Genomic DNA, 111,815 nt, shown 5'->3' on the forward strand with positions numbered 1-111,815 from the left:
AACTTTAAAATTAAATTGCCCTACCCGCTGGCATAGCTTATTAATTATGCTAGAAAGTGTTCGCAGTGTAAACTCCTATAAATAATGTTCTAAATAAAATAGGAAAATAATCTTTAAAACTCTAATAATGTACGGGATATGATTGATGGCAAATCCATTCCGAGAGTCTGTGGAATTTCTTTCCTTCCAAAAAGGATCAAAATAAACTTAGGATTATTATTTCGCAGTGAAGTAGAAGCTCATATACAAATCAATAGATCTGATTGCTCAGATATTATATGCTTAAAAGAAAATATGGAAAAAAAAGCTTGACTAGAGGTTTCCCATTACTGAACTTCAAGTTATTTTATATTTTTATTAATAAAATTATATTTTAAACATTAGATATTAGCAACTCTACTTGATCCCAGATTTCAAAATCTTAAAGTATTTTCAGAATATTTAAATTTGAATTCTACGACATCATTGCAATTTTTAATTCGACATTTGAAACTTTTAGAGCATGATAGAAATGCACAGAGTGAAACATCCAATCACTAGTTTTTAGGGAGATGAATGTGATGTTCGATAAGCCAAACCATTTGTTCAAAAATTTATTATTATGATTGTGTTATATGATAAATAAAATTGGAGTTATTTAAATATGGATTTATAATATTGGTGATATTTTTTTACAATTATTTCAGATGGTAAAATTCACATATATATTATATATTCCTAAAGATTGCACAGTCTAATAGAAAGGAAAACAATAATTAGGAAAATGCAGAAATTATAGATAAGAAATAACTATAGTTACCCAGTTATCTAAATTTGAGATTTAAAATTTATCCATTTATCTTATTTTAAAGATGAAATAATCATATTTCTTTAATAAATACAAAATCAAAATATAAAGTTAAAAGAAATGTTCTAATATATTCTAAATTAATAAGATTTTTAATATATCAATTATCTATTTGTTTCAGTTTAAAATTATAATCATATTTCGTATTAATAAAATTTTAAATATTTTACATTTGATATGCATTTTACGTGAGCCCATATATTTTTTATAAGCTGATTTAATATTGTTATCTTTCATATAGTGATAGATATTTCATAATAAAAAGTATGACCATCTACCCAGAGTATGCCACTCAACACCATACCTGAGTAGACGGCCTAAAATAAAATTTTTCCACAAATTAAATTCAATCATAAGCTATATAATAGATAGAGATTTGATCTTAATTTATACTTTAAAATATTAAGATTTGGGCTATACACTGATAAAAATTTTTTGATTAATGTCAATTTTTAACCATTTTATTTGACATGGAAAAAATCATGGTCATTCATCCACGGTCCCCCTTACATATATATTTCAAGTTATTTATTATGTTATTCATTAAACCAATTTTGATTTTAGTATTAGATTGATGAGTCATAATTTTTAATTGAAAAGTATAAATTTTAAGAACGATTATTTTTATATTTTGCATTATATTTTGATTTCCTCATATTTAAAGATTTGAAAGTAATATTTTAATTAATGTTAAACTCTTATTTTTTAATATACAAAACAATAAATCACTAGAAGTCTTAATAACCTTCACACCACAACTTCATTCATCTTGGCAGGGTCTTTAGACCCCTAGCAAAATAGGATACCTCTGTTACGTGGTTTCCCATTTTCTTTATCTAATCAAACAAATTTAAAGTTTTCCTTTATTTATAAAAAAATTTTACCCATGACTCAATATTTTGTGAGATATCCACATAGAAATCGCAGAATCTGGTATTTTATTATTGATTCACCTTTATTTCTTTGTAAAATAAATTTTATTATATGTATTTTTTTATATATTAAATTTCAAATTATATATTTTATTTTTAATATAATACTACCATAATATGTATTTTTTTCATAAATTTTTATTAAAAATGTCATTTTAAGATTTGTTCAATAAAGTCGTCTTCAATTGTAAAAAGAAAAATTACTCACTTATTAAAGAATAAATTAATTCTAATTTATTTATACATAAATTAAATATTTTAAAAAAAATATATACTTATTCATAAATTTTATTTTATTGTATTTTATATTTGATATAATAAGAAGTTCATTTTCATTTCAAGCATTAAAAACCCTTTAACGTAAATTTATTTTTTTACAAAATAAAATTAAAAGAAAATTTTGATACATGTAATTTTTTTACCTGACTTCAGCTGCAATTTTTTATTTAAAAAATTTTTACATTTTATTTTTATTTATTTGTTAAATTTTTTTTTATTATTATTGATTTTACACCATTTTCTTTCAAAAATATTGATTTTATTTCAGCTTTAGAACATTTTATAATTTTTCGTGAAAAAAAAAATTCATTAACAATTTTCTTCTTTTTTGAAATATTTACTATTTGATATTTTAGATAAATTTGGGGCAGAAAATTTGGATTTACTTCTTCCTGAACATAAAAAAAAACAACTTATTTCTAATTCGAAACCTATTGAATGATGATGAATACATTCAATGGGAATAATTGGCCTTCGGCTGGATTTAATATATTCTCGCCGGTGGAAGAAAGATTAAACGTAAACCATTATTTTGTATAATTATCCAATTTAAGGTATGGAAAAATTAAGTATAATCCAAGTCAAAGGCGACTATAAATATTTTCTATGAAGGAGGGGGTGGGGGAAGGGGGGGGGGGGGTATTAATAACTTTATCTAAGTTTGAACTGTTTTAGTATTGGTTAATTTTATTTTGCCATTAATTAAACCAAATATTTACTTATTTTGTAAAATAAATTATTTTCTATTGTTTTTTTTAAATATTATTTGTAATAACTTTATATATTTTAATGATAAGTTCAAATGCATTGATTTTGACATCATCATAGGAGACATATGACTAAAGGCAGTTATGCAGTCGGGGATGGGGCAGTGTCCCTCCTCTTTAAAAAATTCTATTTACATAAAATCAGCATTGGTGTCCTCTTATGATGATCCTATTTGTAAATTTCTAGACATAATTGAACTGGAAGATGCAGAAGGGAGTTCATACTGAATCTTTTTTGCAAAATTAGATTTCTTTTGTTAGCTCTGGAGCTTATCATGACTGGGAAGAAATCTGGTGTAGCAAAGCGCCTTTCATCTAAGGATCTTACCCTATAATTGTTTAAACCGCTTTATGCAATAAAAGAAGTTACAGGTCTTTATTAACACAATATATAGTATATATTGCCAATCTAACAAAATTAAAATCGTTGAATCAAACAGCGTCTGAATTGGGCATTCAGTTACCGAAAATTGGAAGGGTACTTGATGTACGATTGATGTATAGCAGTTTCCATACTGTTAAGGCAGTTTGGAATAACTAAGGCCCTATATACACATTTCAAAAATTTTGGCAACAGTGAAAAATTTAACAGGCTGTCTACCAGGTTAGAAAGTAGTGAATTCTTATCAGATCTTGCCTTGATGTATGATGTTTTATTTGAATTATCTAATCTCTCTTTAAGGCTTCAGCCAAGAACAATTAGTTTACTTAATGCTGTCAAATCAATAAAGCGAGCTATTCGTGTTCTAAAATTGTTTAAGGATAATCCTAGTAGGTTCTAAATCTCTTTTAATGTTTATTTAAAGGAGAACATATAAAAATATCTTAAGAAGATTGGAGAATAAATAAATTTTGATTAGTAATATTGACATGATGCAAAACATATTTCCAGTCTAATGATGATACCCGTTAACGAGCCTCTCCTCAGTCAGTGTAATTTTTCTCCATATATTAAAATGTGGCTGAAAAATCACAGTTCTGCAATTGAAATAATCAAAGAAGTGTGAAGGTAATTGTTGAATTTCGGAGTTTTTGGTATGATTAGCAAGATAAATATATTCAATATAAATATAATAATACCTTTAATGATTCAATTTTATTACTCCAATTTTATTATTCCAATCTTGTTAATTCAAATCATGTAACAAAAAAAATTAAATATAATGAATGAATTCTCGATTCACAAAATACGGGTTTTTATATGTTAATGAAAAAAATTAATATTCAAAAAAAATTTTATATGCAAAATTAAAATAAACAATAGTATTCTCCGTACATTCAAGTTCGTTAAGAATAACGGGTTTTTATATGTTAATAACAAACATTAATATTCAAAAAAAATTTTATATGCAAAATTTAAAATAAACAATCATATTCTCCGTACATTCAAGTTCGTAAATCTCTCATTTTAATATTCAAATAATAAAAAAAAAAAACTCTTTTTTTCATAACTTTAACAGTAGGGGAAACCGGGGTAAAGCGATTGACGGGGTAACAATGTTAACGCGAATAACTTTTTAACCATTGAGTATAAAGACCTTAAATTTGGTGTGAAGATGTATTTTTATATCTAATTTCTTACCTATGTTCATCTTTTAAAAAACTTACCTGGTTTTATTTATTTTGTCAAAAAACTGTTTTTTACCCAAAAAATATAAAAATCATTCTCTAGTATATTTTGCTTTTAGTTTACATATCCTCAGGATTCAAAATTTGGCACACATGTTCCTTAATGTATTAGCTATAAAATAAAATTTATCTGACATCTTTAGCTATATTAGAAGTCACGCAATAACGATATTTATAATATATGTCACCTAGGGGTAAAGCTGTTATGGGTAAAACGGTTAAAATATAAAATTATTCACATTAATTTTTCATTAATTTATTTATTATAATTTTTATTGTATCAATCAAATAATGAGAAATTATAAAAGAAAAACCATATACAGAGATGTAAATATAATAAATGAAGCCATAAAATATAAAATAACAAATAATACTTCATTAAATTTGTCTGCTAAAAAATTTAACATACCTTATACAACGTTGAGAAGGAGATGTAAAATTGGTATTAAAAGTTCAGATCATCATAAACAAATATTTACAAATGAAGAAGAATCTAGATTGTGTGACTACATATTAGAAGCAAGTAAGTCATTTATGGGATTAACGCCTAAACAAGTAATTAAATTATATTGTTTGTATTATATTGTATTTCATAATTTTAATAACTCAATTTAAATATCAATATTAATTTGGTAACTTTAATAAAAATGCTCAATTGAAATTATATTGTATTTCATAATTTTAATAATGCTCAATCTAAATATCAATATTAATTTGGTAACTTTAATAAAAATGCTCAATTGAAATTATATTGTATTTCATAATTTTAATAATGCTCAATCTAAAAATCATGTGGGGCAACAATTTCAGATTTATGATATTCCAGGAGTGTTAAAAAATGAAATACCAAGGGCAGTGACATCAAATAATATATTAAATGGATTCTTAACATGTGGCATATTTCCTTTAAACCCAAATATATTTACAGAACAAGATTATATCTGCTGCAATAATTCAAATGCTAACTCAAATATTGAATTTGAAAATAATGATGAAAATATTACAGTGACTCAAAATCTTACAGTGACTCAAAATAATGATAGTGATTTATCTATATTATTGAACGAAAATGTTCCAGATGATATTGATGAACCTTATCATGATATGTTACCATCATTCTCAAAAAATTATAATAAAGTATTCAATCCTTCATCTATAATACCTATTCCAAAATTATTCAATATTTCATCGGATAAAATATCTAAAAAAAAGAATTCAGAAATATTAACATCTACACCTTATAAAAAAAAATTATTAATTCAGAGAAAAAAAAAATATCAAAAAATAATTGTTTATGTGTTATTTGTAATAAAAACTATAAAAATAGTCGCGAGGGCGATGAATGGCTAAAATGTACAATGTGCCTTGAATGGGCACATTCTAAATGTGCTAATTATGATAATTATTTTACATGTCCTTATTGTATCGATTAGTTTTTAAATAAAAATCATAATCTTATATTTGTAATATTTGTTAAATAAAACAATAAATATGTGTCAAATATTATTTTAACCACTTTACCCTAGTGCTTATCCATTTTACCCTGTACCCAGGGTAAAATGGCGAAAATGAGTAGTTTTACATAACTAATCATAGCTCCTAAAATATTATAGGTAGAGGGCTACACTTTTTTTTATCTTGTAGAAGAGAGATGGGGCTACACATTGATTTATAATTTATTGTGTTTGACTCTTATTTAAAATTTTTATGGTAAATATGCAAAATGCCTATCGTTTTACCCCGGTCTCCCCTAATATTAAATATGGCGAATATTGTAGTTTATTTTCACCATTTTTTGATCTATTCCGATTTATGCATTATATTATATTATAATAATATAATTGTTTTATTTTTATAAAATATTTGCCACATATTCTTTGTAAATCAAAGATTTTTGCCCATATTAGTGTGCTTCCTATTTTTTGAATAATAGCGTGCCCCTGCCGCAAATTTTAGGACTACAACAGTGCCTAAAAGTATGTTTAAATGTAAGAATACATATTAAAATCCTGTCAGGTTTAAGGAATTTTATTTTAAAACAATAGATTTCTTAAATCAAAAATTAATAATGGTTTATTTTTTGTTACCATATTCTTTGTCTTTGTTAAAAAAAAATTTGATGGGTCAAGAGATACATTTCTAATGCCGAAAATATATGGTTGGAAATTTATACCAAAATAAAATATCTTTAATATTTAATATTATATAATGTTTTTAGCTTAAATCAAAAGAGAAGATCAAACATATTATTCTAGAGCAACTATGTATAATTAATCGAAATCATGATACTTCTTTGAGATTTTTTTCACCTGAAAATTTACATTGGATTGTGACCTAAATATATTTTAAAAAACCTTAGAATTTATAAATTTTCGTAAATTAAAGATTAGGTAACATAACTAAAATCATCTATTAAAACTTTTAAAAAATTTTGTGAATTAAAAAATTCAGTGATTTATTATTATATTTGATTTGAATTGATATCGCAAAATTTAATAAAAACAATACAAAATATAAAAATATTTATAATTTTCATATTTTGAAATTAAATATTTGTTCTCTGGCAAAGCATATTTCTTTTCAAAATTGAGCTATCCTTTAAGTTTAGCCCTGATCAAGGCTTTGATGATATATTTTGCCTAAAACCTTCTTAGAGTAGGCTCAAAACCTGTTAAGAATGGAGATAGAACCCATTCTTTGGCGGTGAAACTGGAGCGATTTATAAATATTTATATGAACATAAAAATAAAACCTTTAGCTTCTATTCCTCTTTGTGGCTATAAGAAGAATATGAAAAGATTACTGACTACATCAAAATTATAACAATAATAAGGATAAAAGGGATTCAAATTTATAACGCTTTTTTAAAAAAAAATTTAATTTCTGGCGGGGAGGGGGGCATGTCTTTTCATTATTTGGAAAGGGGGCTAAGAATCAAAAAATTAGCGGGGGACTACGCCCCCGTAGCCTCCCACATTACATTCCTGATTATAAGTCAATCTAATTTCAGGAGGAATATGCTTATATTAAAATCTTGATTAAAATATATCCACATCACATTTACATTCATAAAATCTTTCTAACACATCTTCATATCTTAATAAACTTTCACGGCTTCAAGTATCTATACTAAAATAAACTCATTATCAAAAAAATTAATTACACCCCCCCCCCCTCAGCCAAATGTTAAAAAATATAATATTTTTTGGGTATTTTGGCTCCTAATTTATTATTATACTGCATTAAACTGAAATATGCAATATTATGAAATAAAAACCAATTTTTAATAAATGAATTCATAGCTTATTTAGCCCTAAAAATATTTTAAATCGCCCTCCCATCATTTAAAAATATTTTTAACGAGCCCATCACCTGCCTATTGTTTGAATTTTTAACTAGCTCCCCAGGTTGATCGGGCCTGGTTGGAGGGATAAAACCCGCTCAGACTTTTATTTTAAATACTTAAGCTCTTATAGAAGGCGGGGAAGCCGTCACCTTCTTTCTAACTAACTCTTATAGCAATTTAAATAAATTAAAGCCCCACTTACTCTCAAACCCCTCCTATTTTAACATTACCTAAAAATTTATTTGCACTCCAAGCTTTTCACATTTTCAAAAATGAGCTACTTCTAAGGGCACAATTTTAAATCCTCTTGGAATCAATTCTCTACTTAAACTTTGGTGAACAAGCATTGCTTCAAACTACCTACTCTCTATTAATATTTTTATTAGCCGCACATATTTCTTCAATGTTAGCTGCTCAGGTCAATCTTATTCACATAACAGATAATGCTAATAATGATCTAACTCAAGCGCCTGAGAAATGGGATATCCATTCTATTCTACGATTTTCAAGATCCTTATAAAAAAGCTCCTTTATTTTCCCACTCCGTTGCCTACCTATTATCGAATGATGGGGGGGGGGGGGGGGTTTGCGATAAAATAAACTGAGAAGAAAAATTTCAATCAAAAACTATTTGGGAAAAACTTATAATAAAAAACTGTGGGAAAAGGATCAAGGAAAAAAAACTGGGATTTTTTTAAAATATATTTAATATTAAATAATAATACATTATAAAATACAATAATAAATATTATAATATTACAGCTCCCCTTGATTCGTAATTTAATGAAATTTATTGGAGACATAACTTTTTAATATTATTAATTCAAAAATCAATGACATTCCTTTAGAAACCAATATAATTTTTGGTTAAAGAAATATTTTCAAGAATTAAAAGAATTTGCACCCATATTCAGAGAGGAGTGCCCAAGTGTTATATCCGCTATGGCCGTCCATCCATCCGGTAGATTTTATGCCTATGGAGCAACTGATCCATTGTCTGTGATAATAAAAGAATACCCTAATCAAATAAATAGGTTTATTTTTCATTCATTCATTATCTTAAATTTTGTAGATTGATATGATACTATTTAGCGTATATCTCAGAAAGCGAGTATTTGAAAAATGGATGTATATACTATTATTTTTAATTAAATTTGAGAGTTTCTAGCAAGTTGCACTATTGTTTCTATCCCTAAATTTTTATAAGTGTAAAAAGTAATGGTTTAAAATAAATCGTGTTCCATTTCAAGGTAGCTATCAAAATGATTTTTGATTAGATTAAAGAAATTACAATTAAAAAAGGGAATATACATGATTCGCAAGTGAGATTAAAAAAGTTGCATAATTAGTTGTAAACAACCTGTTATTTCTTTTAAAATTTTTTGTAAATAAATATGTAACCAAAAATACTATCGGAATCTTAAATAACAAAGAATTTCTCCAGATATTATATTAAAAATATGTTTTAAATTCAAACTCAAGAATTGAGAATTATTTATGGAAATTAATATGTTTGGATAAATGATTGTTTATATATATATATATATCATCAGCTTAACCAAATTGAAAATGGTCAAATTCACCTTTGACCTTAAAAGTTGCAACTTAATAAAAACTCCTCCAAATCATCAAAACATTGGTAATGAAATATATTCCAAAAAGAGAGATTATTCTAATAAAATTGAGCCAACTTTATGCCAAACTAATTTAATATCTTCCGAGAATATAGATGAGAGCAATAGCACTATAATTAATAATCAAAAACTCCAAAATTCAAATAATATAGCAAACAATCATCCTTTAACTAGAATTTTAGAAAAAGCAATAATATATTCTCTAGCCTGGAGTCCTACTGGAAAACTTTTGGCTTGCGGAACGAGTCATGGAACTATTAAAATACTCAAGTTCGACACTGATTCAATGACAATCAATAAAAGTTTTTCAATTATATTTTTGGCATTTTAATCCCTATATTAACTGAGTATATACTATTCATAACTTATTTAGTATGCCTTCCTATCTTAATTAGACCGCTAATTCTTTCTTTAGTATACCTTTCTATCTTAATTAGAGTGCTCCTTAGCTCCTTTAAAAATTAGTATCTAAACTTAACCAAAAGTCCCCTTTATATCTCTATACTGGAATACATTTGGTAGTTCCTCCCCTCACAGAGGCGTAACAGAAGATCTCGAAACCCACTTTAAGTTATTATTTTCAGATACAGGTCAATTAAACACAATTCATATAAAATAACTTTATTGAACTACAATAATAGCAGAGAATACAATATTGCTTAAATGTCCGAAAACTATTTTAAAACATCATTAAAGTGAACGAGCATCAATAATTTCGGCACTTAAAAAAAAATTGGCATCGTTTTTGATATCATAGAAAATTTATTACGTTCTGTTTTGTAACTGTGCCCTGTTTTAGCTTAATTTGATAACTGGAAGCGAAACTATGACACTTTATTTTAATTTGATTTAGTATTTGGTGACATTGTTATTTTTCGTACTTTTTGGTCGTTTATTTAGTTGTTTCTTTGTTTTGTTTTATTCGTATTTTTTGAAAATTTATTTACTTTTACTCTTTAGGCCTGGCTATTTAGTAATAAGTCGAACCAGGACACGGCCTTCTTGCTAGATTAGATCTTGCTTGTGATATTGAATGAAAATATTTTACTTTATTTTAAATTACTACGCTGTGCAGTGATTGTAGTAAAAGGCACATTTTAAAAAATATGAAGCCTCTGTGCTTATAATATAGGGACTTTCGTCAATTGACGAGTAATCACTTGTGATAAATTTAGCCAAATAATACTAGTAGTTTTATTAAATAAAAATTATTTATAATGAAAAAATTTCATGAAATTGAAAAATTTTATCACGAAATAATTAATCATCTAATCATGGTTATATTTTGTTATCAACCTTTTTGGCTTATAAAAATAGTTTGCCTAAAATAAAATCTAGCAGATAATGTGTGATTAAAAAAAATTAAAAGTACCTTGTAGCACAACAGGTACTTCAGCAGGCTTCACAATAGCCGAAGGAGTTTATCAAGGGTCGGCTCTCAGCACCCTTCTCTTCATTACAGTAATAGATGTATTAGCACAGTCTATACCTCAAACAGTCCCGTGGAATATGATATTTGCAGATGATATTGTGATACTTGCCGAATCCAAGGATGAAATGGAAGAAAGATTAGTGAGTTGGATAAATATCCTAGAAAAGCACGGACTAAAAGTAAATAGAGAAAAGACTGAGTATATGGTGATTGGAGGAGAAACAGAGAGTATTGATATAAATGAATGGCAGATATCGGCAATTGAAAGCTGCAAATATTTGGGCTCCACTATACAAACAAACGGCACAATAGAAAAATCAAGAGTGGTTAAAGTGGAATCTTTATCTGGAGTGCTATTTTATAAAAGAATCCCACACAAATAAAGGGAATAATTTACAGTTTCATAGTACAACTAACTATTCTATATAGTTCGGAAACATGGCCAACCAAGGAATCAGACGAGAGAAGTCTACAAACTATGGAGATGAGAATGCTGAGGATAATTTCTGGGGTAAGAAGAACGGATAAAGTGCGCAGTACAAGAATACTAAGTCGTTTAAAGGTAGTGTAATTTGACTAAGATAATGGTAAACAGACTTTAGGTGGTATGGGCACACAATGAGAAGGCCTATGAACTACATAGGAAATAAGGTTGAGAGTTTTAAAGGGATGGGCAAACGTAAAAGAGGAAGGGCAAAACTTCAATGGGGCCATAAAGTTAGAGCCAATATAAAGTAGTATAAATTAGATAAAAGAGTTTGTATGAATAACATAAAGTGGAGAGAGATGTTGAAGGAGCCTACCACCAGAAAAGATCAAAGCTAAAGAGCAAAAAAAAGTACCTTCGCAACAGGTTTTATGATTAATCTATTTTTCTGTTGGACATAATTCAGGTTTTTGAAACTCTTCCTTTCTCATATTTTTTAGTGTTATTTTTAGAATAGCCTCCACATTTAACCATCAAAATAAATATAAAACGATTTTCTCTTTCTTCTCTATGCTGACTTATGATATATAGCTGAGAATATTTTTGAAATATAATTATAAAGAATCTTGGTTAATGATATATAGCGTTGAACGTTATTGATTTTTTATGCGTTTTATTAAAATATTAGATAACGTTGTAATTGCATCCTTATATATAAAGAAACTTGATTATAGTCTATAGCCTAACCGATTCTGTGCGTGTATCACAATCCAATAGTTCTGGGTTCGAAACCAGCAAAGATCATCGTTTTTTCTAAAGTCAAATAGGTGATTCCATTTTGGGGGGGGGGGATGATATATAGTAGATCAGACTAGACTATTTTTCCATTAATATAACATTAGAAATACGTGGATCATATTGCATTTTAATAATTTTGATCGGTGTTTATCAAATGAATATATACTGGCCAACGTCATCATGTATCTTTATCCTGGATTCTTTGAGTAAAAATTATATACAAATTTGAAATAAAAATTATATACAATATTTTTCAAAAAAGTAAGAATCGAAGGAGGACATATATAAAAAAATAAAAATATTAGAATGACAAGAAACTCCATCTTGAGAATTTCAATTTGGGCTCTTATTTCAAGTCATGAAACGCAAGGAGATTAACGTAAAGAGCTTAATTTTCAAGTCCATAAAAGAAAGAATAGCCAAACTCGGACCAAAGTGGCCAAGGCTGCTGGCTAAAGTGATAAAAATATTATTATGTGGTAGCTAGATCCGAATATTTATTGATTTTGTTGGTCTAAAGAACAGGGTCAATATTCATATTTGAGGTAAAAATATTTATACAGGAAATCCTAAAGACTTTCTCACTTTCCCATCAATTTATAGTAGGCATAGAGCCTTTACAATCAATGAACAAAGATTAAGAGGTTTCAAGGAACTCGGCTAAGACGATGAAAGAATTACGTTAACTCTATCTGACGAATTTGACAACCAGAGACCTTTAAGCATGCCAGACAGTGGCAACTCAGGATTATATCGACAACACAACTGCAACATTACAATATTTAATCATGTCTGGATAACCATCTTGATAAATTTATAGTATTTAAAATTGTTAAACTCACGAAGATTCAAATTTTTCATTTATCCCATCTAGTTATAATGTTAATAAAGAACGTATGAATATTTTGCATAATATCACACAGTGGCGTAGCTACGGGGGTGGTTTTCGGGTTTGGACCCCTCCCAGAGCAAATTTTTTTTTAGATTACACGTTCAAAAGACTTAAAAGTGATTTTATATGAATTATATTTTTCTGGTTTTGATGTTTGTGGAAGGATATTATATTACTATTGAAATTATTCTGGATAGTATTATTATAAAGTCATTGAGAATAATCTACTAAATTATAATAACATATTATTGATGCATTTAAAAAATATATTTATTATATATTATTGAAGATATGGTTATGATTTGTAAGATAAACCCGGCTGAGGGGGTCTGGGGGGGGGCGAAGCTCCCCAGCTTTATATGTATGGACCCCCTCTAAGGAAAATTCCTAGCTACGCCACTGATATCACAGAAATTTCAGATCTAGCTAATGTTTATCGTACATTTAAAACAATTTTCATTATTTAAATAAAATCGCCTCCAACGAAATTCTTCACCAAAAAAATAATAATTTACCTCTATCCAATCTAAGACCTATTGAGGCTCTTATAAATTTAATTTTTTCGTGAGGCCCCCCCCCAGCGGAGTTTATGGAGTTATCTGTTACGCCTATAATACTTGCTGATTACTCCTTTTATCTAGACCTGTGCGCCGATGTCTCAATCAACGGCGGGGGTTTTTTAAAAATTTTTTATAGGCGTTCGGTAGTGAGCCGCGCCGCCGTCTACTAAATTGTCGGCGGCGGCTGCGCAATATTTATTTTAAATTTTTTAAATGAATTTAATTTATGAATCAATTTATTTCTTAATGAATTTAATTTATAAATTAATGTATTACATTTTTTATAATTTATTTGGGCGATCTTTTCTAATAAATTGTTAACATAGTTTAATTGATCTTAAATTATTTTCTGTCTCACTCCAATTTAAATTTATGTATTTTCTCATTCTCAGAAATAGACTAAGGAATTGCATTTTTACTCAGATCAGAGTCACATCAACAACACATATAAAAAATATTCTATTGATTTTTATTATAATTAAAATAAATTTGGAATGCAAGCAAAATATAAACTATGAAATATAATAAGTCAGAATTCAGATTTAGCAAAATTATAATTGTCATGAATAAACAGTATTTTATCAAGGTTTGTGGGACATAAAAAAGTCCTTTTAGCATTGAGTATTAATCCAGCAATGGAAAAAATTCTTTCTCTGTGCAGGTATACAATGAACCCTTCCTAGCTAAATTAGCAAGCATAGGAAGTTCCAGTCGCTTTTTCTTCCAAAAGATTAATACGGCCTTTTCTGGGATATTATTTTGGCTGAGCAAAATATGACTTTCTTGTTCTAGATTACTAATATTGTTATAATCGTTACTTGGAAGGGAATGTTTACGAGCTAATTTTGCTATATAAGAGCTTGATGTTTGACCATTATCCTCAACTTGAATTTCACTCTGTGCATTTCTATCATCCTCTAAAAGTTTTAAATGTCGAATTAAAAATTGCAATGATGTCGTAGAATGCAAATTTAAATATTCTGAAACAATTTTAAGATTTTGAAATCTGGGATCAAGTAGAGTTGCTAATATCTAATGTTTAAAATATAATTTTATTAATAAAAATTTAAAATAACTTAAAGTTCAGTAATGGGAAACCTATAGTCAAGCTTTTTTTCCCCATATTATCTTTTAAGCATATAATATCTGAGCAATCAGATCTATTGATTTGTATATGAGCTTCTATTTCACTGCGAAATAATAACCCTAAATTTATTGTCGATCCTTTTTGGGAGGAGAGAAATTCTACCGACTCTCGGAATGGATTTAATACTGCCATCAATCATATCCCGTACATTATTAACGAGTTTTAAAGATTGTTATCCTATTTTATTTATAACATTATTTATAGGAATTTTGTTTACACTGCGAACACTTTCTAGCATAATTAATATGCTATGGCAGCGGGTATGACAATTTAATTTTAAAGTTTTTGCATTAATTAGATTGGTTGGTGCAATGCCATTTCTATTATCCGATTCATCAGACATATCAAAATGGTCATCAAGGTATGGATCAGAATCATCAATATACAAGATATTACCTTTCTCATAAATTAACTGCAGACATTTACGATGTTCAGCCTCAATTTCACATTCCAAATCTACTCGAAATCTAAGGGCTGAAATAATTTCTCTAATTATTTTAATGAGAATATCAATTTTGGTAACTTTTTTTATGCCATTAACTGTAACCAAATTATGAAGTCCATGCCCTAAGCATAAATGATACTCATAATCCTCTAATCTGACGCTTCTTTTGACATTGTCCCCAGCATCAACTGCTGCCATTTGTATTATCTTGGCTTTTAAATGGAACTCCTCTTCAATACTATCAAACTCTATATGTTTCCCCAGTATGCTTTTGAGTCACTTTCTAGTTGCTAGGGTAAAATATTTTAAATCAAAATTTTCATCTAAATGATGAAGACTAAATGTGATATAATTTCGACGTTTGAAATGACCGGTCCATAAATCAAAAGTGATAGAACAACATTTTGGTCCAGAATCAATCAGATTTAAAACATGGGCCTTTATAGATAAATAAACATCTTCTAGTGCACCCCGACTAATGGTTGTCCTATTTGACAATTCTGACCAGGAATCAATTCTTTTATATTTCTATTTTTTAGGCAATTTATTTTTTAATATTCATTTTATATAAATTTTAAACCTTTAGAAAATCTGTCGTTCCTTTATTGTTTATAGAATAAAATGGCATTAAATATATGTAGCACATCAAACCATAATTTCGCCCTATTAGATTTCATATTTATTTTAAACATTAAAGATATTTAAAACACATCAAAATAATTAGAACTGGAATGAAACAAATTATAAATTAGATTTAGTTTTAACTTTCAAAATAAAGCTTTACATAATTAATTTAATAAATTATATATTAAGTTTATACTTTAAAATGATATTTAAAAATAAAATAATAAGAGGGAATGAAATAAATTATAAATTTGATATAGTTTTAACTTTCTAAAATAAAGTTTTAAATAAATTATTTAATAAATTATATATTAAATAATAATTTAAAAAACATCAAAATAATTAGAGCTGGAATGAAACAAATTATAAATTTGATTTAGTTTTAACTTTCAAAATAAAATTTTATATAATTAATTTAATAAATTATATATTAAGTTTATACATTAAAAAGACATTTAAAAAACATAATAGTTATAGTTGGAATGAAACAAATTATGAATTTGATTTAGTAGTAACTTTCAAAATAAAGTTTTACATAATTAATTTAATAAATTATATATTAAGTTTATATATTAAAAAGATTTCAAAATAGAGCTGGCAATAAATAAACTAAAAATTTAGTTGTTTTGAACTTTCAAAATAAAGCTTAATAAATTAATTTAACAAACCAGTTAAAATTTTTTAATAATAAATAATAATACAAACCTAAGAGCCATTTTTTATCTTTTATATTGTTGCTGCATCTTGTGTTGGCTTTAAAAACATTTTTAGACTTTGAATAAATTTATTATTATTCATTTTTCTGATAGTTTGTGATAATTAATTAAGTGCCGAGATAGATTACTTGTACTTATATTTTTACTAAAACATTTTATTTCATAATTAAAATATAAAATATATATAAATATAAGACTAAAAAAAATAAATTAATATGAAAATGAATTATGTTTATTCGAATCTTCTTCATCTTTTTTCGACAATTTTAAACAAGGATCACAAAAAATATAATCAGGCATTATTGTGCTTTTCTTATTTTCATTCTTCAAAAGAAAATTTCCAAAGTACCTCCAGACATAACTTGATTTATGATTAGTAGAGAGAGTTGTTATTTCATAATTGTATAAAGGGTGGTTTAAAACGTGGAAGTCCATAAAAATAATTAGTATGAATTGTTTGTAGAAAAAAATATGATGTATGAATGAATGTAAATGATATACACTAGTCTATTATATATAGCAATAGAATACAATTCATATTTTTATTTTATTAATGTTAGTATACAAATCAAAATAATAATAATTTAATATATAAATATAATTAATATGCTTTCTAAAAATTACACACGCCGCGCCATTATAAAAATCGGCGGCGAGCCGGCTTGCGCCGATGATCTTAATCGGCTGCTTTTCCGGCTTGAATAAAAATACCGGCGGTGCCGGCGTCCGGCAGCGCACAGGTCTAATTATATAATATTCTTATTTACCAAGGATAGTCATTAACATATAGTTAAATAATTAAATCAAAGGGATATATCAGAGACCTGCAGGCCCAGCCCTAAGCCCGGGCCGGGCCTGAAATTTTTTTTTAAAATGAAAATATTTTTTTTAAAAAATACCCGGGCCGGGCCGTAAAATTTTTTTAAAAGTTTTTTACATATTATATTAGTCAATTAGATATGGTTATAATGATTATATATAGTTATGATTAATATAATGTTGGGTGAAAGTTAACACTAGCTAACACTCATAGTATCTATTACATAATATAAATAATTTTCCTGCTATGGAATAAATACAGCAAAGGATAATAGTAATAAATACATTATTATATAATATATGTTATATTTTTTTATTAATTAAAATGTCAGTTTTATTTTTTATAAATACAATTAATATAGTATACTCAAAATATTATTTACATAAATTTCTTATAGTATCAATTTGTTATATACTAAATATCTGTTCAGAATAAGAAAAAATAAAATATGTAATATGTAGTGTTGTTAAACGGCTTTTTGAGTCTATTTTTAAAAACGGCTAACACAGTATTTTATCTAGAAAAATATTATGCGAGCCTGAAGATTTTGTTCATGGAAAGAGCAAAGGTCTAGACATATAGTATAGAAATTTCGATAAAAATTGGCTCAAAACGAGCCGTTTAACAACATTAACTAATATGCTTGCTTATTAAATGCTAATACTCGCCGAAAAAGATAAAACACCGAACAGGTGAATTTTTTCCTTGCCAGGTAGAATATAATTTCAAAAAATTCCGAGCCGGACCTAAAAATTTTTTAAAAAAAAATCCGGGCCGGGGCCAAAATATTTTTTTAAAAAAATATCCGGGCAGGTCGGGCCGTGCAAATGGTACCTCTGCAGGTCTCTGGGATATATTATATCCACAAATAACAATATAAATCTCCCCCACCACTCTTCTCCAATATTTATTTCCTCCTTTTAATTTTCTTTTTTTTAAATTTTAGAACTATTAACGAACATAAATATTCGGGGTAAATTAGACCAGAATGTTAGTGTCCCGAGCAAAAAAAGTAAGAACGAAATAGTGAAAGATTGTCTATTCCTTCAGGACAACTTTAATCAAAGTTGTCTCCTACTCAGTGTTGGGGGCGATTCTGCTCACAATGTAAGAGTCACTGACATTCAAACTTCTACTCCAATCCAAGTCTTGAGTGGACACACTGGTTTTATTTCCATTTTTTAAATTAATTGCAAAGTTCTATGTATCTACATAATCTAAATTAATGTATATCATGAAAACCCAAATGTTCGCTACTACTTAGTTATTAATTTAAATTAATTTTTACAAAAAACATGTTTTTTACTTAAATCTCCCCACTGCCACTATTTTTATAATGTGTAAAATAGAATAAAATATCAAGATTTCTACGTTAATCTACCATCCTTTATTTTATAAACAACTTTTTGAGCATTTATAATTTTAAGTATTGGTTGGTAAATTTTATTTTTTGTTATTTTTTTAAATAAATGTAATGAAAATATTGTATTACGATTGATATTGAAAAATACTTTGAAACCTCTAAAAGCATCCTTCTTAGTTGTTATATGTTTTAAGTAATTATTATAAAAATAAGTTCCTGACTACTTCTACAAATATAATCATAAACCGCCACCTCCTTTTGGTTAATTTACTTGAGTTATATATTCATTAAAATAACCTTCAATTATTATATTTTTAAAAATGTTAATTTTACTGTTAATAAAATATAATGTTTATTCTATATATTAATATTCATTAAAATAACCTTCAATTATTATATTTTTAAAAATGTTAATTTTACTGTTAATAAAATATAATGTTTATTCTATATTTTAAGCATGCATTAATTGTATATTCTCACCCGGAGGATGTACCTTTGTGACGGGATCGGATGATAAAACGGTAAGATTTTGGGATTTGAGAGTTCCCGATTGCTTGCACGCGGTGACTGGGGCCACTAATTCTATAACTAAAGGTCAATAAATTTATTCAACCAATCTTACGTTTAATTTCAATAGGTTTGCATTTAGTTTTTTTTATTATATCGTAATCTGTAATAAAAAAGATTAAATCAAATAATATTTTAGTATACCACATATTTTGCTAAAACCTCTTTAATTTACTATTATGTTCTTCAATTGCAGAGTGATATTTACTATCGCAATATCGAAATTCTGCTATTAAGAGGTTTCACTAATGTAAAAATTTCCATATTGATAACAATATGAAAAATAGGTAATGCAATTCATTGCGCATGCGTAGATGATCACGAAAAAGTACTTATAGCAGGACACGAAGATGGAACATGCCTTTTATATGATATTAGAGGTACAAAAATATATATTAATTAGTGGGTATACAGAGAAGCCAGAACGGGTCTAAGATAATTTAATTTTATAGTTTAAATAAAATGGATTTAAAAAATTTAGTAAATTATAATATGGTCTAACAATTTACAATTCTTAAATCTGAATAGTTTATCTTTTTTATTGAGGTATTTATAAGTAATCTTACATAGTAATGTTTATATTTAAAGGCATTTGAAAAAAATACATTTTCTAGTCTATCTACCATTTATTTCTCTCTCTTATGAATTTTCTACCTGTTGGGTATAATTAATGTTTTAACTAAGATCGATGTATGATCTACTAATTGTTATTATATTTTTAATCCTAAGAAAGAAATTTTGGTTTCGAACATGTTGTAACTGCCACAATTTATTTTTTAAATCATAGTTTAAAACACTAAACTCAACTACCACATTTGTAAAATTTCTGAAATATACCACAAAAACTCTCACAAAATCCTACATTCAGAAATTATTTATTTAAAAATATCATGTATTATGCCCAAAAAAGGAGATTTCAAAATCAAGAAATTTAATAACCTCTTTTTACTAGTTCCCATATTCCTAAATTTGTTATTTTTCATCTGATGACCAATAAACGGACTGAATTTTATATAATTAGCGACCATATTATAATAGCTAAAAATTTCAAAATGATATATACAAACATCATTAAAACTTTTCATAAGAAAAATTTCCACCTATATATTTATAAATATATGTAAAATAAGTCCATAATTAGTTTTTGCCTGGTAAATAGTTTCCTTTTTAACCGGCTGGAGATAAGGGGGTTTTGGAAGTCCGTGGATTATTTTTTTTGCAAAAATCTGAAACATTCGAATAATTTTTACCTAATAACCCTGTCTAAGAGGTATATTACAAATTGAATTAAAAATTGAATTAAAAATTAAATTAGATATATATTATACACTTTGTCTTTACTAAATTTCCCTTAAGGGATAATTCATTCTATGAAAATAATTGTTTTTATCTTATGATAATATAAAAAAAAGTATATAAAAACTTTATTTTATATATTATTTAATACATAAACAAGGAAGGAAAAGGTTAGAAATGCTACGTCTTCATTATGACCGTGTGAGCTCTATGGAGCTCTCCGCCAATCAAAAATGTTTATTGACCAGCTCACATGACACTACTATCCGATTAACTAATATAAAAGGTTTATAAAAATTATTTTTAATATAACAGGCAGAATTTACTACAATATTTTAGAGAAAGAAGGGAATAGAAAGGGACATTATTTTAGAAATAATCCATAATAAGCCTAGGAGTTTTGTAATGTGTTTCAGAATTTTTCAGGCTCTTAAAAAACATTCCAACTTCTCTAAACGTTTTGAATATTGAAATCTGAAAGAAAATGGAACTGAACATTTTTAATCTTAAATGGATCCGAAAGAGGCAAATACCAAGAGAACATTGATTTGGCCCCATGCTCAGTCCTAGAAAATTCTAGTCGGATGACTTGTAAAAAAAGTTTTTTGGCACTGGCGGGCAATTTGCCCAAATTGTTTTTTTCTAACGGCTCGTAAAATTTTGATTTTTATTTAATCGAAGTCTGCAAATATTGTTTTATACTACCCCCCCCCCTCCATTTGTTTCTAACTAACAGTTGAAACTTTTTGAAATACTATTTCCTTCATATATATAATATCCAATAAATGCATAGAAATAAGTTATATTTCTTTATAATATAATATTAAAATTATTGCTTACTAATTAGGCGATTTGACTAAACTCAATCTTGTTTCCAGGAAATCTCCAACATGTAATGCCAGTTTTTCTAAATCATCAGAAAATTTTCAAAATGAAGTTTCAAAAATTATAGGGAAACACGATGATAAAGTCTTGGGCACCAAATTGATTCCCTCTTTTGACTCAAATATTAACGATTCAAGTTCTCCCGATAACATTAAGTATGGCATCAATCGGTTTGCATCATATGGGAAAGATAAAATGATTATGTTTTGGGAAGATTGAGGAAATTACTACCAATGAAAAAAAATTGTGCAATAAAATTAGAAACGAGAGAAAAATGAATGATTCCTTATACACAATGGGCTCATACTTTACCTTCTAATTGAACAATTCCCGGACCTATAATTTGTCATAAATTTTTTTGTAAACCTATCTAAAATTCAATTATTTTTTTTGTAATATTGATATATTAAGAAATAAAAGTTGCATTTAAAATAATTAATAAATAATCAAAATATATAACATATTTATTTTATGCGTAGTCAAAGGCCTCACTTAAATTAATCAAGAGAAATATTAAATAAATTATATATTAACCTTTGAGTGGTAAGATGGAAAAATATAGCATCAATGATTGGAGCAGAGTCTACATGACAGGATTCTCAGTAGATACAAATCCCCCTCAAAAACCTATACCTTTTTCCCTAAAAATTTCCGCCACCTCCATATTATTATTTATAACTTTTTAATTATAATAGTACTACCTTCATAAATTTTAAAAAGAATAACTTAAATTATTAATACTATGTCATTGACTACCAACTATCAAAATATTGTGAATACAAAAGAGTTATTTTTTAGAACATGAATTCAATTAAAAACCCCGTCATTTACAATAAAAGCATTACAGGCGCGTACGCAGCGGGGGTGGCAGGGGAACAAATTCCCCCCCCCCCCATCCAGTCAAAAAATGCAGATGCAGGATATATTTTTAAAAAATATTATTGTTTAAATTAATATTTTATAATATTTTCCTCTCTCTTTCTTTTCAAATATATATATTTAATTTCATTTATTTATCCATTTTCTAAGTTATTTTATCAATTAATTTTGACAACTCGGCGTAATATTTATCTATCATTTTCAAATTTCTTATCAAATAATAATTATGGACATAAGAAATTTTTTTAAACATATTAGTGATGATGAAAATTCTAGTCATCCTACAAAAAAGTACAAATAATTTTATAACATTTTATAATTAGCCTAGAAGAAAGACATATACTTCTTAAAAAGCGCGAAGGTCGCGAGTTCGAAACTTGTCTTGGCCACTATGAAGAAAAGTGAGGAATTTAGTAGTGGTCTTAAATATTTATGAAAATAGAGTAATCAACTAGTCGTCGATGATGATAGTTTTATTCATTAAATCATCTTCGAAATAAATTTTTATTATAAATCAAAAATTTATTATTACACCCCCTAACAAAAAAATGTTCTTTTTATATCTTTTTAAAAATAAATAAATCACAAAAAATAATCAATTAACAAAATAAAAATGTTCGTTTAACATTAAATTTAACTTAAGTTACAAAATAACAAAAAATTTAAATTGTCAATTTTAGTGAAAATATAAAACGATAAAATAAATTGATTTTAAAGTTAAGAAACAAACATAAATTGCAACGATAAAATAAATGTTAATATAATAAAATAAAATTTTAAATCGACGTATTTAACAGATACCTATGGAAAATGTTTTATTTAATAATAGATTTATATTCCACCCCTCAATTTTCAATATCCAACAAACTTCATGTGCTAATCGAAGTTAAAATGTCAAAACAGCTATTTAACTAGATGGATATGGCTAGCATACTCTATCAGAGCCAATGGAGCTTATTGCAAGGTATGCCTGTTTGGCCCAAGATATACTGGAAGAAATATAGTTAAGCCTAACAGTCTTGTTAAGATTCCATTCAACAAGTACACAGATACTGGATAAATCTCTGACAATCATCAAAAAACAAATTAACACAAAAGCTTTGAACTGATAATTTCTCCAAATTAATTCAAAGTGGGGATATGATTCCCATTTTATTCCATATTGGCAAAAATAGGATTAAAATAGCAAAAGAAAATAGATATAAGCTCAAACTATTTGGGCTATTATATATTGTGATTTCAAGGCCTAGTATTATGTGGCCATTTGAATTTAGGAAACTTGAATTTCAATATTATGATAATGATGGTATTTTTTGTGTTTTTTTAAAATTTCAAGCTTTAGGGGATTCTGCATTAATGGCAGGGATCCAAACCGAAACGAATATCGGTTCGATTCAGGTACAGGTTCGGATAAAAATAAAGGTTCAAGGTTCAGGTTCGGTTTGCAAAAAATAAAAATATTGGTTCGGTTCGAACCTCTAAAAACCGGTTTGAACACATTTGTATTCAAACCTACATTAGGATTATGTATCAGGAAAAATTTTTTTTTATTTCATAATTAAAATAAAAAACTTCATTTTTATTAATTGCACAAATATAACAAATAAATATATCAATGATTAATTTAAATATAAACAATTACTTAAATTTTTTTTTACTAAGCTGCACAATTAATATATTTTCAAAAATCGTCTCACTCAAATTACATCTATAAGGAGATAATATAAATTTAATTGTTGAAAAACATCCTTCCACACTTACCTTGGTAGCTGGCATTGCCAGTATGATATCAGATTTGAAGTGTCATTTATAATACTATATGTAAATAATTTATATATTAGATTAAATTTTTTTCTAGGCATTATAATTTATAAGCTTAAAATATTTAAAAAATATTGCAAAATGGCAATATACTAAAGTTTATAAAAATTATGACTGACGTTTATCAATCAAATGTGATTGATAATAATTTTTAAAACAATATGAATATAATTAAAATTTTTGCAATATACTACTAGTAATAACTTACACATTATTTTATAAGCATAAAATTATGAGACTCGAACCGGTTCAGAGGCATTTTAGCGGTTCGGTTCAGGTTCGGCTAGGAATTTTTTAGAGGTTTTACAGTTGATGGCATAAAAAAGTTACCAAAATTGATATTCTCATTAAAAAAATTAGAGAAATTATTTTAGCCCTATAAAAAATACAGGTTTTTAGCGGTTTAACGGTTCGGTTCAGGTTCGGTTTGGATCCCTGATTATTGGAATACCCCAAGCTACAAAAAATTTTAAACAGAATTATTTTTGAAACATCTTGTCCAACTAGGAGAATGAAATTGCAAAAAGCTTGTTCGCCATCAAGCAACAACAGCTAATAGCTGATTATTAATGCATTTAGTGAAATATCACAATGGCCTGAAAGAGATTCATCAGAAGCAAGCAAATTATATTATAGGATTTAATACTTATATGAAAAATTTTTTTCTCATTAGATTGTATTGATAAATTATTTAATTATACAACTATTTTATGTAATGCTTTTCAAAACATGACATAGACTTGATTGAGACGATGAGAATAGCGGTGAGCATTTTATTAGAACTCAAGGAAACTAATATTGATGAAGAATTTCATATTTTATATGAGTGAGTCAAAAGCAGAACTATACGAATTTAATATATGCTTTCCTTTGCAGCACGGCAATTTCCAAACATTAATATAGGGTCGGTAGAAGAGTATTATAAAATAAATGTCTTTATCTCTCAGATACATTTATAACCCAAATAAAGGAACGGTTTTTAATTCATCAGGCAGCACCAATCCCAATGAAGTTTTACATTATAAATATATAATATGCTTCTGTTAATTGTGTTCAATTAACATAATTTATTGTCATGTTAATTTAAATTTGTGATCAGTTGAAATAATTTATTTTAATGTTAATTGAGTATTAATTTGAATATCTATTGAAATGTTTTATTATATATACCAGTTGATTGTTATACATATTATTATTATTATTTGATTTTTAAAAGAAGAAATAAAATTAATTCAAAACTCAAAAAATAACTTGTTTCCTTCAGCTTCTTATTAATATTTTTTGTACAATTTTATTTTTTAATGTGTTGAATACTTTATAAGTTATTACATACAAAGTAAATCTATTCCTAAGAATCTTTTGTATTAATTTCCAACATTTAAATTTTTTATAATATATAAATTTTAAAGGCTCAAAAAATTAAATTTCTATATTGGGACATTTATTTTATAGAATCATATTCTGGTTATATCCACTTAAAATTTTATAAATCACATCTTTATAGCTTTATATATACCGCGTTTAGTAATTTTTAATTCACATTTATATAGTTTTTATATGCCGATATATTTAATTTTTTATAATTCACATCAATTTAAAATTGTGCATTAGAAATAGTTATTATAATAAATTTATGCTTGATATTTTTAAATAACAATAATATCTTAATAAATATAATTATCCATTATCCCCCCCCCCCCCACAGCCAATTCCTGCGTACACGCCTGAAGCATTATTATAGTATATTGTTTGGCATAAATATGATTTTTCTGAGAATGTTTAAGCCTTTTTAATTACATTTAAAAGGAAAACAGAAAGTTCTATTTGGAAATAATATCTATGATTGTAAGTACTATATAGATTTTATCGATGTCTAGCAATATCATTGTATTATAATAGGCCTATAATAGAAATATTAATTTTTACAACAATACATTTTGCCCTATTTTATATAAAAATTTAATAGATAATCCTAGATAAATTTATTCTACCCCTAGCCCTACCACAAAGACCCATCCCCCCTCAATAAAGATTGGAAGCAAACTGTTCCTACTCTTTGTCTTCGCGGGCAATTGAAAAAAAGCGCCAATACGCGATTTTTATTCCTACTAATTTTCGAGCGAAATGGTGTCTGCTCTATTCTTTGCCTAATAATTACATTTAATTTTTTTTAATTTCTACTCTTCAAATATTTATTGTAAACAAATATTTAGTAAATAGTTTTTTATAAAAAATATTACGAAACAAATATTTTTAAATGCTAAAAAATCCACCATTATGTTAAGATCTACAATGGCATAATGTTAAAATATATTTTTAAACAAATCGGATTATTGGGATATATGGGTAAATGTAAAAAATTTAAAGTCCCATTTGTTTACAATGCTATTTTTATATAATAATTGCGAAACGGCGATTATTGATTTGGAGATTAGCTAAAATGATATATATATATATAACTATAGATTGGCGATTCATTCATTCAATACATTATAAAAGTGTCCACACATTGTAATCAGCTGTAGCGCCATTTTGTAGTTTGGTTATTCATTATTTGTCAGCAAGTATATTGTTTTGATATATATCTAAGAGTAGAAGTTAATTTGATTAGGGTTATATTAAATGAAGGCGGATTAAAATATTTCATGTTGTAAGAAAATTATAAATAGGTTAACCATTACACTATGAGAATCAAGGTACAAATAGGTTAGATAGATAGGTATATTTAACTAAATAATTATAAAAACCAAATATAATTTTTTATATCTTCTTACTAAATAGTTGGGAACAAATCAAAAATTAACTATGAAATAAAATAATCCTATTAAATAAGATCCTTGCTCAAGGATCAACAATAAAAAATAAGCTTCATAATAAAATAAAAAACTAATAATTTATATTGGATGATACAGCACCTCTTTTTTATTTCAGTTCTCGCTTTCTCAAAAATACTCATAACTATTCCTTAAGCTAATATTATTATTGGATTGGGTGAGTTCCACACCTTTAATAATTATATCTGGGTTACAATGATTTGTTGGTATCCTTGAGGAAAAAAATCGGCATAATTATTATGGAGGATAGGGCCTCTATAGTAATTCACGTTCGCTCATTTTGGGCAGGTCTATGACCAACGTGCCAGATAAGATAAGAATATATAGAAAACAAGTCTACTACGATAATTTAGTTGCTAGCTATATTAAATTTGATTAATTATTTATTTTGTGTTTATAGTATCATTGAGATTAGCACTAAATTTATAAAAAATTATTTTTGAATCTACATCATTCCCTTTAATTCTTGATACCCATCTATCACTCCATAGAGTATTTTGTTTCTCTGGAAAAAGAAAAAAAATAACCTTTGTTGTGTGGTGTTCGTTGCTGGATAGTCATAAACCTATTACTGACTAGTTTTTGCCTATTCACTGGAATTTTCACCTATATAAACAATTTGCGGTAAACCCATTAGCTTTTTCTTATTTTCATGAATAAGTTCTTATCTCAATTGATATGAACATATTCTCAATTATTGATAGTAATTATCAAGGCTTACATTAGATGTTAAACTTAAAATTAGCCACCACCCACCCTTAAAGCTTTTTGTTTATTAGCCTATAGACGTTTAAGCAACAGGTCTCGGACTGTTGCGCGTACAAGTACGTGTGGCTTGCCCACAAACGTGTGAAGGGCTCCTCATTTTTCTCCCCTTAATTAACTATCCAGTTTGATGGATTTTTGAGGAAAACCTCACGTAGCTCTGTTGTATCCACAACCAGAGGGCGAAAACGCTTTTATCACGTACCAATCTAATGGGTTTTTGTTTTATTTGAGAGAACCGAACGTTTCGCTATTGTACATATTTCCAGCCAAAATGATCATGATGCTAGAAAAATATAGAATTTACAGTAAAACATTTGATGTGATAGGTCTAAATTTTATAAATATCTACAATTTTTATCATTGTAAGTGGCTGCAGATATTTAAAAAAAGACGATATATTTTATTCACACCATCTGCAATGAGAGAGGAAGCACCAATCTTGAAGTTTATTTTTTTAAAATAAATAATAAGATTTATTTAATTTTCTATGATAGTGCAGATAGTGATTACTTGTATGTTGTTATAAAAGATATAACCTGATAAGGCAAAGCTATGAATGGATATGACATCTTTATCTAGTATATGTAAACTAACTTGAAACCAAGAATCATTAGGAAGACTAGACGTCATTGTGGAAGACCTATTAAAACATTCATTACAAATTATTATTAATTAATTTTATAAAAATTATTTTAAATTCATTAATTTTATAAAATTTATCTGTCTATATATGTAATATAATTAAGAAAAATAAAATATGTGTAATTTATTTTTACATTTTTTAAATTGAATATTAAAAAGTTTTCAAATAAGAAATTAAAAACATTACTTAGTGAGTAAAATTGGATTATCTCATTGATTGATTTTGGTTTATTTAACAGGTTCACTTTACATAAAAGGATTCTCTTAAAAGGAAAATAAATATCATGTATGTAATTTGAATTTTGCAATTCATAATTTAAATATTAAAATGTTTTCAAATAAGAAATTAAAAACATATCTCAGTTAGCAACATTAGATTATCAATTATTTTATCATTTGATTTATTAATCATTGATGATTCTGATTTACTTAGCAGGGTCTATTTTCATAAATTAAAGATCTTAGTTAGCATGTTTTAAAGTAAGGTATAAATATTATATCTCTTGTTACAACTTTTAAGTAGCTTAGCTTTCTTTATCTTTTATTACACAATTAACTTTACTAATGATTTTCTATTTATTTTTATACAATTAACTTTAATATTTAGAACTTTCTATACTTTATTTTTACATAATTTTAAATTTAATAAATAAGTTAATGGATACTTCAATTAAATTTTTTTTAACATTCAAATAATTTATTTCTATAATGTAATAATATAATTGTATATAATGAATAAATTTTATAAAAGATTAATTGAAAATCTATGTTTATACATAAAATTGTAAGCCATGAGGACTCTTGATATATATATTTACCATCTATTGTCCCAAAACTATTTGGGAATCTTGATTGAAGCAAGAATTTTTGAGAAATCTAAAAATATAATGTAAATAAATATTATCTTTAATTTAAATAATAAATTTACTCTTTTCCATTTTTATTAGGTCTAGGCATATGATATACAGTAGAATTCCAAATCGCTTTGCACACACATTTTACAATATAGGCTATACAGAATTTTGATATCCTTGAGATATATTCTAAATGTGCAAAGAATACCCCAATAATTGAATACCTTTTATATAAATACTTATTAATGAATTGAATTATTTTATCTCAAGATAACAAATAATCTGCTTTCAGCATCAGTTACAATTAGTAAGTTTTGTATTAATAACATCATACATTAGCCCGAGAATGTATGAGAAGGTATATTTTCTCATTCTTGTATAATTATAAAATTGGGAATTTGTCAAATCCTCTTTTATACTAATATATTCAGAAGAAATTTTTCTTTTATCATATATTTAAGATGTCTTGCACCTCTTCCTTCCTTTATTTCTGTTAAGTAAATATAGGGTAAGAATTTTCCGTTTCATATTTTTAAAAAAAGTTAATACTTCGATTTAAACATAGTTGCGTTTACGTTTTCTATTTGCGTTTTAAAATGCTACGTTAAAAAGTTTAATTTGTGTGCACTATACTGATATAATTAAGTTTATGTTCTAAATGTTTTAAAAAAACCACAAAATTTATAAATTTTCGAAAATTAATAAAATTATGAGACATGTTCGAAATCTTAAATTATTAATTTTTTAAGTTTTGTAAAATTTAAAATTTAAAATTTAAAAAAAAACAAAAAAAAATGAAAAAAAAGAAAGAAAAACTGGCTAAAATATTGAGTTAGCAGTTTTTAAAAGTCGACTCAAATCCAACCGTTTAACAACACTACTTTCTAAAAAAATAATTATACAATGCCAATCACAAATCAATCAACTTTTAATTCTTAGTTGCTAAATAAAAAATTCTCTCTCATTTTTAGAATATTTAATATTACTTATATTATTATGTATTTAAAATGACTGAAGTTGAAAAAGCAAAGATTGTTTTACCAGGTAATATTGTTTTATTATATCTATTTATTAAATTATAAGGCGAAATTATTGGCAACACTGAATTTAATTTTCAACCTGGAAATGGTGCTTACTTGCATAATAACAAAATTTATTCTTCTTTGGTTGGAGAAGTTTATATTGAAAAATTAGAAAATGTATAATATTAATTAAAAGAGTAAACTTATATTCTATTATAATATAAGGAAAGTAAGCTATCAGTTAGAGGCCTAGAAAATTTTAATCCCTTGCCAAGGATGGGCTCAATAGTCACTTGTAAAGTAATATTTTTGTTATATAATAATAAATAGTTATGTAAATTTAGGTTACTCATGTAACTCAAAGAAATTGTAAATGTATTATTATTGCTATAGAAGATTATATATTAAAGGAGCCATTTAAGGGAATAATAAGGTTTGCTATGGTATATTCATTCACTATTATTTCATTCTTAAATTTATAGAAAAGAAGATATTGTTGATGTTAATAAAGATGAAGTTTGTATTTTTTTCTATTTTTGATAAAGATTTTTTCTTTAGGTCGAAGTAGTTAATTGTTTTCGCCCACAAGATATCATATTAGCACGTGTGGTAATATTTTTATTCTATGTTGTTTTTGAATTTATACTTGTTTTTCTAATATATACATATTAGAGGTTATTAACCTGGCCTGCAGGCCAAGGGAATACATTTTTGAGCCATACCAGACATATTAAAAATATTTTCATGGGTTATATCTAAAATTCATATTTTATATTAAAAAATATGGAATATTTATATATTTTCCTTCATAAAAAATTATTAACATTAGAGCAAGACAATTTGTACAAAATAATTATAAATAAAGAAAACACCTTATTATTATTATTTTCTTCCCAGCCAATATTATATTAAATTTGCTATACTATATATAAATCAGAGATCTACATTTTGACACATTGTGTATCATGAAACTTTAAAAATCTAGGGCAGGATTTTGAATAAAAATGTAATTATTATTTTTTATATAATAAACTTTTGCAAAAATCATTTTACTATGCTTAACTTCAAGGAGTAAAAAATCTATATAAATATTTCTGACCAAAGATTGGTATGTTTGTTTGTGGTTTTGATAAGAAATACAATGGGACACACAATCATTTAGTGTACCAGTTTATTTGAAGGGCACTTATAAGGTGAGATATTAAGCTGAACATTATTCAAAACATAATTTTTGTCAATCTACCTTGCTTGGTAAAAATAAATTTTCCTGGGACAAATTTAAAAATAAATTTAAATTATATCAATTAATTATTTGGAAAATTGATATTCATTTTAAAAATTCCATAAAATGATCAAAATTTTTTTAAAATTTTGTAAGGCTTAAAATTAAAAATATTATAGCAGGGGTGAAGAAATCATTTTAAAAAAAAATCTGGGGTAGGGAGGCTTCTAATTTTGACCCCCCCCCCCCTTAGATCTGATATAAATCAATGGTAAATTAGTATTTAGTATTTACTTTAATAAATATTTTATTTATCTTAGCTTTCAATGGGGGAAGCAAATTTTTACCTACTTACTACATGTGATGAATCCCTTGGTGTTTATATTGCCAAAAGCCAACATGGTTTATTTTTTTTCCTATCAAAAATAATCATCTATTATTTAAAAAATAATATTTTTTGAAAATTAAAATTTACTGGAATCACATTAGGAAAAAATAATAAAATCAAGAAGGAGTAATGGTGTGTTGTTAAATGGCTATTTTAAAAATGGCTAACTCATTATCTTAGCCTAAAGATATGAAAGCTGGGGATTTTACTCATGTGGCAGAAAGGCTTAGACATCTATTAATGAAATCTCGAGACTTGCATAATTTTTTTTGGCTAAAATACTGGGCTAGCCATTTTTAAAATTAAGCTATTTAACACTAATAGATCTATATATGAATCGACATGGGATGTAAGTTGGGAAAGAAAAGAAAAAAAATGAGAGTCATTTATTTTAAACAATGAGGAAAATTATATAGAACATCATATCAAACTTATTTGAAAACTAATTTATCATAATTGCTATTTTCAGGTGGATTGATGTACCCAATTAGTTGGACAGAGATGCAATGCCCCAAAACTTTTGTTAAAGAAAAGAGAAAAGTGGCCAAGATTATAAGAATCGTTGAATCTTAAAATAAAAATATCGTTATCTTCTTAATTATCCTTGTAATTTATATTGTACATATTATTTTACATTTCCACTATTTTATTCAGAATAAAGATATTTACAGGATTTTTATTGAAAATTTGTAAATACATATGAACATTCAAAATACAATTCAATGATTTTTATTTTTAAATTTTAACTTAAATGAATTAAACAAGTTTTGGGTTATTATACTTTCCATAAGCCATTAGCACTAAAATTTGTTTTTATCTACCATTGATTATCTGGTGCTTGATAAACCTTCATAGTTGGGTAATTACTATATTTTTAGCCGTTTAAGCCAATTTTTAGCTGGCTAAAAAATTGGCGAAATTAAGTTTTTAGCCGAATACTATCACTTTGACCTTAGGTTTTTTCTTAAAAAGATAGCAGCTCATGGAAGAAACTAATATAAATTAAAGCTCCTTAATGTTAACGATTTTCTCCTACAATCACCTAAATATTGAGCCAATATTTTGCCATGACCCAACACTAATCTTGAGTGTTAAGAATGAGGCCTCATGAGATGCTGTTGGTACCCCAATAAGCGCTGCTCTAAAATTTTTATAATTCTTTTAAGGCAATATGATACTTTTTTCCAATAATATTAATATTTTCAAAATCATATCTATTTCTTTCCGCTTCTAGAGCCACTTATAATCCCTTTGCATAAGGGAATTGGGGCCATTTTAGAATAAATAATTTAAGCCACGGGGGGGGGGGGGCAATGTATTAAAACAAGATAAAAGTTGTCATTTTTCTAAAAATCAAATTTTTTAACGAGCTTCAATGAGTCCTTTTCATGATCAAATTTTAATTAATATCAATCAAAAATAAAGTTTTTTTATGCATTTTATAAACCCTTTAGGTTTTTTCGAGGGTGAGATTAAATTTTAATATTAGATTTTAGTCTTTTCTTTATAAAATGAATTTTCATATCTTTTATTCTTCAATATATTAATTGTAAAGTCAACAGAATTTTTTAGCACCACTATATTAGTATCTACTGGTGATCAATTACTTATTTTATAAATTACAATATCCAATATGATTTATATTTTTGAATTAACAAAAATGAGGATGATAGATACTGCTTAGTCAACATAGTAATTTTGTAAATAACAACCTAATTTGCTAAACACCGACCAAAATTTATTAAAATGCAGAAAGATGCATTTATTTTTTAATATATATTAACGGAATCACAAGATCGAGTCCGATCTACTATTTCACCCCTCCCGATGGCGGTACAACCAAGTTGGCTGCGAAAAAAGGCATTTGGATTCGAACTTAGAACAATCGGATGGTAAGCGACGCTCTTATCGACTAGGCCACAGAGGCTTTCCTAAAATCACGATTTTTTAAATATATATTATGACCAAATTTTGCAGTATCTATCCAAATGGAAAATAAACAAAATACCAAATGGATTCTGTCAAGTAAGACTAGTGGTTTCTAATTATTAGTAGAAACTCCGAGTAAAAGTTCTATTAGAAAAGGAATAAATTATACTTAACTATAAGTCTAAAATACTCATGAATGATACGAGATATTTCCAAATGACCTGTCCATCTCTTGACTAAAATCTCTGAAGTATAGCTGTATATTTAGAGTACATATTAAAATGCCTAAGGAACTATACAATTAGTTTTTTAAACTTAAAAATTTACAATTACTCTAAACAACAAGATGCAACTTGTGATTTAAGCAAACCTTTAATTAATATTTTTTGATCAAAGTTAATTGCATTGACCAGAATTGACATTTGCACCATCGTTTATTATATTGTATGAATCAATTTTTAATTAGTCTTAAAACTATTAAATTCTCTTTAACTTTTTGCAAAAAATATATATAATTAAACTTGAATTCCTATTGCATCCTTTGTTTCATCAGCCTTAAGACTAAAAAAAATATCGCTTTTGTTATAATTTGTTGAGATAGAGTATAATACCATGTCCGGCAAATTAGATATGACTTAATTTCGATTTTGGGTGAAGTTTATTGGGCATTTTTTAGTATTTTATTTAATTTTTAATCTATGAAAACATGATAAAAAGTCCTGATGGAATATTTTTATCTGCATCAGTTATTATAGTGGAATTAGACTCACGAAAAGAGAGCTCGAGAAATAAAAATAATCTCGATATCGTTATTTCATTTAGATTAATAAGCGAATGAATAAGAATTTTGAGATAGGAAATATTATTGGGAGCCAAAAAAAACTTGGCGACCAGGCTTAAGGACTGGGCTACCCTGTTTAAGGGTCATTCCATGTCAAATCCATCAAGAAAATGAGATTTTCGGACGATCCTTTTAAAATAAAACTCGGAAGGATGGTTTTATATCGTTTAAATTGTATACAAAAAATTTTAAAGCTCTAGCCCAAATGTATCAGAAGTTGTACCCCTTCAAAGTCTAATGTGGGCATTTTCTTTTAAGGGATCTCAAATTACTCGAAAAAATATTCTTTAAAGTCACAAATTATATACCATTTTGTAGCCTTAAAATTCTCATCAGGAAAATATTATTTTTTAAAATATATTATTATCAATCTTGATACTACATATCCGGTAGAACAAAAACAAAATTTTTGAGCCAACCTTAATTTGGTACAATAAAACTCTTTAAATATGTTTACTACTAATATGATTTAATATCCAAGTAAAAATTAGAATCAAGGAAATAAAAATTTAAATTTCATTTCTATTTTTTTATAAATTTTGCCAATAAAAAAAAATCAAGCAATAGAGGGCTCTATCTTTTTGAATATTCTCCTATTTTTCATAATGTAGAATATTAAATATATTAAAGACCTAGAGAAGTGAAGAAAAAAAATTAAAACTGATCCAACTCGGAATTTAAAGAAATTTTCATTTTGGTTAGTTAGTATTTGTAAAATTTCGTTATTTTAAATAATTTTGTAAATGGTTACAAATAATAATAATAAAAATTTAGAGAAAAATTTCACAACCTAAATAAACTGTAATATTTTGAAAATCATAAATAACCCATAACTTTTGGATCGCCTATGTTTTCGACACGAATTGTTAACGTCTTGGTTTAAGGAGGATATTGTTATATGCACCTATAAAAATTTAATTAAATTTAAATATTGATATGATAGATGATCACATCTCAATATACAATTTATTTTATTTCTCAAGCTTCTTACAAATTTTAAATATTCAAATTATTAAAGATAATAATTCACAAAGCTGTTTTAGTTTTACAATCCTAGGAATATATTTTGTGAGGATTGACACTTCATCAATATAATTTACGACAAATAGCTTTTATAATTTTTGCCCCTTAAACCATAATTTTTATATAATACGGGTTTTCCACTAATTTTATAGCAATGAATATTGATTTTGTAAAATATTAGAAATAAACCAATATTCTTCACTAAAAATGTGTAATTAATTCTTCACAAATGCAGTATTTAATTTTTATTTCTTATTAGTAATTAATTTTTTTTATATATAATAATAATAATTAGAAGTGTTTAATATCTTGATTTAACATTATATTCATATTGTTTATATATGTTAAATTTTAAAAAAAATTTATTTTAAATATTAACACTAAATAATAACAAAAAATTTGAAGAAAGTATTTAAATAGAACTACTCTGAAAAATACTTTTTAGAAATAGATTTTAAATGCTAGTAATAATTTTTTTACTTATATATAATAAAAGCATATATTTCAACATATGTTTTTTAATTATATTGTACTTTATGCGAGAAAATAGTAAATAGGCATAATCAAATAAATAGGAAGTGGTGTTATAATTTTATGGGATATTTTGTAAGGAAAAGGATTTAACTTCCCTTTTTTCCTTATCTATTTCCTGTCTTTTACCTTTTTCTTTAATTTACATTTCCTTCCCATTTTCATTTCCTTTTCTATTTCTACATTTTTTTTATATTCGTTTCTCTTCATCTCCCTTTCCCTATTCCTTGCATTATGCTTTTTTTCCCTTTTCCTTTCGTTCCCTCTCTTCTTCCCTTTTTCTATATGCAAATATTTTGCTCGTCTCCGAAAGCCCAGTGCACAGACCGGGTAATTATTCGCCTTTTCTTTTACCTTTACCTTCTTTACCCATTTTTTTTTCTTTCCCCTTCCCCTTCCCCTTCCTCTTTTCTTTATTTTTTATTTTTTTTCCCTTTCCATTTTTCTTTTCCCTTTCGCATTTCTTTTTGATTTTGATTTTCATTTTCCTTTCTCTTTCTCTTTCTCTTTTCTTTCTTTTCTTTTCTTTTCTTTTCTTTTCCTTAATTTTATTTCCCTCTTTTTTCTCCTAACCTTCCATTTTCTTTTTCTCTCCATTTTCCCCCTTTCTCTTTATTTTTACTTTAGCATTTTTCTCTCCATTTATCTTTTTCTTACCATTTTAGTTATCCACATCTTCTCAGTTTTCCCTCTTATTTCTATTTCTATTTCCACTTTCCCCTTTTCTTTCTTTTCTTTTCTTATTCTTATTCTTTCGTCTTCTTTTTTTTCCTTTCCCCGTTCCTTTCACTTCTACTTTTTCACTTTTTCTTTCTCAATTCCTTTTCTTTCACTTCTCCTTTTTCTTTTTATTTCGCTTTTCCTTTTCCTTTTTTTCCACTTTCTTTTCCCTTTTTTCTCCATTCCCTTTCTTCTTATCTTAGCATTAGGATTTTCAATCATGGAATAAGATTTATTGCAAGATTCTGGCTTGCCATTTGCTTTCATGCATCGGTAATTTTCCGTTTATTCTCCTATTTTTAAAATAATTATTAAAGATCTGGACAAACCAGTTGGCACCCACTTACCACAATTTGTCTTTTTGTATAGATAGCTATATGTATCTGTCTCAAGATTGATCTCACAATCTACAGATTGTGATATGACGAATGAATATATGGTATAGTCTCATTAATCCTGACTTATGCAAGTAGGTGATGACACTGCCCACAACTACTATCTGATCTGACGAGAGGAAATTAGATAGTATTATTTTTAATCTTTTTGAAGATTGCCAATTGACATCTCCCCGCACAATATTTCTCTCTAATTTATTTTGCACAAATCACGAAAGGACAATACATGTCATGCTATATTTATTTTTTAAATACTATTATATATCAGTGGCATAGCTAGGAATTTTCTTTAGAGGGGGTCCATACATATAAAAGCCTGGGGGGGGGGGGGGTGCTCGAGCCTAGAGATTTCACGAATAATGTCTAAACCTTTGTATCATTTATGAGCAAAATTTTCAGGCTTGCATAATTTTCTAGCCAATATATTGAGTTAGCCATATCGGCTCAAGAGCCATTAACAACACTAATTTTAACATCAAAACCAGAAAAATATAAATATTCATGGTATTTATTTGATATAAAATCACTTTGAGTCTTTTGTTCATATAATCTTTAAAAAAAATTCTCTGGGAGGGGGGGGGGGGGTTAAAACCCCCTCTATAGCTACGCCACTGTTATATATCTATTCTTAAAGAATCTACTCTATAGAAAGCTCGCCCAATTGGTTCCCCGAACAATATTTGTCCAGATTTGAGATATACTCATTATTCTGAACATTGTTAATAAATATTTGTGTAATTTTTAATTCTCATTGTTCCTGTTATTAATAAATACATTTATTTTATGGCCATATATTAATAATATATTTTTTAATTTACCATTATATTTTTCTTTTTATTAAAACTTTGATGTCTTATGATTTGTGATCCATCACCACTGCTTGTGATTCATAGTCATTTCTAATTCCGCGCCATTTGTAATTCCCAGGTTACACACCCTGTGTAACGTGATATTTTAACTTAAATTTAAATTAACTCCCTTTAGTAATACTGACATTTATGATTGACGTAATAATAAAATAACATTATAAAATTTAGTGTGATATTTTAACTTAATTTAAATTAACTCCCTTTAGTAATACTGACATTTATGATTGACGTGATAATAATATTTTATTAAAATATCATTATATAATTTAATAATACTGACATTTATGACTGACATGTAATGTTAGAAGTTTTTATTATTTAGTAATCTGACATTTATGACTGACATGATATGTTAAAAGTTTCTATTATTTAGTAATACTGACATTTATGACTGACAAGATATGTTAAAAGTTTCTATTATTTAGTAATACTGACATTTATGACTGACATGATATGTTAAAAGTTTCTATTATTTAGTAATACTGACATTTATGACTGACATGATATGTTAAAAGTTTCTATTATTTAGTAATACTGACATTTATGACTGACATGATATGTTAAAAGTTTCTATTATTTAGTAATACTGACATTTATGACTGACATGATATGTTAAAAGTTTCTATTATTTAGTAATACTGACATTAGTAATACTGACATTTATGACTGACATGATATGTTAAAAGTTTCTATTATTTAGTAATACTGACATTTATGACTGACATGATATGTTAAAAGTTTTTATTATTTAATAATACTGACATTAGTAATACTGACATTTATGACTAACACATAATGTTGAAAATTTCTATTATTTAATGATATTGACATTAATGACTAACATGTAATGTTAAAAAGATTCTATTATTTAGTTATACTGACATTTATGACTTTATATTGCAATATTAACACTTATGACTGACTGGTGTTGCTTAAAGTTTATATGTTTAGCATATTGACTCTTATGAGTGATAAATAATTAAAATTTTCTAATATTAAAATTTATGAGATAGATAATATTTTAATTTCTGATATACCTATAAATAATTTAACGTCGAAAACGTCATAGCTTAATTTTAAAAAAGTTTGATTGAAATCTATATACACATGGTAGGTTAATTTATTCATATTTAAACATAAATTACATATCATTCATCAAATGATTCAATATCGTACTTTTTATAAAAATATCTATTAATAAAAAATATAAAAAGCTATATAATATAAATTAGCAATTGAATAGGACTTAACTCATCAAAAAGATGGTTAACTATTGTTTTTTATAAAAAAAAAACTATTAATAAAAAATATAATGCAATAAATATATTGTATAAATTCGTAATTGAATAACATTTAAGAAAAAGATGAAGTATTAAAAAAAATATAAAATGCAATAAATATAATTTAAATTTGCAATTGAATAGATTTCAACTTATAAAAAGGATGTCAAACTATTGTACTATAAAAAAAACTATTAATAAAAATATAGAATACAATGACATTTAACAAAAAGATACTTACCAATTATCATCTTTCAACTAAATTGGAATTAATATAAAAAAATATAAAATGCAATAAATATAATTTAAACTTAAAAAAAGGATGTCAAACTATTGTACTTTTTATAAAATATACTATTAATAAAAATATGAGTACAATAACATTTAACAAAAAGATACTTACCGATTATCATCTTTCAACTAAATTGCAATAAATATAATGGAATAAAAATATTAGAACAGATAATCACATTGATATAATTCTAACAAAATGATTGTTATTTATATTGCATAAATAAATATTTTCTTTAAATATTTTAATATTATTAAAAAATTTCATGGGCGAATAATAAGCCCATTTATATTGGGTATAGATTAATATATTTGTCTGTAACAATGTGGCCATAGATAATATTTCTACCTCTGTTGCCCAGACACCGTTTCCCATAACATTTCTGTTAACTAGGTATTTCTCTACAGGATATCCTATAAATTTTCCCATTTCCAATTTGAAATCTTCGCTCCTCATAAAAAGAATGCATTCCTCCCTAAGGTAATTATAATTTTCCTGGCTATTTGATATCTCTTGACTTATACACCTATAAACATGGTAAATAATTTAAATATTATATATAGATTATAACCTAAAAAAACAGTTCCCATCACCCACAATATGATCGGTTGTGAAAATCTCTTTTAATATACCACATTTTATCTTGGGATAACGTCCAATTACTTTGAAATTGAACCGTTTAGAGTGATATACCTTCCAGTTCCTTGTTGTGGGCAGAAAAAGTTCACCAATTTTCTTTGGTATTATTGCTTCCACAATAATTTGGTCATCTAAATTTGATAATTAAATAATAACATATTTTTAAAAAATATAACTACCCTGATCTTGTACACCTATATATCCTTCCTCTCTCACTATACTTTTAATAGCTATTATTGGATCTTCACCAAAAGTATCTATATCCAAAAAAATATATTAAATAATTTTATATATCATACCCTTTCTCTTGACACGTTTTATTTTAGTATCCTCCTTTTTAAATTCCAACCCTAGAATTTTAGATTTATCAAAAATATAATTTTTCCAATTTTTAAAAAATAAAACTTTCTCCTGAAACTTTTATTCCACAGGACATTTCTTCAAATAATGCTTCTTCTAATGAAAATATAATAATTAAAAATATATTTTCCTTTTTCCCAAATGCATTTGTTTACCTTCTCCTTCTCCAACTATAGTTTTAAGAAGCCTACAAACTTAATTATTTGTTCAATATGCAATATTTTAAAACAATATTCTATTAATTGAAAGAGAATTTTAAATTGAGTACTGTATCCTAGCTTATAAGAGCAATATATACCTGATTATGTTAAAGTACATTTTAAAAGTGTGACAAGCTTTTTAGGTGATATCAGGCTAAATTTAAGCAATATTTTAAAACAATATTCTATTAATTGAAAGAGAATTTTAAATTGAGTACTGTATCCTAGCTTATAAGAGCAATATATACCTGATTATGTTAAAGTACATTTTAAAAGTGTGACAAGCTTTTTGGGTGATATCAGGCTAAATTTAAACAATATTTTAAAACAATATTCTATTAATTGAAAGAGAATTTTAAATTGAGTACTGTATCCTAGCTTATAAGAGCAATATATACCTGATTATGTTAAAGTACATTTTAAAAGTGTGACAAGCTTTTTGGGTGATATCAGGCTAAATTTAAGCAATATTTTAAAACAATATTCTATTAATTGAAAGAGATTTTTAAATTGAGTACTGTTTCCTAGCTTATAAGAGCAATATATACCTGATTATGTTAAAGTACATTTTAAAAGTGTGACAAGCTTTTTGGGTGATATCAGGCTAAATTTAAGCAATATTTTAAAACAATAATCTGTTAATTGAAAGAGAATTTTAAATTGAGTAGTAAATATACCTTTCAACTAGTTTATCATAAGTCTTGTTGATTCCAAAAGTGACCTGATAATGACATTTCTGTGAGATTTGTCTCACATCCTCCATGGAATGATAGTAGAAGTTTTTGTTTTTCGCTATAGAGTGAGATAACTTGACCATTATGATAGTTATGGTATAATTTGTCATTCTCTAAGAAAAACTTGGCACATTTGACTCTAAGGTTTCTTCTTAAGCCATGATCGCCGACACAGGAATTTGGGTAGGTTTTGAATTTTAGGTAATTATAAATATCATTGATAACATCGTGATTCACTATTTAATATTTTTATATTAAAATAATAAAATATTTTACTTTTTACGTGAACAAGTTACTTTTTAAAAAGAATGTCTAATTTCACCAAGTAGATAAAAAAAAATTAAAATTCGATTCAAAATTTAAATTCGAAAATCAAATTTACAAGAATTTCAGCAATATTAAAAAAGACTGCATGATCATATAACTCTCCCTATCAATTTACATTGTAATTAATATCTTTGTTACTAATTAACTCCCTCCTTAACACTATTTATCAAAGGGGGAGTTAATCTATCATAGTTATTACTTAACTCAGAGGTATGTGATAAGGGGAGTTAATTAATCACGCTACACCGGTCGAAGGACGAGATAGGACGACACTCTAATAATAATCTTTTTATAATGCTCCATTTTCTTATAAATAGTATAATAATTAAAATTACACTTATATGTTAGAAAAATAATATTACACATCATAGATGTTATCAAGAAAAATCTAAAGTATGGTAGGAAATATGATTTAAATTCTTTCGCAGCTATAAAACTCTGCCTATTGATTTTTATTTTATATTTTGTTTATAAATTTTTCTGATAAGTTATATTAAGCACCTAGCCCTATTTGTTGAATATAATACCGAGCAACGCTTGATTCTCTGAAAATATACATCAAACTCAGAAAATTAAGGGAAATAATTATAAGAAAGGTCATCCACGTTTTTTGGGTAGGCCTCAGTTACTTATCGCCTATGGGAAATAAGAAGATGGATAAAAGCCTATACCCGATTAAATAAAGGCGGAGGGAGATTACCAATTTAAGATTTGATTGACTGACGCCTCGAATGGCTTATATATAGTTCAATTACATATATTTCGAACCAATATGAAATAAATTTTATGGAATATTTGCAAAATACGAATTTGAAATGAAGATAAAAAACATAACAACTATTGATTATTCTTGCAATTATACTAGTGAGAATGATGATAGTGATCAAAATATGAATGACTATCTTAACCATGTATGTGAAGCGGATGATTCTACGAGTGAAAGTGGTACAATATCTGTAGATAATGATAGCCTATCTCAATCCAGTATTTCAGATCAAAATTCAGAAAATAATTTTGTTATGAATTTGAATGTCAATGGAATTCCTCTTAGCATTAGTTAAGATAATATTTAATTATATAAAGTATTGCTCCCAATGAGTCTCCATGGGGTATTTAATTGAATAATAATTAAGAACATATTTAATTATCTAAATATGTCACTTCTTATGCTTTTATTTTTGAAGAATTTATATTGATAATTTAAAACTCATGCAGATAACACATATGACATTGATAGCACAGATTCCACTTCAGATGACAATAGCTCTATATTAAATTCCAATCACTCACACATTAATTCTCTAAATTCAGTTCTTTCAAATGTATCCCATAGGTCAAGTATATCTACATCATCAGAAGATGACACCTCATCATTTGGTACAGAAGACTTAGACCTAAATAATTCTGATTCAGATAACAATCAAACAAATGAAACCAATAACCTTTCAAGTGATACTGAAAGTGATAACTCGATAGAAGATGAAGCAACTGATAGTTCAAATGATGCTAACTACTTAAATCATATTGGGGAAGAATCCAATGATGAATCTGAAATGGATGATTTAGATAATTTAGGTTAAAATTTTAAATTTACAAATATTGATTAGTACTTTTAAGTTATTGATTGAATAAATTTAATATAAAAACATAAAGTTGAATTAGTTTAAAAATTGATATAATTAACTTTATCTATTATATTAAATATATATTAAATCTTACAATTTTATAGTTGACAACAGCAACAGTCTTCAAGAACCATTACCCTGTTTAGACAAAATGTAATAAAATATTTTTATTTTAGAAAAAGAAATGTTTTCATTAAAATAAATATTTACTTGATTAAATATATTTTCTAATTTCAGTTTTATCGTTAACATTCAACTTTAAAACCATAATATTAAATTAAAATTATTATATTGTTATGATCCCTATCATTTAAAGAAAATTTTCCACCTCTAGGTTACTTATTCCAAGGTTAATCTTAAAATAAATTTTAAATTTTTACCAAAATAAAAATTTTAATACTCTAGCTTACTTAGATTCTGGCTTTCATAATCCAGTATAAGCATTATTTTATTTAACTATCCTCTAAATTGCTGGAAGTCACAAATAACATTTCATTTTGTAGCCCTGAAATTCTCCATCAGAAAATACAATTTTCTTCAATATTTAAATATTTCCCTTAGATTGAAACTATTTAGTTAAATCCTTTTTTGATGAACCAAACCCTTTGTAACTACTTGGCTTGAACTCATGATATATTTTAATGTTATTTTTTTTAAAAAATGTCAAAAAATCAAGTTATATTTAAAATCATTAATTTGTTTTAAAAAAAGTCAAAAAATTGGGTTTTTAATATTTAAATTAGATTATTTTTATATTTAAAATTAGATTTATAATTTGAAAAGATAGTTTATAAAATATAGAAAGAAGTTTAATTTCACAGTTAGAAGCATAGTTATGGATAAAATTAATTTTAGTGATAATGATGAAGAAGAAATAGTAGAAAAAATTAATACTGTTAAATGTCAGAAAATCTAATGACAAAAATTGATAAAATTAAAAATTTCAAAAAATACTAAAGAGAAAATGAGAGATTTGATATTATATTTTTAAACACCCCCAAGAGGATATGCATAAGAATGTAAATTAAAAACCCATATTCGAATGATTATTATAAATGAGTAGTGATTTTACTAAATTTAATATTGTTCTAATATTTAATTACCTTATCTTCCAGCACACCAAGGCTTTTTAGTATTGCTAAAAATGTGTCTAAATGGGGATCGCTATGATAATGTTTTATTAATAAAATCTAGGGGTGTACCGATACCACTTTTTAAAGGCTGATCCCATATTACAGATATTAAATTGATATCTGCCTATAACCAATCCGATGTCATATCTAATTTTGTATTCTGTAAAGATACCAATAGTTTTAATTTTTAATATATTTTTTCAATATGGCAGAATGTTTATTATTTAATTATTATTATTAAAAAAATAGACATAAAAATGGATTTCGATTTTATTTATAAAAATTAAGTTTTTTAGATATAACTATTTTTTAAAATTTTATAATATTTTATTTTTGTTAAAAACACCATTTTTTATCGGAAAGGATCGGAATTTATTTCCCGATAACTGATATTTTAAAATGGGTGAAATATCGGCCCTATCAGATCCGATAAAAAATATCGGTACATCCCTAATAAAATCTAACAATATTTAATAATATATTTTATATATTTTCAAACTGCATAAAAATGTTTGGTTTAATACACAATTATATTGAAATTATTTTATTTAAATAAATAATTATAATAACCGGGTAATTCCATGACAAATTGACTGAAATAACGTGATTTTCGAACGACCATTTTAAAATGGATGAAACTTAGCATGAAGTTTAAATAGATTGTATACATATCAAAATTTAATTCTCTAGCTCTAATAAATCAGTTATGGACTATCAAAGTTTGATGAGAGCCTTTTTAGCGAATCTCAAATTACTTAAAAAAAATTTGGTCTAAAATAACAAATTGTATATTATTTTATTTTGTAGTCTTCAAAAATCTCTTTAAGAAATGCAAAAATTATTTTTAGCATATCTTCAGTGTCTTTGTATTTCCGGTAAAACAAAAAAATTATTTTGAGAAGGGCCAAATTTAAAAAGATGAAACTCAGCAAATATGTTTATTAATTACCAATACGTTTAAATAATGGAGAAAACAAGAATTTATATTTTATTTGGTTTTTTATAATTTAGTAGTAAAAAATCAACTGTAAAAGACTTTTAAAACGATGAAATTCATCAAATATGTTTATTATAAGTATATTTAAATATTAGTATAAATATTAATGAAAATAAGAATTTGAATTTTATTTAGCTTTAAAATTTATTATAGAGGACGTTATTTTTAAAAATAATTATTTCTTTATATTGGGGTACAAAAAATTGTATTTTTTAAAAAAAACTTTAGGGGTACTGATAAAATAGATTTTATAGAAATATTAAATTTTATTTATGATACCAAAGACCTGCAGTTCGGGCCCTAAGCCGGACCCGGGTACATGGGCCAGGCCATATTTTAATTTTTTAAATATACCCGGGCCGAACTGGACCTGAAAATTTTTTTTAGATACCCGGGCCTGGCCGTATATTTTTAAACCAAATATTTTAAATCGTCATTATTAGCTATAAAAATTATAAAAACATTTTAATTCCGTTTCCAGAAAATATAAAACTCCGGCCGGGCCCGGGCGTGCAAATGGTACCTCTATGGTAGTGAAGATCAACGGTTTAGTTCTATTGGGCACCACAGTTATGACCGATATTTTTGCGGTCCAGACCGCTCTTTTGTTAATATTTAAGCTTGCTTTAATATTCAATTAATATTATTATTTTAGCTTAATTTTTTGTATATTTTATTTTATGTTATTTTTTTAGAGGAATTATTTTGTTTTTGTGAATTTTTAGTTCATTTTTTTAAAAAATCCATACTTTTCAAAGAAATATTTTACTTCAAGTTCCAATAAACAAATTAAGATAAAAACAAATTTTTTTTTGAAATACTAAAATAATAAAAAGACCGGCCCTAAGCCAATGGACCACGGTCTGGATCGATCTTTTTAAAAGACCATGGTCTGGTCTGAGAATCGGTTCGGTTCGGACTAAAGCGCCGATCGTGACCTTCTCTACTCTAAGGTCTCTGATAATACAAAATGCAAATTTTTATTTTAAATTTCTAATCTTTAAAAATAACGCATTCTATAATAGATTTATTTATTCCTAAAATTAGAAAAAAAATAAATAAAATTTAAATTCATATTTTTTCCATTAATATTTTTAATTAAATATTTAAATATCTTCGTGATAGACACATTTCATGAGTTTCATCGTTTTGAATGAGGCACTTTTCATATAATTTGGTTTATTTTACCGGAAATAAAATGACACTCAAGATATTTCTAAAATTATTGCTGCATTTTCTTGAGGAGAATTTTAAAGGCTACAAAATGATAAAAAATTTGTTACTGCACGTATTTTGAGATTCGTTTAACTCTATATATTTGAGCTAGAGCATTAAAATTTTGATTTATATAAAATATATAATCTATTTAAACTTAATACCAAGTTTCATACATTTTTAAATGGTTGTCCTAATGATTGGATATTTGTCATGGAATTACCCAATCGTATATTTAATGATTTTTTTCGACATTATGCACACACTTTACATGATTATAATAAAATATGTGTCTTAATAGTATTTTTTAAATGTCTCTATAGTGTTGTTAAACTGCTCGTTTTGAGCCGATTGCTAACTCTATATTTCATCCAGAAAAATACTAGGAAGGCCTGAAAATTTTGCTCATAGAAGGAACAAAGATTTAGACATATATTAACTAATCTCGAGGCTTAGGCAATATTTTTCTGTCTAAAATATTAAGTCAACCCTAGCCGTTTAACAATACTACTGTTAAGATACAAAAGACATATATATCTGTATTTAGTTTCCTTAAAAATTATTTTATTGACAATATATAGTAAAACTTAAATAGAATTTAAACAATAACAATAAGTTTATAGATTAATAACAACTAGAAATTAGCCCGATTACGGAAAAATAGGGGCATCGTCTTAATATCCCCCCTACCCCGTCCCTTTCCTCTTTCATATCCCCCCTACCCCGTCCCTTTCCTCTTTCATATCCCCCCTACCCCGTCCCTTTCCTCTTTCATGTCTTCCCGTTTAATTGTTAATTTATTAATATCTTTCAACGATAACTTACTAGATCTAGCTCTTACAATGTGGCATGACAACATCTCTCCTGATATACCTTTCCTATAATAGTGATCCACAATAATATTTTTTCACCCTTAATATCTAAAACTTTTATGAATTTACCTCTTCATCTCTTGAAGACATTCAACTTTTTCAAAACTAAGACAAAATCGGAGGCCACGAAAGGATGGAAGTCTAGCCTATTAAAAACCTGGTGAATCTCTTAGCCAACGAATAACTAAAAGTGGCCTTAGGATATAGACTCGAATTCGGCCTAGTTCAGTCTCGTCATTTCATGGACTGCAACCTCCTATTAAATGCCATGGGAAGATATGACTTTAATTGCATTAAAAGTAAAGGCTTCATCATCGACTCTCTTCGGTAAATAAATCATTGAGCCTCCTTTTAAAAAAGTTCGTATACCTAATATTCTAGAACCTTGCAACTTTTCTCAACAGATGACGGCTTAAGACTTGGCAGTTTGACCACTAGCCCTGGACCATGGGCACATCTATTATATGGGATTATACACGTATCTCATCCTTCCCCAGAAATATAAATGTAACCTGATTACTCTAGCAGAGACTAAAAAATAAACAAATATAAAACCTTAGCAATTTTTTATTCTCATCAATTGCATACCAACGATGCACCTATTACCTTTGGGTTTTAAAAATTTAGCAATTACAAGCATTTGAACCTAGGGAATTGTTATTGGCAGAATCTACAAATTTTTAAATTTAACTCTTGTTCCTTTTTAGTAACACAATTAATTATGTTTTTCTTAAAATTATTTAGGTTCAAAATTTTTTTCCCTTTTTTTATATAGCTTTATCTTTTTAGTTTTATAAACTTTATATATTATTTACATACTAAACAAATAAAACATAGAAAATAAAAGAATCACACTAAAAAATAAATAAATAAATTATAAAAGATAAAAAAAATTATCTCAATTGCAAATAAATTGTATGGAAGCCTGAAGGCATGTGATCCTATACCCATCATTTATCGGATCCACTAAGTGGTACATCTCTAATTTAAAATATACCTTATATTAGCATTATGGTTGCCGATTGCCTACCTTGTATGCTTTATCAAAATCAATATTATCTATGTATTTGAAATTTTGCTTATTAGGTCAATATTTGATTTCCTTAAATTTATCCAAAATTTAAACTATAAATATATAAATTTTTTTCTATTCAATTTTTAGGTGATGGAACTGCGAATATTGCTAACTTCTAGTTTTTTTAGTCAGGAATTTTTCTTTTTATATGTATTTATTTGTCATTATTTATTATCAAAGAATAGATGACTTACCCCCCCCCCCCCCTCCTCTTCCCATTCTTCCTTAAGTAATTTTACTCTCCAAGTTTAATCCAAAAAAATGAAATAAAGAAAAGGAACCACTTGCATTCATAGTCCTGTATTAAAATATGGATTAAAATTTAGCAACTTTCATTGCAATCTTTAGAGGTCGACCCGTAGAATTTATTGCTCGACTTTTGGCTCGATGCGTAATAATTTTGTGCCAGTAGTTTCGGTCTGTCAGACTGTGCCAACCTCCACTTTTTCTCCATGATAGAATATTTAATTTTGGAAAAAGATTATATATTTTCGGAAAGAGAAATTAATAACTAATCATGTAATTAAACTGTATAATCTTTCCAAAAATAAAATGACTTCCAATTATTTAACTTCATTTTAGGATCGATATTTTTAGAAAAACATTTTTGTTCCTTAACCCCACTAGTTAAGTAACACTTCTTAATTTCGGATATCTTCGGTTACGAGTCAATTTTCTATAATTTCTATTTTATTAAAAAATGAATAAAGATATATTATGCCCTAACGAAACTTAGTATAATACAAGTGTATTTAAAAAAATTTAAAGAAAACGGATTCAATTTTATAGTTCATTTATAAAAAATCAAAATGAGTTCCTGAAATAATGTAAATAATCACTCTTACAATATAATATATTTAGGGGAGACTGGGGTAAAAACAGGCATTTAACATTTTTACCATAAAATTTTGATACAAATACAAAACAGAACAAATTATAGATATATATGAAGCAATCCCTCATCTACAAATAAAATAAAGTGTAGCTCTCTACCTAAAATTAGGAGCTATGATTAATTATGTAAAGTGTAACTTTATTCAACGAAATATTGGAATTTTGATGCCTTTATCACTTTTAAGCATTAAACTAATCAATACTAGAGAATTGCACAGGCTGTTCGTAGCCCGACCCGAGCCCTTAAAGATTTTTTTAGGTCATGTTGTAAGAGCTGTCTGACTCGTAACTCGACCCTACCCTACCCGAAACCCTAAATAATCATAATTTATAATGTCAATCAGAATAACATGTCATTTTCAATTATTTTCTAATTTCCATAACAACCATATACCAAACGATTTTATGTGATTATATTTTAGTACATTGCATTGCATAGTTAAAATGATATTATTACATACTTTATTTTCATCATATTCTAGCAAGTTAAATAAAATATATTTTACTAATATCTATATAATTAAATATCCACATATTTTCATATTAAAAAAAATTATCTCAATGGATGCCAAATTTAAAAAAATTGGTAAAAACTTAAAAGCAATGAATATGAAGTAAGGGAATGGCAAATCTGAGGTTTGGAAAAGTTTTCATTTATATATGATGAAAACAAATAAAAATTAATTATGTGTTGCAATTTTTTCCAATATATATACTTTATAATTCCATAACAACAGGTTAGTATATTTTTTACACTAAATTGGTACTGATCTCAAAGAACTCAAAAGTTGCACCAAATTAAAAAATAATAGTGTACAAAAGTGTTTGCCATCTTTTGTGAACGTGATATAAGATCATTAAATACACATGTGGAAGACTTTGTTGATTGTTGCCAAAATTGGCTCAATATTTGGAAATATTGATGTTAAAAGCATCATTCCAAATCCCATGACACCTTCTAGAAATTAAATAGATATATTTCCAAAATTAAACCCATATATGAAAAAGGGTTGATGTGCTGGTAACAAATATATGAAAGTATGGTTAAATTATTTATAATTTTTTATAGCCACCACAGACTTTTAGACTGATGATTATAAGAAAATATCCTATGTAACTCTTACTATTCATTTTAAACGATTTTTGAAAACTTCATAAAGTTGTATTGTTTGCATGCAAGTTTGAAGAAGAAGAATAGACAGGTGAAAATATTAAAAAGGAAATTATAAATTCCATCTTATTAGGCATTGATTTCATTAAAAATAATTATAAAAATCAATGTATTTTTTATATCAGGATACATTTGGGAATATTTAGCTGAAATGCCATACATTACAGACCAAGGAGCTATTATGATTAGCATTTGAAAATCATAAAAGATTGAATTGTGCTTCTCATCTTTTAAATATAAGGAATACCTTTGATAATAAAAATATTGAAACTTAAGGTTCAGAGATATGTCAAAGTTTTGTTAATTGTAAAAGTTTAGTTACTTATATGAAACAGAGTGGGTATGTTAAATCAACCTTTTATTAAAATATAGCATTAAATTTTCGATTAATTTATCAACTTGATAAACCATTCCATTTGTGTATTGAGACTCAATTGAATAGCAGACTAAAAATGATTGAGTCGATTTTTAATCATTTCAATGAAATATTGAAGATTCTCAGTTCTAGAGAAAAGAAATAGATTATGAAATCATGAGAGACCCTATAAAGTTTCTGTCGCCTTTTAGAATTGCGAGTGATGGACTTGTGGGTGATAACCCTCCATTCACAAAATTATATTGTGTATCTTAAAATATTGGTTTTTTAGCTCATCCATCTAAATTTAAATTCGCGGCTTAACCAACTGTCGCAAAGATGTCGGGAAATAAAGGTGGATAAATTTCAAATAAATATTTTTGTGCCCGAAATTTCGGGACATGAAAATGTCGTCCCGAGAATATTATAAAGATTTGTGCCAATATATTAACAAGTTGATTAATGCCGAGAAAACAACAGAGATATGATTGGGCAAAAATCTATAAATAAACTCACCATCTAGCTCCTACTCTGATAGAGTAAAAAAATGTGTGCTAGATAGAGATCGGGCTGTGAAAAATTCACTTTGCAGACCTCTAATTAATATAATACCAGAATGTTAAGTATTTTTGATATGCCCATTTTAGACTCATCGTACATTTCAATTATTTCTCCCCTTTGCGATTATTTTTAAAATTTTATTCAAAATAACACCAAAACTATTATTTATCTTTTTTGCTTAAAAATATTTTTTTCATATGGTGTAGCCTTTAATATTTTAATAATTATCATTTTACAGATTAAATCATACAAAATTTTAAATCCTGAACTTTAATTTAGTAAAATAAACTAGAGGGCTGTTTTTATTATTTTCGGGTAAAAAAATGGTTTTTTTGGCAAAATATGTCAAACCTGTAAAGTTTTTTCAAAAGATGAAAATAGGTAAGAAATTAGATATAAAAATTTTAAGGTCTTCATGCTTTAAGGGTTAAAAAGTTATTAGCGTTAATATTACCCCGCCAATCGCTTTTCATCGGTGGCTCTCTTACATTTTATTTATATTCCCTTTCTTATAGATATTCAAAAAATACGCCAAACGACGCTAACGACACATCGCAGAGCGTATCTTGCAGTGTTTGCTTAGACGATCACACTCAAGTTTTTTTATCTTTTGTAACTTTAATAATTTTTTTGATTACAAATAATTTTATATCTGGCTACTTAATAGTTTAGTGAGTGACTGTCATTATCTTTCATTAATTAAAAGGTCAACGTTTTTTTATTTACATGTTTGGAGAAAAATTGATATATATGCACATGTTATATTTCCATTTATTTTTAGTGCAATGTAGAGAATAATTTATTTTGTTTATTTTTTAAAGGGTTTATATTTTATAGTTGATAACCCGTCAAGAATGACGGGAATGATAAAATCTTTAACTATTATATGAAATTTTTTTTTAAATAAATGACAAATTTTATTATTCATTTTATTAAATTTAGCTTAAAATATATGAAATTGTAATAAAAAATGTAGGGTAGATATAGATAAATTAGTATTATATGTCATTTCCAGAGTTCAAATATTGTTGTTGAGAAAAAATTTTTAAATGGCATATTTTGGGGTGGTAATATGAGATAAATGTTTATTTTTCAATTGGCTAAATATAATTTAAATTTATTTGTTAAATCTTGTTAAATCTAAATTGTAATATTAGGATTAGTGAGGGAGGTTAATTTTCTGACATGGAATATATTGATAAATAGGTATTTTATACTATTTACAGAGCTCCCATATTGTGGTTGAGATAAAAAAAATGTTACTGCCATATTTTGGAGTGGTAAATAATTTAAATTTATTTGTTCTAAATTGTAATATAAAAATAATTTTATAAAAATTAATAAATTTTACTTTGATTGAATATAAATATTATGCTATAATTAATATGAGATAAATTTTTATTTTTCAATTGGTTAAATTTAATTTAATTTGCTATTTTAAATTTAATAATATTCATTCTTACCATAATTTGAGGTGAGATTAGTATTCTTTTTAATATAACACAATAAGATCTAAATTATATAAATTAATTGAAAAATTAATGTTAATAGCAAAATAATAACATATATAAGAAAGATCATATTATAAAATTTAATATAGAAGGTGGTTGAGTGGGAAGAACGTTTGTTTTTAAAACGTTAAGTCATAGGTTCGAATCCCGTGATGTACAAAAGATTTTCTTAAAATTTAACATTAGAGATATATAGTCTCCATCGATTTATTTGACATTAAGATATGAAAGTTGATAGAAAAAATTAACATTAAGATGATAGGAAAAATAAAAATTAACATTAAGATTATACGAAAACGTTCATTTCTTGATTACGGTGATTATATATATAGATGTGTAAATTAGGAAGAAATATAGAATTTTATAAAAAAAAAGGACAAAGTTAGTTTTTTTTATCGCTTAAAAATTAAATTTTGGATACATATTAATAAAAAGTTTTGGAAAAGTGTATAAAAGTATAATAAAAAGTGTTTGAAAAAGATAAAAGTATAAGTTTTAAGGAAGATTAAGGAACTTTTTTAGAGAAGGTATATTAAGTAATATTTTAACAGTTACAAAATTAAAGATTATTGTGATTCAAGATAGAATTATAACCATTTATATTTTTTTAGCATTAGGTAATTATCTATATGAATCTAGCTAGTATATTAAACTGATCATATTTTTTTCTATCTTTTCGGGTGGTAATCTTCAGTATTTCTCTTCATTTTATATTGCCATACAATCTAAAGGTATGCAATGGGAGGGTTTTAGCCCACCCATTATTCGCGTTTAGGCGGAAGCGGCTAAAATATTTCGATGTGGCGACAAAAAAAATTTAAATAAGTGGTAGGTGTATTTGAAATATTTTTTGGGCGAAATGGGCAGAACAGACTTCTATTCATTAAAAATCATTTTTTTATTTAATAATATTACACGTAAAATTACATTGAAATCAATAATACAATTTTTGAACATTGGGCAGACGGACGAACTTGTTAAAAAAAAATTTAAACAATGGTTGGGCGTTTGGGATAAAACATGCCAACTACAGATATCTAATACAATCCATCTTAGTCATTTAAATTTTTTGATATTCGCTTTTACTTTATAGGCCCGTTGAGGTTTTAGATCTGCCTTTCTTTCATTTACCCATTACTTCTATAAACTTTTATCTTCGTTTCCGACATAGCTGTTGATTTATTGCATTAGAGATTAATAGCTCGTACAAATTGAGCGTTTGCGTTTTGCCGCATTTTTTTAATTAAAAAACCATAACTCATCCCTTGTTTAAATTGAGGTTGCCTTTTTATTAATATCGTCGATTCAAAATTTTAACAAGTTTTATAAAAGGATTTATCTTTGAAAGTTATATTATCGTCTGCCTTTTTATCTTAATTTATAAATATTTATTTTTAAGATATAAGTAAGTTATATTTTTTTACATTTATATAATATTTCAAAATGGAGAATAAAAAATTAACGAAAAAAGCAAAACTGTTTGCGTTTTTTAAAATAGTTGCTAACGCCAAACGGTAATTTCACCAATTTGCATGATGCCATTTGAAATATATTATTGGCTTTTGCAACGCAACGTTTGAAACACTCAATTTGTGCGCATTATAATGTTTAATATTAAAAACAATCCTCTCCGGGGTATTTATAAATTAAATATATACACTACGAATTAAATGTATACAACTCTTTTTCTTCTTCTTTTTTTTTACTTTATTGGATAATTCGACAATTTCTTTGACAATAAAGAAAGGCACAATACATCAAAATAGAATAATATAATAATTATAAATAATGTTCGTTTTCCCCCTTTTTCTTTTCTTTTATACCTTTTCTTCTGATTATACATCATATTCCTCCTCATCCGACAAATCCTCCAATTTAGCATCAATAATGACCGAATCTAGTCAATCCCCCAACTCTCCTTCAAGTATTTCTGGTCCAATCGCTTCCGATAAAACCTCCTGACTAGTTTCAAATTCTGCTAGCTCCTGGCCCAAACCAACTGGCGTTAAACACTGTTCCAGGTGTCGTCTATTATCGGGGTGGCCCCTCCGCCACACCTGGGCTACTTCCTCTAACTTTCTGGCCACTCCCCTCCGACGCGCTCCTTCCATCCTGTGGGGTTGGTTCACTGCGAATACCGATAATCTCCGTTATAGGCCTGGGTATAGACAAGGTTACAAATCTAACAGCGTCTTTTATGGACGCTCAAATAACTCGAAGCCAATGATTGAACTTTGTGTGCGCCCTCTATGTCACGGTGAAGGAGGAAGGTTTCAACCGATGGGCGAGCGACGCCGATGCTTCTGGTATCATCAAGAGGGACATCTATGATATATGTCCACTGGAAGAGTCAGATGAAGTAAGGCAAGTGAAAACGCCTATTAGATTTGTAACCGCCTCCCGAGCCAGGCCTGTAGCGGAGGTTGGCGGCCATTTACGTGAACCCACCCGCAGGATGGAAGGAGCGCGACCGATGCGAGTGACCATACAGTTAGAGAAGAAGTAATCCAGGTCTGGCTGTGATTATTGTGGTGAAAAGAAAGAATTGGGCCACCCCGATAAAAGATGACGCCAGCTGGTTTAGGCCTGAAGCTACCAGAATTTGAGACTAGTCAGGATGTTTCTTCAGAAGCGATTGGACCAGACATTCTTAAAGGGGAGTTATGGGATTGCCTATTTGGTCATTACTGATGCTGAATTGGAAGATTTGTGGGAGGAGGAGGAATATGATGTATGATCAGAAGAAAATAATCGTATAAAATAAAAAGGGAAAAAACGAAGATTATTATTTTTAATTATTATATTACTCTATTTCGAAGTATTATGCCTTTCAATTTTATTGTCGAATTATCCAATAAAGTAAGAAAAAAGAAAACAAAGAGTTGCATATATTTAATTCGATATATATTTAATTTATAATTACACCGGAGAGGATTGTTTTTAATATCCAGATAGTTAGATAGAAAGTTGATCAAGTGTGGCCTGTGAATGGCGGAGAGAGAGGGGGTACTACCTTTAAACTTCCTAATATATTTATAATTCGTCTCTTATCCTTCTTGATTACCCCAGCTATCATCCTCAGCATTCTCATCTCCATTATCTGTAGGCTTATCTTCCTTGGCCAAATTTTCGAACTATATAGGATATTTGGGTATACTATATAACTGTATATTTCCCCTTTTATTTGCAAAATTCTTTTGTTAAAGTGCACTCCTAATAAATTTCTTTGTGCCATTAATTTGAAACCCAAATATTTACAACTTTCAATTGCCGGTAATTCCCATTTATTTATATCAATGCAATTTGTTTTATATCCACTACTACCATACATTTTTCTATCTGCTTTTAGCTCATCACAATTTTCTAGATAATGCACAAATTAGTGCACTGAAAATTATATCATTTTAATTTTATTCAAATATAATGGATCCATATTTTTATTCAACTCGTTTTTTTCATCATTTATTTCGGCAAATATTATATTCCGTGGGATTGATTCCCTCTTAGTCTGTGATAGAACATCTATTGCTTTTATAAACAGTAGTAGGTTGTTAATCTCCCCACGATAAACTTAAAATTCTAATATTGGCCCCTCTTTGGAACAAAAATCATAGTATAAATAAACTAAGATAAAATGGGCATAGCGCCTGGAAACTATATCGGAAACAACGTTTATACAAGAGTTCACTTTTACATGAACCGCCCTCTCTTCTATTTTCCTTTCATTTTTTTAAAAAAATTTGAAATTTATCATGCTTTTTATATTATGTTACCAGTAATTCTGCCAATATGTCTAATATCTTTAAAAAAATTGTATGGAATTTATAAGATAGGTTTACCCATTTTGAAATACATTTCTGGCAAGATAAGTTTTACAAATTTAAAAACATGCTAAATAAGTTATTATAAATTTAAGAATTCGCGAAATACGTTATATTTAATAGGTGCTGAAAATTGCATGGGAGTGTATTATATTGTATAAACAAGGTTTTAATGTTTGGGAATTGTTTAGCAAAGATGTCTCTTTCATCTCGAAAATTTTAATAGTTCATCGTCCGAGTCATCAGGAAAAAAAATTTTTCAATCTTGCCACTAATTTCTCCCATATATATCTTATTTTAATATATCTTTCCTCAAAAAAGAACTTAACTGTCTTTTCTCCATTTGGTGGTAAAAGATAATTTACAATTAATATCATCACGTCATTTCAACGCGACATCTAGTCTCATTTCAAATCTTTTTAATCTAAGAAGGGACAAAAATTTAAAGTAAATACCTGCAAATAATTTATATTCAAAACCTGGGATTTACTGATTTTTATAAAAATAGTTTTTTAGTTCAACACTATCCATTTTCTCAGTTCAACACTAACTATTTTCGAATTTCACCGGGAGTGATAAACAAATTTGAGGAAACAAATATTATTTTCAATAAAAAAAATCATCGAATTTAAAAAGTTACTAAATGCCGCTTTATCCTTGCTAGATGATGAGTATCTTCGGGATATAAGGCATCTTGTGAAATGACGCTGGGGCTTTTGTAGGCTTAAAATTTAGAAAAATATTTAGAATCGGGATCATGCTTGAAAAATATAATAGAAAATAATGTCTTCTTCTTTTATAAAATTAAAATTTCTCTGTGACAAGTTAAACAATTAGTGATCCCCCCCCCCATAAAATTTGGGTTCTAGCCTAAATAAAAATCTTGTCGAGCTCAGACCCAAAATTTTAATAATTCAGACTTGAGCTTAAAGATCAAATTTGTGCCTTGATCTCAGCTTTCTCCCAAAATGAAATAACAAATAGGTTTATAAACGGTCTTGCGAAATGTATATATTTCAATGGATTCATTCTATGCTCCACTTCGAAAGATTCGAGTTATCCTTTAGAAATGTGTATCTTACTAACCCCATGATGTTACCGGGAACGGGGTAAAGCAAAATCTTGAGAAATTTAAGAGAAAATGATGGCGCCTTAGATGACAACATCAATGCGCAATCAGTTATTTTAAGATTTCAATAACTGTTCTCATATTTTTTTTCTTAAAAAAAATATATATGGGTAAATTGAATAATGAAGTAGAAATTTATATAAAAAATAATCTTTGGAAACTATTTTTATTTGTTATATAATAGATTCTGCGACAAAAAGACAACTCCATGATGGCCACCGTTTGCGGCCATATTTTTTGCCAAAATTGTATACTAACTTCTTTTGCTATATCCAAAAAATGTCCCATGTGCAGAAAAACACTCAAAAGACATCAAATTCATCATTTGCACTTATAAATTAATCATTTTTTAAAAAAATACACACGATTTATTGATCAAAATTAACTACAGTTAATGCAAATATTATATCTTCAAGAAAGGAAAAGATTTTAGTCCAAAGTTAGAAAAAAATTAATATTTATATTTGCCTAAAATTCCCTCCATCTCTCCCTCCCCCTATAAATCTTCATAACTCTTTAAAGCACTCGCTTTTAAAATCCAAATATCTCATTGGATTTTTTATTTATTTTATGATGCAATTTAATATTGACATAAAAAAATTGTTTCTATCCATGCATTTAAGGATTCCCTACCTTTAATAGTTTTAATTTCTTACTAATATATTAACTAAATTTTTATAAAAGGATTAAGTTTGAAGTATTATTTTGAAAAAATTTGAAATCCAAATTTAAGTCTTTACAAATCAAATAGCATATTTTATATTTTACTATTTCGGCGGAATATGTTGTAAAATTTATACATTATTATAAATAAAAAAAAAATATATTTTATTGAATATGGAAAAATAATGAATAAAAACTAACAAAAACAGATGTTTTTGGACTCAGATGAAGAATCTATTATTCATAATTTTGTATTATTTTCTGTGTCAGTAAATTAATTTATTGTTGTTTATTAATTTTAAAATAAAATGGATTACACAATCCTGAAAATTAGTTAGGTTGTTCCCTGACTATTCTGTCATCAAGTAACCATATTCAAGAATATAACAGTATAAAATAAACCATTGATTGTATCAAATGGAAAGAAATATCAAACATTGTTGAATCTTTTAGCTATTATTTGAAAGGTGTTGCAGAGGTTAAACGCATAGGGTAAACTAAAATATATTCTAAGCGGGTGCTGTAGAAATGAGGAACTGTTATCTCTAGATATTTGAACCCCCCATTCCCGGGAATAATCTCAACTTATTAATATTCGCTTTATTGCGGGCGAGATCTAATTAAATAAGCTACGGAAATAGGAATCAGGGGAAGATTAATTCTTTTAGCGATAGATTGGGGAGGACGGGCTAAAGTTTCGAACTTAATGCTATTAGGAGGGATTCCTAAATAATGAACCGTGAGAGAGATTGGGCAAGGGGAGCTGAGTTCCAATCGCTCCTAATTTGTTTTGTAAATGTGGCTAAGGTTTAGGGGCAAATGTTACGGGTTGTTTCGAGTAAATATTTAAAGTAACGGTGTTATAAAAAATTGGAGAAAATCTTATGGCGTGAAAAAATGTTTTTAATTAGGGAAAATGTATGACGTGTTAATTAAAATAAGAGTGGCTTTCAAGGAAAAGGAAAAACTGTTTAAAAGCTAATGGCTTGAATCATATCGGTAACATTTATTACCTTAAAAATGATCAATTCCTAGGTCAAATAATAATATAATGTTCAGATTTTAAAAGATTCAGAAGAAAAGATAAAGAAAAAGCGATAGCTCTCTTTAATTTTGGCTATTTCACTAGGAAGTCCTATCAGAAATCTATTGTCTAAATACTAAGATTCCAAGAAAAAGTTTAGAAAATTAAAACTTTTTATAATAATCTGTAAGCCGATTTTTAAAAACGAAACTCAATATTGTAGCCAGGAAAATATTGCCAAGCTATTTTGTTAATAGATGTACAAATCTATTAGAAAATTCTTTAGGCTTGCATAATATTTTTTCAGGATAAAATACTGAGTTAATCGTTTTTAACAATCGCCTTAAATAGTGATTTTGCATCACTAATTTGTATATATTACGTTCTCAGCCTGCCTAATGAGTCTTCCTTGAATTCCATAAGATTCTATTATGTGCAAGCTATACTGTAGAAAGAACAACCGTAACGGTCATTTATTATAAAATAATTTAATCAGAAAATTAAGTTTCAATGGATTTTCTGGGAAATATTGGTACGCGAAAAGCAGCCCCTCACTCACCTTTCATCCATATGGTTTTGGCAGGTATTTGTATTCACTAGTTAGGTTAGTCAGAAGTTTGTTTTTGTTAAGATTTTTTTAAAGTTATTATTTTCCTAAACACTTCTGAGCTGTTCTTGGAATCACGTTTGTGTGCCATAATTTTTCCCAAAACGTTTCATTTCGTGTCCCTGATTTTTTATGCTTAAACAATTAATAAAGCAACACTTAGAAAAATGGGGTAACATTCAAATAAAACGCTGGTCATTTCTAGACAGAACTTTTTTTTAAGCAGTTTCTAACATATTCTTTACTTATTGCCTAACAAGGGATAATAAGTTGTCTAATTAATTTGTTTTTATAATATATTAAATAAAAATAAACTTGATTGATTAGATCTCAGGCGGCATTTAATCGTTAATAAAAAACGTTCTGCTTGGAAATAGTAGGCATATCGAATGTAGGATAAAGCTATATAATAAACGTGATATTGCTCTTCATGGAGATGTAAGATACCAAAATTAAACAAAAACAGCTAATATGAACATAAATATTTTCGCAAAATCTGATATCTATGAAAACTTACTTTGCTGGCTGAAAAAATAATACTGATTATTAAACAATAAGTTTTATTTCAATTATGGCTTCCATAATTAGTAACTTTGATAAACCCTTTCCATCCTAAAGGATTTAGAAGAAATTAACATTACTATCAGAAAATTATAAATAATATTTTTACTTATGCCAAAAAATAGATCTTCAGAGTGCAATTATTTCATTTGTACCCCATTAAAATTGGAAAAAGTTAAAGAAGGTGAATTATATCATTTTTTTCTAAATCCTTATTTATTTTTAAATTTTTATCGGTAATTTTGGTATAAATAAAAAAATGATGATGACGGCTCCACGTTCCAGGATAAAAATTATAAAATTTCTCCAACATGTTATCATAATTTCAAATTTGACATTTTAACGGAAAGACATTTTTGTCCTAGCTCACGTGCTCTTCAATGACGATACCTTTGCATGGGTTATAATTGAATGAGAGCATATCGTGATGCTATTCGTGTATTAATCATATGTACATAAATCTTAGTAATCAGACATAAAATTATTCTAAGACAAGTTATTATTTGTATCTATTTTAGGCTTCACCTACAATACGAAAAATTATGGTAATAAATAAGAAATATTTACACCAATCAGGGATGGGCAAATTTTAAAAAGTATAGGATTTAAGATATAGACATAAGATACTTTTTTCAAAAAGTTTAATAAGATAAAAGATAGATATTTTAAAAAAATTGACATAATTTAAAGCTTTATATTTTTGGACATTGTATTTAAAGATTAAAAAAAATGGTAAACAAAACATTTTATTTATATTCATTTCACTTAATATATTTTCATATAGGGTGTAATATTACAATAATGATTATATACGAAAACATTTTTTAGAAGGTATATTATTAAGACCAAGATAATAATCTTTAATAAAAGAGGATGAATTTGTAGGCTGGTCAAATGCATTTGTCTTGTACTTATGGAATTATAGTGCCTGATAAATCCTGGCATAATATGGCATATGAATTTCTTTTAAATTTAAAATTATGCCGAACGCATTTATATTATATTGTAGCATTTTTTGGTTTATAAGGACGTTTGGCTTGTTAAAGGTGGGTGTGTTGTATTATTTTTACAAATCTATACTCATTTATAAGATGAACCTGCCAATTATTTGATAATGTATTGTTTATATTTAAATAATTATTTGATTAAAAAAACAGGCAGTTTTATTTTTTATGGAATAATTTTATATTAAAAATTATATTATTCACGATTTAAAATTGACTTTTGATTTTAAAATAAAAAAGTATACTCGACTCGAAATTATTTAAAATTTTAAATCAAGTGTATCGCCATTAACAATGATACACTTATATTTTTTTTAATATTAAATTTGAAAATAACTTTAAAAATCACTCACATTTTTGAAAGTAATAATTAGCGGGTTTTCCTCATTTCAAACAAATAAAAATTTAAGTGTAATAATCCTTTATTACTTTTATTTCCGGTATTCCTTTAAGGTCATTATTCCCAAAAAGAAAAAATAATAATTGTCATCAAATTTATGATTTTGGATTCATTTCCATTTACGTAGAAAAATAATTTTTTTGCACCTGGGAAAAATAAAAAATTGATATTACAATAAATATAAATATTATGTACTATATTAAATTTAAATAAATTTAGAAAAAATATTCAGATTTTTTAAAAAAAAAAATCTATAATGCTCTTTTTTCATACTGACAGTACATTTAAGATAGCGGGAATATAATTAATAAATTTTCATAACTTCGCGTCTTGTAAAATTATACCAAGTAAATGAGAGACATTCGCATTTCTTGCTTTAGTCTAATTTAGAGCACATAAACCAAAAATTTTCCGACATCATACAAGTTTTCACAAAGATAATGCATCGTTTTTTTAAAAAGTGATTGACGTTTATATATCAAACAAAGTAAATATCCTCTGTAACTATCACCTTAAAAGTTGAGTTTAAAATATCAAAAAAAATAAATAGAATAATATCTTAATTGTCAAATTTAATTATTCAAAATGTCGTTTTATGATTGGGGAAGGTTACCAAATGGTATAAATTTTTTCTAAAAAATATCGAGTAATTTACAAAGATAAAATTTAATATTTGCACTAATTTTAAGGGGTAAAAAAATTGTGTAAATATTGCATTTTTTGGCGAATGAGATTTTTGAAATTAGATGGATGAGAAAGGGTAAAATATCAAAATAATCAGAATAATTCTTACATTAATATTAGTAAGCTTATAATTTTCGATTGAAAAATAGGGGGCAATGTACAAATAAAAAAGGTTCATGAATGATTCATATTTGTGCCAAATCCTTCTTTTCGTCTTTTATTTGCCTGTCCTCTATTTTGCGGTCTCTCTGACGGGACTCCTTTAGGATCAAATTAGCGATAGCATCTGTAACAGGTTGGGACCCGGTATATGGGTTGGATATTTCACCAGTACTATCCGATTTTTTATTATTCAATCCCGGGCCAGTTTTCGCTTCAAGCATCTGTTTTAATACATCAGCATGAGACGTATGTTGAGCTATAATTTCTTCTGATGCTTCCGAATCATCAGAATCTTCGGAGTCCGATGCTGATAAGGAACCGACTGTAGATGAGGTTCTAGAACCGGCCGGACTAGGTCCCACTGAGTAGGGTCTATTCGCAAGAAAAAAATTAAAAATGAGTGTAAAATTTATTATTTTAAGAAATATTTTCAGTTATTAAAATTTCACCAATTTCAAGTATCATAAAAAGTTGATATCAGTATCTAAAAAAATATATTCGAGAATTACTTTAATCAAGCAACTAATACCGTCTCTGTCAATACTGATACAGGAAAATTTAAGGTAATAAATCTATAACCACATACAAATAAAATGAATCATATACCCTTCTACTATCTACAGCTGAAATAGGGAATATACAAGTATAACCGAAAAGCATGTGATGAGAGAAAAGAAAACCAATAAATTTATATATTTCTCAATAAAAATCAAAAACTTATTTAGGCCAAATTTGAAGGCCCCTTTAGGAACCCCGTTATTTATGACTTTTTTATTACCAAAAAATATCAAATTGTTTGCCCACAGAGATTTTGCCAAGATTATTAAGAGTAAGGATATAAACATTGAAAAATCGATGGCTTTAAACGTTGTAGGAATACTTAACCATTATGTGTTTACTTACTTAGTTCATGATTTTTTCACTCGTCAATAAACATCGGTTTAGATTTTAAAAACTCAGCGTGGACAACAAAAATAGATTAAGATTTTGTAAATTAATATAATATATGGAGCTAGGACCAAAAATATTTCCCATAATTATGTAAGCGTAATAAGGAAACTCAACAAAAAAATGGCTTTAAACATTGCAGAAATACTTAACCATTATGTTTACTTACTTAGTTCACGACCTTATCACATAATCGTGGCTTGAATTTTGTAGTGCTCTACTTACGTTTTTTATATTAAAATTGATAAAATAGAATTTTAAGATTTAAACCATTATTTTCGATATAGCCAATTGAAATTGACCAAAATGAAAGAATATTTAAGGTTTATTTAAAAATAACAAATGACCCACTTAAAACTAAGAAAAGCAAAGATAAATTCAATTTTAAAGATGCATAAATATCTTTAATTGATCAATCATTTTTTTAAGCATATATCGTCCACTTTAATCATAACTGAATGGTTAAGTTTAATAAAAAAAATCAGGGATATAAACCCTTCGACAAAAAAATGAGTCCAGGTCAGGAATAAAATTTTTTTTAAAAGTTCGGGTTTGGAGATCATAAAGAAATATTGACTTAAAATTACACAATTTATTTTTTTATTAATTTTGATACTCCGAAAAAATAATAGACATGCATAATTTACAAGTAAAAAAATTAATTTATAAAAATGTTTTGCTTAATCGCTTGGCAATATCATTTATAATATAATATTATTACCTACACTACAAAACAAGCATATCAGGGGTTTTGTTAGAGGGGGGGGGGAATTATTAGGGGTTTCCCCCCATAAAATTTATTGGAGATATTTAGGTGCATGCATTTTAGGCTTGGCTATATTATAAAAATAATCTTGGGTTCTCAGAATTATAATCTATATTTAAAGGTTATTAATTACTAATTTATATTTAAAGTTCGTAATATATTGTTTACATTTTTTGGGGTGAGGGATATGCAGGGGGAAAATATTTATTACCTTAAAATGATATTTACGAAAGCAGGTAAATTTGCGATGGGTGAGGGGGAAGGGCTTGACAAAATTATTAATATTTCACTTTCTAAAATTGATTAAAACAAGATATGCAACGTATTCATATTATATAGCATTTATAAAATTATCATTCATAATAAAATATTATTACCTACACTACAAAATTCACATATATCAGCTTCTAAGATTGATATAAATTAAAACAAGATATTACCGATAAAATGCAAGTATAAAAACCAGAAAATTTTGAATGGGAAGATATAAAAAAAATTCAATTTATTTCATAATTTTAAAGCAAAAATTTTTTTTCCGACACATAGAACCCTTAAATCTCCATTTTTAAAAAGGGCCCGGGTTCGGGTACAACCAAAATATCAGGGTTTAGGATCAAGGTTCAGATTCACATCCCTGAAAAAAATTAATAAATTTATGTAAATAAAGTAAAATAAAAAAATACATATAACTCTGCCAAAGCTTAATATTTTTATCTAGAATTTGGTTTACATTAGATAACCATAATATCTACCCATTTCTAAGCTAGCCAAATTTTTGAATGCTAAATAGAAAGCTCCAATCCTCTATCAATAATATATCTATAATGCCTCTTCCAAATAATGCTTAGGCTACAACCACCCAAGCTTAGCCGGGTAATAACCCTTTAAGTTCTCTCATAAATTAATATGATGCAACACGGTATTTGTTAATTTTTTTATTGATTCATGCATAATATAATATACATAAAAAAATTTAATTTAAAATGAAGGCTATCTCTGATGGTTTCAAATTCACATCATTGACACTTTATGGAAACCTTAGAAACAGTTTCTATTTTTATTTAGTTAGTTGCACGATATGCCTGGCCACCTTGTTCTTCAAATAAAGCATATTTATTATTATTTAAAACTAGAAGCGATAAATAATGTTTAAACAAAAATCTATTGTTGATTTATAAAATACATTTTACGATAAAAAATTAATTTTTAAAAAAATTAAAAGAAAGATTTTAATTAACTGACTAATCTGAATTTACATATAATGTTTACTATTAATAATATATTATCAAATTCTGTCAATTATAACTTAAATGCAAACTCCCAATCCTCGTCTACTATTTCAAGACCCAGAAAAATCAAATATTGGAATAAAGGAAAAATCGACAGTAAATTGTTATCTCTACCGGGAAAACAACAATTGAAAGTTAAAGACAAGGCTAAATATATTGAAATTTCTACAGCGTCACTTCATAAATTTAGACGAGATATATTTCCAGAAATAAATGGAGATCCTCTATAGGAATACGCTATTTAAAATAGAAAGTAAGAAAAAAAAATTGATCTATAATTAAAAGAAATATTATGGACTTATTAATGACAAATAATACGTTTACGATACAAGACAATATTAATAATTTACCGCCTGGTAATTCCAAAAATAAGGCTACTATGAGAAAATATATAAGATATTGGCTGGTCAAAAAAAAGAGCTGGCAAAGAGTCTGACAGAAGTATGCCTGGGGCTATAAATATTCGTCAAATTTACTGTTTAAAAGTTTTAAATATCCTAATAGAAAAATTATTTTTCTTAGATAAACGGAAATCAACCTGCATGTGGTACCAGTTTATGTCTGGCCCCATATAATGTTCGCCCGACTATAAAGATCCCTCTTCGAAGGGTAAAAAAGTTAGCATTCTTTGCACAATTGGAATCGGAGGAGTAATTTATTATAAAATAATGGAGGGAGCTAATAATGGCTTATTATTCTTAGATTCCATGCGAGATATTAATATTTTGCCACCTGGTGCAATTATTGCAAATAATGCATCTATTCATAAATCCCATTTAATCGATTCCAAGATAGAATTGAATATCTACCGCCATATTCACACTAGCTTAATCCTATAGAATTTTTTTTTGGTGTATTCATAAATAAATTTCGGGCAACCACTCCTCGACCTAATTCACGAGATGAAATTATTACCAATATTATTATTGAGCTCTTTCGTGGATTCATTCCATATGATTTTAAGAACTTTTAAAATCATATGCATCAATATCTGGAGTTGGGTTATCGCGGACAGCCGATTAATTAGGTAATCCATAATAATTAATTTTTATTTTTACTGTTTTATATTCTAAAAAGGTATTATCTTAGAAGTCGAAGAACATATGGAATGATTTTATAATATTTTGATTTTATACATAATTTTTTTATATACCTATTTTTAAATAAAACTGTGTCCAAAATGTTTTGAAAATTACCTCAAAATTTATAAATCTTCACAAATTTAATAAAATTATGAAACATGCCAGAAATTTTGCATTATTTTTTTACAAAAAAAACGAGAATAAAATATGAAATATAACATACTTTAATATTACTTACTATAAAAAATACCAAAATAAATAATTTTTTTTCAAATTTATTATTTCTATTATTTTTTTTAAAAAGTAATAATTTTTTGTAAATGAAGAAAAATGATTTAGAACACTATTTTATCTTTACATTCAAAATAGCTTATGTTATTTTTTTTCAAAATTAATTCATTTATATTTTTTAGATTTTGAACACAGTCTTACGTAAAATATATTTTATAAATTGTTAAAGATGAAAAAAAAAGTTTTTTTTTATCCTCCTCTTTTATTATGGTTAAGATGAAAAAGTTTTTTTAATCCCCCTCTTTTGTTTATGTTAAAGATAAATAAAGTTTTTTTTAATACTCCTCCTTTGTTTACAATAAAATGAAAGTTAAAAAAAAAGGTTTCTCTTTTTGGTCCTTTTGTTTTAAGTTAAACACAGTGAAAATAAAACATATGGCTTTTGTGTTTTCTCTCACTTTACTGGATTTCTTACTTTAGGAGTCCTCAGTAAGGTGATCCAAAAATATGAGTTAGACCGTTGGGTCCGGGAGACCACCCTGCATCCCAAGGTATATTTTGAGTTTCGGGAAGTTTAGGGGGGTAGGTTTTATCCTCAATTATGTACGATAAAACTAACACAACTCGGTTCCACAAAACGTTCTTTTTTTCACTTTGCGCCAATTTAATTTTAATTTATAATTGCGCCTTTTATTTTCCCTATAAAAGGGACGAATTTTTTATAGTTTAGATATACTTTATTTTTTCTGTAAAATAATTTTGAAAATCTTTACACACTTTTATGTTTAAAAATAATTTTGGAATTTTTATTAATAAAATATCATGACCCGATCTCAAAGTTCTTCATAAATAAACAATAGATTTTTGTTTAAACATTATTTACCCCTTCTTTTTTTCATTTCGAATAATAAATATGCTTTGTTTAATTTTTATTGTTTAAATAAAAGTATTTCAATTAATATATTACATACATATTTTTCACTAAGTCTATGAAAAATAAATTTTAAAGAATTCTCTTCGTATTTTTCAAAATTTTCTAGTTTTTTTACTTCCAATTTATAGGTCATATCCTGTTTTAATTTATATCGATTTTAGAGAGTGAAATATGTGAATTTTATAGGGTAATAATATTTTATTAAAAATGATAACTTATAAATATGCTATATAATAGGAAAATGCTGCTTATCTTGTTTTATATCAATTTTAGAAAGTGAACTAATTTTGTAGCAGGATTATAACTAAGAGTGGAGAAATCCCCCCGCCCCCCTCATCGCAAATTTGTGTGTTCTCGTAAATATCATTTTAAACTAATAAAAAGTTCCTCCCTACAAACCCCTCTCTCCAAAAAATATATACAATATACCACTATAAGGAAGAATTTGAAAGAAAAATTAGTAGAAGTTAACTTATTAAAATAAAGAGTATAATTCAAAATTTTTATAAAAATCTAATATAGTCAAAGACCTATAAGTGAACCTCATGATCTCCAATAAAATTTATGGGGAAAAATTAACCTAATAGTGCTCCTACCACCCTAAGTAAAATCCTGGATATACCTATGTTTTGTAATGTAGGTAATAATATTTTATTATAAATGATATTAAAGCTAAGCAAATAAATGAAATATTTAAATATAAATTAATTTTCAAATTTCTTACTTGTAAATTATGTGTACATTTATATGGAGTATAAGAATTTTTTTTAAAAAAAATTGTGTTATTTTGTGTCAATATTTTATGTTCTCCAAACCTGGATACTGTATCCGAACCCCATTTTTTAATTTTATTCCTGAACCCGGACCCTTTTTTTGTCGAAGGGTTCACATCCCTACGTCTAATCCCATAGTTTTGGTTTGAATCCAGCAAGGCCCAGGTTTTGTTTTAGAAGCCAACTAGGTGCTTATATATAATATTGGAGACGACCGCGTGATTATGATAATATACATTAAATAATAAGTGAGTCTTATTATATTTTAATAAAAAATGGTCGTTATTTAGTAAATTTTTATATGACGATCAACGCTATATATCATTACCCGGCTTAGCCAAAGGCATCCATTACAAATACAACACTAAGAACATTTTTGCAAACTTTCATATACCCTATCAATCATTTCTATAGACCGTCCTATCCTCGAGTGAATAAAATAAACTCGCCTAAGACATACCGCAAGTTAACCCAGCCCTGCCTTATATAAGATAAAAGAGAATATTAATTATATAAGCAGGAGCAAAATTCAATTTTAACAAAAATAAAACCTTAATTGGCATACTAAATAATCAAGTGACTTTACACATCTTTATAAACGACATCTTGAGGTCTCCCCGCTAATTTATCTCAAATAAGGAATAAAATAAGTTTTAAAAAAAAACAATGCTGATGTAGCAAAACTGGGTTTCGGATCAACAAAGCCATTATTATTAGATAATGTATCACTCAACTTGCAAGATGATGGATCAATCAAAGTTTTTACGAGAATTTATAGCAAGCTCTAATCTAAAGATCTTTAGTGCTACCCTAAAGGAGGAGCAACTATTTGAACATCCATAAAATTAATATTAGCTTAACATATAATACATATTTTTTTTAATTCTATACATCCATCCCATTTTTCATATTATCTTCAACATACAATACATAATATTTTAAATTTATTCATGCATCCCATTTATCTTATAGTTTAATAATTAGCTGGCTGACACTAAAAAAATATTAGTATCTCAAGGTGAGAAGACAAAATATCAAATCATTAAGGTCATACCAAGGCATTTCAGTGTTGGAGAAATTGATTTTGGTAGTTATTATTAAATAAATTAAAACTATAAGTATTACAGAGTAGTTTTAACTATATTATATACACACTAATTACTTTAAAAATATGAGAATTCTTTAAAATTAATACAACTACTAAGCAAAAATTATATTTTGAAAACGCTTGATTATTGGTTTACTATTTTTAAATATTATTCCTTCAAACACTCTGGTATGACCTCCGCCATAGTTATTTGGCGCGACAATATAAATATGGCGGTAATGAGAATGACTACTTATTTTATCTAGTTCCCGAAATTTAAAAAATAAGGAGCGTTGTAATGGCAAAAAATAGAGTATGAAAATGAGAAATGCAAGGAAATAAATAGAAGAATGGAAGGGGAAAGGATAAAGCTGAGAAAGGAGGTGTGGGGTTATGGAAATGGATAAAATTCCATATTAAGGTTAAAAAAATAGGTAAAATTGGGAGGGAGATACAAGAAAAAGTGGGGAAAGTAATGGAAGAAAGATGGGAGTATATAAAATAAAATGGAGTATAGAAATAAGTGATATAAATAAGTTAACAATGTGAACCTGGGATAATAAAGTCCTATATGAGGTTTCAAATGCCCACTAGGCGTATTTGGCTGACTCTGAGATTCTGATGTTTCATGGTACATATCGGGGAAAACTTTGCAAAGAGCTAAATACCTGGCCTGTATTCATAATGTATAAAATTATAATCAATCTTATTTTTTATTTCATTTATTCTGTCTCTATTATCTTATTAACTACCTTCCTTCGCCCATACTCCCTTCCTTCAAATCTATCTATGCCTATTCCCCATTCTGTCTCCCTTAATCAGGTTACTAATAAAATATTGTAACCATACCCTCCTATAATAAAGGTACAAATTCTTCCAATCCAACAAGTCGCTGAGTCTTTCCGTTCTGTTCCTCTGAATTATTCTTTGCCGACGCGTTAAGCAAGAAAAATCAAGCAAGTATTGCGCCAGTTGTTGAACAGATTCTTCGGCATTCTTAAACCTCCTGTCTACTATGTAGATACCTTAAATAAATTTATTTGCGTGTCATATTTTGTTCCTAACGGAAAAGCAACTTGACTTTTAATTTTTTGAATAAAAGCAACTTTTTTTCGTATCTATTTAATGTACAAATGATCCTTATTCTTATATGAGTTTACTAACTAAATAAATTATTTTATTTTTAAATTTTATTCTTCCCATTCCCTCTTTTTCTAATTTTCCAATACCATCTTCTACTGATCATGCCTCCTTCTTTATTGTCAAATATTTTTGCGCGACAATTTCTTATACCATATTTATCATTTATTATTCATCTGAATAGGCTAATTATATTTTATTTCTCATCCCTATTTCTTTTTATTATACCATAATCTATATTATAATTTCTGACTTATTTGTAAAGTTGGGTAATGGCGAAATGTCGGCTTAAACTTCAGGCGATTGCTGGAAAAAATCCATTAACAATAAGGTGTTTTAATTTATATTAGTTTCTTCCAAATTTGAGCTAATATCTTTTTAAGAAAAACCCCAAGACCAAAGTAAATTTTTGGACTTGGTTTAGCAGCTTAAATGAAATTGGTAATTACCCAACTATATTTATTTATCATCAAAACTATTGATAGCAGAGACTTGTGAGTAAGGTCTAGGATTGTTAAATCAATACCCATTAACTTCAATACCGTATTGATTGTAGATTCAATATCGTAGTGATATTTTGGTATTTTCGAATCAATACCCTATTGATTTATAAGAGTTTTCATCGCTTCAAATATATTGGCGGCCATTAAAATTGTAAAATATTTATTCATTACTTTTTCATCGTTTCAAATATATTGACGGCCATTAAAATTGTAAAATATTTATTCATTATATACTTTTTCATCGTTTCAAATATATTGGCGGCCATTAACATTGTAAAATATTTATTCATTATATATTTTTCATCGTTTCAAATATATTGGCGGCCATTATAATTGTAAAATATTTAATTATATATTTATTCATCGCTTCAAATATATTTGCGGCCATTAAAATTGTAAAATATTAATTATTATATATTTTTTCATCGCTTCAAAAATATTGGCAGCCATTTTCGACTTGTAAAATATTTATTTAAAATAGATTTCATAGTTTTAAATATATTTATAATTATAAAAATTATTTTCTATTCTTTTATATAATTTCTTCAGGGAAATTATTTATTTTACAATTCTTGATATCCTATATAAAATTTTGTGATGTGCTAATCTATAATTGCCGATTAAAAGACTGTAAATTATATTTTCGATTTTATTCGTAAAAGATGAGGTTCAGTCATAAATTATCAATACGGTATTGATTTTATAATATTGTAGAATCAATACAGTATTGATTTTACAATACTACATCGGGTAGAAAACAAGCTAGTGCCAAAAAAATGTTTTGAACTCTAAAAAATTTAAATTTCAGGACCTGAAAATAATTTTTTGACCAGATTTATATGGGATTTTAATTTAATGTGAGATATTTTGATTACCATAACTCATGGGATCCGTGACGTTATCTTGAATGAAGCAGCCAAACCCGGAAAGGTTTGTTGTAATGGAGGGTATACTCATAACTGTGCATTCGGCCGGCGTGTAACCCCAAGGTTCGTAATATGAAGGGAAAACTCCAAGATGACAGCCGCGGACGAAATCATCGTAGTCCATAGGGAGGAGAGGGCTTGTGGAAGAAAGGAATTCTGGGTGGAAAATAACCTTTTAAAATACATTAAAACATAATATATGTAAACTATATCTCTTTTTTCTTTACTTTCATTATTTTGAGTTTGTTTACAATGTCCATTCTTCCATTATATATTTACTAGGCCTATTCAAAAATATTTTTATTTGTCACATTTTTTGAATCTCACGAAAAGTTTATTTTTTGAATCTCATAATAAATTATATTAAAAATTACATAAACCAGAGGTATATAAAAATATATTACATCTCTACAATAATTATTGTTAGCTAGCCTAATTATGTTAGAGGAGAATGCTTCTGATGAAATTATGCTTGATGATGAAGATGAGAAAATTTCCTCACAAAAGAGAGCAATCATATGGGATCAATATCAAATCCTTAAAGACGGTGAAAAGGCTGCTTGCAATCATTGCAAGAGTATTATAAAATGTAAAGGTAAAACAACATCTCTTATTAATCATTATAATAGGTTTCATTCACACCTTAGTAAAAATAATAATAAAATTGACATTTTTTTAAAGTCTACACCAAATTCTTCAAAAAAAAATTAATTTTAAGGATAATTTATTAATAATTATTGATAAATAATAATATACCTTTTAAAATTATTAATTCAAATGATTTTAAAAATTTTATAAGTGATCTTGATTGTTCTGTAATCAATATGCTCCAATACTCTTAAATTGCACATGTATAATATATTTGCAGAAAAAGAACAGTTGGTAAAGGAAAAATATATAAAAATAAAAGTCAGATTAATTTTTGATCTGACATTTGGACTAGCAACACAGGTTCCTTTTTTAGGGCTAACAACCCATTTTATTGATGATAATTTTAAAATAAATAACATAATTTTGGATGTCAGTCCAATAAATGAAACACATTCAGGTGAAAATATATTTAAAGCCTTTGTTAAAATAATTAAAATTTATAATTTAGAGAATAAAATTTTTTATATAACTTTAGATAATGCAACTAATAATAAAACATTTATTGATACATTTTCTTTAAAATATCCATTAATAAAAATACATCCGATGCTTTGCCCATGTAATTAATTTAATATCCAAAGAAATTTTAAAATTTTTAGATCCTTCAATTCTAAAACTAAGAAACATTATTAGAATGATTCGTATGTGGTGGAAGGCAAATGCATTTCGGATCCCCATGCTCTCGAAAATGGCATGGGATTATCTATCTATCTATACAAGGAACATCAACTGCTTGTGAAAGGCTTTTCTCAGTTGGAACTAATTTATTGTCAAAAAACCGCATGTCATATAAGGAAGAAAATAAAAGAAAAACTCTTTGCCTTAAAAATTGGCTTAAATTATAAATTAAATTAATAATATACATTTTAATTTTGTTTATAACTTGATTATATATAATTTATTATCAGATTATTGATTACATATTATTATAATTTTTTCTGTTTAAAATCAAATTTGTAATAAAAAAATTTGTCAATATATTTGAGTATGATTTATTTTATTAAAAAAATTAATTCGAATTATTCGAAATATTCGAATCGAATACAAATAGTAGATTTTATTATTCGTACGAATTCAAATTAAATTATTCGATTCGTTTAAACGAATCGAATATGAATAATGCACTATTCGATTCGAATTCGTTTTTGAATAGGCCTAATATTTACTCATATCTTTATTTAATTTTTTTCCAATTCTTATCTTTACCGATTAAATTTCATACTAGAAATTTGTAGAATTTAAGTAAAGTTTTTGTAATATATTATACACAAAAATGGTAACGTAGTAAGCACCGTAACTAACTATGAACAAAGACTGAATAAAATATATTTTTTCCTTTCATCAATCGATATATATATAATAAATAAATCCAAGAATCCAAATAAATTATAAAGAATTTGTTATTTTTTTTATAACAATTCTAATGGTGTTGTTTTTCAAAGTTTTAAGAGAGTTTATAATGTTATATTCATTTTGTTAACAAGGTCATTTCATTAATTTTATCTTTACCCTATATTATTTTCAATCATCTAGGGTGGGGCATGAGCATATAGTGCAACTCATTCCTCTGATAGATCCTCTTTCTATCCCTGCTCAAAAACGAGTTTATCTTTTTATCGTAACCCCTTTCAGCTTTCAGTAATGAACAAAAATCTTCACTGACCCTTAATTAATATATTAATTTGTAAAATATTATTATCCGTCCTAATGATATCCCTTTGCTATGTTTAGCCCAAATTAATTTAAAAAATGGCTTCACTGGCTTGACGCCTTACCTAGCCAGAGTCCTACCCAAAATAGCAATATGCATTCGCTTAGTTTGCGATATCACACTTTAATAGAAGTGAGTTAGATTTTCCATACGAGTTTATAGTAAAGATAGACATTATCTGTCTTGTTCTAATTCCACAGGTTGCACTAGTTAGGCTAGATTTCTAATTCATTTCGAACTAATAACTTCTCAATAACTTACGTTCATATGGGAATCATTATTACTCGAGGGAAGTCATTAATGTGTGATTATTTCTCTTATGGGGTTTCCTTCCATATTAAAGGATTTTATCGACTGAGCCGAACCTCGAGATAAATACTCAAATTTTCATAAAGATTCATATTCATACCTCCTCTTTTCTATATATCAGGATATTTCGATCCCAATTATATGCTTTCTAAAATCAAGAGGTGAAAATAAAAATTATGACATATAGCCTTAATCATTCTTTATACTTAAAACAAAAAAGTTAATTTGAAACATTCAAAGGTAACCTTGTTTTCAAAATACAATTCCTCTACCCATTTAGAAACATTTTTATAAAAAATACATTTTTTGCTAAAATATAATAATCAGAGACCTGCAGGCCGGGCCCTAAGCCCGGGTGCTCGAGCCAGGCCGTATATTTTAAAACCAAATATTTGAAATCGCCACAATTAGCTATAAAAATAAAAAATAATATATTTTTAAAAAATCTGAGCTATGCCAGAAAATTTTTGAAAAAACCTGGGCCTGGCCGAAAAAAATTTTTTGAAAAAAAATCCGGGCTGGACCGTGCCAATGATACCTCGTCTCTGATAATAATTCATACTAATCTTTAATTGTCAAAAAATTTTATTTGGACAATCTGGATATCAAATATATTTATTGTAGTATATATTTTTAAAAAAAATAATTCATCATATAATGGGAAATAAATTTCAATCAATTATTGAAAAGACTGCATGGGATTATTAATAAGCTTTCTGATTAAATAACTTTTTTTCCATATTCCTTTTTTTCTTATACTTTTCTAAAACTCTATTTTCATCTTAATCTTTCCTCTTTTCCTTTACTACACTTCTTACTTCCCAATTTTTGTTTTTCTAATCTTTTATATTTCATTGTTTCCCCGTCCTTCATTCCTTTTTAATAATATATCGACAAACTTTGACTCTGTCTTGTTCTTGGTTAAACAAGCAGATTCGCCTGAGAGTATTGAGAACTGGGTCCGTCGCGTCGTCTACCATATTATGAGTGCATACTGGTGGAAGCGTTTTTCGCTGGGCGGCAAATATGCAACGCTTCAATTTTACGAAATCGTCCTGAGTTAAAGGATTATTTGCCGGAACTGTACCGGCTAAAAAATATTGGGAAAAATTTATTTTTAAGTTTTTTCCATTTATCGTAACCTTTTTGCTTCAAAAAATAGTTGATAAAAATTCCTGGAAATCACAATCAAACGGGAAATCTGAATAAACGATCACCCAAACAATCCAGGGAATATATATACCCGTTAAGCGGAGCCAGGTCCATTTAACGGTCATTTTGGTATATCAAAATTATCGTCAATTTTACTTACCTAAACAAGTTTCGAAGATTCTTTTCCCCACTTTGTCCTGTATTTCATTGACTGTTTCCTTGAGTTGCTTAACTATAGCTTGCCCCCTGAGAGATTCCACGTTAAAATTGTTAGTTCGAGCTGGAAAAATGAGAAAGGCTATAACCGTAGTCTAAAAAAAGAGGGAAGGGGTTGGGGAGATAAATTTTAAGGCTTCAATTTAATATGATGCAAAAAAATATTTTGTCATCCGTTGTTTAGCAGAACATTTATAAATATTAAATCCATAAGAAAATCCATTATTCTCCTTCTCTTTAAAATTAAAACGATTGATATTTAATTTTAAAAATATAGTGATCTTTATTTTATAAATTTGTCAAGTTCAATCTGGAGTCTATTAGCAATGTGAGATAGACTAAAAAACAAATTATAAATCAAAGAAATGTTGTAGAAGGAATCTTCCAAAAAAAATTAAAGAATTTTACAAAAAGGAATAATTTAAATTTTTCCAAAAAATTAATGCTTACATCTGTGCCAGACTTTTGCATAAAACTATTGAGTCTGGCTAGAGCTTCCAAAAAAATGTCGGCTCCTTTGTTACTAAATTCGTACCTTTTTGTCCATAAAAGTAATATAAAATATTGGAGGATGGATTATGTTCATTTTTTGAGATAATGGATAAAGATTATTTAATAAAAATATATTAAATAATTATATAGTGAATCTATATTTTGATTTGTATCAATATTCTTTTAATGAATGAATAAAAGAAATTCTTAGTAAGGAAAGCCCTAACCTAAACATTTGTTATGCTTGGATCAATAATTGTTAGTTTACTATAACGACTCATAAATTTTTACCCCTTAAAATATTTAATGACAACTTCCATGATAATTTTAAAAATTGAGGAATTTAAAGATCCATCATGAATGAGAGAATAAAAGAATATTCATGATAAAGCCTAGAATGGCCAAAAGTAACCAATTCTGAATTATGTGTATTGATCAAGCTTTGGCCCCAAAAGATCTTCCGATCCGGACCTTACACAACAGTAATAAAACTAAATAAGATAAAAGAAATAATATTTCCAGGAAATGAAAATAAAAGTGTCTTATTGAGCTCATGTAGAAATGGCCGTAAAAATGTGTCGGAGACTAGGAAAGAAAACATTACATACCTTCCAGCGATGAAAAAGTATAGCGTCTTATCAAGGTCGAAGTTGTAATGGCCATAAAAATGGCCACGAATAAAGTCATGAAGCCTTTCCTTACTTACCGCGTGAGCATTCTGGAACTCGTGGGAAGCACTGAATTTGACGACGTTAAGGCCGTTAGGGGTCACAATGTCGGGGCGGCGCTTCAACAGATGCTCAGCCTCATCCGCCGTGATCTGGCTCACCGTAGTGAAGACATGAGAACAGTGCACCGCGGATCGCTCCATGCAATATCTTATATAAAGAGGGGAAGGTGATTATATTTATATAATATCAAATAAAATATCGTTTTCTCCTTTTATTTTTTTTAAGATTTAATTATTTTTAATGTTTATTCATTCTTCTTTTTTATTAATTCCTATTTTTTTATCTGATTTTTTTTCTCCAACGATGTTGCGATCCATTTCCTACACTTCTTTTTTAAGGAAGATAAGAATATTCAGGAAAACTTAGGACAGGGCAGCATAAAAAATTATATTCCAATGATCATTATATAAATTTATTAAGGTTAAAAGAAAATTTAAAAACTTTATCAGTGAATCGATTTTCCAAACTATTTTTTTTAAATATTAGTTAATTTATATGATCTTAAAAATAAATGATTTAAAATAAAAGTCACTATTAGCAATTATCACGATATATGTTTTGCGAAATAGTCTTCGCGATATAATATTCGCTATATTGCGATTTGGGGTTTGCGATAACGACTTCGCTATACAAATTAATTCGTAATAAAAGTTTAGCTGCAATATATTAGCTCTATAGGGATTTCGATAAAAAAATTAGCAATGTTTGTCTCGCGATATTGTATTCGCTAATGTAGTTTCGCGATAAATTACGCTGTAAAATCTATTCGCGATAAAAGTTTCGCGAAGAGGTATTTCGCGATAAAAGTTTAGCGAAAAGGTATTTCATGATAAAAAAACTCAATTTGAAATGTTTTTATTTTTTACCAATGCAACGTGGAAGATCAATTTGGCAGCTTTATTACATTTTTATAATTTCTAAAATTACTCCTCAAGCTATTTGAACTGATGAATGTAATTTATGATTTTTATATTACATTTTTATAATAATATAATCCACGTGCGCATGATTTATGTTATGATTTACAAAATAATGAATTCCATAATTCTAGCTATTACTTTTATCATGGATATTACGCTTGTCATCGTTTTTAATGAGGAGAATAAAGCCTATGGTGAAAGTAATTCTTTTACAATATTACACTTATCAAGGCATTGGAATTGGCAGAAAAATCTGGATTGTGCATCTCTAATTAAATAAAGTAACTGACCTATGATAAATTCCCCTATCACCCGCTTCTTTGTCGAGGTTAAAATTGGCGAGATTGTTGTAAAAATCTACGTTACCAGCACACATATACCTTCCAAGTAGTGTGGCGTGAGTGGTGAAAACTATGGCACAAGGAATATTCCTGGTCCTGAGTAAGACGGCACCTACTCCGGCCATCCATTCGTGGAAATGGCAAACCACTTTAGGCATTGTGTCCTGTAATAAATGTAGAATAAAAATAAAATATAGAATAAGAGGAGAAAATGAAAGAATAAAGGCAAAAAAAATGAAAACTTTAAAATAGGAATAAAATAGTCGAATAATCAAATAAAGATTAACCAACCGTAATCGCATTATTATTAGCTCGTTGAGCCTCTAGAGAAAGCTTGAACCTGTGGATAAACTCTCCCACGAACCATGTGATCAGTGATCCAAAAATGAGGGCGTCGTTAGCGTCCTGATCCCCTGAGACGGGCAGTCCAATGCGCGCCACCCTCCAATACTCTTCCTTCCACTGGGGAAGCATGTGGTAAGCATTACCTTTTGAAAACAATAGAAGGCAAATATAATTAGTAGTTATATTTGTATATTTATTTTTTAAAACGAGCACGCTTTCTTTATATCTTCTACCTTTTAAAGAATGAACAAGAATTCTAATTGTTGAGCATGGCTTGCAAATGTCGTTGACTTCATTTCCAACAATCGGAATTTTAATTTCTTTAATTAAAGTCATTTTGTTGCAGGAATATTAGATATTGCTAATAATGCCTACTTACTTCCTGGATAACTTTAGCCCTAAGGCTCGATGATCTTTTAATTAAACTAAGGATTTCTTTACAATTATTGTTTTTTTCTCTTTATTTGTAATTGCTAATATTCATAAATTTTTCATTATATTCATTTCTTAATTTTTTCACTTTCTCTTCTTTCTACTAAGGTGACAAGTGACCCGCATTACTTTTCCATCGAATAAAATTAGTGTTGGTAAAAAACATGATTTTCTTTATATTTTGTGGATTCAAATAGTTAATTATATTTTTTAAAATATGCCTAGGAAGAAATTAACTCTTGAGAAGTTATTACTGTGACATATTACATTATATCTGTTATTTTCCTGTAAAAATTTATAAATAAAATATTGCTAAATTTGCAATATTGAATTGACTAGAAAATATTTTATCATATCAATATTTAATATTTGTCTATTTATCATCATTTAATACATTCTAAATATAATTAAAAAATAAAAAATTAAAATCTAACGTTAAATTAATTAAATATTTATATATTATTATTATTCATATTAATATCAGTCAAATTCCAAATTAAATATTATAAAGGTGAAATATAGTATAAAATGATAAGAATAAGGAAGAAAAAGTGAGTCTAGCAAAGATCTGTGGAGAGAAGACTGACATTGAAACTTTGATAATTCTCTTTAAGGAAGCTGTCTGAGGAATAAGTCTTCTCGCAGATAGCTAGTATGCTAGGGGATGTGAGATCCAAATCCTTGAAAAAGGATAATGCAAGCTTACCAAAGGAGGTTAAAGTAGTGGATATTGGGATAAAGATGCGATCTCCTGATATTTCCGAATATTTGGAATTTTATGTTGTTCTTTTTGCTCATGTAGGTTTGGAGTTTGGTTAGATAAAGCTAATGAATCTATATAAGAATAATCCCAAACCAGAAATTGGTCCCGTTTCCATGGGATATAAGGGATATTCCGTCAGGCCGCTTTCCATAGGATCTAAAAAGTCCTGGTGGTTCAAGTATAGCGGTATTTGGGCGGATTTCAATGCTCGGTGGATCAAGGAATTGCATAGGGTGTGCCTAAGGATTCGCCCTTTGCACTATCTGCAATGTAAGTTTTTCTTCAGGGGATTCTGCAGAGCAGAAGTGAAGAAAGGTTATTGTGCAATTTAGGCGGATGGATATTTTAATCGATCTAATCTTATATTTTTGGTTATTTTAAACAAAAGAATGAAGCAAATATAACACAATTATTTTTCGGGTCAAGGGCCGTGTACCTATGTTTTATTGGGCCCCGCAGGAATCAAGAGTTTATTTTAGCAAAAAAAAACTTCAGGATTAACCTACATAAAATCGTTTATAATAATAAAAATTTAGCAATTAATTAAAACTTATTTTGCAAAAAACAAAGAAATATATTGATTAAAAGCCCGATTTAAATTAATTTGAATCTTATCATGCCAACCATAAATAAAATCAAAGATTTCATTCTTTTTTTTAAATTTTGGCCTGGGAAGCATATGGGAAAAATATATAAGGCTACTTCCAAACAAAGTAGCAGAGTAATTTGTTGAATTAATTTTTTAATAATAATTTTTAAAAAAATTGCGTTGCAGAAAAGCCCTCGGTCGCCTATATAATTTTGCCACTATATAATCTTTGATTTTATTAAAGATTAAATGGCAAATATATATAATGCATAAAAAAAAATTAATTGTAGATCATTGGATCAAGATAATGATAATATTAATAAGACCTTCATTAATTTGGTAGAACACTCTTATCTGCGATCAGACAAGACATCCTATATTTTCTTTTACATAATAATGCATATTTAATCAGAGAATGGATAAAATCGATCAAAAATATAAAAAAAAATTAACTTAAAAATCTTTATATAATTCATTAAAGAATTTATATTTTTTTACATTATTATTTTAAAAAATATATGAAATTAATTTATGTGATAATAAAATGCTTCGATCTTTAATATATGTATAATTAAATAATAAATATTTTTAACGCGTGTCAATTGTTAAATTGGTGAATTTAATTTCATGGTGGGGGGGGGGGGTATAATAAATGCGCAAGTATATACAACGAAGCTCGATATTATGATTCGATTATATAAATTAATTATTCGTTTAGCATGATTCGAATGCCCGATTCTACTAGGTCATAACTAAACGGTTTCGCGATAATTCCTAAACTCGATGAATGTTTAACTGAAGGAAATTTTCTAATTGACTGAAATATATTTAAAATAACAAATATCTTAAGTCAGCAGTAGGATTAAAGATTATAAAGATATGGGTTAAGGGTTTGAGAAATATGGATTAGGGTTTAGATTGGGTTTTAATAAAAATTAAATCATTTTTATTAACAGCTTGTCAAACCTGATAGATTATGTGATTAAAAAATTAACGAATAGAAATTTAAATAAATCAGCTATTGTACTGGGAATTTTTCTGAGTTGGACCATAATCCCTTTTCATCAGTATTGGGCTAGGTCAGGATCGTATATAAAATTTTAATCAAGATGAACAGATTATCAAATATTCGATATCAGATTTATATCGTCCGATATCTATAAAAATTATGCTAATACCAAAGGCTAATACCGAAATTTTGTTAATTTTCATTTCCTTCTATTAGGAGGATAACAAATAAATTAATACCAATTAAAATTGGCGTCTTTTAATCCTTCATACTATGCAGACTCGAGTCATTTTTAAAATGTTATCACTTAAATTCTTTCGATAAATTTTATCTGTATCTTTAAGTAGCTTAATATTTTTAGGTAAAGTATATATGTGCAAAATTAATTTTAATTTTTTTTCGGTAATTCATGAGCTATAATTATTTTTTGGAGTTTTTTAAAACCTGTTTTAACATTGATATATTTAAATATAAATAATCACTTTTTTTATATATAATTTTTATTTTAACTAAAATATATTATATTAGTCTTTGAACCTAGACAAATATTCTACATTATCAATTTTATTTATATATTATTTTATATCATATTGCATTTTAAAATATTTGTCTTTTTTATTAACTCTCTCTTGTTCAAAATCTGTCAATTTTAAAATAACAATAAAATCTTAAAATAACAGTTAGTCATTTCATTTTTAAAATATAGAAGCCACAAATAAATTTAATTCTAAAATAGTATCTAAATTGGGGTCCGAGGGAACCCCATAGACTTTCGTCTCATTTTATTCAAATGTGTTAAAAAGAATTAAGCAAACCAATAAAACAATATAATTTTATTTTGTTAATTGAAATATCAGGCTAGGTAGATTTTTAAATCTGTTTTTGAAATTTTTTTAAAAACACTAAAAAAAAAATTTAATGAGCAACAGCGAGATATTATCTATGGTGTCTAAAAAAAGTGGTATTCAATAACCTCTCATCCTAATTTACTAATTTTAGACTTAAAATTTAATTTGAATTAAAAAGGCAATCATATGCATTTATTGATCAAACTTTCGATTTAGAGCTCTCAACCCAAACCGGGCTCGAACCTAAACATTTCAAAATATTCGGGTCTTGGCTCAACTTAGGCATAAAAAATAATATTTTTCTTTTGTTTTATCATTAAATTAAATGATAATTAGAAGCTGTCCGTGATAAGGACATTAAGCGATTCAAAGTTTTTTTTTTCCATTTTTTTTCATAAAAATGATTGTAATTTATTATTTATATTTTTTAGGGGTGTACCGATACCACATTTTGGAGGCCGATCCGATCATCCCGATTTTAAATTGGTATCGGCCGATTACCGATCCGATATCATATCTAATTTTGTATCCTGAAAAGATATCATTGGTTTTAATTTTAATATACTTTTTATTAGTATAACATTTATAATATACCATATCTTATGTCATTTTAATATATTATAATGATCAGTTATAGTTTATATTCAATTCAATTTCAAATCTAAAAGTATATAAAATATTTTTATTGTTAAATCACTTTTATATAATAAATTTAAAATAAATATTTAAAATAGTATTACATTAATATTTCGAAGATTTCTTTTTAGAAATACCAAAATTTCCAATTTATCAGAGGTCAGCTTGCGGCGATGGTAACTGACAATATCACCAGCTTCACTAAAAACAGATTCTAAAGAGATTATCGCATATTTTTATAAATAGAATGCGCAAAAAAATAACAATATGGCAGAATGTTTATTAATTAATTTAAAAAATATACAAAAAAATGGATTTCGATTTTATTTATAAAATTAAATGATTTTAGATATAACTTTTTTAAAAATTTTATAAAATTTTATTTTTGTTAAAGACTATATTTTATATCGGATTGGAAAATTTTATAATATTGGTCGATAGCCGATATTTTAAAATGGGTGAAATATCGGCCCGATCCGATCTGATAAAAATATCGGAACATCACTATTTTTACTTATAAATTAAAATAAATTTGGGATGGACACTGGCTTATAAATTATTAAACATTTTGTCAAGCTTGGGCTGAAGTGAAGGGCTTTAATAGAAGTTAATGTCCAATTAAAATATTTGAAATAAGATAAAATTGCTTAGTATATAACAAATTTGAGTTTACAATTTATTTTTTGGAATTAGTTTATGTTAATTTAATCATTACTTTTTTTATTATAATTTTCAAGTATATAATTAATTAGGAATAAGTAACTCCAATTAAACTAAAATTTATAATTACTTTATTAAATATAATTAATTTTTTTTATGAAAAATAAAAGGATTAATAAAAATAATTACAATCATTCTTCATTCATATTTTTTAAATTTTTTATGAAAAGAAAAATGATTATTTCATTTTATATTTTGGGTTAGTAAATATAATAAGATCTAAACTTTATTCAAAATCATTGTAATTAGAAATTAATGTAAAAGTTCATAGTAGGCCTATCAAAAATTATTAGATATTCAATTTATTATATAATTGAAATTTATAAATAACAAATTATTTGATTCAAAAAATTAAAATCAAATGTGAATAATAATTTTTAAAAATTTGACAAATTGTAAATTTTAGTAAATATCCAACTTATTTGTTAATTTTAGAATTATTTGCAAATATTAGCAGGGATAATCTAGAACCATGCAAGTTGGCCTAAATTCCAGCTCAAAATTGGGCTTGTGCATAGTATAAAAAAATTGGGCCTACTAATTTTTCCATGATTAAAACTCTTTTGAAAATTATGTTATAGCTCAGATAAGATTAGGGTCAAAGCTATGCAAATTCAATTTTCTTAACTTAGCACAAAATTTGCTTGAATGTTTAGGTCTGATCTGGCCAGAAATTTTTAATTTACCCTATAAAAAAACATTTTTTAAAAATAAAATAAAAATTAAACATTTTAATTATAAGGAAAGAAAGCATCATTTAATCCTTTTTAAATCCTAACCCAATTTTTCAAGCCCAAATTTAGCCTGGCTCAATTTGTTTTAGCCTACATTTAGCCCAATTTTTTTTAGTTCTGAGATTTTTGGGCTGTGCTGGGACCTGCTTGCAAGTCCTATTTAGGAGTATAAGATTAAAAGGTTATATATGTAATATAAATTAAAGCTCCACATGAATCAATATTCTATATTCCATCATAAATTGGTATATGTTGTCTAATGTAATGTATCATTTATTTATTCAACCCACGGCAACATATTATAGGTTTTAGATGTTATGTATTCTTAATACTTAAAACCTTTTTAAAATATCTGAGTTCTAACATTTAAAATTATTTTTTTTAGCAATTTATATGTTTTTCTTAAACTGAAAATTCTATATATAATATATATATATATAATTCAAGAAATAAGTTCAAAGTATATTGTTTAAATTTTTAATAAATAGAAATGTATTATAAAAAAAATTATAAATATATTTTAATAATATAAACTATTTACCTATGTCAAATAGAATGATATTGGGATATCCCTCAATCAACCATCTTCCAAAAACAACCTTAACACCTTGATCCCTCATTGATTTTAAAGTGTCTCTAAAAACTGGATGAGAAGGCTCCATTCTTTCTACTTCTTGATTAACTTGTTGTTCATTATAAGGCCCAAATAGACAATATTGTTCACCTAATTCATCAGATGTTATAGCAGCTTTCGATCTGATAACAGTATAAATGCCTCCAACCTTGTTCGCGGCCTTATATGTAAAGTTTATAAAAAATATCAGAAGATTAATAAAACTTACTTCCCAGGAACATTCAAATACAAAACGATTTTCTGCAGCAGCTGATTCACCCCTATCTAGCATAAACGGATCGATTTCTTTCAATTTACGCGATAAATCTCCATAACTAGGTGTCCAATATAAACCTTTGGACATATTTATTAGGCTTAGAATTTATGCCTCATTTAACCTTAATCATTTTTTTAAATATAGAATATACTAATTACTTGCTAAAAAAATATTATTGATGTCCCATATGTGTCTATTAAAGGTCATGTGCAATGTGACGTGTTAAGTAAGAATGAGGACATGATTTATGATGATTATATTTATTTAAATATTTTGTAAAACATAGAATTATAAATAGTGTGTCTTTGTTTCTTCAAAAACATCTAAAGTTCTGTCAATTTAAACACTTTCTCTTAGCCCTATTCAATGGAGTCTAGGGCGGTGCAACCTCGTGGGCATATTTTCTTAGCGGCTTCGTTTTTTATGGAAGTTTTATAGATATGTCATTGTCATTTTTTCGTGATGTATTTCTAGGATTTAAGACTTTCAACAAAATAAAGTGAAACAAATCAAATGAACGAAGTGAACATATATAGGGGTGGGTGGGAAGTGAGAAGAGAAAGAATGGGGCAGGGGGGGGGGCAACGCTGGCATCTCCTCCCATTATAGATCGATTGTGGCAGATTTTATGCTCAAAAGTTATTGATAAACCTATTTTGGTCGGTCCTTTTCGAATATGTACTGACCCAAGGATTATATTTTATTAGAGCGAAAGATCGTTGGGTCAGCACAAATTCGAAAAGGCCAAATAAAGCCATAGTGATAGGTGGTGCAGTCATTCATAGATGCCATCAAGTTGTTTTTCAAGGGTATATTTATGAATACTTTAGAAGAAGTTTTTAAAATAATTCGTGATAAAGGTGAGATATCAAATTAATGGGATGAAGGCAATGACATATAATATGTCATTGGATGAAGGTGAGACCTCTGAATAAAAATTTGAAAAATATAGCAAATATGAAGCCGCCAACCAATAAAGCGGAAGTTCAATCGTTTTTGGGTATGGTCAATCATTATCATAGATTTTTGAATGATTTTGCAAGGATTACAGTACCTTTATATAAATTAATATAAAAAGGAATTCATTTTGAATGTGCCAGTGAACAAATGAAAATGTTATAGTGGAAAATTAGGGAAGAGCTGATTTTGGTATGTTTTAACAATTTAAAAATAAGAAATGATGTTTAGATGGCCCATTTATATTACAATAATTCCAAGAATCGGGAGGATGTTTACGCCTGTTGTGTGTTTGGGTCGAAAGACCAGTGTCCTTTGATTTCTTAAAACCAAAAGGCAGTGCTATTATATCACCATATGAAAGAGTAAATATAAAATTTCCTGTGGGAGAAATTATATGGGCCCGTTTATTCGACAATAAAAAGAAAAAATGGGAAAAGGGTAATATAAAAGAAAATGTGGGTACGAAATTGAATTGCATAGCTTGATGATGGAACAGTGGGATTCGTCAAAATGACCATATTAAGAGACGAGATTAATAATAAATGTAAATCGTGTTAAATATAAAAGTCAATATATATATAAATAGATGTATGCATTCGTTATACAAATTGGTTTGTGACCGTTAGATTTATATAAAATTCATGCCCAAATCAGGGTATAAACTTATGTGACTATTGGGGTTATGAGGTTGACTTATAAATTTGACAATGAGGGTAAAACTTTGCGATTAGTGGATTTATATTATTATTTCCATGGGTTTAAATTATTATTTCCAGTTATTGAATATGTATAATTCTTTATTATTTATTGAAATAGCCTTATTTGATTAAATTTTTATTCAAAATGGTAATTACACATTATATATTGAAAGTATAATAAAAATTATTCAATGAAAGAGTTTAAAAATGTGATTTGGTATTTAAATTAATATAATTTGATGAGATCTTGTAGATTTACGATGTGTATATGACATCATTTAATATACATGTTTTTTAAAAAAAAGAATTTTTTTTATGTAGTGGTGTTCCCTTTATATTCGAAAATTACAATTTTGTATTTTTATAGAATTTTGGTGAAATACAGATGTTAAATAACATTTATTTAACCGTGATTCCAAAGAATATCAGCATGGAAATTTAACCATTCCAGAAATAGTCAATAGTAAAAAAAATGTGTTACAATTGTCAGTCCGATGAACATATGATGGTGAAATGTGACCGTCCTCTCAAACAATGAATAAATAACTAAATCAATAACTCGGTGCCCATGCCAACGAATACTCCAATTTCGCATAACATTTTAACGAGAGTTTGGAAACAACATAACTATAATCATTATTCCTTTCCATCCTACTTTATTTATGGTAGTGCGACAAATATGTCATTGAGACGAAGGATGATACTGAAGTGATTAGTCTCATGTCGATATTAAGCACCGTAAATACCATAGATATGATTGGGAAAACCCTCTCAGTTAATTATTTAAAATATATTGTGTATAACATACGACTATGGTTTAAATATTTAATAGATATATATAATTTTTTTTTGGTGAATGCTTCTTTCCTAAAGGTTAGTATGTCGGAGCCTTGAATAATTTTTATAGATAATTATAAGGCCATCAAACAAAAATGTTGCATATTGTTGATTGGTCAGGAATAAAATAATATTATAATAAAAAATAATGATTATTATTTTTGGAAAATATATATTTTTTTCCGTTGAGAAAAAGATTATTCATTATTGGATTAAAATCTTTAGTTGAATAAAATTATTAAAAAAATTTGGTATATCTTACATTATTCTTGATTAACGAGAAAAGTTAAAATAAAAGTTAAGATTTAGAAGTAAGATAGTTATTTACTATAGAATTTATATCAATTATTCAATATTATTTTTCATTAGTGTCATTGATAATAATCTTCTAAATTATAATAAGTTATAATATTTTTTATCGAAAAATTTTAAATTAATAATTAAAAAAAAGGAAACACATCAACATTCTTATATATTTAATTTTACAAAAATACTACTATTTAATTACAATCATGATTATATACCCCCCTCCCCCTCCTAGCTAGGCCACTAATTATAATTAGGTTTAAAAATAAATAAACAGGAAATAACATATGGTATTGTTATTATTATTTGAAAACACTAAATTAATTTGAATATGTGGAAAAGGTTTATCTGTTTTTTAAAAAAATTTGGTGCCAAAATATTATACTTAGTACAGGTCAAAATTCTACAATAGAGGAAAACCCGATATATTGTCATTGGCATTATGGTGAGAATCTAATTGAAATGGGTATCAAGAAATCACATTAATGATGATTAATTTTAAAAACATATTTTTACCTTTCAATCTGTAAATACCTAATTTTCTAATATTTATACACTTTTAAATTAAAATTTAAAGAAAATTTTTCCTTAAAAATGCATTTTAAAAAATATAGTTTGATTTGAATAAATAAAATATCGCTTAGGCTGCAATTTTAACAATATAATTATTACGATAAGAATCATATACTTCGAATAAATATTTTAATGTACACATAAATTATAAATATAATATAGTATTTAAAATATGAATTAGATTGAAATATACTATAATATATGATCACTTATTTACAAATTTATAATATAGTGTATTTACTTTGCATAGCATAGCATATATAAAATGCATGAACTCCGTTAAAATTTATATAAAATCAATATCTTGTTTCAAAACAATTTTTGATACGTTATAATTATTCCCCTTAAAAACCCTGACTATGCCTATGAATATAATAAAATGTATTTAATTAATATAAGCATCATCTTAAAAAAAACATACGATCGATTGATAAAATTAAAAAAACGAGGCATATTCTATAAATAATAAAACTGAACTAATAATTATGTGTTTTAATCACAGGAGAAAATATTCAAAAATATATAAAAAAATAAAACAATTTTTTTCCTACACATCATTTCAGTAATAGAAACAAAGTTTTAAAATATATCAGGAAGCCAAACACAACAAATGCTTAGGATCGTTAAAATCGTCGGTCATTTTTCTTTCGACTCCTCGCACAAATTTTCGTACCCTAGAAATTTTTAGGATCGAACTACTATTTTCAACCACCATATTTTGAGGTTCAGTACTAAGAGGTATATTGTAAGGGCAGCAAAAACTGGAACATTTAAACAAACAATTCCTAAGATATTCTTCCCTTCTTTTGGTTTCGGATGTTGGATCATTTTTGTCATATGCCAATTCAAATCCACCCACATTTTCCAACGCCCAACGTTTGCTGAGGCAATGGCTTTTATTTATGTACAAATCGTTCAACGACAATCTTTCGCACAAATCATAACTCCGATCGTTAACCACCAACTTAGCATCTATTCCCACCTTGTTAGAGTTCTTAGAAATAGCCGTGTTGGCTTCCGGAACTTTTGAAGTTTCGGTAGTGTATTCTTGTTTGAGAACCAATTTCAGCAAATTGGTTTCGATAGAATTTCCTAAAACTAAGTCCTTAAATATGCTGACTATATCTGTGGGAGATCTCAACTGCAAGCTATTAGAGCTTTCAGCGTTTTTAAGATTTCGAGTCTCTGAATGATTTGCAGAAATATTCGAAAGATCGACCCAAGGTTTTTCAATTAAGTCGTCGTGTATGAAAACGTAACCTCTGTTGTTTTGATCTCGATTTTGTAAAAGTAGTATGTCTTTTGATGTGTTGTAAAGAATAGTATAAATGTTTTAAAAAGAGCATTTCAATTTTAAAGATAAAACGTCGGAGAGCCTATTCCGCTCTTATAAACGTTCTGTCCCAAGTGTCGTTTTTGGGATGCGTCCTTTGGAAGTATAAAGGCTTGTCTAAGGTAAAGTATCATGAGGCAAGTTTAAACTTAAAAATGGAACGGACGTTTAAACGAATTTTTCAAAACCAACCAGACCGAACCTGAAACCCCCACCAGAATTGGGTGGTGTGATTAATGCCTTTCGGGTTGAGTCATTTCGGGAATTTTTTTATTGGTAGATCGGGTTGGGTCTGGTAATTTATATCCTTTTACAATTTTGTTCATTTTAAAATAATTTCTTATACCATATTAAAAAATGAATAATTTTTTTTTATATTTTAATTTTCGGGGCGAGTTAAAAATATTAAACATTTTAAGTTTTTTTGGGGTCGAATTAGGAAAATGCTTTTCTTCCTAATTGTTTTAAAAAATTTAACCAACTCGCCCACCGGCCAATGTTTTTTTTAATTAACATGCCCGCCCATCACCCAATGTTTAAGAATATTTTATAAGTTGTTCTAAAAATTTTGCTTAACCCGCCCACCAAATGTTTAAAAATTATTTTATTGGTTAGTTTGGCTCTTAATTTATCTTAACTACCTATAAAATATGCAATATATGATTTTTAATAAATTGAGGTTGCTCGTTTCGCCAGAATAATATTTTAAACCGCCAATTCACCCACCCATTTATTTTATATATTCGTCTTTTATTATTGATTTATTTTATTGTTTCATTTTTTTTTAACATTTATTCATTATCGTATATTTTAATCTTTTTTTCTTCCATATTTATCTGACACTTGCAGACTCAGCCCTAAGCTCAGATGAGCCGTATTTTAATTTTTTTAAATACCAGGGCCGGGAATAATAAAATTTTTTTAAAAAAATACCCGGGTCGTATAGTTTATAACAGAATATTTTAAATCGCTTTTAGATATAAAAATTTTTAAAAAATGTAATATATTTAAAAAAAATTTTTTTTAATTTGAGCCAGGCCTGAAACTATAAAATCCGGCCGGGCAAAAGGTACCTCTGCAGGTCTCTGATATTTATTCTAGATTTTATTTTCCTTTTTATAATGATTCATTTTAATTAGTGCTGTATACGTTACTTCGAAAAAGAAACGCATTACTCGTTATGACAAAAAATAATGCGCGTTCGTTACTGCTTATTCAAAAAGTAACGCGTTACTCGTTAATTGAAAAATTAAATATTATATAAAAAAATATCCTATATACAAAAATAATATATTATAAGATGAGATCTTTTTATAATTTTTTCCTTATATACATAATACAAATAAAATTATATAAAAATAATATATTATAATATATGATTTTATGATAATTTTTTATTTATTATTAACATTCGATTTTCAAAATTTTGATCAGATAAACAAAAGCGTGCTCAACACATCTTTTGCCGTGCTAAACACATATTCAACTAGCGCAGAGAATGGGAATTGGTAAGGTTGTATTATATTTAATAAATATAAATTTTAATTGGTGGAAATAATAAAAATTAAAGAACAATTCTTATTTTGAAAAAGCTTAATAAATCATCTTCATTCAGATCCTCGTCAAATTTTTTTTATCTTTATGAACCGGAATGGAACAATTTTTTGACCAGAACCGAAACGGGTAAGCAAAAATGTCCCTGATTATAATAGTTATCGTGGGAGTGAGATATTCCAAATGTTCTAAAATCGAAAGAGCCGTAGCAACAGGTTCAATAAAATATAAATTCATATATACATAACATATTTTTTAATTACACTAACCATACAATATATCTATGAACGATGTCATTATGTAAAAATTTCCATAAATTGGATTGTTCAAAAGATTCGTCAAATTGGTCCTTCTCTTTAATAAGACTATTAATTTCACGGAGTTATAAAAAAGAATTCCATCTTGTTATAATAGGTTTGATCAAATGTCTTAACATTTTTCCTTAAAAATGGCTAAACAGTTTCGAGACTGCTAAGGTTTATCCGATAATTTATTAAATATTTGAGTTTAAACACATTTACAAAGTGTAGACTTTGTACCCTTAATTTTATTATTGGTATAAAACTTTTTCATAAATCATCTTCATCTGAAGAAATATGTACAATTGATATAGAGAATAAGAATATTAATTAATATATTTTAATCGATTTAATATAAATTAGATTAACAATCTTGACTGAAAGTTAACAAAAATTTAAAATATAAATGAAGGAATTTTGTGGTTATGACTTAAAACCAGAGATCCAAACCGAACCTGAACCGTTAAACCGCTAAAAACCTGTATTTTTTATCGAACCTAAACCTCTAAAAAATTTCTAGCCGAACCTGAACCGAACCGCTAAAATGCCTCTGAACCGGTTCGAGTCTTAAAATTTTATGCTTATAAAATAATGTGTAAGTTATTACTAATAGTATATTGCAAATATTTTAATTATATTCAAATTGTTTTAAAATTATTATCAATCACATTTGATTGATAAACGTCAGTCATAATTTTTATAAACTTTAGTGTTTTGCCATTTTGCAATATTTTTTAAATATTTTAAGCTTATAAATAATAATGAAAAAAATTAAATCTAATATATAAATTATTTACATATAGTATTATAAATGACACATCAAATCTGATATCATACTGGCAATGCCAGCTACCCAAGTTAGTGTGGAAGGATGTTTATCAACAATTAAATTTATATTATCTCCTTATAGATGTAATTTGAGTGAGACGAATTTTGAAAATATATTAATTGTGCAGCTTAATAAAATAAATTTAAGTAATTGTTCATATTTAAATTAATCATTGATATATTTATTTGTTATATTTATAAATTAAATATTATTTTATAATGTGCAATTAATAAAAATGATGGTTTTTATTTTAATTATGAAATAAAAAAAAAATTTTCCTGATACATAATCCTAATGTAGGTTTGAATACAAACCGGTTTTTAGAGGTTCGAACCGATATTTTTATTTTTTGCGAACCGAACCTTAAACCATTATTTTTATCCGAACCTGAACCGAACCGATATTCGTTTCGGTTTGGATCCCTGTAAAACTCGGCTTAAATTATTTACAAAATTAAATATAAATAATTTTATAATACAAAAAAATACGTGTTTTCCATATTTTTTTAGAAAAAATTTAAAGTAGCGAGTAGCAATTTGCGTTACCGTTACTCGAAAAAAATAAACACGTTACTCGTTACTTCTAGAAAAAGGTATCGAATGGTGTTCTTTTTCTTAAAAAAGTAACGACGTTACTTTACAGCATTAATGCTTTCCTTAATAATCCATATAAAAATTCACACGTAACGGTCGAAATGCGAATAGTCAGGCTAATATATTGTAATAAATTATATTTTGAATTTTTTTTAAGATGATCTTCAGCCTAAGAAAGAGAAAGAAAGAAGGCTTAGTTTCGAATCCCGGCTATTCCAAAATAATGTTTTATTTTGGTCAAATAAATATAAAATATATATTTTTTTAAATTGAATTCATCATTTATCAATGTTATTTATACCAAATTATAATAATTAAAAAATGAAATTTAAATAAAGGAAATTAAAAAAAATTAATTTTTCAAATTTTATTTTCTGCGTGAACTATCGATGTTAGCATTTTTTTCTTCGATATCATAAATTTAGAAAGGCGCCACTCACAGGGATAATCAAAATAAGAAAAATCTTTTTAGCAGCAATGTGTTATTCCCGAAAATGTGCTATTTTTTCTTTAAATAAATAGGCCTTTTTTTTTAATTTTAAATCTGATTTTACCGGAAATGTATTCTAGCATGTTTAGAATACCTATCTGATTTACTGTAGACAATCTATGGAAAAACAATATAAATTACATTAGGTTCAAAAGTTTATGGCGAAATTGCGTGAAATTCATAGAGTTGGTGTTCCAAACATGATGGAATATATTTCAAGTAAAATCAAATTTTTAAGTTTCAAAACACGCACTCAAAAATTGATTTAAAGTTGATAATCAAAAAAATGATCTTAAGTTGAAAAAAACAATTCTTAAATATTTATACAGCTGGTGTTAGAAATTCGTTAATTTAAAATGTAATGTTCACCACAGACTCTGAAATTAGACCATTTCAATTCTAAGTAGAAGATACATTGTAGGTAGAAATTTGAATGCAATCATTGTCATTTTTCGCATTATCAAACCTTTTTAGTTTCATTCTTACAATCAATCCCTTCCCTCTTTTTCTCTCCTAAACTTATATATTGATTTTAAAATTCCATTAGCTCACCTTGAAAATCGTATTCCGTACTCTCTAGAGCACTGTAATCTCCATTCATTATATCTAACAAGTCTTGCAAACTAATATCATCCATCGCTTTCTTCGTTTCGGCAGGAAATTTCACGGTAGAGGTATTCAATGAACTATACCAGGTTTCATTCTAAAAGTATAAAAATTATATAAACTCTTTTTTAATTGTGAAATACGTATCCAGATAATGACCTCTAGATGCCTATTTTATTAAGATTGCATCATGAAAGGAAAGAAGGTAAGGAAGGGGGGGGGGTAAAAGATAAGAGAAAGTTTAAAAAATAATAGAGCGAACTGATCTATAAGGTATTAAATTAGTTTAAAATTTACATATGCAAATATTTCATGAAAAATATGTATAAAACTTCATCGCTTTCATTTTTATCTAGCATCATTTCACCTTGGAATGGCTGCCCATTATTCCAAATTCCGCAACATTGAACTGCCGATATCTGAATAGGGTGAGCTTCAGTGTTAAGTAGATAGCCGCCGGATGTAACCATGCATTCATCTTGGGAATAAGCTGTTTTATCGTGATCAGTTGAATTCATTGTGTAGAGAAGCTTTTGAGACAAAATGTCATTGTTAAGGATGGAGGCTACATATGGAAAAATAAATAAATGAAAAAGGTACAAGTTAATAATAAGGAGAAGAATAAATAAATTTAATAAAAAATAAAAACGAATATAACCCATTTATTGAAATAATCAAATAAAATTGTGTTTGGGGTAAAAACATATGATTACTCTGTGAGCTAAGGATATATCTAAGGGGATGTAAAAAATATTACACTTTAAATTCAGTTAAACTGGTTTCCCTGACAATAAAATTTATATAGAAGTTCTCATGTAATCACTATGGTAATTGCAAATTCAGTGTGTAATCTGATTATCGTTATCCCTAATTTAAAATTTAGAAATTTTATATATATTTAGAATATTAATTATATCTGCTGTTTAAGGAACAATATATATATGCATATATAGTCGGGTGGATATAATGGTTTTTTTAAAATAAGTCGTACTCTTTTCGGGAGATTTTTTTATTTGTATTAATTATGTTCAAAAAAATAATAATAAATTTAGATCTTATTTTTGAGATTAATGAGGTGCTTAGTTCATAATGGAGTTTATGAGTTTTCGTTGAATAAAGGAACTAGCAAGAAAATAACGAAAGATAAAAATATTTTTTAAAAACTTATACTTGTAGAACGTGAAAAATATATTTATAGAGGACTAAGGTTTGTCACTATTATCATAAGCTATGGAGTATTTCTTATAGACATTTTTATCTTTATCATTATAAATGTTTATTTATCGATCTTATAGATGTTTTATTTATCGAATTAATATAATCTTTATTATTGATGTTTATCGATCTTTATTATTAAATTTTTTTTAATTGAATTATTATTTTTTTAAAAAAATATATAGTTAATTTTATTCATTATCTTTAATTTGAAAAATAAAAGAAAAAATAAAGTTTCGAAAAAATCGTAAAAAGGAAATTATTAAGAAAAATACAAAGGGTAGAAACATTAGATAAATAAAACATTGTTGTGTAAGAATAAAATATTAATTGCTGTGAAAGAAATATTTATTGTGCAGGAATATTAAAATATAGTGTAAAAACTAAAACATTTAAGAATATTAAAATATAGTTTGAGAACTAAAACATTATGAATATTAAAATATATTGTAAAATTAAAACAACTAGCAATTAATTTTGAAGCAAAATAAACTGATTGAAAATTATATTTTCTAGAGATAAAACAGAAAAATAAGGAAATATGACGAGTTAGATAGAACAAGGTAATTGTAAACTAGATATTTCCATGTTTTTTTATATGAAAGTAAAGAAAAACAATAATAGAACAATACAAATTGTCTTTCTATCAAGAATAAGAACCCTTTGACAAAAAAAATGGTTCGAGTCTAGGGTCCGGGTTTGGAGAAAAAAAAATTAACTCAAAGTAACATTCTTTTTTTATACATCATATAAATAAAGATACATAATTTACAAGTAAAAAAGTTTAAATTATAATTTATTTAATGGCATATCCTAAATATCATTTATAAGAAAGTAATATTAATTACACTATAAAAATTAGGCGAATCCAGGTACGTGGAAACTCTATTAGGTGAATTTTTCACCCATAAATCTTATTGGAGATATTTAGGTCCACTATTGTGAACCTTTGACTATATTAAATTTTTATAAAAATTATTTTGGGAACTTTTTTTTAAATTTTGAATTATAGTTATTATTTTAAAAAGTTAATATCTTTACTAATTTTTATTTAAAATTCTTCCTTATACTGATTTTTTTAGGAGAGGGGGAGATGAGTAAGAGTAAAATTTTTACTAGCTTAAAATTATATTTACGAGAACAGGCAAATTTGCAATTGGGGGTGGGGGGCAGCTGCTACAAAATTTCCAATATATCACTTCCTAAAATTGATATAAAGAAAGATAAGAAACGTATTCCTGTTATGTAACATATTAATAAATTATCTAAAATATTATAAAATTCACTTTCAAAAATTGATATAAATTAAAACAATATTTTACCTATAAAAATAGAAGTATAAAAACCAAAAAGGATGAATCCATGAAACAAAACCTTTGAACTTTCCATTTTTAAAAGGGTTCGGGTTTGGGTTCAGCAAAAAAAAAAGAATTCACGGTCCGGGTTCACATCCCTACTATCAATAATGATTTGTACAATAAAGGATAATCAAGAAAAAAATAAAATAAACTTGAAAATAAAGGTTCGCAGCAACAAATACATTGTTAAAGTAGAAAAAATAATTGAAGAGTTTTTTAAAAATTTTAAGGAAGGAATAATTTTAATTTTAAAAAATAATGATAAAGAAAAAAATGAAAAGAGAATAAAAAAACTGAACGTTGATATTCGTTTTGGTCGTAAAGGGTATCATGGGCACTTTTTGAAACTTTATTGGGTTGGGTATCGAAGAGCAAATAAAGATACTTAAGGGTTTCGGCTAAGAAGAACGATTCCATTCTATCATCCTTCGCATGGGTGCCGACATCTTTCAACTACATTAAAAAAATATATATTAATTCATTAAATATTTTTTTATTATTTCATTTTTTCCCTCTTTTTCTTTCTTTTTTGCTTTCCTCTTTCCTTTCATTTCCTTATTTATATCCTGCAATGTTTAATTTATATTATTTTTTTTTCTTCTCTTTAATTTTTTAAAATTTATTTTCATATCTTTTGCTTTTTGATTTTTACCCTTCTTTACTTTATATAAAAAAAAAAAGTTTTATACCACAGCGTATCCGCATTCAGTTTTGCAAAGAATTTCTAGAGATTGAATGACATCTATTCCTACTTTCAAATAATAACTATCACCCGTAGCTTTGTATAAATGGTAGGCACTTTCTATAAATTCTTTATTATTTTGGAGGAATATATAATAAATGAAATAACATAGTAAAAAATATATTGAATAAAAAGTTTTAAAAAATAGATAACCAGGTCTGAGGGGGTAATTGGAGTGTCCATCATCGAATTTCCCATTAACTACATTGAAGGTTTCAGGCAAACTTCCATACTTTATCCAAACTTTGTGGTAATTTTTGAATGTCGTTTCTGCTTCCGCTATCCTCCCCAAGGAAACCTAAATTAATATTATAGCATTTAAAATCTAATCAATGTTTATTAAATTAATCGATTGTCATTTTTAAACCTTTTTGGTTATCAATTCTACAACTTTTTAAAATTGTTTTTTTAATCGGAAGTGAAAATATATTTTTTTATATATTTAAAATTAAAACTAAGTGAAGGATGATATCAGCACAACTTAGTTATATTTTCATGTCTAAATAAAATGAAATACATAATATATATCCTGAGGGTGAATGTATTCGGTACTATCTGTTCCTGCTGTATTACTTAAAAATTAAAATTTTTTTAAATTTAACTATATATTTTTAATCATTATTTTGTCTTAATTTTTTTTTATGTAAGGATAGTATTTAATTATTAGATGATATTCTTCTGTCAAGTTTCTGGGCGCTTAAATATATTTATTAATGTTGTAATTTAGTTAAGGGATTAGCTCAGTACAACTAAAATGCTTGATATAATAATTAAGCGTGAACGATTTATTTAATAAAACAAATAAAAGAGTGATGATTCAAAAAGTGGTTTTTGGTATCATTTTTCCTATGAATAAATTTAGTATATATTATTATTTTAATAGATAAATTTTCCATTATATCAACTTATAGCCACAAACAATATACAAAAAGATTAATATATAATATTAGTACATTATAAAAACATCAAAGAGACTAGATATTAAGAAGATAATTTTAACTTTATCGACTAATATAATTTTTATCTAAAAGTATATTGTCGCGAAAATTCCCGTTATTTCTGTTTATTATATCCTCAGAGTAAATCGTTTGCATATAAAAAATCATGTCTTTCCTTACATAAAAAAACATTATTAAATTAATTTTTATTTATATATATCCTTTTCCTCGAGGATAATGGCAAAAATGGTCAAAGAAAATATTTGCGGAAACTAGGATATCCCTGCCTTTATTAATCAAAATGAAGGGAAATAAATGTTAATTTAATATATTTCTGATATATTTTATAAATCATCCCTCAGGTAATATCCAGTTTCTTATTTATTTTTTTATATCATGTTAAATAATATTTTTAAAAAAATATTTATTGGATGAATGAATTCAATATAAACGTTCAAATAAAGTAAAAGTTTGATATCAAGATAACAGTAATTTGATTATATCTATATTTATTAGTCAATTAATTATAAAAAAAGCGGATAATTCAGAATAAGATACAAAATAACACAGAGTTCATTTATTTATAACTTTTTTAGTTCATAAAATTAAATATTTCTTAAAAATATATATGTATGATTGAGAATCATGTGCTAATAAATTAATAGTGTTAGATAGTTTACTCCAACATTGGTGTGACCACTTGCTTTGCCCAATTTTTTTTAAAAGAATAAATAAATTAATAGTGTTAGATAGTTTATTCTAACATTGGTGTGACCACTTGCTTTGCCCAATTTTTTTTAAAAGAATAAATAAATGAAAATAGTAAGAAGAAAAAAAGAGAGCCTAAATAAATAAATATATAATTATGTTAATATTTACCAATAAGCCAGGCCAAAATGCTTCCAGAGATTGAAAAATGGGCCAAATCAAATTCCCGTTTTCCATGTTGGCCCAAAAGTACCAGCCATTATAATTGAGGTAACGATTTATTACTTTTTCGTACTCTTTATTCAAAGTGGTTAACAAAAATAAATAAATAATCAATGAATATCATTCATTCATATTTTAATAATTATATCCCACCCCCTCCTTCCAAAAATAAATAAATGATATAGAGGCTGTTTTAACCAGGGCTTCCAACCCTTGAAATATTTTGGCCAGGTTCGGTTATTAAGATAAGATAAAAATTGTGAGCCAATTCGGTTAAAGTATGATCGGCAAAATTAGTTTCGGTTCAAGTTAAAAAAACGACAATCAAATTTTAAGATGTCAGCTAACATTTTGAAATATTAATTAAATTTTTAAATGGCAATTAATTTTAAAACTTTTTTATTATCATTTAATTTTTAAAAATTTTAATTAAAAAAAATTATTTTTAAGGGTATATTTTATTCAAACTTATTTTAAAACAAATTATAATTGTCATAATTTTTAAATAAGTTTATGAAATCGAATTAAAAAATTTTTCATAAATGGGTTTGGGTCAAGTTCACGAGTTTAAAAACGGTTTCGTAAAAACTCTTTTTGAACCGGTTAACATTTTCGGGTTCATATAAAGTTCAAACGTATACATTATATTTTACAGATAAATATAAAGAGATTACTAATTAACATAATGAGCGTAAATATAAATATTAGAGATCGGCAAAGTAAGGCCCGGCCCGAACCCCGGCCCGATTTAAAATAATCTATTATTTTTTTTAAATCGGGCCGGGTCGGGTCGAACCTTGGAAAATTTTTTAAATAAATCTAAATTTATCAATTTTATATTGAATTTTTTATGTAAAATAAAAATATTTGATTTTATTTATTGAAACTAAACGACATATAACATATGTCTTTTATTTTGAGTAATTATAAAGATTAATTTATATATTTAAATAAATTCGGGCCGGGCTACGTCGGTAAATTTTTTTTAAAAAAATTTCGGGTTCGGGCCTGGCCGGCAAAACTTTTCTAAAAAAAATTTTGAGCCGGGCTTGAAAAATTAGGCCCGATACAGATCACTAATAAATATAAATATATTTTTAAATTTCGTAATTCTGTCGATGTTCCTTATAAAAAAAACTACAGTTCACAAGAGTAGAAGACATGTTAAATAAAAATGTTTTAAAAAAACCTAAAAATTGTTTCATCAGTGTAGGATCTCGCGATAAAAGAGCCCCCTTGAGCAAATATTCAAAATACGAATCCACCCCCGAGCCTATCCCGATTTCTTTACCGACCCATGCCCCGGTGTGGGTATTTATGTGATTACCTACCTGTATAAATATTAAAGTCATTTTTTATTTGTTCATTTATTTTCTTCTTATATTTCCTGTCTCTTGCATTATTAATTTTTTAATTTATTACCAATCCCAATGCAGATCTGTGATTATTCCACATAGCTTTAGACGACTTCATGGCTACTTCACGATATGTCGAATCTCCCGTGATTGCAGAAAGCGCAAAAAATTCTAAAGCAAAGGTTTCTGCGGCAGCTGTACAAGTGACGGGCGTTTCACCAGGCGGAATTCCATATAGTAAATTTACGGTTCCATAAGGGAGCCCAGTAGCCGTATTAAAAGCTTTATTATTTAGTTATTATTTATTTATAAATTGGTTCTTACTAAATTTTTGAACTAAAAAATAGGTTGCAATTAAGGATATAACTGATTTATTCTCATTGCATGGGTATAAATATAGCAATTGGGTAAGATGAACAAATGAAAAATAAAAATAAAGGTAAAGAAAGTACCCAATCTGTGATTTGAGACCTAAATAATGTTGTTGTTTTTTAATGCAAACTAATTAATGAATCTTTTGTAGACACAAATGTATTGATGTCACTTTTTTTATTAATACTAATATGCATTGGCATATACCATCAATACTAAGTTTTATTTTTAATATGAATAATACTCACAAAAAAGAAAGTTTATTTAAAAATTGAAAAACATATTATAAGATTTTTCCCAGTTTTAATTTCTACAAAAATATTTTCTAGATTTTTAATTTAAACCATTAATGCCTTTAGATTTAATAAAGCTTATGCAGATGTCATTTATTTTTATTTTCTTGTAGTTTATTCTTTGTAGCTAAGTTAATTCAGCAATAAAAGTAACACTTTCTTTATTAATATCTATTCTATGATTATTATTTAAAAGTAAAATATTAGCATTCAATAAATAGTATATCAAAGTCTATCCTTTTAATTTTAAGGCCAAATTTTAGTTTTTTTTTTATATAAAGGTTAATTAGTAAGTAATTGAGAGTGTAAGTCAATATCAATATCAGATAGCATTAATATTGGTATCTCTGCTTAAAAATATTAATTATATTTCATACCAGGCATTAATTTATCTGCAAGATCTTTTGCGAGATCTAACAAGGGCCCTTTGCATGGGAAACCATTTATTCTACCCCATTCTGTATGTCCACTCAAAAAATGAGCTCCTAAAAGTCCACCTACAACTATTTTATTAATAGCATAAACAATAAAATATGGTAAAATATCAAGTAGTGCCTTAAAATTTAATATTTTTGGTTGTTTTATGTATACCCCCCAAAAAGAATGAGGTGGCCCATTAATAAGAATTGGTATGTATAAAAATCTCCTCGTTAAAATTTTCTTTCTTTTTCTTTATTGTAAAAAATAAAATTTGCGATTATAATGAAATAAGGTGTAAACTTTTGATTCATATAAATCAGATTTTAGCAGTTTAATGTGTTTTAAAAAAAATGGTAAAGATTATTATTACCAAATGTCTAATAATTGATGTAGATTAATTTAATTATTATAAATTTTTTCACCTCTTATATTAGTTTCAAAAACAGACACATTGATATTCATGTTGAAATTAACATTATTGAGTATTAAGTTGACAGCTTTCATAAATTCTGTTTCATTCCCCATAACTAATAGGGTATCTAATGAATCAATCAGGGTGAGAGAAAAACTATGTAAAAGCAAAATATAATAAAAGTTTAAATTTATTGTAAATATTCATATATGTAAAATATATAGATTAAAATGTACAGAAATAATTAGAAATATAAAAAAATATATAATTACTTTCCCCATGTATTCATACCAGAACATGAGATGGGCTTGAGTTCATCCAATGGATAAGCATACTTCATGTAACTATCATAAGCATGTATAAACATTTGCTTTACTTTACCCCTTTTAAATTCGGTAAAAATATAAAACTTTTATATGATCCGCAAAAATTACTTATAAAAATCAACATTTATAACGGCATCTGCAACCAAAATTATCTTAATAATAATAACCGGACTAAACCATATTTTCATGATTTTACGATTTATCAAAACATATGTTTACAAGATTGTTGACAAAATATCGAAAATGGTAAAATGTTCTACAATTTCCGTATATATCATATTACACGTTTAAATTACATTTTAAAAATATTAAGTAATATATATCCAATTAAATAAGTTTAAAAAGTATTTACAAAGCTAGATTTTAAATGTTTTTTACAGGGGCAACGATTTTATTTGACAAAAGGGGGTGACACTTTTATTATAATTTATGGAAGTTTTGCTCTCATTACTATACTTTTTGGGCATTTGACGTACTTTCTTTTGCCCGATCTTTGCCCTGGTTTGTTTATATCTATAGATTTATAAATACCTTTATAGGTTAATTATAATATATATGCATTCACTAATAAAAATAATATCATATAAAATGTATAATCTATCAAATATTTCAACCTTCAACCAATAAAAATGTCTTAAATGCCCCGATAATATCTTCTTTGACGAAAAATTAGTTCCGACAAATATGAGCCTTTCATAAACATTTGATTCACACCTTGTTAATCAGATTGATCCTGTTTAACGATTTTCTTCGCTCTAAAATACTGAAGGATAAATCTTCTTAAAGAGAAGAATATATCATAATCATGTTGAAATTTATCGTCAAAAATTATGACATTAAAATTATTTTTGTTGCCTCCTCTTGCTAAGTTATTTATCACAATCCTCTCTAATTAATAGTAAGTCATTTAAATGATCAATTTCATAAGTGTAAGCCATTTTCCACACGGATAATTGAGTTCTATTTATTCACTTATTAATTAAATTTTTTTATATATGTTTCGGGGTAACCTTTAACTTTTATTTTTCTTGTCATTTCTTTTATATTGCAACCTAAAATTTAAACTTGTTATGTCATTTTTTTATATAGCGTCACCTAAATTGAATAGAGTAATCGAATGTAATGTGTTTAATAGAGTATAATATTCTATTTCAATAATTATTATTTTTTTTAAACATTAATTTAATTATAAATTATGATAAATCCAGTTCAATATTTTTATAACTCTATATGCTGAAGTAGCAACAAGGAAAAGTCAAAGTTAAAATGGGAAATATAGGAAAACACTAAAGCAAAAATGGTGAATAGATAAATTATGATATAAATATAATCCGTTAGAATGAAAATGTTTATACAAATGAAAAAAAAATAAAATAAATAAAATCGGCACAAATCTAAAATAAATCTCTTGAAACGAACAATAATGAAATCCAAGATTATCCATCAAATAATATTAAATTTAATTCCAGAAAGACATGATTGATAAATTCAAAATAAAAAATATATTTATAAATGAAAATAGATGGAAAAAATAATAATTAAAAAAATACAAATGAAAATGAAAATAAAAAAAGATAAAGAAAAACGTAAACACATAAAAAAAAATAATACATAAAACGTAAATATATTTGAAAAAATAAATATATATAAAAAATATAAAAATAAAATTAATAAATGTAAAATAAAATAAATGATACAGGCGCTACTAAAAATAAAAAAAAGCCTGAATAAAAAAAATCAAAGGTAAAAATAAATAAATAGTAAAACGTTAAAATGAGATGATCCATATATTTATTTGGAAACATTATTTTTCTTCGAATTATTCTTAAATGTTATGAAAGATAATTACAAATGATTTTACAATCAGAATTATACATCTGCTCGAAATATAAAAATCTTCTAAGTTAAATTTGAAGATCTTATTTTAAGCAACGATCTTGAAAAATCTAAATCTTTGATGATTTTCTTTCTAAAAATATTTTTGATCAACGATCTTTCATATTATAAAATGTTATAATATATTTTTTGAAGTAAAGGGGTAATCATGGTAAAATAAAATTTAATGAAGATTATAGAAAAGTGACAATTGTCATAATCGTTATTATTTAACTACTTTTTTTGACGCAAAAGTGTATATTTATTGTAAACATGTTAAATTAAATTTTCAATAAAGATATACTATAGAAAAGTGACAATTGTCATAATCCTTATTTTTCAACTTTTTTAATTTTTTTGATGCAAATGGGTTAAAATTTATCATAATAACATGCAAAATTAAAATTTCAATGAAGATAAAAAGTAGCAATTATCATAATCATTATTTTCTAACTTTTCTTGATTTTTTTTTAACGCAAATAGGTAGAAATTTATATTATTAACATAAATCACTAAATATGTACCAAAGTGAAGTTACAATTGTAATAATCCTTATTTTAGATTTTTTTAAAATATTTTAGATATAACATAGAAAACTGACAATTGTCAAATATAATATTTTTACAATTTTATAAAATTTAAACAAGGATATAATATAGAAATTTTGACAATTATTGATTATTTCAGAATTAATAAAAATATATATTGTTAACCTGGTTTGTTGTCAGAACGAAGTTCCCTTCATTGCGAAGATGGGGTTATGTAGTAGACCTAAGTCATTTTAAAAACTTTATTACTTAAAATTCTTTCAATATTTTTTCCTAGGCTTTTTGGAGTTTAGGGTCACATAGACCATAGCCTGCCACAATTTTTTAAAAAAATCAAAATATACCAAACTAAACTCATCACAATCCAGCAAGATTTTCGATTCCGAAATATACCATAAAAACTAACATACTCTTACATTCTAAATTTTTTTTAAATATTTTTGTTAACCCATCACACAAGTGAAGAAAAAACCCCCGAGAGACTATATGGATACCAGTGGGGTAGCTACGGGGGTGGTTTTCAGGTTTGGAACCCTCCCAGAGCAAAAATTTATTTTAGATTATACGTTCAAAAGACCTAAAAGTGATTTTATATGAATTATATTTTTCTGGTTTTGATGTTTGTGGAAGGATATTATATTACTATTGAAATTATTCTGGATAGTATTATTATAAAGTCATTGAGAATAATCTACTAAATTATAATAACATATTATTGATGCATTTAAAAAATATATTTATTATATATTATCGAAGATATGATTATGATTTATAAGATAAACTCTGCCGCTTTTATATGTATGGACCCCCTCTAAGGAAAATTCCTAGCTACGCCACTGATGGGTACCCTCAAACCCCAATAAATACTTTATATTAAAATCAAATTTATCATATTTTAAGAATATATTAAATAAATTATAAGTTAATTTTTTTTTAATTGCAACTTTAATTATTTTGTTATTTTATCATACAACTTTTCAAGTGAGTCTAAAATATTATTTAAACTGGCACAAGTTATTAAATACATAAATAATATCAAAAAATGAAATATTGACTAAATCACTGATTCATCGTGTTTATCGAAAGTTCAAATATTTTTTATTAATAAAAATTATGTATAAAAAAATGTATATTCAATGTTAAAACAGATGAAAAAACAGTAAAAAAAAGTTACATGGATGACCAGGTGGGATCTAGATTACCTCAAGCCAAAAAAAAACCCTTAAACTCTTGAACTATTGAAAAAAATAAATATTTATTTTGCAGAAATATACTATTTAAAATATTTAAGATGATTATGTCAAAAATATAGAAAGAATTTTAATTAACTAAAGTTTTTAAAATGGCTGAGCTCTGCATTGTCCCACCTTTGCTTTTTAAATCATGTTTTTGAAAACTTTATATAATAATATCATGTATTATGCCCAAAAAAGAAATTTCAAATATAATAAATTCCGTTTTTCTATTGAGATTCCTGATCTTAAATCTGCAATAATTTATGGCCATACTATATTAGCTAAGTTGTATTAATTTTAAAATGAAATCCCCATTTAAATTTTTAAGAAATCCCCCATCAGATCAATACACATTTAATAATAAAGATAATGATAGCAGAAGATAAATGGGTAATTTTTAATCATAAATGTTGCAATTTTAAAAAGATTTGCAATTATATTTTTTTTCATTATCTCATTCTCAATTATTATCATTGCTCATTCTGTAAGCAAATGTGATTTTATTTATAAACTATTAAGTAATATTTAAAAAAATATTTTTGGTATCTTTATGATGGAAAAATTTGTAATGCTCTTCATAAAATAATTGGTTTTCAATTTCCTGAAAAACTAATTTTAAAAGGCTCATACTTAATAAGTCCAACTTCAAAATCTGTTTCCATGATAGCAATATTCAAAACCCTCATCTAGTAGGATTAAATTTTTTATTGAGTACATAATTAAAAAAATAAGGAAATTATTATAATTAAAAAAAAGTATATTTAAACATATTTCAAATATTTGTTCATATTGAATGCAATAAATATATATATATATATATATATATTCATTAACATATTATAAGAATAATAAAAATTTTGGAATTAACTCATCAAAATATGGTAAATTTCTGATACACACCGCATATAGGCTTATATCAATTTATCCATCATAAATTAAGGAGAATAATAATTCTTGTCATTCTTGTGGGACATCAGCGAGTATTCATAAAATGTAAATATTTATTAGATTGTGGATTGGATTCTTAAGGGTTTTTTTATTTACAATGAAAGCCACAAAACACTTCTTGGTAAATTGTTATCCACAAAGTTTTGAATAAGTTTGCATCTTCTCATGATATGGATCCATTCTTCGATGATCCTAATTATAAGAAAATATATTTTGATACAGGTATGGGGTTATGCCATTCATATTTTAATTATTTTAATATACCCGGGCTAGAAAATTACACCAGGATTAAGAAAAAAAAATAGCATGTTGGATAAAAAAAAGATCTTTGCTGCTATTCAAACCCAAAGCCATAATAATTGTAAGCAACGCTCTTGCCGATTAGGCCATAGACGCTTTTCAAAATTCACGCTTTTTAAAATATATTGTGACACTGTGACTGCGACACTGAGAATGTGACAAGGCTTTTATATTGTCACAATTGGGTGTTTTTGATTGTGAACTTAAGAACCTAAATATAAAATAAAAATAAATATATACTAAAATATGTTTCTAAATCTTTATTAAATAAATAACTATAATCAAATATAAAGTGAAAAATATAATCAAAATAAAATTAATATAAAAATAAAAATTAAAAATTATATTTTTAAAAGTAAAAATTAAAAAGTCTTCCAAGCGAAAATAAAAAGTTCATCATCCCACTTGTTAAAACAAAGTATGAAAAAATCTACAATTATCACGCGTTTTTTTCTCATTTACATAGACGGGGATTTAAATAATAACTTAATAATTTTAATAAAACATTATTTTTGTTTACAATTCGAATAATAATGATATATATTATTTATTGTTATTTGAATAAATAAAATTATTTTAATGTATTACAAGGTTAAGGGATACTAATTTAAAAAAAAAATATATAAATAGTTCATAAGAAATAAAAAAAAAACTATATAAACAGAATAGAATTACATCGATTAAATTTATATCATTTTTTCCTAAAAATTATAAAATGAATTTTGACTTCTTAATATTTCCTTATAATATTATAAATAGGTATATGATTTAAAAGCAAAATAGTTCAATAAATATAATATCAGGATACCATATATCTTCTATCTTTACATCTTATTTTATATAAAAATTATTAAACATAGACCGACTATTTTTTTCAGTTATTAATTTATTTTTCCATAAAGTATTCTATATCTAATTTATTAATACAAGATAATTAAATAAAATTTCGATATTAATATAGAATTGAACTACTCGATATTCACGATCGAGACCTAGGTTGGTAAGTAAAGTGAAAACGATACAATATTTACAGATTAAGAAGAGAACTATTTGTAAAAATAAGTATTCTAAATTTAATAATATAAGATAATTATTTCGATGCTAATATTGAACTATTTCCTTATGTTTACAATAAATTTCATAATTCTGCATTTCGCCACTCGTGTTGATAGAGTAAAATAAAAATATACAATATTTTCAGATTAAAGAAAAGAACATTTTGAAAAAGTAAATATTCTAATTTTATAATACAAGATAATTGTTTCATGTTAATATAGAACTATTTTACCTCTAGTCATAAATTCGAATGACGAATTGATCAAAAAATAAACAGTAAAATATTGTACAAAGTAGGTTTTGGGAGGTGCTCTGATCTATAAATTTGGTCAGATCGACCGATTTAATTAATTTTTTCAACCGAAAATGCCAAATATTAAGATAATTATTTTCATTAATTTTGAAATAATCAATAATTGCCAAAATTCCTATGTTATAGCCTTGCTTGAATTTTATAAAAGTTTAAAAATAATATATATTACAATTGTCAATTTTTTCTCGTTTAGATTAAGAATTATGATAATTGTAACTTTTCTATAGTACATCTTTATTGATATTTTAGTTTATGTTAATAATATAAATTTTTACATATTTGTATCAAAAAAAAATCAAAAAAAATATCGATTATGACAATTGTCACTTTTTTATGGTATATCTTCATTGAATTTAACATGTTTACAATACATATTTTTATCTTTAAAAAAGTTAATTAATAACTATTATGACAATTGTCCCTTTTCTATGGTATATCTTCATTGAAATTTTAATTTTACATGATAATATAAATTTTAACCCATTTGCGTCAAAAAAAAATTAAAAAAGTTAAAGAAAACGATTATGACAATTGACATTTTTACATCTTTATTGAAATGTTAATTTTACATGTTAATAATATAAATTTTAACCCATTTGCCTAAAATAATAAAAAAAATTAAATAATAACAATTATGACAAATGTCACTCTTTCATGGTATATCTTCATTGAATTTTTATTTTTTAACATGCTTAGTAACCTATTCACTTCAAAAGAATATCATAAAAATAATAATTAATATAACATTATATAATATGAAAATCTTTGAAGATCGTGGCTCAAAATATTAAAAAAAAAGATCTTCAAATTTTATGATCTTTAAAGGTCTTATTAAAAAATCATTTTGAAGATTTTTTGTATAACTATGCTTATAGTGACGTAGCCAGAATTAATCCATGGGGGTGGTTTTAAAAATTTGCCAATTTTGTGTTTCATTTATGTCTAACCACTATAGTAGCCAACATTATAGTTAAAAAATTTTAACCAAATTTATGATTAATATGCGACTGAAAGCATTATTCTAAAAATTTTATCAATGTTTAGTCAATTGTAAATTAATTCAATCCATTCGGTGTAGAAAGAAGAATAAAATCGCCCCCCCCCAAACCTCCCATTTTTATGATCACTCAATATATCTTATTCTATGTTAAAAATAAAGAATAATTGCGCTAAAAAGAATCGGTAGTAGAATAAGAATATGTAAGTCTGGTTTCGTTTGCTTTAGAATAAATAATAACGATATCTCCAAATAATAATAAAAATGCGATTAAATTTATTCTTTTATTAGTGTTTAAATAAAACGCAAATATATATATATCAAGTCGTTAAAAAAGTAATTTTTATTAACAAGTAAAATTATCGCGTGCTTGGAAAGTCAAAAACTTCAAATATATATATATCTAGTAAATCAATTTAAGGTAAATCAATTGATGGTTTGAGGCTTCGTATGTAGAAATAAAATAATATATTATGTGAATGTTTTTATATATGTA

At 26.5% G+C, this 111,815-nt stretch overlaps 5 protein-coding genes across 10 annotated transcripts; 3 read left to right on the forward strand and 2 right to left on the reverse strand.

The window, feature by feature from the left end:
• Nucleotides 1-2,460: 2,460 nt before the first annotated feature.
• Nucleotides 2,461-21,760, forward strand: LOC135926490 (uncharacterized). Of its 2 annotated transcripts, none has more exons than XM_065462378.1 (8): nt 2,461-2,577; nt 8,674-8,834; nt 9,354-9,736; nt 18,242-18,460; nt 19,115-19,252; nt 19,513-19,605; nt 20,682-20,807; nt 21,369-21,760. In XM_065462378.1, exons 1-8 carry the CDS (start codon nt 2,497-2,499, stop codon nt 21,623-21,625), a joined length of 1,458 nt encoding a protein of 485 aa, XP_065318450.1. In that variant the 5' UTR covers nt 2,461-2,496; the 3' UTR covers nt 21,626-21,760. The 2 variants fall into 2 exon arrangements, with proteins under 2 accessions (XP_065318450.1, XP_065318451.1); XM_065462379.1 differs by having other exon boundaries at nt 2,506-2,577; nt 8,715-8,834.
• An 8,359-nt stretch (nt 21,761-30,119) lies between these two features.
• LOC135926439 (exosome complex component CSL4-like) lies at nt 30,120-32,502 on the forward strand. The gene is made up of 8 exons (XM_065462325.1): nt 30,120-30,248; nt 30,288-30,403; nt 30,452-30,526; nt 30,571-30,659; nt 30,709-30,742; nt 30,785-30,835; nt 31,769-31,850; nt 32,306-32,502. The coding sequence occupies exons 1-8, from the start codon at nt 30,212-30,214 to the stop codon at nt 32,407-32,409; spliced, it is 588 nt and encodes a 195-aa protein (XP_065318397.1). The 5' UTR covers nt 30,120-30,211; the 3' UTR covers nt 32,410-32,502.
• Nucleotides 32,503-42,760: 10,258 nt separating this feature from the next.
• Nucleotides 42,761-59,108, forward strand: LOC135926513 (dentin sialophosphoprotein-like). The gene is made up of 5 exons (XM_065462419.1): nt 42,761-43,032; nt 43,192-43,551; nt 43,706-43,754; nt 52,390-52,471; nt 58,520-59,108. Exons 1-5 carry the CDS (start codon nt 42,792-42,794, stop codon nt 58,670-58,672), a joined length of 885 nt encoding a protein of 294 aa, XP_065318491.1. The 5' UTR covers nt 42,761-42,791; the 3' UTR covers nt 58,673-59,108.
• Nucleotides 59,109-62,722: 3,614 nt separating this feature from the next.
• On the reverse strand, nt 62,723-86,760 carry LOC135927513 (glycogen [starch] synthase-like). 3 transcript variants are annotated; one of them, XM_065463538.1, is made up of 12 exons: nt 86,561-86,760; nt 86,260-86,512; nt 79,934-80,130; nt 79,592-79,806; nt 78,259-78,528; nt 77,609-77,693; nt 77,103-77,253; nt 76,690-76,880; nt 73,069-73,291; nt 71,400-71,563; nt 71,102-71,223; nt 62,723-63,812 (listed from the first exon to the last, which is right to left on the reverse strand). In XM_065463538.1, exons 1-12 carry the CDS (start codon nt 86,693-86,695, stop codon nt 63,464-63,466), a joined length of 2,355 nt encoding a protein of 784 aa, XP_065319610.1. In that variant the 5' UTR covers nt 86,696-86,760; the 3' UTR covers nt 62,723-63,463. The 3 variants fall into 3 exon arrangements, with proteins under 3 accessions (XP_065319610.1, XP_065319611.1, XP_065319609.1); XM_065463537.1 differs by having other exon boundaries at nt 62,726-63,812; nt 71,400-71,575; XM_065463539.1 differs by lacking the exons at nt 86,260-86,512; nt 86,561-86,760 and adding an exon at nt 80,221-80,355 and having other exon boundaries at nt 62,725-63,812; nt 71,400-71,575.
• A 3,458-nt stretch (nt 86,761-90,218) lies between these two features.
• LOC135927636 (ER degradation-enhancing alpha-mannosidase-like protein 2) lies at nt 90,219-104,276 on the reverse strand. 3 transcript variants are annotated; one of them, XM_065463751.1, is made up of 13 exons: nt 104,156-104,276; nt 103,994-104,104; nt 103,732-103,877; nt 103,267-103,392; nt 102,292-102,506; nt 102,059-102,200; nt 100,819-100,943; nt 99,155-99,299; nt 98,949-99,070; nt 98,559-98,712; nt 96,019-96,251; nt 95,633-95,783; nt 90,219-91,281 (listed from the first exon to the last, which is right to left on the reverse strand). In XM_065463751.1, exons 1-13 carry the CDS (start codon nt 104,233-104,235, stop codon nt 90,572-90,574), a joined length of 2,460 nt encoding a protein of 819 aa, XP_065319823.1. In that variant the 5' UTR covers nt 104,236-104,276; the 3' UTR covers nt 90,219-90,571. The 3 variants fall into 3 exon arrangements, with proteins under 3 accessions (XP_065319823.1, XP_065319825.1, XP_065319824.1); XM_065463753.1 differs by lacking the exon at nt 90,219-91,281 and adding an exon at nt 94,675-94,706; XM_065463752.1 differs by lacking the exon at nt 90,219-91,281 and adding an exon at nt 95,058-95,098.
• Nucleotides 104,277-111,815: the final 7,539 nt, after the last annotated feature.

The sequence above is a fragment of the Gordionus sp. m RMFG-2023 genome, chromosome 3, assembly GCF_954871325.1.
Source record: "Gordionus sp. m RMFG-2023 chromosome 3, tfGorSpeb1-WG-v2, whole genome shotgun sequence".
Taxonomy (NCBI): Eukaryota; Metazoa; Nematomorpha; class Gordioida; order Chordodea; family Parachordodidae; genus Gordionus; species Gordionus sp. m RMFG-2023.

What these genes read in the sequence shown, in the direction of transcription:
- LOC135926439 (XM_065462325.1), top strand. Translation starts at nt 30,212, where the DNA reads ATGACTGAAGTTGAAAAAGCAAAGATTGTTTTACCAG. An exon ending in AGCAAAGATTGTTTTACCAG is followed by an intron (nt 30,249 to 30,287) that starts GTAATATTGTTT and finishes TTAAATTATAAG; the next exon opens with GCGAAATTATTGGCAACACT. An exon ending in ATATTGAAAAATTAGAAAAT is followed by an intron (nt 30,404 to 30,451) that starts GTATAATATTAA and finishes TTATAATATAAG; the next exon opens with GAAAGTAAGCTATCAGTTAG.
- LOC135927513 (XM_065463537.1), bottom strand. Translation starts at nt 86,695, where the DNA reads ATGTCCAAAGGTTTATATTGGACACCTAGTTATGGAGATTTATCGCGT. An exon ending in GATAGGGGAATTTATCATAG is followed by an intron (nt 78,529 to 79,591) that starts GTCAGTTACTTT and finishes TCTTTATATAAG; the next exon opens with ATATTGCATGGAGCGATCCG. An exon ending in TGCAAAAGTCTGGCACAGAT is followed by an intron (nt 77,254 to 77,608) that starts GTAAGCATTAAT and finishes CTCTTTTTTTAG; the next exon opens with ACTACGGTTATAGCCTTTCT.
- LOC135927636 (XM_065463751.1), bottom strand. Translation starts at nt 104,235, where the DNA reads ATGAAAATATGGTTTAGTCCGGTTATTATTATTAAGATAATTTTGGTT. An exon ending in GGTATGAATACATGGGGAAA is followed by an intron (nt 103,878 to 103,993) that starts GTAATTATATAT and finishes GCTTTTACATAG; the next exon opens with TTTTTCTCTCACCCTGATTG. An exon ending in TACGGAATACGATTTTCAAG is followed by an intron (nt 91,282 to 95,632) that starts GTGAGCTAATGG and finishes ACACATCAAAAG; the next exon opens with ACATACTACTTTTACAAAAT.
- LOC135926490 (XM_065462378.1), top strand. Translation starts at nt 2,497, where the DNA reads ATGATGATGAATACATTCAATGGGAATAATTGGCCTTCGGCTGGATTT. An exon ending in TTCAATGACAATCAATAAAA is followed by an intron (nt 9,737 to 18,241) that starts GTTTTTCAATTA and finishes TTTAAATTTTAG; the next exon opens with AACTATTAACGAACATAAAT. An exon ending in CACTAATTCTATAACTAAAG is followed by an intron (nt 19,253 to 19,512) that starts GTCAATAAATTT and finishes TATGAAAAATAG; the next exon opens with GTAATGCAATTCATTGCGCA.
- LOC135926513 (XM_065462419.1), top strand. Translation starts at nt 42,792, where the DNA reads ATGAAGATAAAAAACATAACAACTATTGATTATTCTTGCAATTATACT. An exon ending in TGGAATTCCTCTTAGCATTA is followed by an intron (nt 43,033 to 43,191) that starts GTTAAGATAATA and finishes AAACTCATGCAG; the next exon opens with ATAACACATATGACATTGAT. An exon ending in GCTTAGACGATCACACTCAA is followed by an intron (nt 52,472 to 58,519) that starts GTTTTTTTATCT and finishes GTTATATAATAG; the next exon opens with ATTCTGCGACAAAAAGACAA.